At 29.9% G+C, this 144,179-nt stretch overlaps 10 protein-coding genes and 2 non-coding genes across 19 annotated transcripts; 6 read left to right on the plus strand and 6 right to left on the minus strand.

Moving 5' to 3' along the window:
* Window positions 1–15,263: 15,263 nt before the first annotated feature.
* Window positions 15,264–19,063, plus strand: LOC114179939 (methylsterol monooxygenase 1-1-like). Its single transcript, XM_028066453.1, has 5 exons — window positions 15,264–15,815; window positions 15,909–16,231; window positions 18,151–18,298; window positions 18,394–18,426; window positions 18,608–19,063. The coding sequence occupies exons 1-5, from the start codon at window positions 15,486–15,488 to the stop codon at window positions 18,680–18,682; spliced, it is 909 nt and encodes a 302-aa protein (XP_027922254.1). The 5' UTR covers window positions 15,264–15,485; the 3' UTR covers window positions 18,683–19,063.
* A 19,892-nt stretch (window positions 19,064–38,955) lies between these two features.
* LOC114178966 lies at window positions 38,956–42,064 on the plus strand. The gene has a single exon (XM_028065125.1). The coding sequence runs from the start codon at window positions 39,416–39,418 to the stop codon at window positions 41,675–41,677; it is 2,262 nt and encodes a 753-aa protein (XP_027920926.1). The 5' UTR covers window positions 38,956–39,415; the 3' UTR covers window positions 41,678–42,064.
* Window positions 42,065–49,794: 7,730 nt separating this feature from the next.
* On the minus strand, window positions 49,795–49,887 carry TRNAY-GUA. Its single transcript has 2 exons — window positions 49,851–49,887; window positions 49,795–49,830 (listed from the first exon to the last, which is right to left on the minus strand). It is a non-coding gene; the product is annotated as a tRNA-Tyr (tRNA).
* A 2,544-nt stretch (window positions 49,888–52,431) lies between these two features.
* LOC114177972 (SNARE-interacting protein KEULE-like) lies at window positions 52,432–65,735 on the minus strand. The gene is made up of 22 exons (XM_028063598.1): window positions 65,526–65,735; window positions 65,217–65,384; window positions 63,005–63,063; window positions 62,169–62,250; window positions 61,117–61,195; window positions 60,208–60,258; window positions 60,019–60,115; window positions 59,885–59,917; window positions 57,605–57,730; window positions 57,298–57,489; window positions 57,122–57,205; window positions 56,942–57,040; window positions 56,752–56,828; window positions 55,576–55,672; window positions 54,558–54,683; window positions 54,337–54,432; window positions 54,091–54,210; window positions 53,934–54,011; window positions 53,325–53,518; window positions 52,967–53,057; window positions 52,793–52,882; window positions 52,432–52,704 (listed from the first exon to the last, which is right to left on the minus strand). The coding sequence occupies exons 2-22, from the start codon at window positions 65,293–65,295 to the stop codon at window positions 52,651–52,653; spliced, it is 2,004 nt and encodes a 667-aa protein (XP_027919399.1). The 5' UTR covers window positions 65,296–65,384; window positions 65,526–65,735; the 3' UTR covers window positions 52,432–52,650.
* A 6,265-nt stretch (window positions 65,736–72,000) lies between these two features.
* TRNAH-GUG lies at window positions 72,001–72,072 on the minus strand. The gene has a single exon. It is a non-coding gene; the product is annotated as a tRNA-His (tRNA).
* A 7,042-nt stretch (window positions 72,073–79,114) lies between these two features.
* On the plus strand, window positions 79,115–83,252 carry LOC114179226. Of its 2 annotated transcripts, none has more exons than XM_028065488.1 (7): window positions 79,115–79,260; window positions 79,723–80,227; window positions 80,323–80,498; window positions 80,580–80,660; window positions 80,804–80,879; window positions 81,552–81,626; window positions 82,764–83,252. In XM_028065488.1, exons 2-7 carry the CDS (start codon window positions 79,744–79,746, stop codon window positions 82,961–82,963), a joined length of 1,092 nt encoding a protein of 363 aa, XP_027921289.1. In that variant the 5' UTR covers window positions 79,115–79,260; window positions 79,723–79,743; the 3' UTR covers window positions 82,964–83,252. The 2 variants fall into 2 exon arrangements, with proteins under 2 accessions (XP_027921289.1, XP_027921290.1); XM_028065489.1 differs by having other exon boundaries at window positions 80,329–80,498.
* Window positions 83,253–92,689: 9,437 nt separating this feature from the next.
* On the plus strand, window positions 92,690–99,543 carry LOC114177947 (nuclear intron maturase 4, mitochondrial). Of its 6 annotated transcripts, none has more exons than XM_028063562.1 (5): window positions 92,690–92,899; window positions 95,763–95,965; window positions 96,052–98,274; window positions 98,706–98,864; window positions 99,284–99,543. In XM_028063562.1, coding segments are annotated over exons 2-5 (2,475 nt in total). In that variant the 5' UTR covers window positions 92,690–92,899; window positions 95,763–95,874; the 3' UTR covers window positions 99,286–99,543. The 6 variants fall into 6 exon arrangements, 3 of the variants coding, with proteins under 3 accessions (XP_027919363.1, XP_027919366.1, XP_027919365.1); XM_028063564.1 differs by having other exon boundaries at window positions 92,836–92,899; window positions 95,753–95,965; XR_003603248.1 differs by lacking the exon at window positions 99,284–99,543 and having other exon boundaries at window positions 96,052–98,496; window positions 98,706–98,865.
* Window positions 99,544–102,545: 3,002 nt separating this feature from the next.
* LOC114176558 (peptidyl-tRNA hydrolase ICT1, mitochondrial-like) lies at window positions 102,546–105,532 on the plus strand. Of its 2 annotated transcripts, XM_028061633.1 has the most exons (8): window positions 102,546–102,965; window positions 103,063–103,122; window positions 103,199–103,281; window positions 103,440–103,504; window positions 103,592–103,625; window positions 104,609–104,679; window positions 104,835–104,960; window positions 105,071–105,532. In XM_028061633.1, exons 1-7 carry the CDS (start codon window positions 102,680–102,682, stop codon window positions 104,923–104,925), a joined length of 690 nt encoding a protein of 229 aa, XP_027917434.1. In that variant the 5' UTR covers window positions 102,546–102,679; the 3' UTR covers window positions 104,926–104,960; window positions 105,071–105,532. The 2 variants fall into 2 exon arrangements, with proteins under 2 accessions (XP_027917434.1, XP_027917435.1); XM_028061634.1 differs by lacking the exon at window positions 105,071–105,532 and having other exon boundaries at window positions 104,774–104,862.
* An 886-nt stretch (window positions 105,533–106,418) lies between these two features.
* On the minus strand, window positions 106,419–107,732 carry LOC114176722. The gene is made up of 2 exons (XM_028061851.1): window positions 107,423–107,732; window positions 106,419–107,325 (listed from the first exon to the last, which is right to left on the minus strand). The coding sequence occupies exons 1-2, from the start codon at window positions 107,480–107,482 to the stop codon at window positions 106,732–106,734; spliced, it is 654 nt and encodes a 217-aa protein (XP_027917652.1). The 5' UTR covers window positions 107,483–107,732; the 3' UTR covers window positions 106,419–106,731.
* Window positions 107,733–114,699: 6,967 nt separating this feature from the next.
* LOC114175513 (elongator complex protein 6-like) lies at window positions 114,700–122,231 on the minus strand. Its single transcript, XM_028060269.1, has 5 exons — window positions 122,213–122,231; window positions 118,189–118,254; window positions 115,502–115,698; window positions 115,281–115,427; window positions 114,700–115,052 (listed from the first exon to the last, which is right to left on the minus strand). Exons 1-5 carry the CDS (start codon window positions 122,229–122,231, stop codon window positions 114,927–114,929), a joined length of 555 nt encoding a protein of 184 aa, XP_027916070.1. The 3' UTR covers window positions 114,700–114,926.
* Window positions 122,232–123,636: 1,405 nt separating this feature from the next.
* On the minus strand, window positions 123,637–126,555 carry LOC114178788 (leucine-rich repeat receptor-like serine/threonine-protein kinase At1g17230). The gene is made up of 4 exons (XM_028064878.1): window positions 125,716–126,555; window positions 125,302–125,562; window positions 124,345–125,217; window positions 123,637–124,261 (listed from the first exon to the last, which is right to left on the minus strand). The coding sequence occupies exons 1-4, from the start codon at window positions 126,140–126,142 to the stop codon at window positions 123,777–123,779; spliced, it is 2,046 nt and encodes a 681-aa protein (XP_027920679.1). The 5' UTR covers window positions 126,143–126,555; the 3' UTR covers window positions 123,637–123,776.
* Window positions 126,556–139,130: 12,575 nt separating this feature from the next.
* LOC114179238 (probable calcium-binding protein CML13) lies at window positions 139,131–140,112 on the plus strand. Its single transcript, XM_028065503.1, has one exon. The coding sequence runs from the start codon at window positions 139,259–139,261 to the stop codon at window positions 139,700–139,702; it is 444 nt and encodes a 147-aa protein (XP_027921304.1). The 5' UTR covers window positions 139,131–139,258; the 3' UTR covers window positions 139,703–140,112.
* Window positions 140,113–144,179: the final 4,067 nt, after the last annotated feature.

Genomic DNA, 144,179 nt, shown 5'->3' on the forward strand with positions numbered 1-144,179 from the left:
ATTAACATACATCATTTTAACATAATTACATAAAGGTTATGATAAGATAAAAAATATATTGGAGATGAGAATGAGTTTCATGACAAATGAAATAATTAAAAGAAAAAAAAAAATATATATATATATATATATATATATATATATATATATATATATATATATATATATATATACACACACATATATGAGTTACTTGATTAATTGTGAATATTTTAATAATTTAAACAAGAATGGAGATATGGCGGGGACGGGTATTATGGCGGGTATATGTACATCCCCATACCCATCCCCATATCCAACTGAAAAAGTCGGGGATTTTTCATACCCATACCCATACCCAGTCAATGCGGGGATTCCCCGTCAAAACGGGGACGGGTTCGGACAATACCCACGGGGACGGGTTTATTTGCCATCTCTACGCATTGACTGGGTGTGGGTATGGGTATGGGGAATCCCCGATTTTTTCAATTGAGTATGAGGATGAGGATGAGGATGAATATATCCCCGCCATAATATCCGTCCCCGCCATATCCTCATCCTCATTTAAATTATTAAAATATTTACAATTAATTAAGTAACCCTATATATATATATATATATATATATATATATATATATATATATATATATATATATATATATATATATAGGGTTACTTAATTAATTGTAAATATTTTAATGATTTAATTGAGGATGATTTTTATTTTTTATTTCTTCTAAATATTTGGTTTGTCATGAAACTCATTTCGGATCTCCAATATATTTTTTATTTTATCACAACATTTATGTAATTATGTTAAAATGATGTATGTCAATTAAAAAAAAATTATGTCTAACATTTGAATATTTATATTATTTTTTAATATTTTTTTATTGTATATTTTCCTTTCACATGAGAATATTTAATACTCTCAATTTAAGCGTTTAATAGCATAAACATTTCATTTACTAGGTAATATAAAAAAAAATTCTTTACTTATTATTATTAATTTTTGTTTCATTTGAAGAACTCTTTTGTTTCACTAAAATAATTTTTGTTATTTCTCGACCATTGAGTATATATGTTGATATTTGAAAAGTTTTATTAGATCTCTAAGATGTTTTTTGTCTTATCATACCCTTAATTATACATTTGTTTTTCTTTGTGCAATTCCTTCCAATAATCTCCAAATTATTTATAAGACACACATTTGTTAATTTTTTAATATTTTTATTTTTGTTTATTTTCATCATATAGAATACTATTTCGATAAATTTTATCTAATTGTTTTTTATTTTCTAACTCATTACAATCATACTTTAATATTTTCAATATAATTGTATAAATAATTTTTATTTATTATAATATAAAAATTTAATGTAATTGTCATGAATATTTTTTTATCACCATCCAACATATATTGGAGTTTAAAAAATACCAGATCTATGATAAAATTTTATTATGTTTATTATTTGTTTTTTGCGTCATTTTTTTATCAAACATTGAGTATATATGTTGATATTTGAAAAGTTTTCTTAGATCTCTAAGATATTTTTCATCTTATCATACCTTTAATTATATATTTGTTTTCATTTGTGTGATTCCTTCCAATAGTTTCCAAATTGTTTATAAGACACACATTTGTTAATTTTTTATATTTTTATTTTTTGTTTATTTTCATCATGTAGAATACTATTTCGATAAATTTTTTCTAATTATTTTTTATTTTCTAACTCATTACAATCATACTTTAATTTTTTTCACTATAATTGTATAAATAATTTTTATTTACTACAATATAAAAATTTAATGTAATTGCCATGAATATTTTTTTACCACCATCCAACATATATTGTGGTTTAAAAGATACAAGATTTATGTTAAAATTTTATTATTATATTTATTATTTGTTCTTTGCGTTATTTTAATCAAGTGATGTATTATAACTTTTATTAGTGTATAAAAAATAGATTCATTATAATTTAAAAAACTGAAGTAAACAAACATTTAAAATATATTTTAATTTAAATATTTTTTTCCTTTTATATTTTTTTAAGAATTTTTTTTCCTTTTATATTTTTTTAAAAATATTTTTAAAATTTATCAACTAGGTTTCATTAATGTTTGCAAATTTAATAAATGTTTTGGTTCTCATTAAATTTTATTTGGTATTCTAATATAAAATGTAAACAATTATAATTTATTTCAAAGTATTTGATATCGAAAAAATAATCATACTCCTAATATTGAATACTTGATAATATTATGTTTCCTTTACTGTAATTTTTTATTATTTTATAAAAATTAATTAAAATTAATATTAAAGTAGTAAGAAAACGGGTACGGGTATGAGTACAAGATTATACCCGTTACCCGGTGGGGATGAGATAAAAGTTTGATACCCGTTGGATTTGGGTATGGGGATGGGGGTGAACTTTTTTTACGGGGATGGATATGGGATAGTGAAACCCGTCCCCGCCCCGCCCCGTTGCCATCCCTAATGTTTAAGCAAGGTGACGGTGCATGATAATTGTCACGTCATATAACTAATTAAAAGAAAAATCTAATGGAGGGACTCAATTGAATAAATTTTAAATTTTAAGGACTCCATAGATCACAAAAATTTAATAGGAACTCAACTGAAAGTTTCCAAATTATTATGGATGCAAAGCATATAATTAAGGCTAAAAGAAATTACTAAGGGTAGCAAGAACTTATAAAGTAAATACAACGAAAATAGTGACTCAAATTGCTACAATCAAGACTCGATTATAGTAAACATTCGCTTATGTTTGCGTCCCTTCCTAAATCCGCATTTGGAAAGGAAAAATCTTCGGATCAATAATTTTGTAACTTTATTTTCACAAAAAATCATGTAAAGTCATCAGACGACTATTTTTTATTCTTTCATGTGTGATTGCTAATTGACCATTTTGTAAAATGTGATGAAGGGTGAAGAGCGCACCTTGAACTTGAGTTAATTGATCTGAGGATAAATGAGGGATATTCATAACTCTCATATTGACATAAAGGATGATAACGCTTTCTAATGATTTGAAGATAACATTGCGTTAGTCAACTTCAACTTCAACTTCGTCTATACAAGTTTCAAATTCACTATCATCAGATTCAATATCAGGCTACTATAAAGAGACCTCATTCATAGTTTGCTCAATATAGTATATGAATAAAATAAAATTATAAGTTCATCCATATAAGATCTATCTTTTATCTACAATATATCTCATATTTTCATAACCTCTAAAAGTTTACAACACTCAGATATATAATTTCATATTTTATTATATGACCCTTAATATTTCATATTATAACTATATGACTTTAAAATTTCACAAGTTCGCATCCCAATTAAATCCGCATCAAATTTCCCAAATCAATATATGGACTTAAACAAATGTTTCATGTAGTCATTTTTCATTGAAATTTTATTACCATGTGTTTATATTTGAACTATTTATTTATGTTTCTTTTCATGTTCACGGTGTTATTTTGAAATTTTATCCACTATTTATTTATATTTCCTTTTCTGACATTTACTTGACATAACAAAATAAAAGAAAAAGTAGATAGATATAAAAATTGAAAAGGTTGAATAAGTATTTAATTTTCCCTTCTAGTTTTCACTATGTATTTTAAAAGGTTGCGTTTTGTTCTTAATTTGTATGATAGTGTATCCTTAATGGAAAGAATAAAATTGTGTAATTAAGTGGATGCATGTAGCACACATTTCCATGGCTTTGTCCTCTCTTTCAGGGGTTAATTCATATGATTGATGCGTTGTAGTCAAGGACATATAATCCCTCTAGATTTGAACGCACTTACAATTCTAACTCTGCGTGCTCTTTGCTCAGGTAACTGGCAAAGCAAATCGATTGGAAATGTTGACCAGCTTCAAAAAAACAATGAGTAGATGTCATAGTGCGAGTTTGATCAACTTGGTGAATAAACCAAAAGCTCCATCTGCATTCAATTCAATTCAATTGATTTCACGGCGATGGAAATTTTTGAGCAAGAAGACCCACATTGTAGTTTGCAATGAATGGGTCCGCCATTGTTTAAAGCTCCTTTTTGAGAAAGCCAGCATGGCCATCAACAGTCATCATTACATGGTACTCGATGAATGCTTAAACTCCGCATGCAAATCAGTTCTCTACATATATCCTTTGTGATGTAACATATATTTTGTCAACATTTTACAGCAACAGTTGGAGAATCTTTTGCAGTGGTCATTTTAGTCCACCCACCAAATCATTTGCACCCATCACATCATCGCCACTGCAAACACCACTCATCCAATTCTTTTGTGGGGACTCATCACCGCATCCAATCATCATCTCACTCTCAAGTATCCTTTCCCTGTCCCACCCCATCATTTTTTTTTCACACTTATTAGCCCTACTATTCAAAATTCTCTCTAATTGCGTCTTTCTCATGCACCAGTTATTTTCAGATATTAATCTTTAATTTTCTGCTACAAAGCAACCACTCAGACATCTAATATTAGGTTAAAGTATAGTTGGCTTGATCTGGGAAATTAAAGGTTGGAAATACGCATACCAATATCTATATCTATCATTGTATTTGATGATGAAATATATTAATTGCAGCTCTGATATTACAATTATGGCACTTAGGGTCGCGTAATAAAAGTGGGGTTGAAATATTGATAGCATGCAGTAGCTGGGGAGTTATCAGTTCAAGGAAGACGACCTGCTTTCACTTTGGAGTTTGCCAAAAGTTACAGAAAAGGAGGAAGGAATTGATTGTAAGTAATTACAGTCAAACAAAGAAGTGTAGAAGAAAAAGAAATTTGGTGTAGTGGTATTTTTATTAATAATGCTTCATGAGTTATTATGTAGATGTTAATACATATGATTGAGAAATAATAATAATAATAATAATAATAAGAGTGAATTTGTTTGATGACTAATTAAGTATATATGATATCTACGGCATAGGCATATAGATTATGATGAAGTTAAGTGTGAAAGTGTATATATCAGAGTGATAATCAGAAGGATATGATGAGATGAAAAAATGAGAGTGAAAATTATAGGAAGAACAGGAAGTAAGAGCGTGAAGGGAGCAAATGATTAAAAGATAGGGTTTGCAAAGAGAAGATGGAAGATAATGATGGATGTTAAGTCATGCTCCCGGTTGGGTTTGGGAAGGACTAGAGGTACCTCCTTTCTCATGACAAAAGGTAATCTCACAACTCTGTTGTGCGGTTAATTGTCTAACATAATTTGAAAGTTTAAAGATATAATATCAATGAGACCTCAGTTCAATTATATAAGGATTTGACACTACTTTCAACCAAAAATCTTAAGATAATAAATGAATATTTATTTTTATATAATTATATAATGTTCTATTTTTTCATTTCTAACTAATTGAAACTTAGAGAATATCGTTTAGATTCTTAACTGTAAGAAGGAGCCAAAAATATATAATTGACGAGTCCCAGCATTTTGGATTGGCATGAGAAACATTAGTTTTCACCTTTCGAAAGTGTGAGCAGCAACAGGAACCAGCTTTTCACACTCTCATCTTGCTATGTATCGATCCTATATGACCAATAGGTAGGAGTCAAAAAGAGGCACAGGAATTGTACTTTACCAATGGCCATCATGGAGCACCGGTGACCTCAATTGTTGCAATTCACTTTTACCAGATCGCCGTTGTTTTTCATTGCTTAAACTTGTATGATACATTAAAAAAGTACATTTCCATGTGAAATAATCCTGTGAGAGTACAGGAGCTAAGACAAATCCACGTTTGGGTTTAATTTTATATATTTCACAAGTTTTCTTTCTACTTTATATAAAACTTATTTGATGTAATCTTTTTATATATGTGTTGGTGTACATTTGGCACATATCACAAAACTCAAATTTTGAATTCTTATTTTGGTTCTTGTAAAAATTAAGAGTATATTATATGCATAAAATTGGATTAAAATAACTCGCATGTATATATTGAATTAAAAATTTACAAAATGTATACTATATATTTATTGTCGCAAGGGAAGACGGGATTGGTCCAAAGAAAGGAAGGAAGAACAAGTGTATAAAAATGGAATGGAGCACAACATATGAGATAATACAAACTATTAAAGCATAGGTTGAGCGTTCAAACTTATACATATTTAATTACTTATTATCCAATTTAAAAACATATTCTTTTAATGTTTAATCAATCAATTTATTTTATTATTTTTAAAATTTAATCCATCAATCAACCTGAATTTTAGTTCACATTCAATTTAGTTAAATAAGATTCGAACAAACAATATTGATATATCTTTTCTACGTTATATAATATATTAAAAGGTTAAATATGATTTTATTTTCTAAATTTTAAAATAAAATTGAAATTCGTTTATATATCAAATTTTAATATAATTTGGTTTTAAACTTAAAAATAAATAAATATATTTTTTATAAGCTAACTGTATTAATTTTTTTTCATCAAACAATTCACATTTTCCTTTTTGATAGGTTCAATATATATAATATATACATGAGTCTCAACCCTTATACAAATTGTTTTTATTAATGATAAAAAAAGTTAAACCCAACACAAAATTCCTACTTCTTTTACATATTAATATTTAAATTGTTTAAAATATTTGATATGTTCCACTCGAATATATCTTAAATATCATTTAACAAATAAAATTAAATTAATATTATCAAGTTAAAAATATTATACCTATTTATTTTTAATGTTTAAAAATTAAAATATATCAAAATTTAAAATATAAATAAATTTTAATTTCGTATTCAAATTTAACGACTACAACCATATTTAATAATGAAGTTAAGAATAACTTAAATATAAAAAGATCATATTACATATTTATATATCAAATTCATTAATAAGTAAATAATAATAAAATAATTTTGTTGAATATAAACGAAAAAATCGTATAAAAATGTACTTCAAACTAATTCTGCTGTGTTAGTCCTTATCTAGTTTTAACGGCTTATCCAATTCAATTTATGAAATTATAACCAAAATTAGAAACCAAACTAGAAATGTGATATTCGAGCACTGAGTAGACATTTTTACTATTCCAAAACAAAAGCTTCAAAATGAGTTTAAGATATTTTGTTAATCAAATTTAATTTATTTTATCCATCTATTTCTATTTGCAGGTAAAATTATATTGTCAAAATTTCATTCTCATTTTCCTCTACTAGTTATGGCATTTTATTTTATTAACAATGTTTGGCTGAAGTTTACGTGCTTATATTGAATAATAATAATAATAATAATAATAATAATAATAATAATAATAATAATAATAATAATAATAATAATATATTGCACATCTCAATGACATTGACACAATGCAGTGAAAACACTTGGATATTTTATTATAATAGTGCATTAAAGCATCTAACTTGGGGCATTTTGTCGGCATCATAACATTGCAACTCTATAACTTCTTTGATAAATTAAATTGTGTGTACATGTCCAAGAAAAGAAGTGCCGTTACCAAAGGACAGTAGACAATATTAATTAAATTGTAATTAAACATCCCCACTTTCTTATTCACTGGCTTTTGTTTTAAGTAAATTTATCCTGTTAATGAATTATGAATTAATAACTTCATTTATTAAATCGTTTATGATAAACAGATAAAGTTTAATTTTAAAGTTGTGTTTTCTTCTGCAGATTTGTTTGTAAGGATGAATATGAAAATGATCTTAATATTTATTTTAAGAAATTTGAGCTGACTTGAGAAAATAAAATTGAAGTAAATCTCGAGATTCCAATCATTTCATGTTGAAGAGATGAGAAAAGAAAGACATATTATCACATGAACTTTGACATTTTTATTTATAACATTTACATATAATTGCAAAATATTTTTTTATTAATAAAAAGATAAAATACAATATAACATATATAATAACATTTTTTTATAATTGAAATTATTGAAGAGTAATATATAATTTTTTATAATAATAAAAGATATATTAATTATTATGATAAAAACCAAGTTGAAAAATTAATAATATGTCAAACACCGACTAACAAAGTAATATTCAAATAAAGCTAGAAACTAAATAAATACTTGTTGTAGAACTTAAATTAAAATTTTACAATTTATTAAATACACAAATTGAGAAAAATTTAAATAAGTGTTTCGTTAAACCCTTAACTCTTCTATTTTCATTTATTATTAAACCTTGTGGATAATTAATAATAATAATAATAATAATAGTAATATTAATTATTATTATTATAATAATAATATTTAAACCAATAATTATTATATTTTATTTATACTCATTTTAACTATAGTGGTAAAACTGTAATTTAACAATTTTATCTATTAAAACATTAATTTATATTTATCACATTCATCAAATCATTCATAAACTTTCACAAATTTTATTTTCAAATATCTTCACTTTCATCTCTCCATCCCTTGAAACAAACAACTTCACTTTCCTCTCTCCATCCTCTCAAATTCATCTACTCACTCCTCTCAAATCTATCATTGGAAGCAAACACACCCTAAGGTATTCACTTCAAAAGATGAATTTGAGGGAGAGTGAGAGGATGAAATTGAGGGATTAAAAGGTGAAACGTGTATTTTTTTTTTTTAATGAATTTGAAGGTGAAAGTGAGTAGATTTAGAAGTAAAGTTTATGAAATTTTGTGAGTGATTGAATGATGTGATAGATAAAAAATAAAGTTTTAATGTATTAAAATGTAAGATCATAATTTTGCCCTTAAAGTTAAAATTAATATATATTATTATTATTATTAATATAACAATAACTATTAATATTATTTTTATCATTATTATTTAATATTGTTATTAATATTATATATATATATATATATATATATATATATATATATATATATATATATATATATATATATATATATATATATATATATGTATACATATATAAACTTGGAATCGAATCTAAACATCATGGGATTGGATCCAACATCATTGGGATCGATCTAGTTGCATTGGTTTGGATCCAACATCATTGGGATCGATCCAGTTGCATTGGATTGGATCCAACATTATTGGGATTCAACTTCATTCCAATGTCCACACAATGGGTAAAAGGGTCATTTGTTGAAGCAATCCTTCAAATCCGTTCTGCACACGCAAGATAAAAAAAAAACATTCATCCTCAAAATCATTGTAAACACTCGTCCATATATCATCCAAAATGAACACCTTACTTTCTTGCTAATCCATCCTTTGATTTCCATTGAAACAGAAAATCCTCAAAAACGAAAAGGTCCTAAGTCATCGTCTTTTTTCCATTGAAATAGCTTCTCATAAATTTTATTATATACAATCATTTAATTACATGAATTGAAATTATTTTATTTTATTCTACTGATAACTTAAAAGAAAAAATCAAATTATTTAAACGTATTTCTTATTAAATATGTATTTGCAACTATTTATATAGATATTACATTTTATTATTTTACCTAAGAAATACTTTGATATTAATTCAATATTAAGCTTACTAAATATTTATGTAATCTCTAAATTAAGCAATCTTATAATCAATATTTACATTAGGGGTGATAATGTGAGACAATATAGTCTGTTTAGGCAACATTCTAAATTAGGTCTACAAAATACAAGTCAGGCTAGCTCGCCTTGTTGTACAAAAATTGGCCAAAAATTGTGGGTTTCCCCACATTCGTTATGGTCTGTGGGCTCGCAAGCTCACGAGCTGGCTCACAATTATGTTTCTGTTGTATCATGAATTTAAAAAAATTTCTACTGCACCATGCATTTAACTGTGGCCCAACAATTTTTTTATTTACTGCAACATGAATCAAATGGCTCAATTTAAAACCTTTTCTATCTACTCTACCATGAATCAAATGACAATGTGTTTTTAAAATACAACTTTAGAAATTGGAGCGAAAAAAAAAACCCTATTTAAATGGCTTACACATTTTGAAAATTAGGTTTTCATTTAGGGAAAATTTATTATGGGCAAATGGGCATGTCCGATCCGGTCCATCATAAGTCTGCACGAGTCAAACTTGTGTGGGCCAACAGGCTCGGGATCTCAACTTGCCTCGTACTTTCCATTGCGTGCTAGTCCACCAACGAGATTTGCATTGTCACCCTTAATTAACATATATAAACAAACGTATTATATGATATTAAATTTTTTGGTGAAATATCAAACAATTTTAATATTTAATAAAAAAAGTAAAATTCTTATCTTTGTAGGAAATTAACTTTTTAGAAATATTATTTTTAGTAGAATAAAGATAAGAATGGTTTATAAATATTACAACAATTTCATTCGTTATTTCATTAGAACTTAATATTTCTAAAATTATATTTATTTCTAAATTCAAAAGTTATATCTTCTTTATATAAATTATATTAGAACTGTCAAAATGGGTTGAAATCCGCGAGCCAACTCAGCTCACCACGGGTTCGGGCTGGGTTGGGTTAAAATTTTTTTACAAATTTCAATATGGGTTGATTTTTGACCCGACTCACTTAGAACCTGACTCATCCGGGTTGAACCCGTGGTGAGCCGGGTTGGCTCACCAATCCGCAGATAAAAGGGTCACACAAGTATTTTTTATTTATTTTTTATTAAGTTAGACTTTACATTTGGGTCATGTTAGGTTTTTTTTTATCCAACATATAAATAATTTGTATTTTTTTATTTTTGTTTGTATTTGGAATTTATTAAAGTTTATTTAGATTTTAATTAGAATCACAATTTAGTTTTGATTGAAAAAAAAATAAAAAAAAATAATATTTTCTTAATTAAGTGAACTTGTGAGCCAACCCGTTTAACCCGCCAACCTGTGGTGGGCCAGGCCGGGTTCAAATTTTTTTAGCTCGCTAAAAAGTGAGCCGGATTGGGTTGGCTCACTAAATCATCAACCCGTGGTGGGTCGAGGCAGGTCAGGTCGGGTTACCCGTTTTAACAGCTCTAAATTATATCTTTTGAAGATATAGTAAATGGTAAATCAACATGGTTCTATCAAATTATTGATCGGAGTAAACACTTGTTATTGTTTTTTTTTTCCTTTTTATTCTTATCAAGGAAAACGATTGATGATATAAAGTTAAACATTTCATTAGTGCAATTTTGATTTTGAAGGTGTGCATTAATGATTTTGCTTGTAGGCAAACTATGTATAAGTAAAAGAGGAATTTTCTTTACTACGTGAAAATTGTATATTATTGAGAATCATTACTAGTTGGTAATAACATATATTTGTCGATAAATCGTGTTTACTGACTGATTATCGATGGACAGAAATTCGTCAGTAAAGTTTACCAATGGATATAAACATCCATCGGTAATTGCTAACATTCTCAAATACGTTGGTAATTACTAAGGATGGCAACGGGGCGAAGTGGAGACGAGTTTCGCTATTCCATACTCATTCCCGTAGAAAAAATTCATCCTCATCTCCATACCCAAACCCAACAGATATCAAACTTTTGTCCCATCCTCATCCTATCGGGTAACAAGTATAATCTCGTACCCACCCGTACCCGTTTTCAATATTAATTTTAATTAATCTTTATAAAATAATAAAAAATTACGGTAAAAGAAACATAATATTATCAAATATTCAATATTAGGATGATGGTTGTTTCTTCGATATCAAATACTTTGAAATAAATTATAATTGTTTACATTTTAGATTAGAATACCAAATAAAATTTCATGAGAACCAAAACATTTATTAAATTTGCAAATATTAATGAAACCTAGTTGGCGAAATTTAAAAATATTTTTAAAAAAATATAAAAGGAAAACAAATATTCAAATTAAAATATATTTTTAATATTTGTTTACTTCAATTTTTAAAATTCTAATGAATTTCTTTTTTATACACTAATAAAAGTTATAACATATCGCTTGATCAAAATGACGCAAAGAACAAATAATAAACATAATAATAAAATGTTAAAATAGATCTTGTATCTTTTGAACTCAATGTATGTTGGATGGTGATAGAAAAATATTCATGAAAATTACATTAAATTTTTATATTGTAGTAAATAAAAGTTATTTATACAATTATAGTGAAAAAATTACAGTATGGTTGATAATGAGTTACAAAATAACAAACAATTAGATGAAATATATCAAAATAGTATTCTACATGATGAAAATAAACAACAAATAAAAAAATTAAAAAATTAACAAATGTGGGTCTTATAAACAATTTGATAGACTATTGAAAGAAATCGCACAAAGAAAAACAAATGTATAATTAAGAGTATGATAAGATGAAAAATACCTTAAAGATCTAAGAAAACTTTTCTAATATCAACACATATACTCAATGGTTGAGAAATAACAAAAATTATTTTAGCAACACAAAAGAGTTTTTGAAATGAAACAAATAATAATAATAATAATAATAATAATAATAATAAGTAAAGATTTTTTTTATATTACCTAGTAGATGAAAGGTTTATGCTATTAAACACTTAAATTGAGAGTATTAAACATTTTCATGTGAAAGGAAAATATACAATAAAAAAATATATTAAAAAATAATAGAAATATTGAAATGCGTGATATAATTTTTTTAATTGATATACATCATTTTAACATAATTACATAAATGTTATGATAAGATGGAAAATATATTGGAGATGCAAATGAGTTTCATGACAAACCAAATAATTAAGAGCAATAAAAAATAGAAAGTATTTATATATATATATATATAGGGTTACTTAATTGTGAATATTGTAATAATTTAAACGAGAATGGAGATATGGTGGGAACGAGTATTATGGCGAGGATATGTACATCCTCATACCTAATTGAAAAAGTCGAGGATTCTCCATACTCATAGTCATACCCAGTCGATGCGGGGATTCTCTGTCAAAATGGGGACAGGTTCGGATAATACCCACGGGACCAGGTTTATTTGCCATCTTTAGTAATTACCAACGACCTTAAATATGTCGATAAAATGTGTGATAAGGTGTCCTTCCTCTTTTTTCCTCTTCTACCTTTTTGTTGGCATCCAGTCACTACGTCATCACCACCTGTCCAAGTCATTTGGTAATATTACACCATAAATAAATAAAATTCTTATAGTGCTTGAGTACGTCTATTCTATTGATCATTGTGTTAAATCATATGGATAAAATATAATGTTCATGAAGTAATGTGGTTGTTTGAAAAATATTGTATACACTTGGATATGGTGAAAAAAAAAATTATAGTATAATTGTATATATTTATTGAAAGTTGTTGTGGGAAATTGAAAATTAATATAAAGTTTGAAAAGGAACTATAATAATTGTTATGAATATTTAAAAGGAGGTATACATTTATAGTAATAATATTATAAATATGATAAATCACAGAGTTATGTGATTTTGAAGGTATATTGTTTAAGTTGTACATTATTATTTAAGCAATGTCACTCGAGTGTCAACATGAATGCACAGGAAACATAATATACAACTTAAGTTATGACTTAAAGCTTGAATGATAGTCAAAACTATTCTCTCTTTTAGAATCTTATTGGTCAAATGGTAAGTGATCACTTAATGATGATGGTAGAATAAACATCCTTAATCAAACAAGTGGATATTAAGCATCCAAGTGAATATAATCTATATAATTTGTTGGATTATATGATCACTCAAACATTTATACAACACTTCATCAATAAGAGAGCATAATAGTTTTTAGACCATAATCGAACGCTCGATGATCATAATATAAAGAACAAAAACTTTTTTAAAAAAATTATTAGTTTCATTGATAATTTAGATCATGTAAATCAAGATAAGTGAAAAAAAGGAGATTTGCACATCATGCTACAAATCTATTTGAAATTAATTTTTGAATAAATATTTATAACAGATGAAGTGTAATTTTTGATGAGAGGTCATATTTACACACACTCACACCCACATTTCACACACACATACGCGTGCAGACACACCCAACCACATACATATACATATGCATATCCACTCATTCACACATACAGATACGTATACATGCACACACAATTAATTTGTTAATATTAGTTTAAAGCAACATTTTGTCTTCTCATTATGACTTTTGCTTTCTTTCCATTTTAATTTATTATATCAATATTTACATTTATTAATGCCATATCTTTTAATATTACTATCTCATAGTAAAATTTTTACATTTTTTTTAATTTCTTTTTGTGATAAAAACTTATCAAGAGACTGTAAAAAAACATTGAATGAAATTAATTATAATCATTTAATAGTATTAAAGATTCAAAAGATAAATTTCAAACACATTAAATAATACACTTTTCATTTTTTCTTATCAAAGCGTATCATTTGTCCTATTACATTGTTAGTAACAACAAGAAAAAATCCCTACTGTTATAATTATACTTTTTGGTCCATACTAGCTGTTCCATGCAAGTTCTTTTACAGTAATTATATTTTCATGAGTTTGTGTTTTATTAAAAGGTTTAATTTTTAAGCTCGTAATCATTTTCTTCATAATTTAAAAAAAATATACTTCTGTAAATATTCAAGAAAAAAATCCTAGCAATAATCATAAATATTTCATTATTTTCTTAAATAAAAAATACATTGATATATAATATATATCTTCTCCAATGCAGCTAATTAATTGGATGGTACAAAGTTACAATATCTTTTTGTAGACATGCACCAAATAATCCAATTAGGACAGAACATATATTTTAAGACCCATAATAATTAGTTTATTACATACATATGGCTACAGGCCCACAGAAAAGAGAACAAAACAATAATGCCAAATAGGAAAATAATGTTTTTGTTCAAAGGAAAAAAGAAAAACAAAAGGAGAAGATATTAAGAAAACGAGTGGTAGGACTAAATCTTTGTGTAGATGACGAAGTAAATTGTCTATATATTATTATTAGTCAAAATGAATATTCGAACGGTCACCACAAGAAAATGTTGAATATAAAAAAATTGCAGGAAATTAACCTCATTATAAAATTTTCAGATTTCATGGAATGACACAGGTTTAACAAAAGCAATGGAAGGAAAAAAAGTGTAAGCTGGACCGAATTGAAGATTATGGTGTTTATAGATAAAAAAATAATTGATTTGATTATTAAAATATATATAATTTTTAGGTTATAATGTTGTAGTAGATAAACAATGCTGGGAGAGAAAACGGTGGCATCATGGTGTGTGTGTGTGCGTGTGATTCATTGATGTATATATATATATACAAGGATACGACATAGAGAAGAAGAGAGTTGGAGTGTATAAATAGGGGTGGTCTGCATTTTGAAAATTCCCGCAAATATCTGCAACAGACAAACGTCCAGCGCAGCATCCACCACGTCCCCAAACCAAATCACGCCACTCTGCCCTTTCTCACCTCCTCTCACCTCTTCCACTCACCTTCCCAATCCCTATCACAAACACAAACATACCACCGCCGCCGGCAGCCCTAGGGTTCCCGTCACAATGCTTCCCTACGCTTCCGTTCCGGAGGTCGAGGCGGCGCTGGGGCGCAACCTCACCTTCGCCGAGACCGTCTGGTTCAACTACTCCGCCACCAAGTCCGATTACTTCCTCTACTGCCACAACATTCTCTTCCTCTTCCTCATCTTCTCCCTCGTCCCCCTCCCCCTCGTCTTTCTTGAACTCAAGCGTCTCTCCTTTTTCGACTCCTACAAGATCCAGCCCAAGGTTCGCTTGTCCCTCGACGAAATGTTCAGATGTTACAAGGACGTCATGCGCATGTTCTTCCTCGTTGTCGGTCCCCTCCAGCTCGTCTCTTATCCTTCCATCAAGGTTTCACTCATCCTCACCCCTCACCAGTTAAATCACCTGATTTGTTTACTTATCTATTACTTAATTTATTGTTTTTTTAATTTACTTTTTCAGATGATTGGGATCAGGACTGGGTTGCCATTGCCGTCGGGGTGGGAGATCCTGGCTCAGCTGCTGGTGTACTTTCTAGTGGAGGATTACACCAATTACTGGATCCACAGATTTCTGCACAACGGTTGGGGTTACGAGAAGATTCACCGCGTTCACCATGAATACGCTGCTCCCATTGGATTCGCGGCGCCCTATGCCCACTGGGCTGAGATCTTGATCCTCGGGATTCCCTCTTTTCTCGGTCCTGCCATGGTTCCTGGCCACATTATTACCTTTTGGTTGTGGATAGCCTTGCGCCAGATTGAGGCCATTGATACGCACAGCGGGTACCGCCCCCTCACTCACCTTAATTTATTTTCGCTCACTGATAGAGTCTTGCTTTTCCTTTGATTGTTATCCTATATGGATCCTAGCATCTGTTTCGCATCCTTCGTTTTTTTTTTTTTTTTTGCTTTATTTTAACCCGTCTCACTTTATTTCTTTCTCTAAGAAGATTACAAAAGTTTCAGGAGGATAGTTTTTTCTTTTTCTCTTTCAATTTCGTTGCACTTACCACATTTATATATGTTGCTCGTGCTGCATTTTAGGGTGTCCCTAAAAGACAGTAATTACGTGGAGAAGAGATTTTGTTTAGGCAGCATTTTCCACACAATAAAAGATCCTGTCCATTTCATTTATTTTCCGGATGCCTTAGTAATTGAAGAAATGGAGAGAATCTTGTCTTTCTGCTGAAAGACAATCTGATATTTTCTCCTTGGTTAAAAAAAATGTTTTGTTTATTTTTTTAAACCTTATATGAAACCAAAAGAGGTACGTGAAAACATGAAACTGAACAGAGTAGTTTCTATGCGGATGTGAAAATTGGACCTGAATAATAATTGATTTGATGAGAAAAACAAACACGCTATAAATGTGTATTTAGAAACGGATTGTGGATTTGTATCTACCACACCCTATCTTATAACACACTTGTTTAGTAACTCATTTTGTACCATTGGATGTGGATATGCTAATCCAACTATATCCTATAATCTACATGTTTGGTAACACATTTTGTTCCATTTGGACGTGGATATGCAAATGCGTCTTTGTGCGTGTTTAGAAACGGATCACAGATGTGTGTCTGGCAGACCTTGTCTTATTATCATGCACGTCTGTACCAATGACCAAGTATGTTTAGAAATGGATCATGGATGTGGTCTTTCACATAGAAGTGAATGTTACTAGTTTTCTAACTTTTGCACTTTTCACATTTTAGAAATGGATTTTTTTTCTTTTTTTTTTTTGTCTCAGAACGTGTTTCCAAACACGGACCATTAGTTGTTTTTGGGTTAGTCTATTACTTGGTTTTGGGTTGGCTCGGATGTGAATTTGTGGTGGGTGGGAATATGCAAATACAACTTAGTTTGTTTGGAAACAGTTCATATGTGGTTTTTTAGCATCAAAGTGAATGCCACCAGTTCTAGTTTTTGCATTTTTCACCGTGTAGACATGTATTTTGACCTCAGAATGTGTTTCCAAACATGCACTATCAGTTGTTTTTGGTATGGAGTTGAGTTTGTACTGGATGTGCATCATGGATGATAAAGCAAACATGAATAATAATATGGATTAAACATAGTGATATACGAGCAGTCTGGGAGAAGGTTGATGAGCATTATATTTGTTGGTAATAATTTAATAATGTGAAATTATTACGTTGGCTGACACTTCACTGCTGAAGAAGAAACTTGGTCATTAACTTGTGGGACCTCTGCAGTTTAACAGTAAGCAAAATTTTATTGAAGGTTACTGTTGTTGGGAAGCTTTAGTTTGTTGTCATTAATCTGACGACCAGAAGTTGGATTTGAAATTGTGCAAGTACTTTTTAATGTTCTTAATCATGGTGACAAGTGGATCTTTCTGGTGTTTGCTGTCTCAACAATTTGCTGATCAAGTTATTTGTTTAGGACAAACATTTGCCAACTTTTGCTCTGATAAACATCCAATAAAGTTAGGATTATGGTTAATTTTGTTGAGATGGAATATCCTTGTGGGGTGCCGAACTTGAATTTTCTAATTATTGTCTTTAAGAATTTACCAGTAGCCACTCCTTCTTTGTCATTGATAAACACTAGCATACTCCCCTCCCTTCCTTTTCCTTTGCCCACTTTATGAGAAGTTAACGCTTCATTCTTTAGTTCCTGTATTGTAATTTTTAGATGTGGGGTTTTATATCATATTGCCTACTTTTATCATGTCTCAGGTATGACTTTCCCTGGAGTATCACAAAATATATTCCGTTTTACGGTGGCGCTGAATATCATGATTACCATCATTATGTTGGAAGACAAAGTAATAGCAATTTTGCTTCAGTTTTCACATACTGTGATTACATCTATGGAACTGACAAGGTTATATCATCACTCTGGAATTACTTTTTGCTGCATAAATACATGAATGGTCTTTCCAAATGTCATATTGATTTGCTATACTTTGTTTGTCACAGGGATATAGGTATCAGAAGAAAATACTTCAGAAGGTAAATTTATAAGGCTTTGTGGTTGAAAAAATGTGATTGCATCCTGAAACTTTAGTTACTACTACGAATTTTTTGTTTTACTGTGTGGACACTTAACCTTTTTGTTTTGGGCCTAGTTTTGTTGGGTGTACAATATTGCAATGATCAACTCTTTTTTTCTTCCTCTGTTGCTTTGACTTAGTTGAAGGAAGATTTGGCATATGGTGAGCAACAGAACGGAGGATCATACAAGACACAGCAGAGTAAATCTGACTGAAAGAGACCGAAGTTTCCTCTAGGTGGTTTCAGAATGTTTTGTTGACTCTTTGGAACCACCAAAACACCTGCAGACATAAATCTCGTGGTGGTAAAATAGATGTCTTTGGTTAGCTTTAGGTTGAAGTTTAGTAGAATGGAGTTTTACGATTTGTGATTGTGTTAGAAATCGGCCGCTGGAGGAATTTATTCTATTGTCATGTTCTGGAATTCAAACATTTTGGTTTTGGTTCATGTCCTTCAGAATGTTCCTTCGCCAATGAGTTGTAAATTCAGAAATATGAAATAGGCTTCCTCTGACGGGATGTAATTGAAAAATTATAATAATGTTTGGAAGTTCGGTTTATGAGCTTGAAGTAAATGCCCACATGTAGTTCATAAACTGATGTGCAACCCTTGGTTTGGTTGCTTGCTGATGGATACAAGTTCAGTGGGGTTGCTTCCGGTTGAATACAGTTCAGTGGGGTTCACTGGTGCAATAATGCACACGATATATGCAACATTTGGTTTTGGGACTGGCCTAACATGTTTGGATTGACACTTGTTAATTGTCAAAACAATATTTTAAGAGCAGGATTAAGTTAGGAGGCAAAAAACAGTTTACATATTTGAACTTTATCATGACTGATCTATAAAGTCTATGTAGTACTAATCAGTTGAACGTGATTACTTTTCTTGTCTATTATCATTCATTGCAGCAGTAATGAGTTGAATGTGACACTATACATTCTAAAAAAATGGAAATTAAGTGAGGAATATGCTGGTATAAATGTAGGCATTTAAGTTAAAAGTCCGTGATGAAACTCCTCAATGATGTGGTGATTTATCAAACAACTATCCAATAAATTGTTAATTATTATTATATGATCTAATAAATTGTTATCATGAAAAAATTTCTATAATCCGTTCAATTATGTATTGTGTTAGAACGAGGTCAAAGATATTTAGAAGACCTAAATTAAGAAACTTATCGAAATATATTCCTCTTTATTTATTTAGGCTTAAATATTTTTTTGTCAATTTAACATTTTTAATAATGCCATTTAAATAACATATGAACACGTATGCTATGTCTTAATTTGTGATTTATTTTTATTTTTATTTTTATTTCTTTAATTTAAAAAAAAAAGTTCAGGTTTTAAGTTAGTGTGTGACAATAATATTAGAGTAACAATGTCATGTGTTATTATCTTATATTGAATTAAGTTTTTATTTTTTGTTATTTTGATTCGATCTTATCCCATTTTTTTTAAATGGAATAATTTTGTATCGTTTCAAATTAAGATCAAATTTAATTTGTATATAAATATTATACTGATATTTTATTAAAATTTACATTTTTATTAAATATTTTTGAAATTATTTTTAAATCAACTCTAACTATATTATTATAATATAATTACTAGATTTATGTTTGATTTTTGCTAAACCTACAAAATAGGGTTAAAATTGGTTTAAAAAATAGGATCAAAGTTAGTTTAATATTAGAAGAAAAATTCTTGATTATTCAAATTTAAAATTCTATATTTGATTGTGTGTTCAGATGGAGATATGAATGAGCGATGATTAATCTTTGTTAGGTCCAATAAATCAAAAAATTATTTTTGTTTCTTTTATACCATCTTTCCTCAATATTTTTGGGAAAAATAAACATTTTGAAAACCACATGATTTTTGCACATCTAATTAAATGTACTGTCTTACAACATTCAGGTGTTGTAGGGACCCAAAATTTGTTTTTTTACGGACCTTGTTTTATCTTTCTGTTTTTTTCATCAGAATAAACTATGATGACGATTTCAAACTCTGTTTTTTTCTTTTGGATAATCGTCTCGTAATGATTTCGATTGCAAATATATATATATATATATATATATATATATATATATATATATTCAATAAACAATCTAAATATACTATCATGTGCTCTAATTAAGAAAAATTCATCTTAATACAAAAGCAACACATGGAAGCATTACAACTTACACATGTAACTAATTCTAATACAAGAAAAGAAGACTAACGTCTTGTTCGTTTGAGGGTGTTTCACTGTTTCAGTCAATTTGAGAGCGCGTATTTGGTTTTGGAGCGTGTTCGGTTTCAGTCATTCGAAGGGATATGGGAGCGAAGATTTGAGGGATGAATGTATTATTTCATCCCCTAAAAAATGAGAGGATAAGCAAGTATAATCAGTTCTTTACCAAATTACTCTTCGATTTTTGTTTCTGTTTCCCAAACCATGTTGCGGGATGACACCGGTGTGCTATGGTGTTATGAGAGGGGGATGGCACCGGTTACGTAACCGGTGCCTTGTTTTGTGAAGGACGACACCGGTTACCACACCGGTGTCGATGGTTTTAATTTTTTTTTTAACTTTTTTTTTTAAATTTTATATAAATTTTGTTTAAAATTTAATTGTTTAAATTTCTTTTAAAATTTAATTGTATACTTTTTTTACATTCATAATTTTTTTTTTATTTTAAAATTTTATATAATTTTAATATTTTTTTTATTTGTAATAATTAATTATAATTATTTTTATAACATCAAATTACAAAATCATTCTCTTTTTTCATCAATGGTATTTTGGTAACTTTCTAATTCTATCCATTTTTATAATTTATTTTATCTATCACATCAATCAAATCTTTCACTAACTTTCATAAAACTTATCTCCAGATCCACTCACTTTACCCTCTAAATCAACTAAAAAAAACACAAAAATTCATCCACCCAAATCTATACAAATTCATCTTCACACTCTCCCCTATATCCATCCCTCCAAAGCAACACACTCTAAGAGAAACTTACTCAAAAAACTACTTTTGATAATAGAATAGTGTTCTACCTCCATCAATATCACTATGGTGTGTTTTAATATAAGAGGAAAGAATAAATTATTCAAAATTCTAGAAATAGATCAAAGAATTTTTTTTGTAAGATGAAATTTAAATAATTATATTTTTGTATTTATAAACTCTTCTATTTAAATAATAAAATATTAATAGTTGATTTTAGTTAAACTACTTCTATTCTTAACTAGTCTTCACATTAATTGACAATTAAAAAAAGTAAATTCTATCCAATTTCTTACTTTAACTTTTATATGTTTATTTATTTATTAAATAAATACTTTAAAAAATCTTATTTTTATTCATCATTCACATTATTTATCCCAAATAGCAGAGTTGACCAGAAGATGGCAGGGGTAGTCTGTTTGAATAAGGAATAAAAATGTCCTTCTAATGGAGAGGATTCCAACTATTTCTGGTATTCTACTATGCACTCTTCCCCAAACTTTCAATGATAAATGCACCATATCTTCATTTACTCTCAAAACAACAAAACAAACCAATTTTTTTTTCTATTGAATTAGTAAACTTTATAAATGTAAAACAAATCAATATGAAAATGGTGGTTTAATTTAGTTGGTGGAATGTAATTTGTGTTCCACGCAAATGTGGTTGTTTTGTTTCTACAGTTTTTCTTCAAACATTTTTAAGATTTTCTGAACTCAAATTCATTTGAGAAAGGCCACTACAGGTCCAATTGTTAGGTGTGGCCCAACCCATGTTGACTTAGAGAAGGTTGTAGTTTGTGGAACACGTTGATGTGTACATGTTCCAATGTAGTTGAAGGTCCATTGTTGTTTTGTTTGTTTGTTATCTTTATCAAACATTTTCATTACGAACTTATCTTACATTGGAATTGGCACTGAGATGATGAAGTTTCGTATCAGAAATCCAGAATGTCACTGATTATTGAAGCCGACAATCACGTGGTCTTTGTGGCCAGCTGTTTCTAACTTCAACAAGTTTCTCTAAAGTCGGTGAAATTACATATATGCTTTCTCATTCCTCCAAACATTCTATGCCTTTCCTTTTCAATATATCATTTATAAGTAAATACAAGGGATCATAAGAGGAATCCATAATCAAATCATAGTCTCCGATTGTTCTTATCCGATCTGAAGCGTGAACATTTGTATAGGTGATAAGATTTTAGTCGTGATTTAAAATATTTCTGATAGTTAAAATTGAATCGTTTCAAACTTTTTGATATTTAAGTAGAGTAAGAATTTTTTTAGAGATGATTAGTTTAAGTGATTGTTTTTAAAATGAGTATTCCACAAAAAATAAAAATACTATGTATATTTATAAAGTCTTTCTGCACTTTTAACTCATATAATAAAAGAGTAATATTAACAATATAACAACTTATATAAAATAAATATAATAACTATAATACGATATATTATCTGAAATAAGTATAATAAGATACACCTATTAGACCGGATAAGTATATAAATCATAAGTAATATTTGCATAAAATTTAATATTAATTTTTTAAAAACTAAAAGTTTATATATTAATTAGATATATGTTAACTTTTTATAGTTATAATTATATTAAAATACATATTTATTTTTATTGTGAGTGACAATAATAAATATATAAATTTTGAATATATAATTTCCGTCGGTGACCATTACATAATTTTACTTTCTTTTCTTTAAGTTAGTACATTTCATAAAACCATCAAACTCAAATGTTAACAAAATTGAGGCCTACTATAATAAAAAGAAATTACTTTGATGGAAGTGAAGAGGAGGAGAACTTATCTAAGATAATACTCTTACCTTGAAGTTGTAAAATTCTTCCTAAGTAGTCTCTTGATTGAAAATTTCAAGGAAAAGAAGGAAACTTTACATTGTGTTTAGAAGAAGAGACTTATTTAAGATAATACTCTCACTTTGATACTATAAATTCCTTCATAATTAGTCTTTAAATTGAAACTTTACATTGTGTTGTGTCTAGGAGAAGAAAAAAAAAGAGGTTGGAATAGAAGGATATGCATGCAAAAATGGATTAAGTTCAGTCTCATGGTATTTGCTTCAAGTCTATTAACTTGTCGTAGCTGAAGCTCAAAGTCCAATACAATTAAAGCCCAATTCTATTTAATATTTACACTTTCCATGATACTATTCTCACCCTTCAGTAAAATCTACAACTACTATCCCAATTTCATCAAATTGTAAACATGTAGTTAAATTTAATTATTATGTTTCTAAATTATTTCATTCACCTACGTTATCACATAAAACTATAAGTCCTTACAAATTTAGGAATCAAAATTACAAATAATTAAAAAGTAATGATTCAAAATTGTAGAAATAAAAATCAAAAATAAAAAATGTGAACTTTATAAAATGTAAGGACCAAAATTACAATTAAATCAATAATAATTTGAATTCAAATAATTTTATGTGATTAAATTAATTTTTTAGAATTATTTTAATTAAAATTCCTTTATCTTACATATACTATATTCTTTAATTTTATAGATTTAAAAAGAATTGTTTTTAAAGTATATCTTAAGTAAAAATGACAAAAAAACTTATTCCTATGAGTACATTCAAATCATCTAAATTAATATAAAATAGATATTATCCAAACTTATATCAATTTAGTTAGAGAGAGTAGTGAATATTACAATAAACATTCGTTTAACTCTGTATTTTGATCTTAAAAATTTGATGCAGATTTAATTAAGATGTGAACTTATGAAATTTTAAGAGTCATATTATAATATGAAATATTACAGGTCATATACTTATGATATGGAATATTTTGGATGTTGGAAATTTGTAGGGATTGTGAAAAGATGAGAAATATGATAGATATAAACGATATGTTACCAGACGAACTTACTATTTTATTTTATTTTATTCATATACTATTTCTATATATAAAAATATAAAATATAAGTAATTGGTCTGGACGAAGTTGGAGTTGACCAACGCGATGTTATCTTCAAATCATTAAATAGTGTTATCTATCTTAATGTCAATGAGTGAGTTGAAAGATTCTTCTTATTTATCACCAATTAAATCAAATTAAGGGTCTTTACCCTTCGTGAGATTTTATAAACATGAGTTGAAAGATTCTTCTTATTTATCACCAATTAAATCAAATTAAGGGTCTTTACCCTTTGTGAGATTTTATAAAATGGTCAATCGAGTGAATGAATCGAAAATAGTCGTCAAATAACTTTATGTCATTTTTTTTTTTTGAAAAAAAAGTCTCAAAAATTATTGATCCGAGAATTTTTTCTTCTCAAATGTGAATTTATACGAAATGTGGAGTTAAATGAGCACGGACTTAAGCAAATGTCTACTATACATATTCTATACATATTCACCAAGACATTATATCTCGCATAAAAGAAAATAAATAAAAATGTAAAAAATAAAAATATTAAATATGTAATCTAGAAATACTTTTAACATTTATAACAAAATAGTTGTCATAAAATTTCAATTATATATAATTATTTTTTTTCTTTAGTTATTTTACATATATGCATTTATTACTAGATACTTTATTTTTTATAATTATGCAATTAATTTTTTTTTTCTTAAAATTTAATTTTGAACAAAATCATTTTAATTGAATTCTTAATAATATCATTTTTTCAATATTTTTTTCTTTTTGTAAAAAATGATTTCATTAATATCTGACTCGGTACAAAGACAAATATGAAATGTATATAAATATATCCGTGACCAAGACAAAAATGAGACTTATATTCCATATCTATCCAATATATGAATGTAAGTGAATTGAATTTTTACTTACAAAATGTAAATGAATATAGTTAAACTCAAATTCAGTGACATCCTAATTTTAACTTCCTTTTTTGTTTTTTTACTTTATTAAGTCCTTATTCGTGCGCTTTAAGTTTTTATTATTGAATTTACTTTTGATAAATAGTTTATTTAATATAATATAACATATTTTATTTGTAGTATAATAACAAAAATAATAATCCTAGAACAAAAACTTTAATTATTAATTTTTTATTTGAATTTCATAAATGATCGAGACAATTAAACACATATTTAATCTTTAATAATTATTATGTGTATTTATTAAAAGAAAAATTAAGAATATAATAAATAAATTTACAATACAAAAAATAAAGAGTAAAAAAACTCATTTTTACTAAATTTTTTCTTTTCTGATTGTGTTAAGACCATTTTTTTTCTACTATTAACCTTTTTTTAAATCACGTCTCTTATTTTTTGGAAGACAAGCTTCCGTATATTATATAAAATAAATCAATATTTTCTACTTAGACCGTCATTCAATCAAAATAAGATTTTCAGGTTTTTTAATTATTTTAAGAAAATGATTAAATCTCCTGTTACTTTTTTATTGATAAGAATGAAACACGTAACAAATAATTTGTAACGACTCACGTATTTGTTGAACTAAGTGATTTAAACTTTCTCAGCTTAATTTTTGTTTTTAATATAAGGGAAACAATCATTTAAATATAAAGAGTTGTAGCTTATATTTTTGTTATCAATTAAAAATATCTGTTTAATTTATATTTTTATATTTTACCGTATAGAGGTAAGAACGTAAACGAAGTTTTGCTTAATTTGTTTGTTTATTGACTAATAATTATAAATAATATGAAATTATAATATTTTCTATCACAGTTTTTATATTTATTTCCTATTTATAACTAACTTTACTCTCAATATGAATTGTTTTAGAAGTGTTAACGTGAAATGAGTCATATTGGATGAAAAAATTGGTAGAAATTTTAATGTGAATATGAATTACAAATAAATCCGTTTTCATGGATATGGTCCAAATCTGTCACTTTTTTTATAAAAAAATTTTGTATTGACTGAGTATGAAAAATATTCGACTTTTTCAATCGAGTATAAAGATGAGATGAGGATGTATATATCCGCCATGTCCTCGTTTAAATTATTAAAATATCCATAATCTATTAAGTAGCCTTATATATATATATATATATATATATATATATATATATATATATATATATATATATATATATATATATATATATATATATATACTACACTCTTTCTATGATATCCATTAATTATACATTTTTTTCTTTGTACGATTTCATTCAATGGTGTCTCAAATTGTTTATAAAACACACACATTTGATCATTTTTTTAATATTTTTATTTGTTGCTTATTTTTATCATATAGAATACTATTTTAATATTTTATTATTTTTATATAATTATTTTTTATTTTCAACTCATTATCATATGTGTAATTTTATCACTATAATTGTATAAATAAACTATAATATAATAATTTAATGTGCTTGTCATTAATATTTTTTATCATCATCCAACATATATTAAAGTTGAAAAGATAAAAGATCTATGTTAAAATTCTATTATTATTAATTTAATTTTTATTTTTATTTTGATCAAGTGATATATTTATAACTTTTATTAGTGTATAAAATTATTTCATTAGAATTTAAAAATTTAAGTAAATTGTTCCAATCCAAGTAAACTATTTTTATATTTTTATAAAATTATTTTTTATTTTCAACTCATTATCATACGTGTAATTTTATCACTATAATTGTATAAATAAATTTTATTTACTATAATATAATAATTCAATATAATTATCATTAATATTTTTTATCACCATTCAATATATATTGAAGTTGAAATGATAAAAGATATATGTTAAAATTCTATTACTATTAGTTTAATTTTTGTTCTTTTTTGTAATTTTGATCAAGTGATTTATCTATTTATAACTTTGATTAGTGTATAGAAGAGCATGAGCTCCGTTCCAATTGCACCTCAAAAGATGAAAGGAGGAAGGGGTATTTAAACCATCTTAGACCTCGACTTCTAAGTGATGTGGGACTATTAGGTGCAGTAGGAACATAAACAAACATTTAAAATTTTTTAATTTGAATATTTTTTTATATTAAAAAAAAACTTTTAAATTCTATCAATGAAGTCTCATCAACGTTTGTAAATTTAAATGAGGGTCAAATATGTTTTTGGTCCCTTAAGTTTCAGTGAATTTTGAAATTAGTCCATCTTCGAAACTTTGTACCAATTTAGTCCTTTATATTTAGAAATGTGTGAATTTAGTTTTTTTAACCAAATTTTGTTAACTTTATTTGACATTTTAAATGTATTTTATGATAATATTTGAATTAACATTGAAGCGAAAATGTGCCAAACGATATAAACAATTCAAATACTATCATGAAATGCGCTTGAAACGTCAAATAAACTTAATAAATTTGGTTTAAAGGACTAAGTTCACACATTTTTAAATATGAATGACTAAATTGGTCAAAAGTTTTGAAGATGGACTAATTCTAGATTTCACTCAAACTTGAGAAACCAAAAACATATTTAACCCTTAAATGAATGTTTTGGTTCTCATGAAATGTAATTGGTATTCTAAATTGAAATATATATAATTATAATTTCTTTCTAAATATTTGAAATTGAAGAAACAACCCTCCTTTTAATATTGAATCTTTGATAATATTATGTTCCCTTTACCGTAATTTTGTATTATTTTATAAAAATTAATTAATTGATATTGAAACATTAATAAAGCGAATACATGTACGGATATATATTTGTTACCCAGTGGAGATGATGATGAGACAAAAATTTGATATCCTTTGAATTTAGATATGTGGATGAGGATATATTTTTTCTTTGAGATGGGTATGAAATAACAAAACTCGTTCTTGCCCCGCCCGTTCTCATCCCTAAATGTGAGTCTAAATATCAAATTAAATAAAAATAAAAAAATTGAATATCTCATAAGAGAAAAAGACCCATAGAAAAGTACAAAAATAGTGTCAATTTTTCATTATTATGAATTCGTATAAATTAAAAAAAAAATCATTATTAGAAGTTTTCTCTACTCTTAACAGGGTGTAACTTTGATTATATTGATACCAATTAAAATAGCTTTTTCTTCACTGTTCTAGAAAAAAAAAAACCCCGATAATAATTAAGTTTAATTAATATCCGACACCAACCTCAAAATGAAGTAATATTTGAGAGTTAAAGAGGAGAAATAAAAGTATTTGACTTTCGTGAATTATACTACTATAGTATATTTTCCAGATTCTTGTTATATGTTGACACGGAAAAGAATTACCATATTCTTGGGGTTGTAGAGGAAGAAGAGAAAAAAAAGGTAGGAAAAGGACTGAGCAGAAAGTAATGTGTGAATTAGAAAATGACTAGGCTTAATAAAGAATAGAGAAGGCACATGAGATGGTTTTTGTGAAATGATCACAACAATAAAGTGATGTTTAATTAATTAAGGCCTAATTATAGTTTGTTGGAAGACAAAAGCAGCAGTGGACATTGCTTTGTTTTGAAAACCAAATCAAAGAATAGCATTTCTGTTTATGTTTGTGTTACAGATCACATCACGTGCTTTGATTTTTCTACTTTTATTAATTTGTGAGAAGTGTGTTGTGTTGTGTTGTGTTGTTGTGTTGTGTCAGCAGAACAGGAGAAGGAAGTGGAGAACTTCACCTAACTCGGCGCTTGATTAATACACATTTGAATTTGTGTTCAAAGTGACCAATGCGTGGCAGAGGAGTCTGTTTCATCTTTTACGTTTTCAAAATTGCTTTCATTGGAAGCTGGATGAGCCCTTTTTTTCCATACACTTGCTTTAACTTTGACTATTTGCACACACTCATTTTGTGCACTGTTACATGCTACTACCACCATTTTTTTTTTTACTCATCACCGTGTTTTCTCAAGGGAAGTACACACAGCTACATTCCTACTTAACATTTCTATTTTAAATATGTCATTTTTTTTATCGACAAAATGCTAGTTGTTGGTATAGACTCAGTTATACACACGTTTATTGAAATTCACTCACATTTAAAAGTTTTTGTTGTGATATGATTTATATTGTCTTTCGATTATGGTTTCTTTTGAGATATTTTAGGTAGCTATACCAAAGGAAAGGTGAAAAAACATTGGTGTTTGTAGTTATGGATATAAGAATAAAGATTGGGATGTCAAAACGGGTCAGGTATGAGAGGTTGTTCCATCATGTTGTCAAGTAAAATATAGGTTAGGTTCAAATTTTTAACTTGTCAGTCTGTTTGGCCTGATCCGTCTAACCCATCAAATTGATGGACCAACCTCGCTTTGCTTTTTTTTTTTTAATTTAAAAATTAAAATAAAAAATAATTTAAAAAATTAACTTTTTTATATTATATTTTTTAATGATGTAAATATGTAATAATATTACAATTTAAATCATTAACACTTACAAATTAAATTCCAATTTTTAGTTATAATATAATAATTTAACATGTAAATGCAGTAATTATTTTAATTAATCCAATTAAAAATATTAACTATTCAATTAAAAGCTTAGAAAATATTTACATGATTAAATAAAATAAAATAAAAAAGAAAATAATTGTGGATCAGTGCGTCAGTCCAACCTGTCGTGGGACAGGTTATAATTGCTAGTTCATTTTTGTCCAACGAGCCCGCTCGATTCGGCCCATATTTTGCAAACCAAGAGCAGGGTGAGTCAAAACAGGTTGGATTGGTTTGTTTTGTCAACCCTAAATAAATATAAAGATGAATTTGTGGAGAATATGCTCGGTGTTGGCGCTCAGCTCGTAAAAGCTGGCGCTCACAGTACATTATGAGGCTCAACTTTGTATTAGAAAAATCATATTTTTGTGCTATAATTTAGGTAAAATGAACTTGTCCAACAGACCAATTTGATACTTCTCTTTTATCACTTTGAATCAAAATAGTTTTTCAACAAAGGAAATTTGCACTAAATAGCTCCATTGCTCATATTCCTAATTACTTAATTCACACACACCAAAGCAATCCCCAAGCAACCAATCATTTTCATCAAACACACACCAGATCACAACAGTCATATATGTTATACCATATTCATCATTCACAACCAAATTTCATTCTCAATTTAGAAAGCATCCAATGCAACTATCATTTTTTCTCAGACTCACGTACACACATAAAAACTAGCTTCCCTTACCTAAGTAAAAACATGATTGGCTCTACAATGCCAAAACTTTCCCACAGTCACATGATACTCTGTCTACCTATAGAAATACTATAAAGATGATCAAATCATACCCTCATGACCATTAATCAATAGAGAACCAAACATAAAGCTAAAGGAATACATGCGACCTCAAAGTGAGACGCATGTAAGGATTATCACAATTACACAAAAGGAAGAGTTGAAAATCACTTACTCAAATAGAGAAATTGATCAGATAAACTTGAAGATCTCACCGCAAGAATCACACAGATGGACTTCGATCTTCAATGAGAAGATCACATGCTCACATAACTTAGAAAAAGTGGAAAGAACTCTGAAAAAGAAATTTCTAAAGAAATGAAATGTTTTTTTAAGTAATGAGATATATTTATAAAATTTCTATTTATAATTAAGAATTTTAATATTAAAATAATAATATCATTATTTTAAAATACTATTTATTTAGAAATTCTAACAATTATCTCAACAAATAGTGTATATATATAGTTAATGACTAGGTTGTTTTCTCTTACAGGTATATACATAGTAATCGTTTTATAGGTTGATTTTCCATAAATGTATTTTTTGGATAATTAGAGAAAGTGTGATCATACACTATTGGACGCACACAAAAGATACTCATTTTCTACACTGGTTTTCATAATCATGTTGCACCCTTTGTATTTAGCGGCACATCGGATACTAAATAAAATATGATACCTCAATCTTAGTTGTGAAATATGCATGAAATGAATACAAACAATTAGAGATCTCCATACCCCTTTCACTCGTCAAATAAACATTAGTTCATCGATAATTTATCATTTATTTTTTTAGGTTAAATCATTTCAGAGATCCCAATTTTTGTAATGAAATTTCAAGTAGGTTCCCTTTTTTTTATTTGACTCAATTGGGTTTCTATTTTGGAAAATTCGTTGCAATTAGGTTTTTTCTGTTAGTAGTACACTAATAGTGTTAACTGTATGTTACGTGTCATCACGTGATTTTTTGTTTAAATTGTCATGTGTTAATCTGACATTTATCACGTGGTAAAGATAGTGTGATGTAGTAGTAGCAGTGCCACATGTCACTATTGAATGAGAAAAGTCTTCATGTAGTCCCTGTATTTGTTATTTTATCTCAATTTGGTTCCTTATTTTTTAAACCGAATCAATTTAAGTCATATTCAAATTGAGACAAAAATTTACCTTAATATAAATGTCACAATGATATTTCTAACAATATTACGTTTTTATTTTACATTGAACTTTATTTAAATATTATTTCAAATATTTATATATCAATCATTTATAGACAAACGTTAGAGTTTGTTTAAAAATAACAATTTATAAATTGAATTGTAAAATTTAAAATAAATATATTTATTTTAAATTTTTATAAAATTATTTTAAAATTTTATATTTAAATTTATAAAGTTTTTATTTTTAAAGCAACTCTACCATTTATCTATAAATTATAGATATATAAATATTTTAAAAAATAAATAAAATTCAATGCAAAATATATAATTAAATAAATTTAATTTTTTAAAAAATATCAATTATATAAAAATACCACTGTAAAATTTATATAAAATTAAATTTGGTACAAGGATGAAATTGATTCAGTTTTAAAAAAATTGGGACCAAATTGAGACAAAATAACAAATTAGGGATTACATTGAGACTTTTCACATCCAATAGTGACATGTGACACTGTCACTGTCACATCACACTGTCTTTGTCACGTGGCACAATATCAGATTGACACGTGACATTTTTTTTTAAATTATAAAAAAATAAAAAAATTAAAAAAAAATGAAAAGAACCACATGCTGACACGTGACACATAGTTAACCTACTACTAACGAAAATTACTTAATTGCAATTAATTTTTCGAAATAGGAATCCAATCGAGTCAAATAGAAAGAAGGAGACCTACTTGGGATTTCGTTACACAAATAAGAACATCTGGAATTATTTATCCTTTTTTTAACATAAAAAATAATAAGAGTAATTTAAAATTATTATATGAATATGAATATATCCCTGCCAGATGGTCGAGTTATAACAAAAATATTGTTAAATGGTTTCCAAAGTTGTTCATAATTTGAAAAATAAGAAATATAATTTGATATAAATAAAAAAATTATTTCAATTATACAATCAAATGTTTTTAAATTAAGAGTGAAATATGTTTTTGTCCCTTAACTTTTTGGAATTAGTCAATTTCGAAACTCTGAACCAATTTAGTCCTTCATATTTCAAAATACGTGGATTTAGTCATTTTAATCAAATTTTGTTAGATTTATTTGATGTTTTGTACATATTTCAAGATTATATTTAATTAAAATGACTAAATTCACGTAGTTCGAACGATGAAGGACTAAATTTGTCCAAAATTTTGAAATAAACTAATTTCAAAATTCATTGAAAATTAAGGAACCAAAAACACATTTAATCCTTGAATTAATAGATTAATAAATTTATAAATAATTAAAAATTACGGGATGAAACTTCAAGAAAAAAATAAAAAATAAAAAATTTACATTTAAAATTTAAAATTGTTGATTTTGTTTCCTTTGAATAAATGAACTTTAAGCTTATCTTCATAAAATAAATTATCTTAAGTTTTAACAAACTGAATTGTGTTTAAATTTTAACTATTTATTTTTAGACTTAAGTATTTCTTATTTGTAATTTAAGTATGTGTCAAAGTTTCACATCGATAAAAAAAACAAAGTTAAATTTTATATAAGAATAAAGACTCATAATCTCATTGTCTTAAAATTTTTGATTAGAAATAATATTAAATGCCTTATATGTGTAAAACTAATGTCATATATATATAAAAAAATAATATATATATATATATATATATATATATATATGTGCATATATATATATATATATATATATATATATATATATATATATATATATATATATATATATTTGAATGGGTCGGAAGCAGAATAAAATTACCTTATCTTTTATTTTATGTTTTTGTTTCTCGTATAATTATATTTTTTTATTTTATTTTAAGAGTTATGATAAAATTTTATTCTATCATAATATTAATATTAATTAATATCAATATTAATAATTTAAATTAGATTGCATTGTCAAATAATATTTTTAAAAAAACAAATAATTCTTGACCAGATGATTTTTATAAGTATTTTCGTTTAGTGATTTTTTATGAAGACTTTTTTAGCTCCGATCATATAGGTTAAAGTAAAATTCAATCATCCAATCAAATTGACATGGCTAAGATAAATAAATTTTTTTAAAACTTCACAATTCTAGGATAGATTTCAGTTTTAGATGTTTAAATTAATTAGTTACCGCGAATTTATTTTCTTTTTTTTTTTTACATTTACATCTTTAATCTGGTACTAAAATATATTTTACTTCTTTTAAAATCCCGTGTTAAAATACTAGTTTTGTGTATACAATTTTGATTTTTAAATGTTCAAACGGATAATTTATGATGATAATTTCTAAAGAATCTTGAGATAACAAGTATCTTTATATATAATATAACTATAGATATTAAAACCTCGACGCTGTGATAGATTAAAGAAATATATCACAAAACAAAAGAGATATTTAAAATAATAGCACGAAGAAAAAGGTAAGAACAAATTATATATAAAAAAAACAATTCATGCACGTGTGTTGTATCATTACTGTCAAAAGAGGTTCTAACACGTGTTATTAATTGTCTCCTTTTATTTTTTTATTTTTCACAAATTATTCAATGTATCTGATCCGCAAATATTATATATCATTATTCAAATGTTGTTCTGATATAATATCAAACCAAGTAGTGCATATGGGAAATCATTCAACTTAATATGTAAAAGTGAAAATCAAAACGTAAGTGACTCGAGTTGTAGGGTTTATATCGTATGTTTCACAATTATTTTATCAATGTTATTATTACTATTTGTTTTTGGAAAAATTAACGAGATTCAATTTATTAATAGAGAAATAAAATAAATACATAATATTTTTATTATAAAAATATAAAATATAAAAATAATTAAATATAAATTTAAAATATCTTTAACTTAAGACAATGAATATTATAAATTTAAAATCTATTATTTAGTTATTAAGATGAGACATTTCACTAGTCCAATGGTCTTAAATAAAATAATAACATAGTTCACTTAAATTTATTAATTTTAAATAATATTTTAACTTGTAAAAAATCCTATATTCAATATAAAATATCTATAAATGTTTAATTTGGAAAAAAAAATTATATGTACGAAATGAAATGTTTATCTTTTCTCAAATGGGAATATATATATATATATATATATATATATATATATATATATATATATATATATATATATATATATATATATATATATATATAATACACTAAAATCATTTATAAAAAAAACGTCATATATGATAATTTTTTGGAACCGGCGAAATTCGATAATTTCGAAATATTGACGTTCCCTATATATTTAGTGCGGAAATGTTACACAATTTATTTTGAATAAATTGATTCTATAAAATTGATTTTAAAGTTACGTAATTTTATTTAAATATTTTTATTGTAAAATTAATTAAATATCAAAATTTAATATTTTTTTTATATAAAATGAAAGTTATTGAAATTATTTCAAGTCAAAATCCGTTATGTAGTTTTGATTTTTTTTTTCAAAATCAAGTACGTTAGGTTAAATCATGTTTAGACGTAATTTAATAGTATCCAATCTGAAACCAAAATATCATTCAATAACAAAATTTAGAACAACAAGTTCACCAATAAAAGCGAACACACTAAACTACATGGACCAATTTTCTAAATTATATTTACTACATTCAAGTCTCAAAATATTTTATTTTAGTGTTGGTCTCTACAAATACCTTTCTCTTTCTCTTACGATTAGAAAAAAAAAATAATTCATTCTCAACTTTGTTATTTTGCTATATTTTTAAATAAAATTTTTCATTAGTCTTTAAAATTGTTTATGTATATTAATTAGTAAGAGAACAGTTTTATATTAACTAAAAAATATAAAGTTAAATGGTATATACGGAAAAAACATCCGCAAATAAAAAGTATTAAACTTTTGGAATAAAGATGATATTATATATCATTTATATATAGATAACTCATGCTTTATTAATGATGAATTTTTTTTAGTTTTTCTGGTGAAAAGATTTCTCAATAGTGGTATCATAATTGATGATAGATTCAAATAAAGATAAATATGTTTTAAGAGCACATACACCTTTTTTCATCCATGTTTGGACAATCATGTCTTGAGTATAAGGTTCTTGTTTGAATAGTCACACAATTCTATACAAATAATATTTGTCTTGACCTCTTTCTCAATCAAGTTACAAGTTCTTACTTAAACATGCATGTTGGTGCTTCAAATACCGAGTGGTACATGTAACTAATACCACTTGAGCAATATAACATCATTTTTCAAACCATATTAATGAATATAACTACAAATTTAACATCTAAATTGTACTCATATTCATGTAAAGTATCAATCATATTGATAATCATTTCCAAATTAATTACTATTATTATACACATTTCATATCACTCTAAAAATCACAAGCAAATGTATGAACAACAACTTTCATATACATCATAAACAAACTATCACATTTAATGTGATCTTGAGAAGGCCAACAAATTTTAATTTTCTTTGTACTTTTTATTATATTTTTAATTATGTAGTTGAATAATGGCATGGGAAGATAAAATCAAGAAGATAAACCATTCATGTTTCATAATGACAAATAGTGAGAGAATTAAAAGACTATTGGGAGTTACTTAGAGTGAAGTGGACATTAAAAGTTACACAGTAAGAACTAATACGAAATGTAATACAATTAATATCAATCACATGATTTATCACTTACATTATCATCTAAACAATAATTTTATTAATTAAATTCCAATATTAACTCCTCTTATCTAAATTGTAACATTCTTACTTACACAAACATTTCTTTTACACTTTCATAAATTCAAAAAGCTTTAAGTAAAACACTAAATATAAAACCCTACCTCAATAATATATCATCTTTACAAATACTAAATGAAAAGAATAAGATAAATAAAATAATTAAAAGAGATTGAAAAAATTAAGAGAACCTAACTTTGATTAACCCAATAAGATTTTGGTCTTACTATTTTTTCTACAACAAATGTAAGATTCTAGAAAATACTTTAAGTAAGATAGAGATTTTATAATAGACACCCAATTATTTTATTGTTAAAAATAGTATAAATATAAATTAGTTAAATTTAGTTCATTTTTATAGAAAGCTATCATCCCTCTAAAAAGTTGAACCTTCTCATTCCTCTATGTTATCTCTAATGTTTCTGACCTTCTATCTGCTTGTTTGAAGATCAGAGCATATTGTAAGACTTCTAGCTACGAAGCCTAGATTTCTCTATGATCACTTCATTTGATAAAGTAATTTCCCTTTTGCATTTTTTAGAGTCGCTAGTTTTGGGATTTGCATGTAGAGTCCTTGGGTTGCATGCTTGGTCTTAGAGGTCCTGATGAATTTTTGTTCAATTAGGATTGTTAGAGTATGATCAAATCATTGCTATAAGCCTTTTTTGTGCAAATAGTGTCTTTCTTTGTGATTAGAGGTGCTTAGAGACAAAGGAGAATGTGTTGTGCTATTAGTAACATTAAGGAATTTATTTATTTAAATTTTATTATGTTTTGGTATAGAATTGTGGTTCAATTTTGAATTGGACTTGCAGAAATTGATGTATGATATGAAATAGTTGGTTTTAGAATGTGATTGGGTGTTTGGATTGAATCAATGATTTTGGTAAACTTTGATATGTGTAATTGTAGTTGGTAAGTCTGGTTCAATTGGTTTCAGAGGGTACATTTTATTTGGTAACATTAGTTTCGACTTGTGAGAAGAAAGAAACAATTATCGTTTGAAGACAAGGAAACAAATTCACCAATATGATATCACTTATGAATGATGTTGATTCATTGGATGAGTGTTTTACTTTCTGAGTGAGAACATAATTCACAAAGTCACAGAGATAAGGAAGGATTCACTTATTGGATAAGTAATATCCTTACTAAGTGAGAATCTAATTTATAAAAGTTAGAAAAACATGAATGTCTTACTTTGTTCAACGAGATTGGACTAGTTAGACAAATTTATACAAATTATTTTCGGTAATCCTATTTGCTAAGCCAATTAGATACTCAATTAACAAATATTGAAGAATTTTATTTCTTGTTGGACAAAGCTATGATTGAATTGTTACTTTATTAGTTTTATTATTAACGAATTAATATGAATTGAAATTACTAAAAGAAAACACTAAAAATATAAAAAGTTTAAAATAATATTTTATTTCAAATATTGGAACCAAAAATAATAATATTGGCAAGGATTTAAAATTATATTTTATATTTTTATTCTTTCTTAGAGATAAAAAGATAAATGATAACATCAAATCACGACTTTAATAAGTAAGGATTTTTAAAATATATCGGCAAGTTTTAAGCTCTTTTTATTCATAAAACTTGTTAATATGTTCTAAAATATAAAAATTATCTTATATGACAAGTTATCGTTATAAAATATTGTACGCTTAATTATACGGCGAATCTTTATTTTATAATCAATCCTTAAACAATTAAGAAATTAATGTTTATCACGCAAAACATATCTTGGTAGTGAGTTCACTAGAATTAGAAGGTTCAGTCACTGCTTTAGTTTTCTTAAAAACATTAATTTATTAATATATTTTATTTTATATCAATTAATTTTTCTTTCCATTATTTAAAAACTCACTTCAAATATTTATAACAATTGAACTGGAAAAATATTAACCATATCCAACATGCCATTTAAGAATATATTATTTCCAACATTTTTATTTTGTTTATTAATCCAGTTAAATTGCTATTTTTTTGTACTCCTAACACGATTTTCAATTATAAAGCATTTATTGGCTTTTTACTATTGTTTTCAACATTAAATAACAAGTATGAAATTGAAAGTAAATTCCTTAAAAATGTAATAAAAAATATTAACAATATTTAAAAAACTATTGGGGCATTTGCATTTTATTATGATAGTATATGAAAATAAATAAATCATTTGTACGAAAAATATATAATTTAATGAATACTAACATAAAAGAATTCAGCCACCAATACAAAATGATTAACAAGAAGATAGATGGAGTGACAGGATAAATTTAGGGTGAAAAACAGTATGAAAATAAGAATTATAAAAACAAGAAAAAAAGAAAGCGACAAGGACAAAGAAAGACCCCACACGAAGACCCCAAAAACAAAAGAGAAAAATTTAAAAACAAAAAAGAAACTAAAGGGCAGAAAAGTGAGGAGCGGCGCGTGTTCCTTACTACCCAATCATCAGCAACGTGGGGGTCGGGTTCCCGGAAAGCTGTTTCCCACGCGCAGACTCCCGCGCGTGAAAAAGCGTCGCCCTTTTTCTGTCATTCATCTGAGGGTGGAGTAGCCGTACGTGTATCTGCTCCACTCTCATTCGCTTTGCTATTTCGGTCTCATTCACTTCTTCACTCACTCACTCACTCTCTCACACAGCACAAACCTCTTTTCCCTCTCATCATCATAAGCCATCTTCTTCTCCGATCGCATGGACACTCGCCGGAAACTCAAATCCCGGCCACTCTCCGGCTAAATGCTCCCTTCCCCCGAGTCCCGGAGCGACGACGACGACGATGATGCAGAATACGTGATCGTGATCATCCCTTCCATTCCAGAGACCACTGTTTCCGTGACAATCTCATCCGCACTCTCTCGCAATGGCGGCGACGAACGCCGGCGCGTTGGTGGAGTCGTCCTCCGCCGACGAAGCGGCGGCGAAGACGGCACAGAAGCGCTACGAGGGGCTTCTGATGGTTCGAAACAAAGCGATAAAGGGAAAAGGCGCATGGTACTGGACACACCTGGAACCCTTACTGGTTCACAACACCGAAACGGGACTCCCCAAAGCAGTGAAACTCCGTTGCACCCTCTGCGACGCTGTTTTCTCCGCCTCCAACCCTTCACGCACCGCCTCCGAACACCTCAAACGCGGCACGTGCCCCAATTTCAACTCCGCCGCCAAACCCATTTCTTCTGTCTCCCCTGTTGTCGTTCCTTCTTCTTCGCCCTCTTCAGCTTCTCCCTTTTCGGCTCAGCACAACCATCGCAAGCGAACAACGACTTCGCCTTCTGCTTCGGGTTCCGGTTCGGGTTCCCTCTACCACGCGCCATCGCGGTTCGGGTCGGCTTTGGTTCCGCAGCAGCCGCATTTGGTGCTGTCAGGTGGGAAAGAGGATTTGGGGGCTTTGGCCATGTTGGAGGATAGCGTGAAGAAGCTGAAGAGTCCCAAAACTTCTCCTGGGCCCGCTTTGAGTAAGGCCCAAATCGATAGCGCGATTGAGTTTTTGGGCGATTGGGTATACGAGTCTTGTGGCTCCGTGTCTTTCGCGAGTTTGGAGCACCCGAAGTTCCGAGCTTTTCTGTCACAGGTTGGTTTGCCGGCGGTGTTTCCACGAGAGCTGACAGGGGCGAGGTTGGAGGCGAGGTTCGAGGAGGCTAAGGTTGAGTCGGAGGCGAGGATCAGGGATGCGATGTTCTTTCAGATTGCGTCTGACGGGTGGAAGTGGAATGGGAATGTGAATGAGAATGGGAAGAGTTACGATTCTGGGTTGGTGAATTTGAGCGTGAATCTTCCGAATGGGACCAGCTTGTACAGAAGGGCGTTGTTTGTTACTGCTTCTGCGCCTTCCAAGTATGCGGAGGAGGTTCTGTGGGAGACAATAACTGGCATTTGTGGGAATCTCGTGCAACAGTGTGTTGGGATAGTTGCAGACAGGTTCAAGGCCAAGGCTTTGAAAAACTTAGAGAATCAGAATCATTGGATGGTTAATCTCGCTTGTCAGTATCAGGGCTTCAACAGTTTGATAAAGGACTTCGCCAAGGAACTCCCCTTGTTCAGGGCTGTGGTTCACAATTGTCTCAAGCTCGCCAATTTGTTCAATTACACCTCGCAGCTGAGGAACAGTTTCCACAAGTACCAGCTGCAGGAGTACGGCCACACCTGGCTCCTGCGGGTTCCCCTGCACGAGTTTGAATTGGGACCTGTGTATGCTATGATGGAGGACACGTTGAGCTCGGTTCGGGCCTTGCAGTTGGTGCTGCTGGATGAGCCGTTCAAGATGGTGGCCATTGAGGACCAGGGCGCCAGGGAGGTTGGGGACATGATTCGGGATGTGGGGTTCTGGAAGGACTTGGAAGCCGTTCATGGTTTGGTGAAATTGGTGAAGGACATGGCTCAGGAGATTGAGGCAGAGAGGCCTCTGGTTGGGCAATGCCTTCCCCTTTGGGATGAATTGAGGGCAAAAGTGAAGGATTGGTCCTCCAAGTTCCACATTGCAGAAGGGGTGGTGGAGAAGCTGGTTGAGAGAAGGTTCAAGAAGAATTACCACCCTGCTTGGGCTGCTGCTTACATTCTTGACCCGCTTTACTTGGTGAGGGACACCAGTGGCAAGTACCTTCCACCATTTAAGTACTTGACACCGGAACAGGAGAAGGATGTTGATAGGCTCATAACTAGGCTTGTTGCTAGAGACGAAGCACATATTGCTCTGATGGAGCTGATGAAGTGGAGAACAGAAGGGCTTGACCCGGTATATGCTCAAGCTGTTCAGATGAAGGAGAGGGATCCAGTTACTGGGAAGATGAGGATTGTGAATCCACAGAGTAGTAGGCTTGTGTGGGAAACTTATTTGACTGAATTCAAGTCCTTGGGGAAAGTTGCAGTGAGGCTAATATTCCTTCATGCAACCTCATGTGGCTTCAAATGCAATTGGTCCTTGTGGAGATGGGTTTGTGCTCATGGCCATCACTCCAGGACTGCACTCAACAAGGTGCAGAAGTTGATATTCATTGCAGCACATTCCAAACTTGAGAGAAGGGATTTTTCCAATGATCAAGACAAGGACGCAGAGCTGTTCACCTTGGCAAATGGTGAGGATGATGTGTTAAACGAAGTTCTTGTTGATACATCCTCAGTGTAACATTTTTTTTTATTTGCCCCCTTTTTTTTCTTTTTGGGTTAATTTACTCAGTTAGGAATTTTAATTTTTTAGGATTTATTGAATTCTTTCCACTACCCTTTTCTTCCATCTTTCTTTTTCACCCCTCTGCATTTTGAACACTCACTGGAAGGACTTTGAGCAACTCTCCATGTTTATTTACCCTGCCATGATCGTCAAGTTGTTAAATATAGGAAAGCGGGAAAGATTGTAATGCCCGAACTGGAAGGATGTTGTAGAAATTTTATTCCTCTTGTAGTTTGAGATAAATAATATTTGTTAAGGGGAAATTTTTATCGATTCTCCTTTGATTTTAAGACCTTTTTCCCTCTCAAACTTTCTCACAGTGTTTGTAACTTAAGAAGCATGCTTGCATGCATGCATGCATGTTGAAGAGTACTTAATCGTGAAAACATTGTTCATCTGTGATCGATGCCTGTGAATGCATATTTAGTTGTAGTTTGTGTAGTCTTTGGCGTTAGAAATTGTCTTGATGGGATGTGTGGTTTATTTATGTCGTGTTTACGTAGAATCTTCAAAGGTGTCCACTGCATTTGTAAAATCTGGAAAGGTGCTTCGCTTTCAAGCACTCCTACATTGAAGTCTGTTCATTCCAAAGGCAATCAGCTTTCTGTCCCTAAGTCAAAGTTGAGAATGAATCATCCTAATCTCCTCTTCAACTCGCATAAACCATGTGATGCAACTTTATGGTCACTTAATGAGTCACCATGTTGATTCCTTAATCATCTTCCATGTCCAGATTTTTTGTCAGCAGAATATAAAGAAGCTAGGCACTAAGATCCGTCCTCGTTTGTTATCAAAAGCTGTTGTCCGTCACAAAATAACTTAACTTTCGGCTGGAAAAAGTCTCCTGAATTCAGTTTACAGGGAATCTCATACAAGGATATTAATCAATCTTTATGGGGTTGCTAAAAAAAAAACAGTGCCGTTTCTTCCTGTGATTTTTCTTCACTCAAATCATTTTTGTCATCTAATAAAGAAGCAAAACGTGAAGGATTCTGTTCTACTTTGAAGTATGGTTAACCACTGATTTATGTTGCTATTATATAAACAAATTCATGGATGTAACTTAAGGGAACCACATGAAAAAAAGAAAAAAAAAGCGTTGTACTTTGGAAGAGGTTTCCTATTTAGGTGCAGAAAAGAGTGACTAGAGAGGCATGGAATTGTTGGTTGGTGGTGGAACTCATTGGACCATTATCAAGAGGAGTTAACCAAAAGTATCCGATAATGGAATTGACTTGAAATCTTTTTGGCACTAAGGAGTCCTTACCAGTCAAGCGTCAAACAAATTATTCTCAAACTCAAGAGAAAAGGGTTTGGTTCCAAGTGGCAGGTCTACCTAAATCTTTCCAATCTTGCTCTTCTGGTCTCAACTATGAACCCACCTTCAAACAAATTAACCAAAAATTATTACGTGTTCATGAAGCACCCATTAATGCATGCTTTTTTTTAAAGTATTATATACTCCTCCACGTAGATTTTAAGCACTCATAACTTAAAATTAACGGTGGAAGATCTTCTTGAAACATTTACTTACCTGTTGCTTTTCCGACAGTATTTTATAAATCTATCATTTCTCACACAAAGTGGTGTAGTCTTTTTCCAAGCATTGCTTGTTATACGTTAGATATCAAAGTTTTATTGAGTCAAATCATTAATTTTTGTGCTTTGGCTAACTTCTTCTTTAAACATTCCAAAGGTTTTGAGGTTCATGCAGAGCCATTGGATGATGAATGAATCCCATGACCATGATATTGTGAGAAATGTTCTGAGAAAACCTACAAGGGAAGAGTGTCGGCATGAAGCAGCACAGAAGATGCTGAGGAGCATTCTTCAACAACGAAGATTACCAAAGTTCCTTCCTTTTCGTTTTCCCTTCTCTTTTCTCTTTCAAACGCTTATCCCCACTTTACATGTGGTTTGTGGGGTTGAAAGAAAATTTATTAAATTCATTTGTCTGCTAAAGTTCCATTTCTTAAAGTCTTAAACCGCTTTCAAAAACTGTTTGTTGAAGGAGATCAAAGGTGCTCGTAACAGTTTTATAACAAAGTAAAAGGGAAGGACTTATGTTGTTGTTATCGCATGTATCAAATCAAAGGACAACAACATAGAAAAAGATAAGTCCAATACGTAGATTAGTTTTTATTTTCTGCTTACAAATTCGACAAGAGACTTGAAGATTTTATATCATTTTTCTTCTTCCCTCCTTTAGGTTTGAAAACTAGGCTGCACTAGATTCAATACTGCAACCAAAGTAGTTAAACTGGCTTTATGCTCTCCTTTTCATTTTGTTTATAGAAATTAAGTGATTATTTTTTTCAAAATAATTTAAAACGAACGTGGAAACAAAATTGATCAATGGAAAACGAGCTCAACTCAGTTCTTTGTTTAGTTAGAGGTGTTAAATATAGCAAACCCATCTTCATTAAATTAGTTTATATATCGAAACACACAATTTTGTATTCAGACTCTTCAAACTAAAAACAATGGAGCATGCATGCAGTTAATTAGTTTCAAATTAAGGGAGTTAACACAACTTTTGATGAGGGTTTTGTTCCTAAGCACTGCAGTTTTTTATCATTTAATTCTGTCATTAGGTTCGCTTAAGTGGCTTAAAACAAGAAAAAAACATTGATTATGTGTAATAATTTGATGATGTGCTTTGTATGTGTTCCTTTTGGGTAAAAAAAGAAAGGCTAATTGATAGTGTACTTATTATGGTCATATGTGGCAATTATGCTGCCATCGATAATGGCTGAGATGGACCCTCTTTTCTTTTTGGGAGAGTGGATTTAAGTTTTCGATCATTTTCCCTCATGAGCAAAGCAGTTACTCATTATGGAAAAGCTGCCACTACTCTATTTCACTCTTATTTTCCACAGAAAAATTCCTGATATATACTACATATACTTCTTCTTCTTCCCCCAAGATAAAAAAAAAAGAAAAAAAAACTTAACGTATTACGTCGTATAAAGAAGTAAAACGAAAACAGAAACCTGACAGACCCTCTATTCCATAATGTCATTATAGTCATAATATATATCATCGGAACTGTTGGAAACACGAATCTCTCTTTTGGTTGATGGTTTTCACATTCACACACCCACCACTGCAAACAGTAAAAAGGTGAAAGGATTAACCTAAGTGGGGGAGTCTTTAACTTTAGGAGAATATTGTAACAGTGGTGTCATTTAAACATAAAAAATGTTATAGTAAGAGATATATATGTAATATTTTGATTTAAAAAATATAGCTAATGTTTATAAAAGGCGTTGGTGAATGAAGTGAGTAGAAAAGTAGGTATATAGAATGAAGAAAAATGGAGTGATATTGTATTATCTTAATGATGTGTAGTTGTAATTAGTGATTTAGTGGAGAGACAGAAATGATTGTCGGCAAAGGCTTAGCAAAGGTAAAAGTGGTGTAGAGGTTGAGGTTTTTGACGAGTATGGTATGCATTGTGGTTTGAAGGGAAAGGAAAGGAAATATAATGATTAGTATTGGACGACAGTGTCTTTATACGAGAATCTTCTCCTGTTCCAATGCTCTAATTATGCAACCTTTTTTAATCTTTGGTTCCCCATTTATTAATTATTATTGTTGGTTTTACTTAATAGCTGACTTTATTTGTATGTCCTTTTCCTCTCGGAAGAGCATTGATGCTTGACAGAAAGGAGAATGGCGTTGTGACTTGTGCTTCAAGATGGGTACCCACACGAGCTACTACTATAGCCTGACATCTCTTAGTTTTAATCTTACTAATCATTCCATTGCAGCCTTTGTTTCGTTATTTTTCACAAAATTTAATGTCTCACCCCTTTTACCATTTCCTTCTAATTCCTCACTTTCATCCATCTTTTAATACTTGCAAAACTCCCCAAATTAAGCAACCACCCCATACCTTTTCCTTTTACTTAACATGGCAACAAACAACTGCATCAAAACTATAATCTGCTTCATTAACTTCAACTCTCTCTCTCTCTTTCTCTCTCTTTCTCTGCATGCAATTAAGGTTTCAACTTTGTGTTCACCGGGAGAAAGAAAGAAATCAAGAAAGACATAAAAGGAAAAGGTGCTTCGCTAATTATAATTGTTCATTGACTATAGATACAAGAATCAACAGTAAACAAGATTTAAATGGAACCATTCACGTCTTAATTAAGTTGCATGTCCCTATATATGAATTGAAAATGGTTCAAAACAGTGCATGAAGGTGTGGACCACCCTACAATTTTTATTTATTTACCATTCAATACGCTCTTTCCGTTCTTAGTCAAAACTGGACATATATTTATAACCTGAATTGAAAATGCTTGCTCTTTGTAGAGAAAGATACGATTTGAACTACTTGACTACTTGTTCACTGTTGTTTCACATGGAAGTATGGTACACAGTTTTATAGTACCTTTGGCTGAGAAATTTTATTTTTCTCTCTCTCTCTCATAAACACGAGTCCGAAAAGTCTTGGTTCTTTTATGTATTTTCGACCACCCCAGACTGAAGTTGGTTTTCCTTATACGTCTTTGCTTTGATTATGTTTATATTATATTATATAATATATTTGTCTGTGGTCCTTCCCCTTTACGCTCATGTACATATATATAACACTACATTATTGTACTATTGCTCCCTCCACAGTGACTAGTCAGAATTAATTATTGTTCCTTTTAACCAATTCTAGCTAAAATTTTCAGGCTCACAGCAGCAACTAGCAAGCATGAATGTTTTCCTACTCAGAATGAGATGAGAAGTATAAAGAAAACCAAATGGCAGTTCCTTCAACAGATTGGATTTAAGTCGTGAAAGAAACACTTGACCTTTTTTTCTTCTGTTCCTTTTTCTGAATCTCTTTCATGAAAGTAACCCCTGTTATGTTTCCTTCTCTATCTTGTCGTTTTTACACTTCTCAATATCATTTTTTTATTTATTTATAATTCACCAATTTTATTATAAAACAAATACTCTAAAATATAATTATAATAACGGTTGGAAGGGGTGTTTAAGTAAAATCATTGATGTGTGAGAAAGTGCTTATGACTCACTTTTACGGCTTTTTAAAACCTTCACAGACCTAATTATATGGCGTACATATCAGGCTGGCCCTCAAAATTTATTCGCACCAGGTCTTTCTTCTTTTTGTAAGACAACCTTTCTTTGTTCTTAACATCACTTGGACTCAACTTAATTAAAATTAATTTTAGAATTATGAAAACAAAACCTCTCTCACGTGCTCAGATTTGTCAAGTTAACCAAACATAAAGATTCCAATAAAACAACACCTTCTCTGTCCGAACTATAATCGAGATCAACAAGACACATATCCAATTAATTAATTGGATGAGGTATGTGTCGTAATCACTCAAACTGTGTTAAACAAATGCTGAAAATATTTTTATAGCAACTTTGTGTGGGTCGTCACAGGTTCTCATACATTAAACTAAAGTGGTAAATTATTATATTATTATAGCAGTATAATATGGTAGAAGTGTGTAATTGTAGAAGTAGATATAGGGCATGATGGGTGGTTTTGTGAAGTGACGAATGTGGGCTTGGTAGAATGGAGAATCCAATGCAACGAGGGAAAGGGTGGAAAGTGTAGTTTGGGTTTAAGAAGAAGTCTTTTTATGGGAATGAAATTGCTTTTGTTGCCTGTTTGTCTCTGTACAGAATCTCAAAACGAGATATGGTGGGTACGAGTATGGCCACTTCATTGGCTAGCTTAGTGCTAAAGAAAATTTTGGTTGGATTAGTTATCCACTTTCACATGATATGATGGCTAAGCACCTCTTTTAATTTTTGCTCAAATTACAAGTCACCTCCCCCACTCACTAGAGCAAACACTAAAAATTATTTCTTACAAAACAAAATAATGAAAAACAAGGGCTTCATTATTTTTTGAGTGACGGTGGTTTTCGGTATTTGATAGCACTAGCAACTCATGTCAAGTAGGTTTTTTGTGTCTCTCATAGAAACCGAATATGCGAGGGTAAAATCTTATTTTGTATAAATCAATTTTTTATATTAAATTAGACTTAAAGTTATGATATCAAAACCATTTAAAATAAGCTTGTCAGACTATTATCATATTTACAAACATATATATACTAAATGAGAATATGTGTATTACAGATCTCATAAAATAATATCTTATTAGTAATCAATTTTAGGGATGAAAAATAATTAATTATTATAGTGACAAATTTAGATATTAATTTAAAAACTAAATTTTTTTTCTAACCAAAATAATTTCTAGATTAATCTCTAAATTGGTCACTATAGTAAATTTGTGTAAATTGATCTTTAAATTGGTCACTAATATGAGTTATCGAGTTAGTTTTTTAAAGTTGTCTAATTAGTGACTGTAACGATCCACAAATTCTACACAACATTTAGCAATACTTAATTATCATACTCTAGCATTAATAGGTATTTCAATTCTTATACTAGATATACTAAAAAAATGCATTTAAAATGAACTCATGAATACTTCAAAAATATACACTATTAGGAAACTTAATACATTTTTTTCAAAACTACAATCCATCATCCTTATAATATTCCTATTCTAATCCTTCATTTCTCCTATCTCAGCTCTAGTGACACTATCACCATCAACTCTTATATTCGTTCACGTGTATGTGTGTGTGTGTGTATATATATATATATATATATATATATATATATATATATATATATATATATATATATATATATATATATATATATATATATATATATATATATATACACACACACACACACACACAATCATCGTAACAAGAAAAGAAAAAGGCGACATGAAAGTGAATATAGACTTGCATGTAAGGAAAAACAAGTTGCTCTTATAAAATGGGTAAAATTTTCGAACTCACCACTAAGAGAAATTGATTGGGATTGATTTTTCAAGAAGGATGGGAGCTGATTCAAAATTTTGGAAGAGAAAGAAAAGTTTTTGGAAGACCTATGTTTACATAGAAGAGAGAAGAAAAGGGTTATCTGAAAAAGGAATTTTTGGAGTTTTCACAATGACCAATTTATATACAAATTTAGATACCAATTTTTTTGTAGCTAAAACCTTGGTTGTTAATAATCAATTCACTATAGTTACTAATGTTAGTCCACTGTAAAAAGTATTTTAGTCACCTATCATGTTTAGTTATAAATTGGTCACTAAAGTGACTAATTATTTTTTGCCGCTAAAATTTGTCACTAATAAGATATTTTCTTGTAATGTATGTACACGGTGGTCATCTTCATAAGAGGTGCAAAAGATCCAAAACAAGGAACCATATCAAAATAACAACTTCCAACATGAACATACTATACATATAAATCTACACATAAGTGTAAACAAACAATAATAAATATTCTATATCATAAATGACGTTTATCCAAATCAGAGTTTCCTTTCAATATTACCGTGAGGAAACTAAAGTCTCAATATTGATGTATAAACTTGTCCTTCAATGTGGGTTAATAATACGTTGAATGGGTTCAACTTAACGAGGATGATGATTAGGATTTTCAAGGAGAGGCTTCTTGTATAAAAATATGTCCACAACTCTATGGTGGAATGGAACTATATTTAGATGAGTTTCAAGTAATTACTGATCGTTCTTTTAAACTAGATCAGAATATTTCAGTTTAGAGTATGTTTGGAAACACTTTGAAAAAATTGATTATATTTGATGTGACAAAATCAATTTTGATTGATGAAGAAGCTATAAAGAGTTGCTTCTCTTTGATGTGAATTTTTCATCTTTAATTGATTTTGATATCTCCAACAATTTATTAACAAAAATTGATTTTAAGAATTGATTTTGGATGTTTGTACAGTGAACCAAACAATACACTTAAACTAATAACAATTGATTTTGTTATATATATATATATATATATATATATATATATATATAATATAAAGGATTAACCAGTATCATGTTATCCATTCTAATGATATTAAACGTTTCATTAGAATGAGAGAGTAGTTTAAGAAAGAAACAAAAATAATTATTATGCTTTTTGTTACTATCAAAATAAAGTATTGTGTGGAAAACTAGCATTAATTAAAAAATTCCGACCTGCCGGATTCGAACCAGCGACCTAAGGATTACTTTGAGTAATTAACCCACTACAGTCCTCCGCTCTACCAACTGAGCTAAGGTCGGATTATATTTTTAAGTTCGATCTTCTTTTACAAGACTTATAATACATAACAATTTCTAAACCCCCTGCGCAGAGTGACCCAAACACCAGGAAGCACAATATCCACAGGTTATTGATTTTTTTTTTCTTGTGTTTTTTTGTTTTATTCCCTTTATGACAATTTATAAAATACATAACTTAGTGGTTCTTTTCTAGTCAAAAGTTTCTAGCAAATTTAAATAATGCTATAAACCTTCTAATTTTCATTGTAATTTTAACTTTGTTCCCACAAAGGTAAACTTTTATTTTTGAGTTATGGTTCAAATTGTAAGTAATCTGTGAATCATATCACAACTTATGTACATCTAAAATGAAGCAATCAAATATTGTGTGAATTCTTTAGAAATTTCCAAATTTCCAAACGTTCAAATTTTACTACTAGCATCAATAATAAAAAAAGACCTTTTTTCTTTAAGAAACTCTAAACCATCAAAATATAATAGTAATTGGACTTGTTCATTTCAATTAAAAAAAAACTAAAGACTATTTAAGTACAATATGTGTGTATATGTGTGTGTGCTAAAATAGTTTTTAAGGTTTTTGAAGGTGTGTGTCATATTTTAATTAATCCTTAAAAGAAATGTCGAAAATAAAAAATAGTATTTCAAAGTAAAATTGGTATCTAATGTTGGTCCTCCGTATAATTATGTTAATTAGCAGAATTAGTTTGCTAACGTAACCTTATTAACTTAACATGACATTATATATCATGTAAGTAGGGATTCCATTGAAATGTGATTTTTGAATTTTAAATTACTGTATATTTTGAAAATAGTGTTCATACCAATTTTGAATTCTCATTTGAAGTTTTAAACGTGTGAAAATGTTTATTTTTGAATATAATGTCAATTTCCATTTGGAAGAATCTTTCCAAAATATGCTAAATAATCGACAGAAGCGCTAGAACTTGCTCCATTCCTCAACTTTAATGTACTAACAATTTTTTACATTAATATTTTCATCACAAATTATCATGTATATATCAAAAATTTAAAATTTAACAATATCCTCTTCAAAAATCATACATATCAACTTTCATGTGTCAACAATTTTTTACATTAATATTTCCATCGCAATTTATCATGTATATATTAAATTTTTTAAATTTAAAACAGTATCCAATTCAAAAATCATATATATATATATATATATATATATATATATATATATATATATATATATATATAGTTAAGAACAAATTCATGAGCAATCTAAACATTGCAAAATGGGATTCATAAAGGTAGCATATATGTTCATCCTTTCTATTCTATTGAAAATATACTAAATATCAAATACCCAAAAACACATTAAGATTCATCCATTTTGGTGATAAGATAATAATGTTAACGTGGATTCCAAATCAAAACCCTAATTCACCAAAGTGGGGAGTGGGGAAAGTTGCGTAGGCAACACTTGCTAGATTGAAATTTAACAAAATTTTCAAAATACGCCGTGGATAGAAAAACCATAAATTACAATGAAAATAAAAAGAGAGAATGAAGCTCAAATATGGAAAAGAACATTGAAAGTAAATTCATAATTTTCATAGATGATAATTCATTCTTCGAATTTCTTCATCTTAAAAAGTGGTCATCTGCCCTTCTTTATCAACTAGGCTTTTTGAATAAGTATTTTCCTTTACAACCTTGTCTACTATTCGTAGTAGTTAATGTTATCTATACAAAAGGTCATTGTAAAAAATAAATCTTACTTGGAGTGTTAATTTTTTATGTCAACACTTTTAAAAAAATTTAAAAGTATATATATATATATATATATATACACACACATACATACTAGTTTTTTACTCGTACAGGATTCAATAAAATAAAAATTAGTATTTAATTATAATTACAAATTTTATAATATATAAATAATATTGATTAATTATATTTGAATTAGAATTATATATACACACACATTAACTGTAACCTTTGTACCACAACGTAAGAAAATTTCAACGTAACCACAAATGAACTATTATAGCACTTGTAATTAAAATTCAAAAAACAATTCCTTAGGCCTTTTAGGCGCAAAATATTTAGCCATTTTTTTATTAATTTACCATACTTCTTGTTTGTGGACTAAAAAAAAAAAAATTCGCCAAATAATTAAAAACAGGTTGGTAAAAAATAATTAGTTATAGAGGACACAATTCAAAACAAATCTTATAAAAATAACAAATTTCTCAAAAGCTTTCTGTATTTTAAATTTTTGTGATGATTAGGAAGCACTTATTGTTCACCTATTTATAGTATAAGTATCATAACTTTTGTTCCCACCCTAAAGAAGTCAAGGTCGAATATCATGAATACTTAGCCTGCACCGCACATATTTCTTGAATCACCTCCCATTTATCTTGAAATAGGTTTTCAGGATGTTAAAATTACATTTCGGAAAAGCCATTCTGTTGAAGGTGACCCAAAAAATACGCGGAGTGAAGGAACAAACTCCCTTTTCGGTATCGAATTCAACTAAGTATTGTAAACGACTATTTAACAAAGGTGTTGCTCCAAGGAATAGCATTTACCAGAATTTTTTTCAAAAACAAATTGTTTCTGACAAATGAAAATTCCTAACATATATGCACATTTTTTAGCAGTCAGTGGCTTGGCTATACCACAGCTCAAATGTCCAAAGAATTTGTTACGTTAAAAGAATAAACAATATGGTTACAACACGTACATTAGACAAGCAGAAGATCATCTCCCAGTGAATCTGTGAAGTCATATATGGAGATCATCCAATGAAGGTTCCTGTGCTGTTAGCATCTTCAATTTCTACAAGACCAAAGGCGGTATACAATTATACAAAATTGCAATACAAGGAACACTCTTGACTTGAACAAAAAGGTAAACACTTCAATACCGTAATATATTGTGCAGGATCATCAATACTAGACGAGCCCAGAATAACTTCCCTCCTCAGCTTACCAGTAAGCTTGTGACAAGTCCTAAGCTGATGATTAAACAACACATCAGACCAGAAAAGCTGAAAGGAAAAAGAGTGAAAGCAATTTTTTTATCAAAGTACTATTCAAACCTCAGATCTGGTCGCTCCACCAACAATGAATATAAATATTCGTTGCCCCATCTTCTTGAAATCACTGGATGCATGTCTTAAAACCGGATCGCTATAGGCCAACAGAAAAGGATTATAAAATTAATTTGAGCTTTGAAAAGGTAGATTCTAGTTTGCAATTACAACAGAAAATCATTAGTCCTTTACAAATCATCTAATAGCAAACTCGTATCTAACACAAATACAGAGCTTAGAAGATGGGAAGAATACGGTGGTGGCAAAAAGAGACCAGGGTTCATAAATGAAGAGGAAAAAAATTAACTGATTTCATTAGAACTATTCATATTCATGACTTGTAATAAGGAAAGGAAAGTAAAACCTTGAATATCCATCATCATCAGAGCCTCTAGGTTTAGCCCAAGTTGGTGTGCGCCTTGATCTCATCGAATGAGCAGGAGGATTGTGAGTTATTGGTCCAGCTAATGATGTACCATGGAAAGTTGGACTTGGGTCATTTAGACAAGGATAGTCCAGTTTCGATAGTTCATTTTTGCTAACTTTTTCTATGAGTTCCTGAAAAATGTGAACCATTCAGTCACCACATGATGCTCTAAAAGTTTTAACAGCAGCCAATCAAATCATGATAAAGATAACATTATAAATTTAAAATATCATGCATGAAAATATGGTGTCCTTCATTTTCTTAATAATACGGTGAGACTCGGACCGTGAGACAAAATAGAAAATAACCAATTGCTGAGTAAGTGCCCTTTCTGTTCAAAACCCGGCTTGTAAAAATACTTAAATAACCAACTACATCTGATCCTTTAGGGCTTAGAAAAAAAAATCATAGGATGACCTATCATGCCAGAAGTTCATAAATAAATAAGGAAAGGAGATTGTTCAAACCTAGTTTTACATCCTCCCCATAAAAATTTAAAAAATAATACATTTTATGTGGGGAAAATTTTTTGAACTCATTCCCTACCTCTACTATGGGATAAAAACGTGATAACTGCCATGTCTCCTCTTCGCCAGAACGATCTTTCCTAGCTGCACGCTTTTTCTGACAATATAAAGAAACACTTTTAAGAAATAACTTATCACTGAAAAATCATACAATTTAAACTATAAATTACCTTTACCTTGTGCATATCAAAGTTCAGAGGAAAAGAACTCATCAAAGTCTTTTTGGTCTCAGGTTCTCCCTCGAGCATCCTCAAATTATTTATGGCAATCGCATCATCATCTGTCAACTTTGCTACCTGAAAAAGCATATGAAAGGTTACAAGAATATTGCACAGTACCATCATTGGTAAACAGTATTTATTATTTGACATTAAATGAATAGCAGGAGGGAATAGTTGACGCCAAATCTAAATAAACTGCACCTTTATCAAATTCAGACCCTTTTCACCCTCAAATTTCTCAGGATAAATGGACGCGAGAATCATTAACAGGCGTAACTTATTTTCACGAGTTGTATCCTGCATTAAATGAAAAACAACGATTTATATCTAATTTCATGACAATTTTTCAACAGTACAAACATCCTTATCCCGTCCACTAACATAGTAGAAGGTAAACCCTTTTCATTTGCCATCTTACTTACTTCATTTGAAGTCAAAAATTTGATCACTTCTTTCATTCCTGCATCCCCAAAAACAAGATCTTGCTCCAGCTGCCCAAGTTCCCGAAGTCCGGACTCCCTAATAATTCTGTTAATTTTTCCTGCAATCTGGCCAAAGAAGCTCATCATCATTCATACACACGTATGAAACTCATGATCATAATCCACTCCACTATTATAATAAAATAAATGCATTTAACAAATTAAAATCTAATGGCAATTGCTGAAAAAAATATCAGAAATAGGCAGATATCTAAACTTAGCAAATATAATGCATAAATTGTGGGGGTGGGGGCTCTTTGACCATAATCTTAATGTGTAGGAGGATTACCCTGGTGAGCATAAGATTATTGCTTCACTTATTTACTGCAAGATAACAACTAAAATTTTGAATAGACATCAAGTTTTAAGCAATACTGTAAAGTGTTCACACTTCTAGCTCTAGTTAAATTGGGAAACAACTTCAATGCTTTCAAAATAGAAATGAATTATGAAATTGTTAAATCAAGGTTAGCTTTTTCTTCTATGTTGTTGCTCATAGATACACAATAGTACAAAGGAAATTATTAACTTGGATAGGGTTAAATGTTTTTTGTCTCTATAAAATTCTTAAATTTTTATCTAGTCCCCAATAACATCACCCAAATGTTGTCCATTGTCTGGGCCACTCGTCCATTTAACATTCTCATGCCCACAACATAAATAAATAAAGGCCATTACTTACGGTAACACTTTCCTTTTCTTTCTCTAAATAGGGAGGTGGTAATAAGGGCAAAAACAAAACTCAAAAAAATGCCCAACTAACCTATATGCAACTACAATATGGTATTACTTACGTGTAAAATAAAATTCCAAAAGGTATACATTAGCACATCTTAGAAAGTCTCGTGCAGAGCTTTCAAGTGAAGATAACACATTCTTTTTAAAAAAAGCAAATATATCATATAACAATAGTATTGTTTGGAGAGGACATCATTGATTGCATTACAGAAGAACTAACCTCTACATGGAGGGAGAGCTTGTCGATTTGCTCACTGTATTGTGGAAGTGCTTGAACCATCTTCTGTAAGTCTCTTGTCGACATTTCACCACTACCTCTAAATGAAATGCAAAGTTATGTGAAGTTTATGATGACAACAGCTAGATAATGAATAAATAGATCAATAACAGATCTAGGCTTACAAGGGCTAAACTATTTAAGCAAGAAAATTAGTACGCGTCAGGTTATTTTTCAAATCAAGGACTTGACCATTTTACAATACAGTACAGTATATGTTAGCTTTTAGAAGAATAGGTCCTTGATTGGTATCAAATCCTTTATGAGCAAGTGGTCACACAAGTTTGACCATCCATCCCTATTCTTTGAAAAAGAAAAATTGATTCTTAACAAAATTGATTCTCCATGCTTTTAGGAGCTCATGCACGAAGAGGTGTGTCAACTGATATAAAAATATAAGAAAAATGCTATAAATGGTACAAATGTGATTTTGTAAAGGCCATTCATGAATGAAGAAAGGTGAAAAATAGAGTGTTTGTTAGTTTCATGTTTACTTTTCAACTTAGATTTTTCCTCTCTCCAACAATTATTTTACTAGACATTCATGATAAAGTTTTAAATTGTGCAACTCGGCCATGCCAAAATACATACTCAGATATCCATATTGTTGGATAAAACTGCTTGAGTGAAAAAATAATAACAGTAAAAGAAAATAAAAAAGGTTAGAATGTCCCATGGGAAGTTCAAGACGTGACCAAGGTGGTTCTCTTAAAACTTCAATTCAACCCACATTTTGGACAGCAGCTAAGTAAGTTCAAACTGTTCAAATTATACACTCGCATGGTCTAAATAGCATTGTGAAATGGTATTCAAATGTGATATTTGTGGTAATTAGAGGTGTGACTACTGACTCTAATATTAAACAGTGATAGATAAACAGAAGCATCAACACAGTGGGTATGTGCCTTAGCAGCACGCACACAAACAGACAAAAAAAAGTTTCTTTCTAACATGGCTAGACCATTATGCATCAAAAACAACAAAAATTTCATATTGCCACAAGTCACTAAAAGCTCTGGAAAAGAATTACAACATCAGTAGTACAATTAGGTGAAAATCAATATCCTCCTAGATCACAATGTGTCAATAATGAAAAATTCCCATAAGATTAGGACTGACCTTGAACCATGTTGGATTTGTGCAGCTTTGTTCTTTGAAATGAAGCTGGTCATCTTCTCATGCAGTCGTTCACTAGCCTGGCAAAGCCATCAATATCATGTTGCTAATTGGTAAATGGAAGAGGTGACCCTAAATAGTAAGCAATAAAGCCAACACACTACAAACACCAAACAATAAAAGCAAGACATACATCTGCAATATGTGCATGACGAAGTTCAACCCATATAGGATCATGATCCTCCAAGAGAACCTCTTTTCGCTCAGGTGGACCACCAGTCTTGCTAGGAACCTTAAGAATACAATAGATATGCGTTCATAACAAGAAAGTGAACATAACAATTCAGAGGGGAAAATTGAAATTGTAGAATACCTCATGAACAAATTTATTTCCCTCCATATTCAACAAATCATGGCACATGGCATCATATGTCCATTCATGTATCACAGGAGCAATCTACATATCCAGAACAGCATCCCTGTTATAAGCAATATGGTAACATTTTATTGAAAATACATGTACATGACAGGAAAATGGAGATAAGTAACCTGATCGATTGTTCTATCAATGATGAGTAACTCGCAGGTCTCAGTCTGAGGAAAATTAGGTATAGTTTTTTTATATTTCATAAGACAGTCCCAGACACCAGCAGCAAGTTTTGTAGGAATAAGATCATGGAAGGTAGTCATTGTGGTTGCATCTAGGGACTTTGCAGCACGAAAGCGGACAAAAGGAAACTCCTATAAAGATAATTACATAATATAGAAGAGTTATCAATCTTTGTTTGAACAATTAAAGATTATTAATTACAATCTTCGAATTTCTATCACAAAGAGCAAAGCATTGACTACATACTCTTAATGAAGCAAAAACGGTAGCAATTCGAGTAGCCATCACATTTAAACATGCAACTGCTTTACGATTATTCTCCTCATCCCCAAATAGCTCCTCTAAAGCTCTTTCATTGTTTGTAATGAAGCCCTATTATCATGACAAAGAATACCGAGCAAGAGAATGAGGACACAGAATAATGGGATGATGATGACATAAGAGATTGATAAATAAATCCTAAAAAGCACACTTATGGAGGTTAATAAATTTTCCTTAGGGGAAAGAACCTGGTTTCACGAATTTCGTGTTACAACAATGTAGCTCTACAATCATTTGTTTCTGTTAGTGGAGAGATATTGCAAAAGCAATATGCATGAATGACTGAAATTGCCAACTTGCACACAATAGGATTTACAATCCAAATATCTCATACTACTTCCAATTTTCTCAGATAAAACATCTATTTACTTACTGTGAGTAATCCTTATAATTTTACAGATGCAGCAATAAAAATATTTTGTCTGTCCAATTTATTTAGCATTGAATAACAAACTTTATCTGAACTCTAAGGAAGGCTTTCTTCTACAGATAACAAATTCTAATCAACTTAACTAAGAATATTGCGATCCATCACTTGACACTCTCATTCATGGCTTTTGTAACTATAGAAATAACGAGCAGATTTTTTATAATCAAGAATATTAAGACTATACATGTTGTATTATTAGGAACACTTTTATTTATTCCCTGTATCATGTGTTTATTATTTGTGAATATCAAATCTCCTGTATTTATTGTATTGATTCCATTTTCTCAATGTAAAGATAGCACTCATGCCGACTTAGTAACATAGGCTTCAGCTCAACTCTATTCCTATAGTTTAAAAAGGCTATGTGGAATTGGACAAACACATGTAGCGTTCCAACATGTCATATATTTTGAAACTTACTAAGTCATTATCATCTTTTAGTCCTATACCTAAGTTTCCACATGAAGCTTTATCTCATCCTTCAAAGTAGTGGTATTTTGGAGTTGTTTTCTTTTCCAACTTGGGAATCAATTTTTGGGTGTTAGTTATTGTACACTCTTAAAACAGAACCTAATGTCAAAATTGCTCACTATAAAGCTCACTTGGTTGCCAAAGGAACAATACACACAAATCTATGGACAAAATTACACTCACTTTCTCTTTTGTTGCCAAACAATTAGTTGGTAAGCTAAATTACCTCACTGTAACTCTTCTAGATATTGTCATTACAATGAGCCTAGTAAGTCAATGCTTAAACTCTCCTCACCAAGACCATTGAGATGCTGTGTACAGATCCCAATATATATAAGAATGCTCCTGGTAAAGGCCTTATTTATGAAGATGAGGGAAACACTCAACTTATTAAATATTATGACGCTGACTTGGGTAGAATCATCAAAAGATAGATGCTCCACTCCACTTAGGGTATTGTGTTCTTGTTGGAAGTCATTTAGTGTTGTGCAAAAATAAGAAACAGAATATTATGGCAAGATCAAGAGCAAAATCATAATACGGAGCAATGACATTAGTCACTTATGAGTTCATATGGCTTAAACAACTCCTTAAAGAGCTTAAATATGAAGAAAATTCCCAAATGCACCTTATATGCAACAACCAAGCAGCATTACAAATTGTCTCTAATCTTGTCATTCATGTGGACAAAAAATATTGAGATAGATAGTCATTTCTAGTGAACAATTGGCAAAAATATTCACCAAGTCTCTAAGAGAACCAAGGATCAATCATATTTGTAGCAAGTTAAAGACATATGACTTATATGTCCCAGCTTAAAGAGGAGTGTTATAATAATAGAAATAAGGCACACATCTTTTATAATCAAGAAAATATTTATAATCTTTTAGAATCAGGAATATATGAATTATACATGTATTATTAGGAATATTTTTATTTATCCATGTGTTATATCTTTATTATTAGAGGATAACATATCTCCTTTGTTTATTATATTGGATTCGTTTTCTCAGTATAAATAAAGCAGTCTCAGAATCACACGGTTTCAGCTCATTGTCTCTCTACTCATCCAACTTTAGATTAGCTGAATCTTTTCCTTATCGTCAACCTTATATCTATATAGTTGCGTACCACTTTTACACATCAATCAACCAGAAAATACAGCTTTTCGATTCTTTTATCCAATCCCAATGAAAACAAAAGGACAGTAATTTTATTCATATGAAAAGTGATTACACAATGACACTCATCGAAGACTACGGTAATCAAGCAGTGAAATTGCCTACTAATGCACAAGCACATACCTGAGTGTCTATGGTAAAATACTCCAAGTTCATCTGCATTGAAATGAGGTCACAGAATGACAATAAGAAAATTTGAATTTTTGGGGAAAAATTCAATTTCCGTCTAGAACCAAAAAAAATAAAAAAACACTCACCTCTCTTAGAGCACCAATACGAGGCAACACCTGCGCATCTTTTTTAATTTCCATAACCAATTCTCTGGCAATAGGTGAACTAAAGAAAACAAATGCCCTACAAGAACCCAGAATAAAATAGGATTGAAAACCAATTAGCAAATGTCAATATGAACTTCCACTCACTGGAGATGTATAAAGATCACATACTTCCTGTACAAGGGCTTCCTTCCAGACATGTCTGACAAAAACATAATTATGCTGCCAACAAAAATGAACAAAGAAATCATTAGGCATGGAACAATTCACAAAAACCTACTGTGCATAGGTTAACTAAAACCACAACTAAAGCTGAATAAAAACATTTTACATCCACAAAAGCTAAAAATATTTTTCATTTTAACTTGTATATTTGCGCATCAGTAAAAAAGGGAGAGAAAGTGACAGAGTGATAAAAAGAATAACAATAAAATAGTTATGTTTAAATGATACATTTTGCAGATAAGAGAAAAAAACACCGTACAATTATGAAATATTAAATAGTAAACACGAGGGAGGAATTCATCAAATTCATAAAGAATAAAATAAAGAGTTAATTGCAAGAGACTATAGGAAAAAAATAATACTCTCAAATTTAGAACCCTATAACCACTGAGATTTTATTTTCAACCAAGACATTGGGAGTTATGCTAATAAAAATAACTTTGAAACTGCATATGTATAGACATTACAGACATACTTCAAAAGAAATTCTGAAACATACATACCAAAATAGACATGCACCACAAAATTAACTACACATTTTCAGTACATTAATGCTAAAACTGAAAACTATCAACAACACAATCTCTCCTTTTGTTTTCTTGGCCAGTATGAACACAAAACCTCTTTTGTACGAGTATTTTTTACATGTTGCCAAACAATAACCTTCAGCATGAGGAACTTTAACTTTTCCTGTAGAACTAACAGAAATCATGCAAAAAGCAAACATGACAGACCAACAAAAAAATCAACTTCTAGGTCCTCTTCTATTGTGTTTCTGATCCATGAGCAACCTCAAATTAATTAAAGATAAATCAATAAATATGCCACCACAAACATGAGAGAAAGGACAAGTACTTCTCTCTGGTTGGCTGTATGAAGTATATAGCATCCATTGCGGGCAATGGCTGCCTTCGCTTGTATATGTCTTCAACCACTGCAAATATAAAAACATAATACACCGTTCAAGAATTAGAAAGTGATGCAAAATACAGGTTACGAAATAAATATCTTCCATAAACATGTTAGTTAAATCCAATATTGATAGCCAAGAAATCTGTTAAACTACATTCCCCAAAAAATTGGAATGTGAACCAAAGTAGAATTAATTAAATTTTTATAATGGTTGTATTAAAAGTTTACAACCCCTTTAACTTTTCCTTTCTTGTCTGGTTAATTATCCAAAAAAAGGGAAGGCAACTCCATTCCATTTCATTTTTTTCCTTCCCTTTCCTTTAATTTCTCATATATTTCGTTTCCATTCCATTCTCACTTTCAAAAACAATTTTAAAAGCAATGCCTAAAAACAACCAGTTGATTAGAACTGCCAATAAATTCCAAAAAGAAAAGAAAGGAGAAACAAGTTCCTCTGCGTTTCTTTCTGTCAATCAAAGACCTCTACGAGTTATGACAATTAATATCAGCGATTAGTACGTTAAGGATCATATTTCTCCCACAGTTCAAATGTCATATAAAAAGGAATCATATCACACATAATTGAACAAGGTAAAGGGTGTAATCACATTCCTTCATTTATAACTATATTATTTTTCTACAAGATGAATACAATAGAAGAACATGGAACCACCCTGTGATCTATATATTTTACCACTCTACCAGTCTCGTCATTACTGCTACAGTCAAAATCCTGAAGCTAGAAAGGAAACAACTGTTCTTTTTCTCTTTTTGTTTAGTTAACTTTTTTCTTTTAACAGAAAACTAACCACATTTAACAACTTGACTAGCATATATTCAGATTGCATTCCTTGGAGTATAAATAAAAATTTTACATTTGAATATCAGAGAATAACTCAAGAACCATGCTATTAAACCCAAAACGTAGAAAATTAATAGGTCTTTCACAGACAGTGGACAGAACAAAAACGGTAAATCAAACTTGTGATTCTTACATGACACGCCTTCATCAGTGATATCAGCCATCTTGCAAGAATGAGACATTATCTTTACAGTGAGTTTGTCCATTATTAGTACCTGCAGGCAAGCAGCTCATGAACCATACAAGATGGTAAACAAATGAAGCATGATGTTTTAGTCATTTTCAAGCTCAAGCAGGTTCCTTGGAAAAGAAATGAATGTGTGGATTAAAAGTCATTCTCCCTGTGAAGAACCAAGAGTCCCAAAAGCTTATATTATTAGGAGAAGGCCCATGCATGGTTTTACATCCAATGCAGTCCTGTGCACTATGGTTTTTTAAGCTTCAAGAGTGAAAAATGCACAAGACCAATCAAACTCTAGACCACTTCATCATCACTCTAATGCCATGTAATGAAACCAACTATTGCAAAAGATTATGCTGTCTAATAAAGGTTCATGAATGGTTTCAAAAATTTAACAATCCTATACCAATAGTCTATCATAACAATGTTTATTGGATTTATTGTGCTATCTACTATGAAGTCATTATCTGACCACACAAAAATATTTAATTTCACACTCAAGATGTTCACTCTCTGGCACGAAGAGGTGTGCTGAAAATTCCATATTGGCTACAAATATAGCCAAATAATGGTATATAAGTGGGATACAAACCTCACCTTATAAGTCAATTTTGTGAAATTGTATATGTATTGGGCTTACAATTCACTTTCTAAGAATATAATAATGGGAAATATTGGGTAAGATATTTCCCAATCATATCATATCTCCCTATTGGGATGGTCCATCTGTATCTAAGGCGAAGTAAAAATACTTAGGCAGAACTCATTTAATTAACAGCATCTTATACCTTCCATGTAGATTTTGAATCCCCTGTTTTTGCTGACCTGAGCATTTCATGTAATAATCCTGCAGAAAGTTTAACATAAACAGAAATTAAGAATAATCAGATCAGAAAGCAATTGGTCAAAGCTAAATTTTAAGCAATTTACAATTAAAATGTTAAAAGAAAGAAAAATTACAAAAGTATGCAATCCTTGCAAATGAATTACTGACTTCAAATATCTGTGTTGAGTTTACAACTTTTATTCAGTCTATCAGCTAGAAGGATAAAATGGTGCTATATTGAGTTTTCTGCGTTATACTGAATGTACAGTATCAGAGTAATCTATGAACTCCAAGAACTATAACATTATTTCGAGCGATTTCATTCATCATGTAGTTTCCTCTTATTTTCTTTCAGGGAGACGTAAGTAGATTTACAGTTAGAGAATAAATGTGATGCACAAGAACAAACAAAAATGGTGATAAACTAAAGAAATGAAAAGCATAAAAGACCAACAAAAAAGAAAGACATATAAATAACCCAATGATTGTAGTTTCTCTACATGTTTGCTAAAAGGACCCCTTTAAAATAATTATGATCTGCATACCATAAAGACACTAGGAATAAGGAAGACCACTTTTATTTTGAATCTTGAATGGATACAAAACACAAATTGCAAAGCAATTTAAGCTTGAGTAAAAAAAAATGATGTGGCAGTGTAGCCGAGATTCAGACAAGCTCTTTACTCCATAGAGACAAAATGGTTAATAGCAAGAAATTATCCCAAAACTCTATCATTACTCTCTAACTGCAAGCATCTAGATACACGCTACAATAATAGCCTTATCCCACTAAGTGAGTCAGCTACATGGACCACATGACACAATTCAGCCCAATTAAAGACCAGATTGATACCATTGACCATGTGATTCCTGATATTAACTTCCCCAATTAATCTTTGTCTATTCCTTTTTCACAGGATTACAAACCGTGCACCCTACTCTCCTTACTGGTGCTTCCAGTGGCATACTTTGTAGGTGTTAAAGCACTGTAACTAATCCTCAGTACTCAATCATACTACACCAATATTTTCTTGTAATCACCTACATTCATTTTGAACATAAGCCATCTTAAAATTCTAATTTCTACTACTCTCACCTACCTGCCCAAAAAACTCACTCTCTTCAGTTTTCCCAAAACCCCTGATATGGCATTTCAAATAGTGCTCCAAACTCGATCAACAGATCCAGCTTTGAAAAAAAAATACCAAACAACTTAAACAACAAATATCTGGCAGCTAGACAGCATAAAGATAAATGGCTACAAGTCTCAAACTGAAGAAAAACACATAACATCAACATTTAGAGAGAGGTCAGTGCATAAAAAACCAACAAAGAAAGACTTTGCATACAAAGGTGAGTATAAATTTCTAAAAGGAGATTACGGGAAGGAATTAGGAACCAGAATTTTGCTTCCAACTGTACATCCCAAAGAACTCAAAAGTACAAACTTTAATATCCAAGAAATACGATCAAATATCAAGCAAGCAATTCAGACCATTGCATATTATAACATATTATAACACAGCATACTAATCTCACATGGAGAAGTCCTATTCTTAATAATATCCATTGCGATATCCTTTGACAATTGGCTTCCACATTCACTAAGGAGAACATCATATCCAAGAGACTACTAGCATTAACCTCCTATTTCTTGCAGCTTGGGTAAAATCATCGGTGAAAAGAAAAGCAGCGATTTTCATCCCAATCAAGAAAATTGTAGAAACTAAATACTAATGGCTCTCGAGCAGATTCCAATCCCCTTTAAGTACCATCTTCGCAGAGTTCCCATAAGCAGTTGAATACGTTGCTCACCATTACCACAACACAAGAGGCGCAGTGCCAACACGCTTCACATTTTAACGCACCAGCTGCTGACTTCCATTCACTTGCTCTGTCATTTAGCAGATAACACTCCCAAAAAAAAAAAAATAGAACATACACGAAGAGCAAATTGTATTTTCATTCACCGAGATCAGAACCAACGAGTAACAAAAAACGCTGAGCAAACACTATATAGCCTCCTTTACAAAACCAAAAGCGAAAAAGAGAACCAAACAAAAAAAAGAGTTCTACTGGCTTACAGATACTTGAAGCGATTCGGAACTCAATGCGAATTGATGAGAGAAGGGAATTGGGAATCAAATTAACTAAGATAAGGGAGAGATACTTACGCTCGCGGCTAACTTGTTTGAGGCTTTTGTAGTCAGCGCCATAGGAGGAGGAGGAGGAATCGGAATCCGACACGGACATTTCGACCTCTGACTCGGTGTCCTAAACCTCAATCGTTGATCGATCGCGAACGGAGGGAGATCGCCGGCAAATCGGAGAAGCTGTTCAGGCTGCGAGCATAGAAAGCAGGAGAGACGGAAACGGTTTGTTCAATTTCACTGAAATGGAAACGGCGAGGGAAAGGAAACAGGGACACCGGAGGAGCTAATTCAGTAGAAGAATTATAAATAGAAGCAAAGCAACAACATTACCGAGAGTTGAAGAGAGCATGACGTGTTGAACGGTGCAAAGGTTGAAGGAGTTCCAATTCGAGAAGGCCAGGGTGAAAGACGAAGAAATTTCGCAGAAGCGAGGTGGACCGATTGAGGACGAGGTCCTGAACCGGAACCGCATGTCGCTGAACCGCCAGCGGGACCCACCCCTAAGGCCAACTCATTGCGCTATCATGCGCCTCGGTGTACAACTGCCTCCCTTGCTATCGTCGCATTCGTTTACTTTTTACCCAATTTGTTAATATTTTTAGGGAAAAAAAAGATATGATTGCTCATCCTATCTCATCTCATGGTTTAACATCTCAACAACCTTTTTCTTTTCTGCGTGGACATTTCGTTTTCTAGTTTTCTTTTTTGATAAAATGTAGGGTACGGAAATGGTGTAGAATTACTAATTTCGTAAATGTCAGCACGCTTAAACAGTAATTCGTAACTTCATATTTATTTTATCCTTCAAAAATTGACAGAAGACTGAAAATTCAGTTATGTGTGAGCTTGTTTTCTTTGCCTTTGGAATAGATGATGAAAATATTTAGAAAAAAAAAAAGAAATTAGAGTTTGGATTATACGAAAAAATAAACGGTAATAAAAGAAGATCTTTTTATTATTTTAATAAAAAAAATGTATTTATTATTGTAAATTTTTTAAAACATGCATATTTATAAAATAACGATGGAAAAAACAATAACAGTAACTAAATATAACAAAGTATACACAAAAAAAAAATCAAAACTTGCAAACATATATATAAGGAACAATAGAAAAAAACATAATAAGAAGAGAATACCAATATTTTTAATATAACAAATTCTCTTGACATTAGAAATCCTTACAAATATAAAAAATAAGGAAAGAGAAACTTAAAATAGAGCAATAGTGTGAAATTGGTTTCTCTAATCATAAATCTATAATTAATGATCTCAACTGTCAAAATGAGAAATTTTATGCCGCGAACATGCTATCAAAATTTCAGCCCAATTTAACAATGTACGAAAAGAAAATGAAAATTTTTCTCAGGTAGTTCCTTGAATATACCAACAATTTTTCTTTCTCTTTTCTCTCTTTCTTCTAAGGACTACAAAAATAAACTTCTCTCTTGACCTAAAATACCCCTCTCCCTCTCCACTTCAATTAAATAGTGAGACAAAATGAGTTAAACTAGGTTTCTTTTTAGATACATACTAGGGAGCCCAACCCAACACATGTCCTCACTCATAACTACGTGGAGGTGATGATCTTGGCAGTGCCTTATTCATCATATCAACAACATTGTCATCTTTTCGAACTTTATCCAACTTCAACAACTTAACATCCAAACTATCACATATCCAATGGTGTCTCACATCAATATGTTTGGACCTATAACGAAAAGTTAGATTCTTACTAAGATGGATACACTTTAATTATCCACAAATAATGGATAGTTGTTTTACACAAAACCAAACTCCTACAAGAATTTATTCAACCATAACAACTTTTTACATGTTTTTGTAATAGCAATGAACTATGCCTCTATAGTGGACAATGCTACACACCTCTTCAATCTTGATTGCCAAGTCATAGCTCTCACTGCAAACTTAATCAAATAGTTCAAAATTTACATTCTAAAATCAATGTCTCCAACCCTATATAAGTTTGAGTAACCCATTAAAGTAGGTTTATCACCTCCAAAACAAAGTCTCAAATCACTAGTACCACAGAGATACCTAAAAATCCATTTCATAACATTTCAATGCTCTTTACTTGGATTTGACAAAAATGATTGATTGTACCAACAACATGTGCAATATATGGTATTGTACATATCATTACATACATCAAATTGCCCATTATAGATGCATAAGGAACTTTGTTCATATATATCTTCTTAACTTCATTTGAAGTACTCTATTTAACACTTAACTTAAGATGAGTAGTCATCTATTGATTTAACGGTTGATTTCAACTTTTGATAAAATTAAACAAAGGTGAAGAATATCCTATCTTGTTTAAGTTTACGGTCATTAAATATGATAATGTAGAATACAAACATTCACAACAAAATCAACCAATTTTTACTACCAATGATGTCTTTTGGCTTAAAGAATGTTAAGACTTCATGGCTTAGACTCGACAAATTCTATACAATCATTAACATGAGAAACCCAACAAATATAAAGGAGGTACAACAACTGACTGTGAAATTGGTATCATTGTCAAAGTTCTCATCAACAATAGGTGACTTAGAACTCCCATATTTCCAATGTCTCGAAACGAATGAGAAGTTTTGATGGACTAAAAAATGTGAGGAGGTTTTCTGAAAACTCAAAAAGGCTTTTTCTCATCATTGATTATGTCAAAACTGCGTGGAACTCTATCAATAAGTGTAAATTACAATAATAATTCGAGATAAATAAATAGATCTTTATACAAGAAATCTCAGACAAACAATGACCCATGTATTTTTGACAATGACAATATTTCAAGAACAAGAATTGAGGTAACAAAAGAAAGGCAAAGAATTATTCATAGCAACAACAAAAACTCAACAATGAAAAATAATGATAAAATAATTAGATACAACAATCATTGATTGGGTAGTTGAATACAAACCTTCATTGCTTTAGCAAGAAAAGTAGTGCCTCAATGTCAATGACATGGAGGAAAATTAAAGTAATGTCAACAAACCCAATGAGATGGAAAAGGAATATGAGAGGCTTATAGGGTGGTTAGGGAAGACCAATCTAGAATACTTAAAGGTGGAGGAAACATAATCGATGAGGGGGAGCATGGTGAGAGATTCACATGAAGTTTGTAATGGAAGGGATATCTTGATGTATACTTTAGTTAAATAACATGATTGTAAACAACTTAATGGAACACTGATTTGTGGAGATTTCAAAATTTGAATTTTGTTTAAATATGTCCATTAACATGAAACAACTGAGAAGATGAAGACACATGCCATAAATAATTGGGTAACATTAATCTTGTTCAGAGAGAGGATTACGACTTTTGTAAAGATTTTAGCCTTGTGAATTTGTGCATTAATTTATTTATGTGGATATTAATAAATTTAATAGTAGTTTTGGTAGCATTTGTTAACAAACTTGTACATGTACATGCACTGACCAACTCTAATCAACATGAATGTCTCTCTCAATTTATGATATAGACTAAACAAATTAGCATTGAATATGTCATCTTATTTAAGTTATATATTTCATAAGGTGCTAAACAAAGGTCACACATACAAAATATGAGAGTGACAAGAATACTTAATAAAACATTATCATTAAGTAAGGTTATTTCATATAATAACAATATTTTACTTATCACAATTTTACCAAATTTTTAAAATAATATATATATATATATATATATATATATATATATATATATATATATATATATATATATATATATATATATATTAAAAGTCACCAAAATTCTTTAAATGCTTAATAAACTACTATTTCAAGTATGGTTAAAACAAGTAATTTTTAATTATTAAAAAGGTAAATGATTATGATAAATATAATACAATATACTAAAATTTTTTAATAGAACATTAAATTACTATTTTACGTGTTTTTTCCATTAAACTAGATAAACAAATATTTGTAATGGACATAATATATATTTATGGTTATATACAAGTGATATACACACGCACATACTTTTTACTAGTTTTTATAAAATTTTATAATTTTAATTTGTTTTATTTTTCTTTATGAATTGAAATTCTCTCACGTGGATTGTAGATTAAATTAGAAATTAAATCTTTCAAAATCGATTTTGCAAAACGATATTTGTCACCCTTCAACGGGTGTGTCCAAAAGCCAAACCTTAGTTTAGCAGGAAGTTATGGAGGCGCCAGGAACAAAGAACATGTTCTTCTTCCTGTGCTGAGGACACTAGATAGACAACAGTTTCAGCTGCATATTAGTTTCCTCTAAAACGACAGCGACATATTCATCACTATGCGCATTGTTACCGCGGCCAACTCTCTCAAATCACTCTGCAGCCTCCACTTTTTCAGAGTCACCTCTTCTCTCCCGTTTCCGTTCAAGGGTAAGCCAAACATCTCTTCCAATTTTCCCATTTTCATTCTTCAGTTCCATACTTACGATGACAAAACGAGGATCAATTATTATGTATTTTCCCACAGACAAACAGCAGTTTGAAACACAACCACACAGCGTCACCTATTCACCGGATAATGGTCACACTGTTGGAAAGTCAACACTGGTGATGAACATCGCCTCTCTACTCGAGTGACCGAAACCGAAACCCAAGAGTCGGATGGAGCTTAAGTGGTTTTTCGAGCTCCGAATAAAAAAACGGGTCAAGGAGCTACCCGCCAATGGCAAGTTCCGCGACCTTATGACAAGTTGAAAGAAAAAAGTGGAGCTATTCACTCTGCAAAAGGTGGAGGCGTGGAATTATAGGACAGTTAGAATTGGGAAGAAATGGTTGGGTCATGGTTTGAAGAAAGTTAAGGAATCAGAGATCAAGCATTTGGCAGATAGTAGCTTCCTCCTGAATAGGATTTACAACACCAATAATGCCAATCACATTGAGATTACTCTGAACTCAAAACCACAAAATAATGGATTTATGATCTTTATCTTTATACAATGCTCATGTTTCTCATTTTTAACCGTGAAACTTAAACTTATACTTAAATTTCTTATAAAAACTGAGATTGTTGCTCCAATCAATGCCATAAAGATGGATCTACTGTGATATGGATTGACAACAAGGGGTACCCACGGTCTGCTAATTTACTAGTCATGCTAGATACAACTGAAATTATTGACTGGTTTTTAGGGATTTCTTGTCGGTGGCTGAAATGGTATGAAAATTGTGCTAACTTCGATGAGGTAAAGCTCTTGATTACATATCATGTTAGGAAATCATGCATTCGTACTTTAGCAGCAAAGTACAGGGTAATCTAGATTGTCATCTTAATCTAGATTTAATTTTTCTGTAATCTTTCTCAAGGTGAAGTGTTTCCTCCGATGATCTTGGCGCATTTTTAACCAATGGCCATCTACTTAATGGTTGATGCCAAGGCTAATGGATGGAAAAATAGTAGTTTTACTATGATATTCACTCGTGTTACAGACCCAGGTGAAAGAGATTAGGGATAAAGGCGAGAAAGAATAAGACCAATTCTGTCGATGGTTGATAGATTGGTGAACAAAACAAGGAGAATTCTCTGCCCAATGGCTTCCCTTTTAACCAAAGGTATTCTGCTACCTATTTATGCATTACTAACATATCTGATTACAAATGCTCTGCTATTTAACCTTGTTTGAAAGAATGTTCACTGTAAATTTTAAAGTGAACTAATTACTTTTTAAAGTGAGACTAACCTAAATTTGCAGAGAGAATAAGGAGCTGTGAGAGAAAAACTCTGTATGCAAAACTCTTCTCTAATACCACTATTTATTTATAATAATAAAATGTTTTTCTGTAACTGCAGAAGGAGATAAGGCCAGGCTAAGTCTAAATGACTGAGTGAAACCAAATATTTATTTTTATAATTACTAGAATAAGTTATTTGTTTTCAATATCCTGTCAAAATAAATTAAAAAAACAAAATTTAATCTTTTGAACCATAACACAACATATTAACAAAAGTATCCAGTTCAACCACAATTTAATCGCAATTTAAAAACCACAAATTGAACTGCTTCAACTATCAAAACTAGGATCCGGATATTTTGTGGTTCTATCTCTGCTTCTTTTATTTATTGATTTTATAATTATTAAGATTTTATTGAGTAAAACAAAGTCTCCTAACCCAAGCAAAAAGATGGGACGAAAATATAAAATTGGAACTCTGATAAATAATAGATTCTAACAAGGTTTATAAAGCACTTCTTAGGTTGAGTGATTTAACACAATGTACAGTCACATTTTCAATTCTTAACAAATAAACACCTAAAAATATATTTTTTCAATTTTCTTAGTTTTTATAGGGTAACATCATTGCTAATAACATAAATCTAAGCAATTATCCTTAAAAAAATAGGCGTTAAAAAATTGATAATAATAACAACAAATGTTTTACAGCTCAGCCATTGTGGGTAAAAGAGAAGATATGAAATATTTAATTATAATAGTATGTAATACTGAATATGCATTTAAATTTTTATATAGGATTATAAAATATACTTGTGGTTGCTGGGATTCGCGTCCAGGTCTCCACGGCCACAACGTGGAATTCTCACCACTAAACTACAACCACTTTTGATTATCATTCTAACCACTGACTTTTATCATTTATTTATTATAAAGAGAATATTTTATAAAAACCGATTGTGGTTGCTGGGATTCGAGCCCGGGACTCCACGGCCACAACGTGGAATTCTCACCACTAAACAACAACCACTTTTGATTATCATTCTAACCACTGACTTTTATCATTTATTTATTATAAAGAGAATATTTTACAAAAACCGATTGTGGTTGCTGGGATTCGAGCCCAGGTCTCCACGGCCACAACGTGGAATTCTCACCACTAAACTACAACCACATTTTCGGGATAACTTTATAATAAAATGATAATTGATCTTGATTTTATATATTACTATGTAATTAGAATGAGTTTATTGAGATGAAACTAGGGATGTCAAAAAAATTCGTACCCGCGGATAAAATCCGCAACGGGTAGGAAATGGATATTAAAAATGGATACCCGCTACCCGCGGGTATGGGTATTTTTGATACCCGCATGTTAACGGGGCGAGTACGAGTATCATAGTATCCATACCCGTGGATACCCGTACCCGCTAAACTTTACCTTATATATATATATATATATATATATATATATATATATATATATATATATATATATATATATATATATATATATATATATATATATATATATATATATATATATATATATATATTAGTAAACAACATTATGAGTCTTCGTCCAATAATGGTGGTCAGATTCTTACCCCACAAATGAATAAATTACTTCCATATACTGTGGAGGTATTGATGTGTCTCTAAGACTGGTTATGGACCAACATGGAAGGTAATGAAATTAACACTTTTACTTAGATATTTTAATTAAGTGATTGTTAGAAATTTTTACTGAACTTCTTATGTTTTAAAGCTTTTCTAGATTAAAATTGGACAACATGAAACTTTATACAATGTTGCAAGAGGTGGACATCGATGAAGTTAGTAATTTCTTTAATATTTTATTCAAAAATAAACTACAATATAAATTGGTAGTGATTTTTTATTTGTTTGTTTTTCAAGAATCAATCGGAGAAAGGAGACTTGTTGATCTAAGCACTAATTATGGTTAAATATTTTTGTAAATACCCGCGGATATGAAAAAAATAGATGGGTACCCGCATAACGGATACCCGACGGATATGGGTACGGGTACGGGGCAAATATTTTTCCAGCGGGTAGGGTACGGGGGAACTACTACTTGTACCCTACCCGCCCCGTTGACATCCCTAGATGAAACTCACAAGGATTTGTTTCTTTTGGTTTGTTGTATATAGGGTTATAAATACCCAATCTGACAGTTTAATAATAAGTTTTTTTATTACTTTAACTGATTAAAATATTCAGTGGTCCAAAATTTTAAATAGGTTTGTAGATTTTTTTTTAGTTTCAACTAGATCTATATTTTAAAAAATGTGTAACAATTAGGTTCATTATGTTAGTATGGTATTAAGCGCGTTAATTATATGTCATGTATCAACTCCACGTGTTTCTAAATTTTTTTATTAATTATTTATTTTTTTATTTATTTTTGGTTAAATTACTCCTTTGATCCTTTTATCTGTCAAGTAATATTAGTTTGGTCCTCAAGTTTTCTTTTGTCTCAGTTTGGTCTTCATTTTCTTAAAAATAATTCAAGTTAATTCTTACCGTTAGTTTGATCAGACGGGGTTAAAGTCAACGCTACCTGTCAATATCTGGTATTTTAAAACTTTTGAATTTTGTTTGAATTTTTTTTATTTTTTACCTGTATCACTTCACAATTGTGTCACTTGTCAAAATGATTTAATTTGGTCCATTTATTTGTTTTTAGTTTCAATTTTGTCCCAAACCAATTTTTGTAAAAATGAAACAATATTATCCCTCCTTAAATTTACTTTTTTATAACTTTTATGTTATTATTCTTACTAAAATTAACGTTTTTTTATTAAATATTTATAGAAATATGTAAATACACAAAGTAAAGATATGAATCACTTATGCTTTGTTTAAAATACATTAAATACATTCTTAATCATACAATTTAAAAAAAAAATCATTACAATCTTACAAACTTACGGTAGTTTTTCAATTAAATTGAACAAATTTAACTAAAATAAACACTTACTTGAACAAAACACAAACAATCATAATTAGGACAGTCCACCCAAATAACGTGAACAATGTTAGCTTATACATTATGTTGTCATCAATTTAAACGACATAAACAAAAAGTACATAATTAAATATATTGTAGCAAATCAAGATCAAACTAAAACAGGAACCACAATAGTATTTAATTTTTTTTTATTTTAATCAAAGAATTAAAAAGTAACTCCTTCTCTTAACATATTTATCAAATTCTTATAAATAGTTTGAATGTTTATTATTTAAGAAATAATAATAATGATTATTTGTCTTTATTTAATTATTAAAAGATGACCGTTTAAATATTAAAAGATGGACGTTAAAATAATCACAACTGATTAAGAATTAATAATATTTGTCTTCAATTTTTTTCCATAGTTTAATGAAAATTAAATGTATATTAAAATTGAAGAGTTCATAAACTCTGTTGAGTTCTATATAATTATTAACACGTCAGAAAATATTAGAACACCATTGAATTTTTTTTTCATTATTAAAAAATGGGTTAAGTATGTTTTTAGTCCCTGAACTTTGACCCAAAATTGGAATTCGTCTTTGGTCGAAATTTTGATAAATTTTGGTCCCTAAACTTTAAAAATGAATGAATATAGTCATTTTAACCCAACTTTGTTAACTTTTTTTTTTAGGTTTCGAATACATTTCTCAGTAAATATTGAGTCAAGAATGTGTCAAACGGCGTAAACAACTCCAATATTTATTGAGAAATGTATTCGAAACCTAAAAAAAAAGTTAACAAAATTGGGTTAAAAGGACTATATTCATTCATTTTTAAAGTTTAGGGACCAAAGTTTATCAAAGTTTCGACCAGAGACAAATTCCAATTTTTTTGTCAAAGTTCAGGGACTAAAAATCATACTTAACCCTTAAAAAATTGATAGACATCTATATATGAACAAATTTCAATTTAATTATAAAATGATGAATAAGCAGATGTTGAATCATTATTTTTAATTCAAAAATATATGGTACTAGTAATACTGCATGTTTCATTTAACTATATTGGTGATTAGTATATGGATAAATAATAAATTAATAGGAATTTCACTTTTAAAGGAAGGGGATTGTCATAAAAAAATTGAGTAGTATAAAAAAGGCTTAAATACCTTTTTAGTCCTCATTTTCGTAGTGTTTGTTGCAGATGGTCTTTATTTTGACAAAATGTTTAAAATGGTCCTCATTTTGACAAAATGTTTAAAATGGTCATCATTTTGACTGAATGTTTAAAATGGTCATCATTTTCACAATTCGTGTTTTATTTGGTCCTTTTCTGTAACGTCATTTAAATCATTAACGGAACATTGTACAACTGACACAGTTTGTATTAGGGTGTGTTACGTGTACTTAGGGATGACAAAAATACCCGTGCCTGCGGATATCCGCGAATAAAATCCGCATTGGATAGTTACTACCCGCGAGTATTTATTATCCACGGGTAGCGAGTAGCGGGTATTTTAATGTCTGCTTATAAACGGTTCGGGTACGGGTATCATATTATCCGTACCCGTGGGTACCCGATACCCGGAAAATATTAAAATTAAAATTTAATTTATATTTTTTTAAGTTAAATTTAATTAAAATTAAAATTAATAGTATATTTTATTATGTCAAATATAATTATAATTTAATTTATATTTTATTTTTATAATTTTATATTAAAAAATTTATAAAATATATATTTTTTTGAATATTTGCGGATATCGGGTATCCACGGGTACCCGCGGATATTTTTAAAACCCGCCAACTGCCCCAACATTCCTTACCAAAACCCTAGCTCACTTATTTATCCTCAAATATCTAATTACCACACATGTACAGTACACGTAACACATTCTAATACAAATCGTGCCACCTGTACAATGCTCCGTTAATGATTTAAACGGCGTTACAAAAAATGACCAAATAAAATATGAATTGCGAAAATGATGACCATTTTAAACATTATGTCAAAATGAGAACCATCCGTAACAAACATTACGAAAATAAATACCAAAAAGTTATTTAAGCCTATAAAGAAATTGACTAGTATTCCAAATTCGAGTAATATCCACAAAATTTACTTCGTTTCTTTATATGTGAAAAAAGCATTTTCTTTGTATAAATAAGATTAATTACTCAATGCTCACATTGTAATTTGATATTATTTTATTGAGTGTCAAATTGAGTAGATAGATGTCTATTGTAGATTTTGAAATACCTATTTGAATACAATATCAATGGTTCTGTTTGCTGTTTTTCTCTTATTATCATAAGTTAAATATTCTTAAACTATTTTTTATTTTGAAAAATGCATTGAATTGATCTTCTGATTTTTTTAATTGTTATGCCATATTAAACAATTTTAGATTGTGTGAAATGATAAGTGTTAGTTATCATTATATTATTGAGTTTGTATCATGTAGCATAATCTTAGTTTGACATGCGACATTTTTTTACACAAGAAAAAAAAATTAAGCAAACCGAAAGTCGTCACATGATACATAGTTAATGTCATTAGTGCATTACTTAAAAAATATCTAATTGCAACAAATTTTTCAAAATAGAAACTTAATTGTGACAAACAAAAAGAAAGGAACTTACTTGATATTTTTCTACGAAAATGAGTGTAACCTAAAAATAAAATTGAAGTGCTGAAATTCACTAAGGTGGTGAAAAGGTTGTTGGGCCCTTTTTGGTTAAAAGAGGCCTATGTATGTTCGTGCTCAATGGATGCTGACCATGATATATGTTATCTGATATATGATAATATATATATATATATATATATATATATATATATATATATGGTTTTGTTAATTTGTGTACTAAGAGTACTGGTTAAGGATAATTAATATACACTAAAATCTAGAAAAGTTCATAGTTAATTGTAATATTAAATGAAATCTGACCTAATCACAATTAATACAATTTTATTTATTTAAAAGATAAGAATAAGAATACCTATAAGTATTATACGATTGTTATAATATTTTATTTTAATGTTTACCAATAAAATTTTAAAAATAATTAAATAATAAAAGAACTATATTTTAAATGTTACTAAAAATTTAAATATAATTAAACATAAAAATATTTAAATAACAGAAAAATCAACAAAAAATAATATTAAACATCTAAAAATTTTATAAAAATATCAATTTGAAATTTAATTGAGTTTTCAAAATGCTTATTTTTATTGCTTAAATAAATTAAAAAATATCCTTTTAATTTAAAACATAAACAATTAAATACATTAATTAAAATAATATAAATGTATATTACAAATTTTTTAAAGACAAAAATACCCTTTTAATATTTAGACAATAATTTTTTGATACAAAACAAGGACTTTAAATTTTTTTTAAGTCTCTACTCAAATTGATACTTTAATTGTTTTTTTTATAATTTTAGATGTTCAACACTATTTTTTTCCTGATTTTTCTGTTAATTTAAATTTTCTTATGTTTAATTATATTTAATTTTTAGAAATATTAAAATATATTTATTTTATTATTTTATGATTTTATGATTTTTTAATTTTTATTAATGAGTATTAAATAAAATATTAAACACACATGTATAACATTTATGTCCTTTAATTAAAATAAAATTGTATTAATAGTTGTTGGGTCAAATTTTAGTTAATATCACACTTAACTATGTACTTTTGTAAAATTCTGTGTATATTAACCATCCTTAACCAATATCCTAAGGGTAGTAAGACCCTATTTTAATTAATAGAATTAATTATTTTATCTTTTAATATAAAAATGACAAAATCAATACATATTTATTATTTCTTAATCAATATCCTTGGTGCATTGATTAACATTCTCCCATATATATATATATATATATATGGTCTTGTTAACTAATGTTTTAAGGACACTAGTTAAGAATAATTAATATACATTAAGATATAGAAAACTTTATAGTTAATTATAATATTAAATGAAATATTATCTAATCACAATTAATGTAATTTTATTTTATTTAAAAGACCAGAATACCCATAAGTATTACACTGTTGTTATAAGATTTAATTTAATATTTATCAGTAAAAGTTAAAAAACAATTAAATAATAAAATAACTATATTTTAATGTTATTAAAAGTTAAAATATAATTAAACATAAAAAAAATAAATTAACAAAAAATAATATTAAACATCTAAAAAATTTACGAAAATAAAAAATAAAAAATAAAAATATCAATTTGAAGTTTAATTAAGTTTTCAAAATACTTATTTTTATTGTTAAAAATTTTAAAAATATTTTGCTTTAATTAGTTGGATGATACTCATTTTCGTTTAAATGTGTGAGTTTGGTACCCGCTTTAAAAAATATGTTAATCGAGTCCTAACTTTTGAAAATGTTTTTCAATTATGTCATTTTCAGACAAAAATTATTAACAGTTAATTTGATTCAAGACTTTTACAACAAAATTTGAATATAAGTATCAATACTTAATTTTGTAAGTCATTTTAAATATCAATATTGTTAACGACGTTAATAATTTTCTTTCTGAAAGGGACCTGATTGAGACAACAACTTTTCAAAAGTTGAGACTCAATTGACACATCTTTAAAAGCGGGTACCAAACTGACACATAAGAACAAAAATAGTTATAAAGTGACTAATTAAATCAAATATTTTTGTCTTTACAAACTCAATTATATGTATTTATATTTTTTTAATTAATAAAATTAATAATTTTATCTTTTAATATAAAAATGAGAAAATTAATATACATTTATTATTTTCTAACCGATGTACTTGGTACATTAATTAGCGTTCTCCATATATATATATATATATATATATATATATATATATATATATATATAACTCTATATAAAGGGAATTTCCTCTTTTGTGTCCACATTTCATAATTCCAATTTTACCCTTTACAATTTAATTATTTATTAAATTTTTAAAAATTAACGGTTACTTTTACTAGTATATATATATATATATATATATATATAATTGTGCTAGAAAGTTCTGTTTTCATGAAAGAATTACGAATCATATATAACTCTATATATATAACTCTATATAAAGGAGATTTCCTCTTTTGTGTCCACATTTCATAATTCCAATTTTACCCTTTACAATTTAATTATTTATTAAATTTTTAAAAATTAACCGTTACTTTTACTAGTATATATATATATATATATATATATATAATTGTGCTAGAAAGTTCTGTTTTCATGAAAGAATTACGAATCATCCAGTGAATGTGCATAAATTGGGAACACAGTTCTAGGTTTCAAGTAATTCGGTTCGTCTTTCAGCACTCTTCTTCGATTTCGCCCTCTCTACTCTCCCATTGTCTCTCTGGTACACCTCTCTGTCAAATCTCCCCTTTTCATTTTACGGATTTTTAATTTGAATTATGTTTATCTGGTTTCGTGTTATGCTTCAACATTTTCCGTTCTTAGTTATTCATTTGTGTTGTTTCACCTTTCTTCCAGTTTAAATAAACTAGTTAACATGTTTTTTGGTTCATTGGTTCTGTAATTGAAAGTCGGTATATGCAAATAAGCCCGTTGGCCCTATTTTCTGAGGCCTTTCTAGGGATTATCAGGAAGTTGCTAGGGTTTAAAGCATGTGTTTACATTAGAAAACAATGATTAATATTCTTATATCCTCTTACACGTTCATTTGCAGCAAGAATTTAATAAAAATATATAATCATTTATTATGAAAAGATTTTTCTGAAATAGGTTGTATTAAATCCTTGATTAATATTTGAATGGTTTATTGAGTTTTAATTACCCTGATTGCAACCTGTATTTTCAGTGAATACTGCGCATAGAGAGAATGCAAGGACGCGGGGGAGGCAGGGATCCTTTCTCCAATTTTGGTGACCCTTTTGGTGGGTTTGGAGGGTTTGGTTCCTTTGGACCTCCCAGGAGTTTACTGTCAAGCTTTTTTGGGGGTAGGGACCCGTTTGACGATCCTTTCTTCACCCAGCCTTTTGGAGGGCTGTTTGAATCTAGTTCCTTTGGTAGTTCTACTGGATTTCCTTTTCCACCAGGTATGCATCCATCTGGGTTTCTTCAGCGTCAAGTCCCAGAGATGCATCCATCCGGGTTTATTCGACATCAATTCCCGCGGGTGCATCCATCTGGGTTCCTTGACCGTCAAGCTCCAGAGCCTAGTAGACAAAGGGGACCAATCATTCAGCAATTGGACTCTGATGATGAAAACGAGGACACAACAGAAGAGAGGAAAGAAAATCCAAGAAAGCATAGTAGGTCAAATGATGAACCTTCTGTTGAACATCCAGATGATGAAACTGAAGGTAATGCATGTCTTCTCCTTCACCAATAGGTGCTTTTGCTCTATCTCAAAAATGTGCAGCTTGGTTTTGCTTACTCTGATTATTTATAATTCAAGTTGCAGGGAAGAAGAGCAGACATATGTACTCTGGAAATGAGTACAACGGAGTCATTACAACTGGGCCTCAGCCTCAATCTCAAGGCTTCTTCTTCCAGAGTTCAACAGTTAGCTATGGTGGTGCAAATGGAACATATTATACCTCCTCAAGGACAAGAAGGAGTGGGAGTGATGGAGTAAGCATTTGAATTGTTGACTAATAGCTATAGTGAAAGATTTGCAGAATGTTATTTTTCTGATGCCATTTTTTCTGTTAGGTGACCTTCGAAGAGAGCAAGGAGGCTGATAGTTCAAAAAGAGAAGCTTCTCACGTAATTTCTAGAGGCATTCATGGCAAGGTATTCTTATACTATTCTCTTTGGTTGCTATGGTAGATTCATTTGTTTTGGTTTTGGAATAACTTTTGCTGTTAACTTTTAATTCTTTAACTTTTAACAGGTCTCTTACTCATGTGGTTTTACTTATATGTGATGTTTTGTAGGGTCATTCCCTCTCCAAGAAACTGCATTCTGATGGTAGGGTGGATACTATGCAGACTTTGCATAATATAAACGAAGGTAGGTCATGTATCCGATTTTCATGGAAGTATGGTGTGATATCATATGACCATAGTAGTCAACGGTTCATCATAGTGTTGCTATAGTAATGTTGCAGCTATGGGTCCTTTGATGGAATGCTGGTTTGTTTTAGCTTTCTATAGCAGTGACTATTTAATGCAACCATCTGACCCGTAGCTCTCCTCTGTTTCCAGCTAACCCACATTCTTTGGGACTCTTTCTGTGGTCTTTACTCTGATCACATCCTTGGGGTTCTGTTCACCTCAAAGAGGGACTTATGTTTAGTTTTTCACATTTGTGCGTATGATATGTTATATGTCTATGTTTTGTTTTCTCCTTTTTCACTGTTGTGTTCAGTTCAGATAAGTAAACCTTACAGTGACCTTTGTCTCTCTACTTTTTTTTCCTTTTATTTTACTTGCATTACCCTTCTTGTTATTGACTCCTGTGTTTGGCTAGAATTATGACTAACTATTAATATGCAATTAATTATGGCTATTTTTTAGGTAATGGAAATTATTTGTTATGTATAGAAATTTGGTAGTTGTGATCATCCTGCTATCCACTATCGTGCTATAATGGTTTTGACCACTATTCGTGATATATGAGATTACTTTCACACTTTCATATTCTTTTATGTCTGCATTCCTGAAAGGTTTTTTGATATTGTAGAGGAACTTACTGGCTTTGAAGAAGAATGGAAAGTGAAGGTTCAAAACTATATGCCTGGATGGACTGGGAGTATTGGTGAGTAATTATCTCTATTCACTGGAAGATATTTCTATTATTTACAATAGGATATTTACAGTTATATGTTTACTATAATATTTACAGTTATATGTTTTCATATATGTTCCGATAGCTTCCTTAACTATATTTTTTTAATAAATATCTGCTAAATATTGTAATTTACTCAATGGATTATAACTATTAATGTACTTGAATAACTACAATTGAACAAAATAAAATAATTTACTGTATTATCCATAGTGTGGTATAGTGGTAGAGTGGCTAGGGCTGCTGTTTGCACAGTATAATAGCACACGGTTTAGTGTCATGGCTGTAAGCGCCTGTTACGCACCTGTGTGCAACAGTGAAGTATTCCTAAAAATTTTAAATGCCCTTAAACCTTAAGTTTTGAGTTTTAACAATGCACTAGTTTTTTTGTTGACCAACGTCTTCGTGAAGTGCTCTGCGGCCTGAGTGCGATCCCCCACTTCTCACAGTTGCATTTTACCCCTGTTCTTTTGGTTTATAGTGTTCTCTTTTGTTAATTTTTCTTCTCTTTTCTCTGTGAAGAAAAAATGTGCGTATTAATTACTTACTATGCGTAAATAATTCAGAATAGTGGTCATCATTATTGTTTTTTTTTCCATAGAAATCAGTTTTATGAATGACATGCATTTTTACTATTTTTCAAAGCTGCTAGGTTTTCCTTAAAAAAAACTAATAGATCAGCTTTCTGTATTTCCATTTTCGTAGCACCACTGTTTCTGTATTTCCTTTTTGGAGCTCTTTTTCTGCAATTTTCCTTTCATTTTTCCTTCAACTCCCACATTCGCTCACACTTAGAAATAATTCTTCCAGTATGTTGCGGGTATGCTTCTTTATGTTCATATACTTTTGGTTATATATTGCATTTGCAAATTTGCTGCTTCGGAGCTATCATGCATACTTCTACAAAATCTGGAAAAGAACCAAACAAAATATGAAATTGAGTAAAATAATACTGTGACATGGAAATAAGTAGTAATAATCACTGGGGGTGATCTATATTTTTGTGCTAAAAGACTTGCATCATGTCGTTGGAAGTATATTATTCACTTTAAGGAGCTCGGTTGAATTGTTGTTTGTCTTTTTAAGTTTGTGGTCTTTGTGTTTCAGAAGCTAGCGGTAGTAATGGCGAGGCTGTGCAGGCGAGGCGGGGAGGTTGGGCACTTCCTTCATCGGAGCATGGCCATCCGGTGACCGGAATATCTGAATCAAATGATGTTGATTCTTCTGGCGAACAGAAGAGAGCAAGGGCACATTCAAATGGTAGCAGTCCATACAACCTTCCAGGAGTAGGGCGTGGCCGAAATTAAGGCTTTAATGTTGCTAAAATACTTAGAATCAATTATCAATGTACACAGCGTCGTCATGTTAGTTAGTATTGTCACTGTTATGAGTTTCTTCTTCCCTTTCCCTACAGGTATATGACATTAGTACTGTTACTGTCGTGTGTTTCTTCTTCCCTTTCACTACAGGTATATCACCTCATTGCTCTTACTGTTAATAATATGTTTCTTCTTCCCTTTCCCAATAGGTATATGGTGACTTTTGTCTTTTCTCTTATGCTTCAATAGGGGTTTAAGACCTACATTATGACCTGAATACATAAAATTAATAGCGTCCTCTATCGTCATGCATGAGCTGTTTAATGTTTAGATGTTTTCTGGTTTTCGTGAGATGTTTTCTTGCCAAGAACCTGTGCCTGATGTTTCTTGCTCTATGTCCAGAATCGATTAATCCTACTTTAATTAATTCTTGTTATGTGATTTGAAGAACTGTGGTTGTGTAGGATTATACAAATCAATCTACTAATTAAAAATGAAAATTATTCAACTGGATCATCATGTCTTGTTAGATAGATGATGAGTCTTCCAATATAGTTTTGTGACTTTTTTAGACCAATGAAATTACTCATCCTTTAAGATTAGGCCGTTATATATCTGCATAAAATATTAACATTTTAATTTCTTAAAATTGTATGATTTAGTATTATTGAAAAGTAGGAAAAAAGTTGTCTATTATATAGATTACCTGGTTGTAAAATTAATATTGTTAATTAATGTGAAAATAACACGAAAGAATTACAAATGTTAATCAAAATCACTAACAGATGGTGGAATACCATTTGTGCATGCATAACTCGGAGGCTCATCTTTTTAAAATCTTATGAATTTTTAATATTTTATTAATTTATTAATTGCAGTAAAAATTATAAAATAAATCTTATGTCACTGACATATGTGAAAATAATCTAGAAAATAAATATTACTTTTGTTTTTTTTTTTTAAATATTGTTTCATTAATGTTCGCAGAAAATTTATTTTGATATTTTTCTATAATGTTAAGGTTTATAGTAAACATGAATTTAATTTAAAAAAGATTAAAATGATAAACTAATTGATTTAACTTGTTTTGCAAATATAAAACAGTAGATCGATTTTCTGGAAATAAATGATGAAATTAAACTTAAAAAATAGATAAAGTATCCAAAAGGAAAATTCAATTTATTTATTCTCGTTAAATAATATAAATGTAATATATTTAGTATCTAGCCTTTTGAGTTTCATCAAAACATAATGTTTAAATTCCTAAAAGTTTATTGGTGAGTCAACATAGAAATCCATACCAAGATATTGCAAAATTTATCATTCGGTCGGATTGATAGATTGCTCAGACAATTTAGAATATTTAAAGGATAGAATAATATTGACTTCTATATTAGGAATAATAAGTTCAATTAATAAGTTATATATTACATCATGAACTCATTGAATATGGAAAGCCGATAAGATATTGATATTCAACTTGGTTGGACAATTTTTTGTAATTTATTTTTTTATTATACTGTTTATAGTACGAATTTTAAAAATTGTCTAAACGAGATATAAAATTACAAATTAATCAGTAACAAATGTTAGTTAAGGCTGACAAAAAAATGATTATATATTATCGGCAAATAAACTTAAAAAAATTATGAGAATGGATACATTGTTTGCAATGTAAAAATCTATGATATTGCAAATAATTAAGTTGGAAACTTGCTCACCTCTTCCCGAAATAAACTAAATGAAGATTCATACGAATATACCTCCAAGGTCATTGGGTTAATCAAGATAAAGAAAAGCTAAAAATAGTTTTTGAACATTGTGTTCATTATGTTTGGGGATATTTAATTTTAAATTTTGTTGCTTTAAGTTATATTATCTTCAATTGGTTTATATTAATATCTATTTTATAATACATAAGTTCAAGACATTATTTCAAGCTGCTTACCCAAATTTTCTAAAGTTCGGTGTTTTGAATTAAATCTAATAATATTCTTATTTCTTCATATCTTTTTTAATTTTTTTTATGTCTATTCTCGTACTTATGATCTTAAAAAAAAAAACTTATTTGAAACAACAATAAGTTCCAAATTTTATATTCCTCTAATGATTTTTTCCCCAAAAACAAAGTTTATCATTGTTTTTTATTAACGAAATGTATGCTATCATTACGACTAATATACATTTATGAATTATTTTGTTTCTACCATTTCAAAAAATTAGTTACTATGATCATTTATCATTAAAAAATAGAAATTTTGCATCATTCAAATAGTTTATACATTTGTATTGAATGGAAGGAAATCTAATATTAGATAACGATCATTATATTAGAATTTAAAAGATCGAAGTAAATAAACAAAATACAAGAAAAGAAAAAAAATAAAACAAGAAAGAAAAGGAAAAAAAATCCAAAAAAGAACAAAACAAAAGCAAGACAAAAATAAAAATAAAAATAAAAATCAAAAACAGAAAAAAAGAAAGAAAAAGATTACGTTAAGAGATAGTAAGATATAAGAACTACAAAATACAAGATATAAGATACCAGAAATAATATCAGATATAAGATATAAAGGATGAGAAATGAAAGATGAGAGATGAGAGATAAGAGATAATAAATATAAGATATGAGATAAGAGATGAAATACAAGAAACAAGAGATAAGATACGAGAGATGAGAGATAAGATATGAGAGATAAGAGATGAGAGAAGAGAGAAGAGAGAAAAGAGAAAAGAGAAAAGAGAAAAGAGAAAAGAGAAAAGAGATAAGAGATAAGATATAAGAGATAAGAGATAAGATATAAGAGATAAGAGATAAAATATAAGAGATAAGAGATGAGAGATAAGGGATAAGAGATAAAAGATAAGAGATAAGAGATAAGAGATAAGGGATAAGATATAAGAGATAAGAGATAAGAGATAAGAGATAAAATATAAGAGATAAGAGATAAGAGATAAGATATAAGAGATAAGAGATAAGAGATGAGAGATAAGGGATAAGATATAAGAGATAAGAGATAAGAGATAAGAGATAAAATATAAGAGATAAGAGATAAGATATAAGAGATAAGAGATAAGAGATAAGAGATAAGGGATAAGAGATAAAATATAAAAGATAAGAGATAAAAGATAAAAGATAAGAGATAAGAGATAAGAGATAAGACATAAGAGATAAGAGATAAGAGATAAGAGATAAGAGATAAGAGATAAGAGATAAGAGATAAGAGATAAGAGATAAGAGATAAGAGATAAGAGATAAGAGATAAGAGATAAGAGATAAGAGATAAGAGATAAGAGATAAGAGATAAGAGATAAGGGATAAGAGATAAGAGATAAGAGATAAGAGATAAGAGAAAAGAGAAAAGAGAAAAGAGAAAAGAGAAAAGAGAAAAGAGAAAAGAGAAAAAAGAAAAGAGATAAGAGATTAATCATAAGAGATAAGAGATTAGTGATAAGAGATAAGAGATAAGAGATAAGAGATAAGAGATAAGATATAAGAGATAAGAGATAAGAGATAAGAGATAAGAGATAAGAGATAAGAGATAAAAGATAAGATCTAAGAGATAAGAGATAAGAGATAAGAGATAAGAGATAAGAGAAAAGAGAAAAGAGAAAAGAGAAAAGAGAAAAGAGAAAAGAGATAAGAGATTAATCATAAGAGATAAGAGATAAGAGATAAGAGATAAAAGATAAGAGATAAGAAATAAGAGAAAAGAGAAAAGAGAAAAGAGAAAAGAGAAAAGAGAAAAGAGATAAGAGATTAATCATAAGAGATAAAAGATAAGAGATAAGAGATAAGAGATTAGTGATAAGAGATAAGAGATAAGAGATAAGAGATAAGAGATAAGAGATAAGAGATAAGAGATAAGAGATAAGAGATAAGAGATAAGAGATAAAATATAAGAGATAAGGGATGAGAGATAAGGGATAAGATATAAGAGATAACGGATGAGAGATAAGAGATAAGAGAAAAGAGAAAAGAGAAAAGAGAAAAGAGAAAAGAGATAAGAGATTAATCATAAGAGATAAGAGATAAGAGATAAGAGATTAGTGATAAGAGATAAGAGATAAGAGATTAGTGATAAGAGAAAAGAGAAAAGAGAAAAGAGAAAAGAGAAAAGAGAAAAGAGAAAAGAGAAAAGAGAAAAGAGAAAAGAGAAAAGAGATAAGAGATTAATCATAAGAGATAAGAGATAAGAGATAAGAGATTAGTGATAAGAGATAAGAGATAAGAGATAAGAGATAAGAGATAAGATATAAGAGATAAGAGATAAGAGATAAGAGATAAGAGATAAGATCTAAGAGATAAGAGATAAGAGATAAGAGATAAGAGATAAGAGATAAGAGATAAGAGATAAGAGATAAGAGATAAGAGATAAGAGATAAGAGATAAGAGAAAAGAGAAAAGAGAAAAGAGAAAAGAGAAAAGAGAAAGAGAAAAGAGAAAAGAGAAAAGAGAAAAGAGAAAAGAGAAAAGAGAAAAGAGAAAAGAGATTAATCATAAGAGATAAGAGATAAGAGATAAGAGATAAGAGATTAGTGATAAGAGATAAGAGATAAGAGATAAGAGATAAGAGATAAGAGATAAGAGATAAGAGACAAGAGATAAGAGATAAGAGATAAGAGATAAGAGATAAGAGATAAGAGATAAGAGATAAGAGATAAGAGAAAGAGAAAAGAGAAAAGAGAAAAGAGAAAAGAGAAAAGAGAAAAGAGAAAAGAGATTAATCATAAGAGATAAGAGATAAGAGATAAGAGATAAGAGATAAGAGATAAGAGATAAGAGATAAGAGATAAGAGAAAAGAGAAAAGAGAAAAGGGAAAAGAGAAAAGAGAAAAGAGAAAAGAGAAAAGAGAAAAGAGAAAAGAGAAAAGAGAAAAGAGAAAAGAGAAAAGAGATTAATCATAAGAGATAAGAGATAAGAGATAAGAGATTAGTGATAAGAGATAAGAGATAAGAGATAAGAGATAAGATATAAGAACTACAAAATACAAGATATAAGATACCAGAAATAATATCAGATATAAGATATAAAGGATGAGAAATGAAAGATGAGAGATGAGAGATAAGAGATAATAAATATAAGATATGAGATAAGAGATGAAATACAAGAAACAAGAGATAAGATACGAGAGATGAGAGATAAGATATGAGAGATAAGAGATGAGAGAAGAGAGAAGAGAGAAAAGAGAAAAGAGAAAAGAGAAAAGAGAAAAGAGAAAAGAGAAAAGAGAAAAGAGAAAAGAGATAAGAGATAAGATATAAGCGATAAGAGATAAGATATAAGAGATAAGAGATAAGATATAAGAGATAAGAGATAAGATATAAGAGATAAGAGATAAGAGATAAGAGATGAGAGATAAGGGATAAGAGATAAGAGATAAGAGATGAGAGATGAGAGTTGAGAGATGAGAGATGAGAGATGAGAGATAAGAGATAAGAGATAAGAGATAAGAGATAAGCGATAAGCGATATGAGATAAGAGATAAGAGATAAGAGATAAGAGATAAGAGATAAGAGATAAGAGATAAGAGATAAGAGATAAGAGATAAGAGATAAGAGATAAGAGATAAGAGATAAGAGATAAGAGATAAGAGATAAGAGATAAATGATAAGAGATAAGGGATGAGAGATAAGAGATAAGACATAAGACATAAGAGATATAAGATATGGGATAAGATATAAGAGATAAGAGATAAGATATAAGATATAAGAGATAAAAGATAAGAGATAAGAGATGAGAGATAAGGGATAAGAGATAAGAGATAAGAGATGAGAGTTGAGAGTTGAGAGTTGAGAGTTGAGAGATGAGAGATGAGAGATGAGAGATGAGAGATGAGAGATGAGAGATGAGAGATGAGAGATGAGAAATGAGAGATAAGAGATAAGAGATAAGAGATAAGAGATAAGCGATAAGAGATAAGATATAAGAGATAAGAGATAAGATATAAGAGATAAGAGATAAGATATAAGAGATAAAAGATAAGAGATAAGAGATGAGAGATGAGAGATGAGAGATAAGGGATAAGAGATAAGAGATAAGAGATGAGAGTTGAGAGATGAGAGATGAGAGATAAGAGATAAGAGATAAGAGATAAGCGATAAGCGATAAGAGATAAGATATAAGAGATAAGAGATAAGAGATAAGAGATAAGAGATAAGATATAAGAGATAAGAGATAAGAGATAAGAGATAAGAGATAAGAGATTAGAGAAAAGAGGTAAGAGGTAAGAGATAAGAGTTAAGGGATATGAAAAATAAACAAAAAATAAAAATATTATAAAAATATTAATTATATTAAGAAATAAAAAATAGAAATAAATACAAAAGTAAAAGAAAGAAAAAAATACAAAAATAAAAATAAAAACTATACAACAAAAAAAGTAAAAAATAAAGAAATTTAAATAAAAAATTAAGAAAATAAAAAATGAGAAAAAGGCAAAATATGTTAAAAAAACACTAAAATAAAAAAATGAGATAAAAAACAATTTTTTTTATAAAAATAGAAATAAAATATTACAGATAATGTAAAACATAGAAGATACAGTATAAGATCAGGGATATAAGATTTTATATAAGAGACAAGACAATATAAGAGACGAAACACATGATACAAGGCAGAGGAGACAAGATACAAACGAGAAGAGATAATAAATACCATATAGTAGATAAAAGAAAAAAATAACAAAAAAAAACGAATAAAAAAGAAGAGATATGATAGAAGATAAAATATAAGAGATAAGAGATAACATATAAGAGATAATAGATAAAAGATAAAAGATAAGAGTTAATAGATAATAGATAATAGATAATAGATAATAAATAATAAATAATGGATAAGAGATAAGAATATAATATTATAACAAAATGTAATAGAATATAAATATAAAATATTTACATCTTGATTTCCTAATTTTAAAATAATAATTAATTTCTAAAACTCAAAGATATTTTTAAAAATAAATATTTTCCAAAATGTAACAGAATATAATATATAAAATATTTATAATATTTCAATCTTTAATTTTTAATTCTAAAATAATAACTAATTTTTAAAATTGAAAAATATTTTTAAAGACATAAATATTTTCTAAAAACTAATTTAAATAAAAAATATTTTAAAAAAATTATTCTTAACAATGGGTCATATAATAAATTCTATATTTTAAGGTTGTAATTCCCCCTTCATCGTATTTTACGAGATGATCAATCGACAATCACATCACGTTGCATTTTACGTTATCTTTTTTTGGAAATAAAGTCAAAATTATTGATCCAAGAATTTCCCCTTTCCAAATGCAGATTTAGACGGGGAGCAGACTTAAATAAGTACGAACTTAAACGAATGTTTACTGTAGTTTAAGGCAAAGTAGGATATTCTTGATTCTTTAAGCACAAAGTAGCCTTAGTAGAAGGAGTGATGTTGATGTACCGTGGAGAGATGCATGACTGGGTTCTTGCGAGTACAAAATAGAAATGACAATGCAAACCATGTCGGACCGGTTGGCCCGTAGTGAAAAGTGGGACAAACTAGGATATTAAGCCCATTGGCCCGTAAAAGTTTGGCCGCATAACCCGTAACCCGCACGGGCTAGAGATGGGGTGAGCTAGCTTGCTGACCTGTAACTTAACCCAATTCGACAAAAACTAAGGATGACAATGCAAGTCGTCCCACTCCGTTTTGGCCTCCCCGTATTTGGCCTGCAAAAAGCGGATCAGACTGACCTGCCCCCACATAAAAAAATACAAACTAATTTCTTGGCCCACCTTATATAATGTTTAGTCATGACACGTGGATTACATAAAAAAATATTTATTTATATTTTTTCACTGAGGTGTAGGATATTAATAACTTTTTTTAATTAATTAAATTAGTAAAAATAAAAAAAAATTATACGCTTATTTCTTAAAAAAAAATAATATCCAAATTTTATAATTTTTTATTTGTAAATATAAATATGTTAAAAAATAAAAATAATTTTGATCTATATTAAAAAAAAGAATAAACACAAATAATAAAATTACTTTTGGACGAACTAAACAATAAAATCTAATGAATAACTTACGGTGTCAATGAATTCAAGAGATTTAAGTAAATGGGAATTATATGGACTAATGTCATTAAATTCTATAGGGTTAAATATGTTTTTGGTCCCTCAAGTTTTAGCGAAATTTGGAATTAGTCCCCATTAAAACTTTTGACCAATTTAGTCCTTCATCTTTCAAAATGCATGAATTTAGTCCTTATAACCAAATTTTGTTAAGTTTATCTGACGTTTCAAACACATTTCATGATAATATTTAAATTATTTACACTGTTTGACACATTTTTGCTTCAATATTAACTTAAATACTATCATGAAATGTGCTTGAAACGTCAGATAAACTTAACAAAATTTGGTTAAAAGGACTAAATTCACGCATTTTGAAAGATGAAGGACTAAATTAGTATAAAGTTTTGATGAGGGACTAATTCTAAAATTCACTGAAACTTGAGGGATCAAAAACATATTTAAACCAATTCTATAAGAAAAAGTTACTTTAACACTATCATTCCCAAATAATTATCATTTGATACCAACTTTTTCTAATAAAATATTATTAATTAAATAAATTATTAATTTATGAGTATGAAATAGGAGTATTGGTGTCAATTAGTGATGTCAATAAGGCGGGTAGGATACGGGTAGTAGCTCCCCCGTACCCTATCTGCTAGATAAATATTTGTCCCATACTTGTACTCATATCCGTCGGGTATCCGTTATATAGGTATCCACCTATTTTTTCATATTCGCAGGTGTTTACGGGTACCCGCGGGTATTTACAAACTTATTTAAAAACAAATATTTAATCATAAATTCAAATAAAATAAAATAAAATACATCACTGTCATAAACTCATTTTATAAAAATAAATATAAAATTATGATCAACACAATGAAAATTATTTAATTAGTGCTCTGATCAACAAACTCACTTTTGCCAATTGATCTCCGAAAAATGAACAAATAATAAACCTCAACTCTCACGTGCCAAATATTCTTATTTTGATTCTATCATTTGACAACAAACATACCTACCATAAATGTCACTATCTATATTGGGTTTGTTGTATATGACAATTTCAAAGAAAGGAAAAAGAAGAATGTCAAAGGGTGTAGACAAAGTACACTATTTGAAGCGGGAAGAATGAAGACAGAAGACAAGATATGCAATTTAGAAAAAATTAAGTCAAAATATTTTTACTTATATATATATATATATATTGGAGTATTTTTGTGAATTAAAATTTAACGAATACGAGTATCCATGAATACGGATACTATAATATTCGTACCTACCACATGCGGGTATCAAAAATATTCCGAGAATCTGTCACCTCCATTTCTATAAGCCTATTATATGGACCACTGTACATCGGCTCGTCATTGACCCGCTCGAAACATATTTTAAGCGGGACGAACCTAAATGAACCCGCATCGCCGTCCGCATTGGCATCCTAATGAAAACCCAATTTGCATTTCGTGCAGCTTGTGCCCATCACTCACTCAGTCACTCTGTTACGCGTTCTCGTCCCTCACCTCACCTGACCACCACTCACCTCACCTGACCATCACTCATCTCACACCACTCACCGCAGCAAACGCAAACGAAGACGCAGGCGCATCCCCCACCACTACCGCAGACGAAGACCCAGGCGCGAAGCAGCCATCTCTTTCTCGCAGCAGAGCAGCGCAGACAGCGTCGGCGGCGGGCTCTTCACCGGCGACGACGAGCCTCTTCTCTTGTCGTAGTCGCAGTTGCAGCAGCTCCTCTTCACCGGCGGCGTTTTCTTCTCTTCTCGCAGGCGCAACTTCACCGACGTCGTCATTCATCAATTCAATCCTCTCTTCGATTCGTTTTGGAGACTTGTTGTCCTGGCAGGTCAGCTCCTCTTCTTCGATGCAGTTTCCATTCTTTCGCAGTTCCCATGTGATTATGTTATTTTCTGTTTGTGTGATTCCGGTAAGATAGGAAAGGTGTTAGGAGTAGGATATTGCATATTTTCTGAGTGCACACTATTTTCTCTGATTTTGCCAGCTTTTTGTTAGAAGTTAGAATGGACAAGGATGATATTAATATACCATTTGTGAAAGTGAGATTGAGGAAAATGATACTGAAAAACAATCTGATATTGTTGAAACTGAAAAGAAAATGGGATAAGGCTACTACATCTGATTGTTGTAGGTATTTTGGATGCGATAAGGATGGCAAAGAAAGGGCAAAGTGCAAGCAACAAAATATTTTTGTTTGGTGGAAGAAAATATGTCATTTCAATGTCATGCTATGAAATGTGATAAAAGTAAAACTGAGGATATCGGTCAAATGATGTTAGACATTTATGGAAGATTGAAGGAAAAAAAAAAGATCAAGTAGTGCACGTCAATTGTTGTGTGAACTAATTGTCCAACACGATTTGCCTTATAATTTTGTTCAGTATGCTTGACTTAGGAATTGGATAAGCTACCCATGTTCGGATGCAGTTATGGTTTCTAGAAACACTATTAAGACTGATATTGGGAGAATGTACATGAACGAAAAGATAATGCTTAAGGATTTGCTTCTTTTCATTTCTAATAGAATTTGCTTAACTTCTATTAATACTGAGGTTTCATATCGTTGATGTATATAATGCTGGTAACCAAAGCTGTATTAATGATCATTGAACAAAACCAATTTATAACTCAAAGCTGTAACCTAATTTTTGCCCACAACACGGGTCAGCCAAGGGACAGGGTGGGCCTAAACAGGCCGGGTCGGTCCGCATTGACATCTCTAGTACAAAGTGATCACAAAAGCTCTTGAGTAATTTTTCTTGTACACTGAATTCTTGAACTCAATGCAACTGGAGTTCTTTTACTGTTAATTCAATTTTAATTCTACATTTTACTGATTGAGAGTTTAAATTTCTGTTTCTTTTATCTGTCTTGCACTTTATCTATGGTTTCTTGTGAGAATTACTTTTGTGTTCATCCCTTTTTCCATTTGGCATTAATCCTGCTTTTCTTGCTATATAATAGTCAATTCTGTTTTTGTTTTGTTTTCTGCATTGCATCTTAGTATTACGGTGCTCACTCAAGAAATTTAATTACGTTTTCTTTAGCAGCATACTGTTTCTGTACCTTGTTTTATTAGCTGTCGTGTATCATGGTTGTTGTGTCCAAATCAATTTTCTGTTGTGGGAATCTAAGGACCCCAAAGTGAGCCTTATTCATCAAGAGGTCTTCTTGAGCACAACATTGATTAATTCGCCAATTGGGAAGGAATTTTTATTCAGAGATTGTTAATCAACTTACTTTCTGTTCGGTCTTTTATTTTACTGTTTTTAGGTGATTTTTGGTTGTTGTGGTTTCAATCTTTATAGCCATTCTTAGTTACTACATGAGTCTGTTCTTAGGAATGTGTTCATTTGATTTCCTTTTCTATCACTGCATATTATCAAGTTCTCAAATTCCAGTTTTGCTGCATGTTAACTGAGTACCCATTTGGTGATTTTAGATTCTTTGCATTTTGTTTAACCTGGATAGGCTTTAAGATCATCTCATAATGCACTGATTTTGCATCTGCAACATAGTTCTGATTTTAAATTTCTTGCACTGCATTTTTCTTAATTCCCTATTTTCATGCCTTCAGTTGATTACCCAATTAGGAGTTTTTGCTTTTACTCATATTGGAGGCATTTAGGATCATTTAATAGTACATAAAACCTGTTCATAACATTCGCATAGCATTAGATCAGTAGGTTGCATAAACTTTGTATTCAACGTTTGATTCATTATGCTGATACGTGATGTTGCTGCAATTTAGAATCAATGGTAAATTTTCATGTCTGCAGATAGCTCAATTGTCCAGATGCATCATCCATTCATAAACACCATTCTAAGTTTGTCTGAATCATTTGCATAATAATTGACTTGCATCAGTACTGTATTTTAAGATTGGGCAGTCATGCATCAACTCCACTTGCTGTCATTTTGCAGTTTCAGCTAGTCACTTTGAGAGTTGGTCCAATTTCATTTCATGCATTACATCTTTATTTTGAGTTCATCATCTCAGATTTGCATGAGCCAATTTTCTGCAGTAAGCAAATACTGTCACATTATATATTTACTGTCATTTAATTTCTGTTACACAGATTTAAATTCAGCTTTCACATTTCTTTGGTCAAGTACTGTTACGGGTTTTTGCTGCTGCCAAATAGGCTCAAGTAGGCAATATTCTATTCTGCATGTTTTCAATTGTGCATCTGGCATTCCTCATTCATAGATAATATTACACTTGTTTAAACCATCACATCTGCATTAAAAGTCCCAGAATTATAAATCTGTTTTTAGACCATCTTTGGTGCAGCCAAGTTTGCCTTTTCGTGTTTTGAATCATGAATTTTAGATCTGCACCTGGGTTCTCTGATTAAGCATTTTAATTAATTCAGATTAGACATTTTATAACTGCATGTGCATTCATTTAGATATCTATGTATTGCATACAAATTCTGGATCATATTAGCCATTTAATCATCATTCTTAGATATATTTTGTAATTGCATCTCATGCATTCAGTTCCTTTTTGCATTTCATTTTATTATCCCCATTGCATTTCTTTTTAGCAAGGTTAAATATACAAGTTAGAAACTTAATATACACCATCTCCTAGGATTCAATACCCAGGGTTTTCCCTATATCAATCACATTAGGGGGATTTTGGATTTTTTTGTTGACCGTGATGTGACTAAAATAGGTCTCAACAGGTGCCAGATGCGAATAACATGTTCTTCTTCCTGTGCTCCGACGACAGTAGATAGATACCAGTTTCAGCTACGTTTTTCTTTTGTGTGAAACGACAACGACGCATTCATCACTATGCGGATTGTTACCACCGCCAATTCTCTCAAATCACTCCACAACCTCCACTTTCTCAGAGTCACCTCTTCTCTCCCCCTTCCGTTCAAGGGTAAGCCAAACATCTCTTCCAATTTTCTTCAATTCCATACTTACAATGACAAAAATGATAATCAACTAGTGTGTATTTTCCCACAGACAAACAGCAGTTTGAAACACAACCACATAGTCCCACCTGTTCACCGGATAATGATCACATTGGAAAGTCAACACTGGCGATGGACCTCGCCTCTCTACTCGAGGAACCGAAGCCAAAACCGAAACCCAAGAGTCGGATGGAGCTTAAGCGTTTTTTCGAGCTCCGAATAAAAAAACGGGTCAAGGAGAAACATGCCAATGGCAAGTTCCACGACCTTATGAAAACCGTGATTTCCAACGCAGAAACCCTTCGCGATGCTTACAACTGCATCAGGATCAACTCGAACACTCTGGATGCGGCTTCAAGTTCGAGTCATGACACTTCATTTTTGTATGACCTAGCTGAAGAGCTCGAGAAGGGGGATTTTGACGTGTGTGCAAATACGACGTCCTTCTCGACAAGGAGAGGTTCAGTGAACAAAGAGATATTAGTGCTTCCCAATTTGAGGCTGAAGGTTGTGCTGGAAGCAATGAGAATAGCTCTGGAGATTGTATACAAGCCACATTTCTCGAAGATCTCACATGGATGCCGGAGCGGGAGGGGCTGCGACGCCGCGTTGAAGTTCGTGTGCAAGGGTGTTTTGAGTCCTGATTGGTGGTTCACTGTGCTTGTGGTTAAGAAATTGGATGCTGCTGTGTTGGAAAAGCTGATTTCCACAATGGAGGAGAAGATAGAAGATCCTAGTTTATATGGTGTCATTCGGAACATGTTTGATGCTGGAGTGTTAAATCTAGAGTTTGGGGGTTATCCTAAGGGACATGGTCTCCCGCAGGAAGGGGTTTTGTCCCCTATTCTGATGAATATTTACCTTGACCTCTTTGACAGTGAATTTTGTAGGCTGTCGATGAAATATGAAGGCATATGCGGTGGTGGTCTAAATGAGCGGGACAGGTTTGGCTCCGCGTTGCGAGATTGGTTTAGGAGACAGTTGGATGGAGATGATGTTAGGAAGAGTTCTGGTGTGAAAGTTTATTCTTGTCGCTATATGGATGAGATGTTTTTTGCGGTTTCTGGTTCAAGGGATGCTGCTGTTAATTTTATGTCTGAGGTCCACAGTTATTTGAGGAGTTCTTTGCTGTTGGATGTGGGTGATCAAACTGATGTATTGCCCTGTGATGGGTCTCATGGTATCCATTTTTTGGGAACTTTAGTGAGAAGAACAATTAGGGAGAGTCCTGCTGTAAAAGCTGTTCACAAGTTGAAAGAAAAAGTGGAGCTATTTACTTTGCAAAAGGTGGAGGCGTGGAATTATGGGACAGTTAGAATTGGGAAGAAATGGTTGGGTCATGGTTTGAAGAAAGTTAAGGAATCAGAAATCAAGCATTTAGCAGATAGTAGCTCCCTCCTGAACAAGGTTTCCTGTTTCCGTAAGTCTGGAATGGAAACTGACCATTGGTATAAACACTTATTGAAGATATGGATGCAAGATGTTCAGGCAAAAAATGTCAATAGTGAGGAAAGTATCTTATCTAAGTTTGTTGCAGAGCCGGCTCTTCCTCAAGAGCTAAGAGATTCCTTTTATGAATTTACGAAGCAGGCAGAGCAGTATATATCTGCTGAGGCAGATTCTATTCTCAAGCTTTTGCCAGATAATAACAGCTCGACCGAGCATCCTGTGGCAAAAACTGAGATTGTTGCTCCTATCAATGCCATAAAGATGCGTCTATTGAGATATGGATTGGCAACAAGTAAGGGGTACCCACGGTCTGCTAATTTACTGATCATGCTAGATACAACTGAAATTGTTGACTGGTTTGCAGGGCTTTCTTGTCGGTGGCTGAAATGGTATGAAAATTGTTCTAACTTCGATGAGATAAAGCTCTTGATTGCATATCATGTTAGGAAATCATGCATTCGTACTTTAGCAGCAAAGTACCGGATACATGAAACTGAGATAGAAAGGCGGTTTGGTGAAGAACTTATCAGGATCCCATCAACACAAGAAACAGAGAAGGAGATGAGAAATGAAGCCTTGGATGTTCAAGCTTTTGATAACGATGAGGCATTAATGTATGGAATTGCTTCTAGTGGTGTGTGTTTGCTGTCTCTAGCAAGAATTGTTACCCAGGCAAGACCATGTAATTGCTTTGTAACAGGGTGCTCATCTTCAGCACCTAGAGTCTATACTCTACATGTCATGGAACGACAGAAATCTCCTAGCTGGAAGACTGGATTTTCAACTTGCATTCATCCAAGCTTAAATAAACGGCGATTAGGGTTGTGTAAGCAGCATTTGAGGGATTTGTATCTTGGGCATATATCACTTCAGTCTATTGATTTCAGTGCATGGAAGTCATAAATTATATTTGTAGATTTCTCAAGTTGTTTGGATTTAACTCGCTTATTGCTTCACATCATTGATAATGAAAGTAACTATTGAAAACGAGGTATGAGATGGTATCCGATACTTTCTCCTTACCAATAGATTTTCTTAAAGCACAAAGGTGATTCTTGGTCCTGCATTATTGAGATTTTTATTTTATCTAATTGTGCTGTATGTATTTATTTTAGAAGGCATCAAAGCATGACAACAGCCGTATTGGATAGTTGGAGTCGGCTTTCTAGGGTTTTTATTGTCAACCTAATCTAGATTTAATTTTTCTCAAGGGCAAGTGTTTCCTTCAATGATCTTGGTGCATTTTTCAAATTACAGATGGAACACTTGCGGCCAGTCACTCATTTATTAATTCTCCAAGAACTGAAGTTATTTATGGTGCGTATGGGAATCAATTTAGAGGCTTCCAAATGGGAAATCCCACTCTCCAAAGCAGCAAACATAGAAGGGAGGACAAAGATCCATTTTCAGTTCAATGTAATTTAATTCCAAATTCTTATTATGCTTCAGCATTTTTCATTCTTATTTATTGTTTGTTTTGTTTCACCTTTCTTCCTGTTTAATCAACCAGTTAATATGTTTTTTGGTTCATTCGTTCTGTAATTGAAATTCGGTATATGCAAATAATCCTTTTGGCCTTCTTTTCTGAGGCCTTTCTACGGATTATGAGGAAGTTGCTAGGGTTTAAAGCAAGTGTTTACATTTGAAAACAGTGATCAATATTCTTATATACATTTGCAGCAAGAATTTACGAAAAATATATAATCATTGATTAAACTTCAGAAGGAGGATTTATTATGAAAAGATTTTTCTGAAATAGCTTGTATTAAATCCTTGATTAATATTTGAATTGTTTATTGCATTTTAACTACCCTGATTGCAACCTGTATTTTCAGGACGCGGGGATGGCAGGGTACCTTTCTCCAATTTTGGTGACCCTTTTGGTGGGTTTAGAGGATTTGGTTCCTTCGGACTTCCCAGAGTTTAATGTCAAACTTTTTTGGAATAGGGACCTGTTCGACGATTCTTTCTTCACCCAGCCTATTGGATCTAGTTCATTTGGTAGTTCTACTGGATTTTCTTTTCAGCTGGGTATACATCCATCTGGGTTTCTTCAGCATCTAGTCCTCGGGATGCATCCATCTGGGTTTATTCGACATCAATTCCCGCGGGTGCATCCATCTGGGTTCCTTGACCATCAAGCTCCAGAGCCTAGAAGACACAGGGGACCAATCATTCAGGGATTAGACTCTGATTATGAAACCGAGTACACAACAGAAGAGAGGAAAGAAAATCCAAGAAAGCGTAGTAGGTCTAATGATGAACCTTCTGTTGAACATCCAGATGATGAAACTGAAGGTAATGCATGTCTTCTCCTTCAGCATTACGTGCTTTTTCTCTATCTCTCAAAGGAGCAGCTTGGATTTGCTTACTCTGATCATTTATAATTCATATTGCAGGGAAGAAGAGCAGACAATTGTACTCTGGAAATGAGTACAACAGTCATTACAGCTGGCCTCGGCCTCAATCTCAAAGCTTCTACTTCCAGAGCTCAACAGTTAGCTATGGTTGTGTAAATGGAATTATACCTCCTCAAGGACAAGAAGGAGTGAGAGTGTTGGAATAAGCATTTGAATTTTGACTAAAAGCTATAGTGAAAGACATTTATATATTTGTAATGGAAATTATTTGTTATGTATAGAAATTTGGTTGTTGTGATCATCCTGCTATCCACTATCGTGCTATAATTGTTTTGAACCACTTTCATATTCTTGTATGTCTGCATTCCTTTTGTTCTTGAGTTGTGATATTGTACAGGAACTTACTGGCTTTGAACAAGAATGGAAAGTGAAGGGTCAAAATATCTATTCACCGGAAGATATCTCTACCATTTACCATAGGATATTTACAGTTATATGTTTACAAAATATCTGCTAAATATTGTAATTTATTCATTGGATTATAACTAGTAATGTACTTGAATAACTACAATTGAGCAACATAATGTAAATATACCGTATTATGAATAGTGTGCTCTGGTGGTGGAGTGGCTGGCGCTGCTGTTTGCACAGTATAAGAGCACACGGTTTACTGTCATGGCTGTAAGTGCCTGTTGCGCATTTGTGTGCAACTTGGCATGCAGCAATGAAGTATTCCTAAAATTTTTAAATGTCCTTAAACCTTAAGTTTTAAGTTTTAACAATACATGAGTGTTTTAGGTATGTGCACAAGTTTGTTTGTTGAGCAACTTCTTCGTGAAATGCTGTGTCCTGAGTATGACCCCCGACTTCCCACACCTGCATTTTACCCCTGTTCTTTTGGTTTCTAATGTTTTCTTTTGTTAATTTTTCTTCTCTATTTTCTTTGAAGAAAACAGGTGCATATTACTTCCTATGTGTAAATAATTCAGAATAGTGGTAATCATTATTATTTTTTTTTCACAGTTTTAATGAATGACATGCATTTTTACAATTTTTCAAAGCTGCTAGGTTTTCCTTTAAAAAAAACTACTAGATCAGCTTTCTGTATTTCCATTTTCGTAGCACCACTGTTTCTGTATTTCCATTTTCGAGCTCTTTTTCTGCAATCTTCCTTTCATTTTTTCCTTTAACTCCCACATTCGCTCACACTTGAAATAATTCTTCTAGTATATTGCAGGTATGCTTCTTTATGTTCATATACTTTTGGTTGTCTATTGCATTTGCAAATTTGCTGCTTCGGAGCTATCGTGCATACTTCTACAAAATTTGGAAAATTACCAAACCAAATATCAAATTACATTGAGTAAAATAGTACTGACATTGAAATAAATAGCAATAATCACTCGGGGGTGATCTATATTTTTGTGCTAAAATACTTACATCATGGCTGTTGAAGGTATATTTTTCACTATAAGAGGAGCTACGGTTGATTTGTTGTTTGTCTTTTTAAATTTCTGCGCTTGGGTGTTTCAGAAGCTAGCGGTAGTAATGTTAAATTACAAATATTAACACATAAATTATTAACATTTTTCTTTTTTTTTTCCTTTTTTAATTTCATTCCTTAATCTAAATAAAACAATATAATATCTCCAATAATACATGAATCTAGTGAAAGATCTTAAGCTTAAAATTAGAAGATATCGAATAAGTTGTTGGAGAGATTTTACATAGCATGCCCAGTTTCATTTGACTTAACAAGAGTTTAATAGATAAGAAACATTTTTCTTAAAATAAAAGCATGAATTAACAAACAAGATTAAACAAATTTCTAAAAAGAAAAAATTAAAACATAATCTTAAAAATAACTTTGACATAGTGATGCTTTTTAAAATAAAATAAATCTAGGAAAATATTTTATAAAACCATTGCATTTGGTGACATACTTATTCTAATGTTTATGCCTTTCAATTCTAAAGACATAGTTGCTGATATTGAAAAATTACCTTTTATTTTAAAATTTCCCATTACGCATCAATAATAATAGGATAATAGGATAATTACTATGCATGGGATATACTTTTCCTTATTGTGAAAAAAGAAAATATATTATTTTAATTTATTATTAAATAAATGTTGCAGAAGGACCGTGTCTTTAACTAATAAACCTGATATAGATTTTTTGATATTATATGTTTTTTTCACTCTAATCACTAATTTTCATTTTCACAATTTTATTTATATTTTTTAACTCATTCAAATTCTTTAATCAAAGCACTCATTATTTATTTGTTATGTAATTATTATTAATATCATATTATTGTTTATAAATATTTAAATATAAAGACACACCATATAGGGTTAAATATGTTTTTGTCCCTTAATTTTCAGTAAATTTTAGAATTAGTCAATTTCAAAATTTTGAACCAATTTAGTCCTTCATCTTTTAAAATACGTAAATTTAATATTTTTAATCAAATTTTGTTAAGTTTATTTGATGTTTCGTACACATTTCATTATTATATTTGAGATTTTAATAGTATTTGACACATTTTTGCTTTAATGTTAAGTTAAATATTATTATGACAAACGTTTGAAATGTCAAATAAACTTAATAAAATTTAATTAAAAAAAACTTAATTCATGTATTTTCAAAGATAAAGAACTAAATTAGTCCAAATTTCAAAATAATATATATATATATATATATATATATATACGTGTGTAGTTTTTTTTCAGTAAAGGATTTTAAAAAAGAAAAAAGCGGTAGCATAATGCAAATTGAAGAGCAAGAGCAACCACAATCTGGGAAAACGAAAGACAAAAACTGGGGAGGGTTGAGGCTGTGGTTTATAATTGATACTTGTTTGATCTATGGCTACAGGCACTACTAGAATGGTATTGGTGGTGAAGGAGATGTTGCAACTCTCTTCTTCAACACTTCCCTTTACTTCGCTTCGTCTTCGCGGGGTTTCTCCTCCTTCGCACTTCTCACTGCAATTTCGACGCTCGTTGCGCCCTGCAATTCGATGCGCTTCCTCAGACTCCGATGGCGCCAACAGAGTTTCGGCTCGGCTGTCGCAGGTCAACCAGCTTCTTCAACAAGCCGAACACCGCGCTCTCTCCGCCGACCAAACCCCTCCTCCTAAAATCACAATAGGTTCCTTATCCATTTCTCAATTTAGAACAAAAATGACCAAAGAGATAGAAAGGTAATAGCTTTTGTTTTGTTTTTATTTTTATTTTCTTGGTTTCAGATCATGTTGCAGTGAGTTTTGCTAGAAGTGGAGGACCTGGTGGTCAGAATGTCAATAAAGGTTGTGTTCCTTGAATGTTTTGTTTGTTCCTATTTTATTACATTGGGGCTCATTACGCTGATTATTGATTGGACAGTGAACACCAAGGTGGACATGCGCTTCAACGTTAAAAATGCACATTGGTTGAGTGAAAGGGTTAGGGACAAGATTTTGCAAACGGTATTTTCTGCTGCAAAGTTTTCTCGTCATCTGTTTACACAATCCTTAGATGTTGTGTATCAAAATTTTATGTGTACATCTATTAGTTCTAGTCTTGGTTTGAATGATCATCTACCTTGTCTTTTTGAATAATATTTAGTTTTGTTGGTTCTGGGTAGGAGAAGAACCGTATTAACAAGGACGGGGAGCTTGTGATTTCGTCAACCAAAACTAGAACGCAAAAGTTTGTTTCTTCTCTTTTATACTATTTGCAGTCTCTTTCCGTTTTATGATTGGTTGCCTTATTCTACCATTTTTGTTTTTCTCTCAGGGGTAACATTGAGGATGCTTTGGCAAAGCTTCAGGTAACATAGGAAAGTTTAGATATAATTTTTTTTTTTAATTGAAACTGTTCAAAAATGTTTTATTAAAGCATCAGGTGTTATTGTCAAAGTGTATTTTTTACTATAATTCCTTTCTGTTCTTCTCTATTACTTATTTTCTGTTTTTTCCTTCATTGTTGATTTTCATTTCCGCATTTTGGAACTTTCATTCCAATTGGTCACTTGTTTGTGACCCAATTGTGATCCAAAATACCCATTGTAGCGACTAGCCTCCCAGTATTGAGACCTTGTGGAACATAGAACAGTGACTTTACTCTGCTTCTGCATATGTGACGCTTCACTGCTTCTGTGTTTGGGAAGGCTCTGCAATCTGTGTCCAAGGAGTAGGCCCCTAGGAGATAGATAATATCTGGATGATTCTTTTAAAACAAAATCTAACTGATGCATTGTGCAAACAAATTGCACAACATCACTTGTAATGTACCTAGTGCAAGTACAAAAACTTTCTTGCTTCATATGTTGTTAATTTTAGTATTTATTAGTATAGTAAAATTTAATGTCTTGTACTTCCATATGAAATAGCAAACCAAATGGGTTTACCCCTCTGTTCCACATATCTAGAAAAGTCTTGTCCCACGTACCAAATTCTACTGCGAACCATGTATACCATTTCTCCATGGTATAATTGTTTGAATCCAGTATAAGGACTATTGAGGAACACGGAATGGGAAGAGAAATTTCTTAGTTTTATTGCAGTTTTAGCAAAATATTTTGAGAGAACACGAATGCTAGCGTCTCCCTTTAAAAGTATTATTATGCTGGATCCCTCCTGGTTAGCGTCATCTTTGATATGATGTGCTTATTTGGATGTTAAACTTAAGTTATCTAATATCCCCCTGCTTTTAAACAACACAGATTGATTCTATTCACATCTTTTCTTGTTCATGAAAGCTGGCTTTTACTTAGCAATGGTGCTTTTCTGAATATTTACTGGCAAAAAATAGGAAATCATTGATGCAGCATCTTATGTCCCGCCACCTCCCTCAGAAGAGCAAAAAAAGAAAATTGCCAAGATGTAATAGCACTCACTTTCTATGTTTTCTATCCCTTCTTTTAAATACAATTTCTTATTTTGGGTACAATTTTGCTTGTGTCTTCGATTACACTAGAATCACTTGGTGGTGAAGAACATGTAACTGACAGCTGTTAATCAAATTTGCAATTTTGAAGGGCTGCTATAGGCGAACAGAAACGCCTTAAAAGCAAGAAGGTGCTTTCAGATAAGAAAGCATTTAGGAGGAGTAAAAATAGCTGGGACTAACATGACCAGAATGTTGAGACTGTTATATCAATTTAGTAAGTTCTCCACTATTGGATGCTTTAGATTCATTTGCCAAGCATCATATTGTCATTTTCATTATGTCTATATTCTCAATTGGTGCCATTTCTGAATCTCTGGGCTGCAGGTTGCAGAAGTACAATCCTCTTACACTATCATACCGGATACACACATTGGATTAATGGTTGAAATATAACCATGAATTCGCGGAACAATTGGAAAGACCTTACAAATGGTTTGTAGCTGCTTACTTGTAGTTAGCCAACATTGTGATGTAGCTAGGATTTGGACGATTACGATATTTTGAAATAGAAACACCATATATTGGTTGAATCTATATTGTTTTCTGTGAGCATTGTCCTCTTCGTTCGCCTTTGACACGCGTCATCTATTCACATTGAAAGTCAACGACCTTGGAAACGTGCTTCTCTTGAAAACATGTCGATGGATAATGCCTCTGTTATGGCAACGAGTTTTGTCATTTAGGTAAGGTGGAAGGTTGGTTCCTTCGAAGATTCGTTTTGATACATTTCCGTGACAGAATTCTTTATTTTATGGAAGTGATTGGAAGAACAGGGCCATTTGTTTACATAGGCAATTTGCTAAAGATTGGATGCATTGTTCTCAGTTGGTCTAAAACAAATAAACATCATGTCGGTTTTTTTTTTTTTTTTTTGCTTTGAACCATAACTCATAGCGGTCCTATAAACTATAAGATTCGGGATGTCATGACTAAAATTCGTGTAGGGGCTAGGCCAATTGCCATGATCGGACATCAAATTGGATTCTCTCTTCCATTGCAGTAGCTCAAAGACATTGTAAAAGTAAAAATTATGAAGAACAAAATAAGTAAATAACAGAAGAAAAGTGACCATCACATGAGATTTATGGACCGTCCTACGTAAGTCTGATATTTAAGAGCATGTGAATTATAACTGATAAAGATGTATCATGTGTTAGCAAAATTTTACCTTTATGAAACTAACTTGGAGTAAGTTCTTCATAGTGGTTTATTTTGCAAGACCATTTATCTCTGCAAAATATCCTAACATAATCATTATATTATAGAACTTATAAATAGATTTTTAGACTGGTCTTTAGGGGATTTCACATTATAAGTTTATGATTTAAGTCACCAACTTTTTGCTACAACATTTTGAGAAGCCCATTATTCTTAGAGAGAAATTGATATAAGTCTGGTAAAATATATATATATATATATATATATATATATATATATATATATATATATATATATATTATTGAGATCACCATTTGATAAAGATAACATTTTCATAGTTTCTTAATATATTAGAGAAGAGAAATTAAATCTACTTATAGTTTAAAATTAGAGAAGTAAATTGATCGAAAAGAAAACTCAACAACCTTGACCTCATAGAGTGAAAAACATAAGACTAGAAATGCGTCTGTTCTTTAAGAAGTATCAGATCAGATCAGATACATATACAAGAGAATTTGCAAAATAAAAAAAGAAAAAACACTTGGGTTTAAATAGGGGGGTATTTACAAATATGAGAGTAACGTGTTACATAATGAAATATAAAATAAAACAAATGGGTTGTGTGCAACACAGAATTTCGTGCTGTATGCATGTATGTATGAGTATATATTTACAAAGAAAAAGCAAAATTGAATACTGGAACGGGCCTTTCATAGAATCACAGAAAAAGAGAAGAGTATGTATCTAGAGACCTATGAAAAAGTGTTTTGTGGTAATTAATTAGTATCCTAATGGTAATAGAGGCAAAACTAATAAGAAGGTAAGATTCATCGTCTAATAACGTGCATCTCCCCTGACTCATGGTCAACATGTTTAATCCATTTCTTTGAAGCAGCAGAACTTCCAATGGCAGACACGTGTGCTATGTCGAGTCCCTTCCCCACAGGAAGAAACACGGAACGAACAAGACGACGCGACCCTTCTTCCAGAACATTCCGCCATCGAAAACCAGCAGAAGCAATAGAACTATTGCCGGAGTGGCACGCGTTCTTGCATATCAGCACTGCGCCTTTGTTGCTCAGCTTAGCCAGCTTCAGCACTCTGGAGAAATTGGAGCGCCTGGAATCCACCACCATAAACTCTATCCCCGCCAAATCCTCCATCACCTCCTCCGCATCCCCCACCACGATCTCCGGCCACATCCCCGCCTCCCCCATCCGCTCCGCGTATTCCGATCTCGACCTCTCGTCCGGCACCACGCACACGTGCCTCCCGCACGTGTGACTCCTCGCCACGGCCAATCCCACGCTCGTCGCCATCATTCCGCCCTCCGACCACGTCTCCACTATCAGCTGCGCGTTCCACCCCGCCGCCATCGCCGACACCAGCTCCGCCACCCCCGATTCCTGGAAAATTCGACACTGCACGCAATAAATTAACGGTTAGGGAGGGATAGAACACGAAATTAGGTTGCGGCAGAAACTGTAAACACCGAAGACAAAGTGCATGCGTGCTCACTGATTTCACTGTCTGGATGTATGCTTTGGATGCTTTCTCTGGGGACCAAACTAGTTTCATTCTCGTTCCGGTTGGTTGGGTCTCTGCCTGGGATTGTGAATAATAATGAATATGGCAGAAAATGAGTAACGAGGGAGTATTATATATGAATATCGGTGGCGTGACAAATAGATGGAGAAAGGAAGGGTTAGAGAGAGCGAGAGAAAGGGGAGCGTTGACATTTATTCCGCGCCAATCTGACGTGTGTGTTGTTAGATTCGGATAACTCCTGTTTTGTTTCCCCAGTGTGTTTTTCTTGTCTCTCTGTCTCTCTTACCTTTTACAATGCTTTCTCTGTCATGTCTTACGTGTACTCTGTCCCAAAGGAATTTTTACTTGCACATTCCTAAACCATGAATGGACAGACACATATACAAAATATATATATATTTTACTTAAAGCATTCACACGACCACATGTTTAATTTCACTACATATGGAAATCAAACAATTTCAATTTTGGACATATATTTCAAGTTTGAACAAGATAAATAAGATCCCAGTCATCTTTATCAAATAATTTTATTAGCTAATTATTTGAATGCATTAAATTTAGAACAACGGTGTGTTCTTCTATTGCTTTTGAGGAAAATTATTAATATATATTTACTTCTTATCCAATATTATCCATGACAACGGAGAAGGTGGATAAAGAAAAGAAGTTTTCCTGTATGTTATAGTGCTTTAAACTGAACTGATTGAGTGGAGATACTCTTCTTACGTTTAGTGCTGTTCCTGCCCTCGGTTTCAAGTGGCCGCCGCCCACTTGCTTAGGCCAGTGGCCCTTATGAGTAACCAAAATTATGATAGGCTTATAGGCCAACGCCACTGAAAATAACATCTAACACTAACCAAATACCAATGTCGCAGCAGAAAATGCCTATTTTACAATTACTCATGTATTCATATTCATAAAAATGTTTCATCATTATCAAAGACTTCACGCATTGCATACTTTACGCTAGTATATTTTGTTTTCTACACTGAATAAATGATAGAATATCTCCATAAATGCGCAACAAGTATTTAATTAATGCAACAATAGTTAAAAGGTGGTAATATGTTTTTCCGTAATATATAAACCTCAAAAACATATCGGTGTTTGTTAATTATAACTAATCTTTACAATACTGATAAGAAAAACTTTCCGACGCCGAGTCGGAACACATTCTAGATCTGTTTTAATACAAAAGAATATAAGAAAAGACAGAAAAAATAGATAGACGATGAAGGGTGACGAGTGAAAGGAAGATTAGAAAAAGAAGAATTAGAAAAGGTCAAATGAAGACTTTTAGTCTTGGAGAATGAAAATGTATTAGATTATTTCCAGAAGCATATTTTTTTGTCTAAGGTGGAAGTTAAAGGTCACCGCGTCCATAACAATGGATCTGATCTGAGTCTAATTCAAAATCGTATTTTCTGAGTAAACAAGTATCGATGCTGACCAGGTGCTGATATGTTCGAATACCTCACAAGCAAGATTCAATTTTAAAAATTTGCAACATTCTCTTAAAAAAGTGCCACTTAGCTTCTATGCTACGCTCACAGTAACTCCACAATGCCAACTATAACATAAGAAAACACATTCCATGTGTTAATTAACGTCACCAAGTTAGGTTCTTATCCTCCCCTCCTTATCACTGTATTGGGACCACTTGGTTGCAGACATACACAATTTTTTAACGTCTTAAACTTATAACCATACCATATCATATTTCAATTAATAAACTTAACCATGTACGATAGTCAAATCATTGTTTTAAATAATGGGTTAGCATATGGTGGCCCACTTTCTGATTATGACCCTCCAAAGTTATAATCAGCTCCAACAAACAATTCACCACCTCCATTTATATAAAGTATATTCCTTCGATGATTCAAAACTTATATATATACTTCACTGTTGTCAATTTTCAAGTTATTTCCTCTCTCATTTAATCAATAACACTTTTATGCATAAAGGGCACATTTTGATTTTTTGTTTCTATCCTTATTGGATTGCTATTTGTTTTTGTATATAGGTTTTCTCAACTACGGTTTGAAGTTACTTATCTTGGTCATTCAAGTTCATTGTGGATTTATCTCTGTCAAGCATTAGAAATATGGGATTGTGCAACAATAATTTCTTTTATATATAGTACGAGTTAATTTAAAGGTTTGAAACACTAAGGGATTTTATCAAAACTGTACACGTCTCTAATTCAACTAATCCAAGCCTCAACCGGAAGACTCTCCACATCCATTGATGTATTTACGCATGCATCATTCTCTATTTACATCATATTGGTGATCGTAACAAAAGAAAAGAAACATAACACAAGACAAACAAGAAAATAGATAAGGTAAGCTGGTTGAATAAATGACACAAGTGCATTTTAACACCTTCCATATGCATACAAGTTTTCATTTTAAAATATACAACACAATCATCCGACATGTCATATTAGGAATTAAACTCTTCTAAACTTAATATTATCTGGATAAATGCACTTGAATTAGACTTGTGAAACCAAACATATGTGATGATATAAATTGTTCTATCTGAGTTGTGACTCACAATGTTAATCATGTACCATTAAAAAAAACAAGGGTCCTTAAACAAATTATTCCGTATAAACTTTCTTAAAAAAGAAATAAGAAGCTTTTTTTTTCTAAAAATTAAACTAATTTGTAAAAATTAAAAAAAAACAAATAAAATATATATACGTAATTGTTTTTACAAAAATATATATATATATATATATTACTTTTAACTCAAGAAAATAATTTATTTATTTGTTTTTCCAAAAGAAATTCATGTTTCATGTTAGTCGTGGTTACGATTGACCTGTGCTCAGACATCATTTATTCTTTTTCATATAAAAATTTGAATAATACAACAATAATACTGATGCTCTTCGTTAAAGCGAACTTTTCCTCCTTCCTTTTGTTTCAAAATTGAAGAAATAAAATATATTGCGTTTATTAAGAATGTGGTCAAAATATTCCTTGAACAATTAAATTAATCTTTCTTTTTGAATGAAATTTTAAGAATAAGTTAGGTCTAGTCGATTTTTAAAACAAAGTATCGTTTTTTTAGTTAAAGAAACAGGAAAAAATAAGGAGAAAAGTTCCTTTCGCTTGGTTCCGAATTTCTTTCATTCACATGTCCACCGGATTAAGATAATTGAAACTTTCAATAATTTTGTTATTTTGGATCTATTTTTCTTTTTTTGTCCCCTTATAAATGAGCAACGGCAAACGATACACACTTTTTAAAATTAAACTAACTAAACAAATTGAGCACCTTTGCCAATTTTTAGCATCTTTGGAACAATTAATTATATGCATCATTATTAATATTTTAATTAATTAAAATCAGTTTTATTTAGATAAATTTTTTTCAAAAAGATTTTTGAGATAATTAATTTTGTTTTGTTGAAAATCCGTTTCTGTATATAAAAGGAAAAAAGTATCAAAAAATCATGATAACACGTTTGTTAATTTTTCTTTTTTTCTAAATTTCAACTGCAAACATTGAACTAGTTTTATAAACGACATATTTTACATTAAAAAAACTGAAAATGAAAGCAACAAGTTTTCCTAAACACACTATTTATGACAAAAACAAACAAAACTAAAAAATTTGTTGCACGGCAATCAACTTCTCTATTCATATAAGATTTTGATCAAGCATCTCAACTACATTAATTCAAATTTGTTAATATCATGTCATATTAATATTAATATTAGATGTACCATAAAATAAATTTTACTAAAGTTTAAATAAAAATGGACCAAAGAAAAGTAAACCCTGATTTTGAATTCAAGCACAATGTAATTCATGAAAAACTATTATTATTAAAAGTTTCATATCGACTAGAGATAAGGCTAATTCACAATATATAAGTGGGTACAATCTTCATCTTATAAGTCGGTTTGGTGGAATTGATTTGGGCTTAAACTTCACTTCTAACGTGGTATTAGAGCTTATCCTAGCGAACTTTTTTGAACATTCTGTTTCATCCGATATCGGGCCGCTAACGGACCACCCACATGCAATCCTCACTTTACAAACTAATTTTGTGGGGTTGAATTAGACTTAAATTTCACTTCTAACAATTATTTTGAACTCACACCACGTACATATGAAGGAAGTGCGAGATTTGGAGAAGGAAATAATCATAGAATCAATCGTAATGCATGGAATGGAAAAGCCTGATCATTGGACAGTCGTAGATTGAATTGTTCAATTCCATGAAAGCAGACCAGTCTTATTTATCAGCTTGAAGATTCGAAGAAAGATCGATAAAGTGATTACTTAAGAGAAGTGATTAAGTACTATAAGAAGCTTCTGATTAAAAATAATATTAATAGACTAGTGATTTTTAATAGCATTTACTAGTTTAAAAAAATTATATTAAGGGAATACAATCGTCTATTTTTCTCCATTGTGGCCTTCAAGCTATAACAAGAATATTACCAATATTTTGTTTATCGAAGCAAAAAAAAGAAGATATTTAGCAAGATAAATTGAATAAGGAAACTATAGGAAATTTCAACTCAAAAATAGTAAAAGAATTTTAAAAAATTAAATTACATGTCAATATATATCAAACCATCTTATCTTAATTAATTAATATATTCAAAGTGATAATTTATTTTTTTATTTTTAGATATATTTATACACACACGTATGTCTAAACCAAAATTCAAAAGTAAGAAACAAAAAATGCACGACTTGTATCAGAAGCAATGTACAGATAATGCATATACTAACACAAATATTTGGTACTATATATAAATTTCTTTTAGATAATAATAAGATAAAATATATTGATAAAAAAAGGGATACGTGCTTAACCCAAGTATAAGTGCATTGTTGTCAATAATGTGCAATGCATAATCTTCATTACTAATCTCTCCCCCTTCATATGTATTTGAATATTCTCCTATGTAAATATAATCTTTCTTATAAAACAGATCAATTTCTTCTCATGATCTTTGTTCATACATATTACATAATACTTACAATAGACATAATGTTGAGTGTTGGTAGAAAAGAAATGGTACAAGTCAATTTTGAGATTGACTTAACACCGGAAGGATATGCGCTTTAAAGCTAAAGCTAAAAAGACTTTTAAATTCTCATTTTGATTCAATTATTATTTTATATAGGGTTAAATGTGATTTCGGTTTCTTAACTTTAATCGAAAATTAGAATTAGTTTATTTTCAAAATTTTGGATTAATTTAGTTTTTCAACTTTATAAATACGTGAATTTAATTATTTTAACCTAATTTTATCAAGTTTATTTGATGTTTTAAACACGTGTCATAATAATATTTGACTTGTTTACACCCTTTAACACATCTCTGCTTCAATGTTAACTGAAATGTTATCATGAAACACATCCATAAACTTAACCCACCCATAAACCAACTCACTCAGAAATTTTAAACATTAAATTATATTAAAATGAAAACCATAAACGTTCTTATACCTTTAATACTCTCTCTAAACTGGTGTAACTAATTTTTTTTTGGCACAAAATGAACTATACAACTTTATATAAATATTTAGAACAAATACAACTTAGTAAAAAGGTATGAAATAAAAATTCAAAAGGTAAAATGTTATACAGTTATTAACTTAATGTCACTTTCCTTTGACATTTAGTACCGCTGAATGTAATTTTTGTGAACCTACATATAATATACTTTAACTTTATTTAGATTTTAATCAAAATTATAATTTCATTTTTTTTAGTATTGAAGAAAAAAATTATATATATTTTTTAATTAAGTGAACTAACCTGTTTAACCCACCAATCTATGGTGGGTAGGGTCAAGTTTAAATTTTTTAGACTCGTTAATAAGTGAGTCGAATTGGGTTGACTCACTAAGTGACTAACTCATGTGACCTGTTTTGACAACTCTACTGATAATTTAATTAAATTTTATTCTCAAACATAAAATTATAATTAATTTAATTAAGGTATATTAATACTAAAAAAGTTTTGAGATTTTGTTTTCTTAAATATAATTTTATAATTAATTTAGTAGAAGTATATTATTACTAAAAAAAAACATTGATATTTTTTTTTCTTAAACATAATTTTATAACTAATTTAAGATAAAATTATTAATATTAAAAAAATTAAGATATCTTTTCTTTATATATAAAATGAGTGTTATACTTATTTCATCCTCGATCCTATATAATAAGGCAAATAGTATCCAAAAAGGAGTTTAAATTGAGTAATAGAAAATTTTATGCATTTTTATAAACTCTTTTAAAAGATAAAATCAACTTTTTAATAAAACCTTTTAAATATAAGATCAAGGACATTAAAGAGTACACACATTTTTATATTGTTTCATTTCAACTATTAAGTTTAATTTCATTTCTTGTTATCACTACTAAGTTTTACTAACACTCAAAGATATAGGTTTTCTTCAACCTTCAATCTTGACCTTAATCTAAGTATTATTTTTACTTGTTTCTTCAAGAAAAACCCTAAGTATTATTTGTCAAATAACCTCTTCAAAGCTTGTACACTCTTCTAAAAATTGAATACCCCATTTGTTTAAGAGAAATATGAAAGTTCCACTTATTTTGGATATTCTCACAAAGAAAGCATGTAAGAGTACTCTATACAAAATATATATATTAATACAAAAGATTATTAAATAACAACAAAATTAAGAAGAAAAAGAAAAGTAGATGACCATAAATTCCCACATAAAATTACTATGCTCTCTACATTTGTTTTCGGTGGCCATGAAAATAGCAATTAGAAAAGAAAAAGAAGCAATCATTTAGTATTCAAAACCAATCATGTTTTTTACACAACCAATTATGTTTTAATATTAAGATTTACATTTTATATTATTAAATTCATCAATTCATTAATTAGAATATACTTTTTCAGTGATTTTTTTTATCTAGCATTGACTTTTCGTTAGTATATCGGTATAATTGATTTTATAACTATGAAAAAAAAAAAACATAAGATACTAGAAAAGTAATATTAAATAAATTTAGATCAATAAATGTTAAATTCAAGCCTAGACTTGAAATAATACTTTTTAAAAATGAATTACATATATTAAGTAACATAGAATTAAATCAAAACATTTTTTCATAGAATTTTTTCCTATATTTCCATAAAAATATAAAAAAGTGTATAGTTATTGGATAAAAAATTAAATATATCTAAAAGATATTCAAAAGATTCTTTGTCGTATGTATCTAATGAAAGCAGAAGTTAATGTTCGCCTTAAAACCATGTAAATAATTAATATTATTTTAGTTAAATCTAACCTTATGCATCAATTTTGAGTATATGGCTAACATTTACTGCTCCTAGGCTTGCATTATTCAAATAAAACACGGTAAAGTGAGAAAATCATTGAAATAACTCCAAATGTGTCAATCATCTCACAAAATCGAGCAAGTATTCTCCGTATCAGCATCATTGATCATCATTGGATTTTTGTACCAGGATAAAAGCACTCGATGCCATTTTCCTTGATCTTGAAGTGAAAATTGTAACTCTTAATGGCTGAAATTCCATGCTGATGTTGTATTTCCTTATTTAACACCATCAACTACATATAAAATGAACAATAAAACATAATCAACAAAATGAAATAATATAAAATAACAATTTTGTCATAAGCTTAGATAATGATGGAAAGATAGGAAAACCTATATGGTGTCGGTGTCAACTCCAAAGGAAGTTAAACGGGTTATTTTTAATAAGATAACATCTAGAAAAACTTGGAATTGTATAAACAGTTTCAGTATGAATTTATTATAGTGCAGTACAAGTCTACCTGACCATGCACATCTTTTGCTAAACCAGTGGCCAATGGTTCAGCCTTGACCAAAATGTCAGCAAGGTACTCCATTTCTAAGATAACAGCAGTCCTGTCTCCATTGAAATAAATATCTTTATGATCAAGTGCAATAAATGCACAACCCTGTGACACAAATACAGAAATGAAGAACTAAAACATTGGAATAGATTTCAAACACAAAGGGGGTATTATCTTACATATTCTGATGTTAACGTATGACAATAATGCAACAAGTTTAAAACATCATCTGAAGAACCATTAGCAGCAACTTCAAAAAAAGATATATCATCTATAATGATAGAGATGGATTTCTTGTCTTGATGTAACACAGTGACCACTCTTTCGATTTGCTCAAACACAGAAGAAAGCCCATCATGATTGGGTTTTCCTTCACCTAGGCATCAATAAAATTTGTTACTCAGAGATGTATATAATCCCACAGACTCTACATTTCTTAATTTCATTATTGTTCCCAAAACTATGTTCGAATTGATAGATACGCATGGAGTAGACAGAACCACACAAGGCTTCGAATTGGGGGATATGGAATGGAACTAATTGTTTTTCTTATAATTATTAACTTAGTCTCATTAGATGAACTTCATTCACGCAAAATTCACACCTCATATTATGATCAGTCACTAATTTACAATTATGGGATGTAAATGCTTAAATGGAATAGAACTTTCCACATTACACCAAAATAATAATTTTGACTTACCATTCTATTGACTCTTAACTACTTTGAGATATTCATCAATACCATGGTCACTAAAACTTTGTACAATAATAGAACTGGAAAAATATTCAGGTATAACATTTTGCTAAATTTTTCCTCTCCTACAACGTGAACCACACCACTTTTTCTATCACCACAGTCATTAAGTTCTTGTCATGCCTATAGCATGATCTTTGGATATATCGTCACCAACTTCTATATATCCCTATCAGTATCAATTATAGGAAGCAACCACCCAATTTTGTTTCCATCAGTGGATGTTCTCTTTCCTCAATCTAAAGAGACAATGGATCATCTTGAAATATATAGTCAAGATTAATTAGATTAAAATTAGTGCTATTTCTTCTTGACATCTCCTTTTATGACCCATTCTTAACTTCATATAATAAATTGTGAAAACAATCTTTTGCAACTTTTTAATAACTTGGAAAGAAGACTTTAAATCTAACTCAACCTCACAAAATTGGTATGAAAAATGAAATTTGTACCCACTTATATATTATAATAAATTGTGAAAACAATCTTCTGCACCTTTTTAATACTTGGAAAGTAGACTTTAAACTAACTCAAAATCACAAAATTGACATGAAAGATAAAATTTGTTCCCACTTATATATTATAATTTGGTCATATCTCTAAAGATGTGGGATTCAACACACTCCCACTGCCAAAGAATGAACATCTCAAACATGAGAATAGATATTTATGGATGGATGGTCCAATATCGGCCCAATAGTGATATAATGGCCCAGTATACCTTGCTAGTATGCTCCAATCCCATCTTACAAAGTAGAATTTAAGCTTAACTACACTTAACAAAATCAGCTTAAAGTTGATATGGGATATCTAACAATCAAACAAAATAGTCAACTTTATTTCCTTAATTTGTATGAATATAGTAAACACACTATAAGTTCTTTGACAATTTCAATGATTTTATTAAAAACTATTGAAGTTTAGAAGCACATGAACCAAATTTCAAGTGTCTTCATATGTAAAACACATTGTTGGTTTCTCATCTCTTGACTACCCAAAAAACCTTTATATAAGCTCAAATACTTTTCGTATATCATTGATTTAATCTTTAACACAACATTTCTTTGGTGCTTCAAACACTGGGATGCTGATTCATTTTTCTTATTCAAACCTGAACCATCAAAACATTACTCCAGAAAGTGGAACTATGAATACAATATGTAACCAAGCTTGTGCAGCAAAAACACTTAGAATGATGCACCAGAATTTTTGACAGCCAAAAGTAATGAACTCTTGGCTAACTAAAACTAAATGAGTAAATAAAATCATGATTTTAACATCTAAATCTAGTTAGAATGGTGCTAATGACCTACTAGAACAATTATTTCAAAAATGCAAGTTTTGGTTCATAGCCCCAAATTTACATATTCTAGAAAACCTAAACTATCAAGGAAAGGTGAGATTTTTGTATGAAGAATCAAGGAGGCAATTGGCAATGCAAACACGTTTGGAATTCATAAAACATAGTAAATTTCCGATTAGAATTATGATTAAAAGGCAAAATCTAAAAGTCACATCCTAAAACTCAGATTATTAACTAACAGGGTAAAAATAACTATCCTAACCTAGATATCGAACATATTAAGGCGTAAATTGAAATGAAAATAGAGAGTTAGCAATTGATCCTAGTTACTAATATTATAAAACGTGAATACAAATCAACTAAGACAGAAAAGAAAGCAACTAATAGCAATGAAACATGAATAGCAAGCAAACCAGAAAATTATAAAATCAGAAAATCAGTGGATTTGCTTGAGCGAAAAGAAAATTATAAAAACGTGAATAGGGCGAAAAGAAAGTAAACCGAAGACAGAAAACCAGAAAATCAACTAAAATTATAAGACGTGATTACAAATCAAGAATTGAGCAATGAAACACTAATATCAAGCATCATAATCGGTGAAAGTAAAGGTAATTGCATATGAATCAAATTTAATAGAAACTAAACTTCAGAAAACAGAAATCTAATGCAAATCCAGGGTGAGTAGATGATGAATGTACAAATTAAAGGGAATAATCAACGCGAATCCACCCAATGAACGAGCAATTCGAACAAGCAATTCAAAATAAAATTCAATAGAAACTTTAGAAAAGATGAAGAGCGGACACCTTCGTTGACGTGATTTCTCTTCTTTCCTATTCCAATCTTCCTTCTCCTCTCTGACTCTTCAAACCCTATTACCTCTCATTTTCTCCGTTTCCCTCCCCTTCAAATTCAAAATTCCGGAAAAAAACTCCTTCAACCCCTATTTCTTTATTTTCCTCTGCTTTTATAGTGTCTCCCCGAGTGAGTGAAGTGTGCATTGGTTAGTGAAGTTAAGTGAGTGACTCTTAGTGAATGTTAGTGTGTGCGTGTGTTATTCGTAAGGATGAGTGAGTGACCGGGTTAGATGAGTATTAGCTTGTGCATTAGGTGTTAGGATGAGTGAGCGACTGAGGTGGTGTTAGTTTGTGCGTGAGGGTTTTAGGATGAATGGGCTTGAGTGATGTGAGGATTTGGTGTGTGCGTAAGCAGTGTGTGGTGTTCTGTTGGTCAGGTGAGGCGTGTGTGGATACTCGATCTAGAAATGGATGGTCCTTCGGAGTTTTGATATGAATGGAATATTGAAGAAAATTTGATAGGATAAGTTTTAACTTCACTTTCATACCGTATTAAAAGTGTATTTTAAGTCTAATTCAATCTTACAAACTCAACCTTATAAAATTAGATTGTGAAGTGAGATTTGCATCCCACTTATATACTATAATTAGGGCTGGGCAAAATAAACCAAACTGCACTGCACTACCAAAAACTGCACTGAACTAAAAAACTGTTTGCATGAACTGCACTGAACTGGAAAACAATTCAGATAAACTGAACTGTTATTCTTAAAAATAAACTGGATTGAACTGCACTGCACTGAACTGCACTGCACTATAATATAAATTGAACTGAACTGTTATAAACTGAACTGTTTTATGAACTGCACTACGTCAGAACTGAACTGCACTATTTTTGGACTGATCTACACTAATTTTTAACTTAACTACACTGTTTTTGAACCATTTTTGAACCAAATTGCACTGATTTTGAATAAACTTCACTCTTTTTGAACTGAATTGTACTATTTTTAAACCGGATTGCATTGATTTTGAATTGAATTGCACTATTTTTGAACTGAATTACACTATTTTGAATCGAATTGCACTAATTACATATGATTGTACTACGTAATAATAATCTAAAGTTTATAATTTGAAAATGTTTAGAAAATAATACTTGAAATATGCATCATACTTCAATACACCAATTAACATTTTTATTATTTTTTTATTTATATTAAAGTTTTTCGTAACTTAAAATGTAATTAAAATATTAAAATTAATATAATAAATATAAATATCGGTATTAACTTATTTTTTATATTTTAAAATCTTATGTAATATTACTTTTTAGTTTTATAATGTTTATTATGTTGCGTAAAATTTTTTAAAAGGATTTATTTTAGAAAATTCTCAAAATTAATATTTTTTTTAACATTTGTATTCATTAATATTTGTGTGAAAAATGTTATAGAAATTTTATGAAATTCTAAAATTAATATTTTAAGAATTTGTTAAAATAAATTCTCTTTAAAAAAGTTGATGCCACATAATACATATTTTAAAACTAGAAAATAATATTACATAAGATTTTAAAATAAAAAATACGTTAGTACCAATATTTATATTTATTATACTAATTTCAATATTTAAGTTACAAAAAACTTTAATATAAATAAAAAATTATAAAAATGTTAGCTGTCACAGAATTTAATTTTTAAAAATAATTTCTGTAAAATCATAACATAAAAATAACATTACATAGTAAAATTCATTCAAAATAAAATAAGATATTGAATTAATTTATAATTTTTTTTAATAAATTAATTATAAATATTTTATATTTTTCTCAAATAAAGAGTAAAGAAAAAAAATTAAGACAAAATAAAATAAAAATTTCAATATGAAAGAGAAAGAATAGAAGGTAAGATATAAAACACATAAGTCCAATTCTTATCCTAATACTAATATTTTATTTGAGGTATTTTGCTCTTTCAATCTATTATAGTTCAATAGTTAACTTAGTTAACTTAACATAAGTTTAGTTTCTTAAAACTGAACTATTTTATAGTACAGTTCAATTATTATCATGAATAGTTTAGTATATTTTAATTTAATATAGTACAATTAACTATAGTTTAGTATAGTTTAGTAAATTATGCACAGCCCTAACTATAATACGTCCAATCATATCATCTTTCCATTTTATTCTAGCTATAATTCACAATTTTAAGAAACAAATAGCCTAATCCACTTCAAAAAGCAATGGTAGCAAAAATATTCAACAAGCAATGGTAGCAAAAAAAAAGTCAACAATTGAAGATCTAAGAATATATCCTATTTGAACCATCTTTTGAGTCATCTCATTCATTTCCTTTGACTTTTTTTCTTTTTTTAATGTGATGACACAACATGCATTCTTAACATGAACAAAATTCTCCCTCCTTTAATATTATCATTGTGAATTAATATTTCAAATATATATTTTTCATGATCGCTTAATTATTGACCAAGTTGCTTTAATAACTCAACAGAAGACTAAATTGATTTTTTTTCTTTTTTAATGTTTCTTACCAAAATTTTGATGTTGGATAGTTACAAGGCAAAGAAAATAATTTAAATCCCAAAATGTTACCGCAAATTAATTTTAATCATAAAGATCAATTAAATACATATATAATTGCATACATCTTTTACATCAAATAAACTCTTTAATACTCCCAATTATAAGACACCTCTTATATAGAAACCTCGACATATACTCTCCTATTAACACAAATATTGACTATACAACGTTTTTATGAACCAATTGGAGGCACGCATAAATGCTAGTATGACACTGAATAATTTAGCACTTGGTGTTCAATTGCTTTGTTATCTTTTTATTTCTTATTAGTTATGATGGATTCTTAAAAAAACCAAAGAAAATTTTGTTTTATTGAATAATAAAACAAGATCAAAGGCATTAAGATCACTTATCGAATAATGTAAAAAAAACGTCTTAAATAACTTTATGTATATATCTCAATTGTGACATAATTATTTTTTAAATATTAGACAATTTACATCATTTTAAAGATTATAAGAGTATACACTCATACTTATTAGAGAAATTTAATTAGTAGTAGAAATAGTTCAATTATAAACATTAGTAGAAGATCACCTAATTTTAACTATAGACACGATTCAACAAACAGTGTTTTGTGTTCTTCATTATATGATCATAATTTAAAGTTAATGTTCAAAAATTTCTTCTTAAATGTTTATTGAACAACAAGAAACGATGACGGAGGTCTAGGTTTAAAAAAATGGGAGGATTACAATAAGTCAACAAAATTGAAGTTTGGATTCTAATCTTCATTTCATTTATTTATTTATAAAATACATCAAATAATTTTATTTACTAAAAATATGAAACTAAAATTTAGCATGTAATAATTACCATGCTAAGTCATGCTAAAAATTGGCATTTAAATTCGAATTATCTATTAATATTTAAACTAAAATTAGTTGCAAAATGGAACCGTCCAACCCATTATGGTCGTTAAAGTGGGTTAAGTCGAGCTGATTTGCTACTAATAAATGGGTAAGAAATTGCAATTTGTCTCGTCATTTTTTATTTTTTCATTTAAAAAAATATTTTATTTTTATTTTTTTTTGTATATATATTTATAAATAAATATTTAAAGTATATTTAATCGTATAAATATTTTATAAATTTTTAATAGATTAATTAATATATTTAATTAGATAAATTAAAATAATTATTATATTTACGTGTTCAATTACTCTGTTATAACTTTTAATTGAAATTTAATTTGTAAATGTTAATGATTTAAACTATAATAGTTTTACATACTTACATCTTTATAAAAATATAATATAAAAATTTAATCTTCTTACTTCTTTTTTTTAATTTCAAATAAAGAAAAATAAAAAATAAAACAAACCGGGTTAGTGAGTCCGAGGCAAATCGACCCATCTTTGACCCACAAATATAACAGATTAGGCAAGTTGGACAAAAACAAACTAACGAGTTAAAAATTCTAACCGAACTGGACCAATACCATTTAGGCAGAAAGACCCACAAATAATAACTTATTTTAACACCTCTAACTAAAATGTCAAAACATGCCAGAACTCACGGGTCATCATAAGATTTATTAAAAAACTAAATTTAGTGTGAATTTAATGAGGGACAATATTGTTTCATTTTTACAAAAAAAAAATAGGACTAAATTAAAACTAAAAACAAATATAGGAACCAAATTGAATCATTTTGACATGGCCCACAACTGTGGAGTGACACGTGTAAAAAGAATTCAAAAAAAATGTGGCGTTGACTTTACCATTGTTTGGTCAAAATTAACAGCAATGACCAAATTGAATCATTTTTAAAAAAATGAAGACTGAATTGAGACAAAAAAAAACTTGAGGACCAAACTGATATTACTTGACAAATAGAAGGACTAAAAGAGTAATTTAACCAAAATTTTAATAAAATATTGTTTTTACTCTTACACAAAGGCAATTTATTAAAGTAACTAAATTTATTTTAAACAATTCTGAATATCGAATATCACATCATAATTCTATATATTAAACATTCACTTAACTTTGCATTTTGATACGAAAAGTTTAATGTTGATTTAATTGGGATGCCGGTTTATGAAATTGTAATAGTCATATAATTATAGTATAAAATATTAGACTCATATAATTACAGTACCAAACATTATCGGTGTTGAGAATTGTTAAGATTATAAAATTATGAGAGATATGAGATGTATGATAGATATAAAAGATATATAATATAAAAAATTTGTTATTATATATAACAAAATGTAATAGATTATAAATTTAAAATATTTCAATCTTGATTCCCTAATTTTAAAATAATAACTAATTTTTAAAATTGAAAGATATTTTTAAAAAATATAACAGAATATAATATATAAAATATTTGCAATATTTCAATTTTGATTTTGATTTTTTAATTCTAAAATAATAATTAATTTACACAATTGAAAGATATTTTTAACTTAAAAACTAATTTAAATAAAAAAATATTAAAGAAATATTTTTAACAATTGATCATATGATAAACTTTATATTTTAAAGGTGTATTATTCTCCCTTCATCGCATTTTACACGAAATGATCATAGGTAATCACATATAAATAAATCAAAAATAATTTTACGTGATTTTATAAAATAAAGTAATTCAAGAATTTTTAATTTCCAAATATAAGCGAGTTACGTACGTAAACGAATGTTTGTTGAGGTTAGAAAATGTTATCTTAAATCCTTCCAAAATTTGTGAAAGACTAGTATTTAAAATGTATTTTCTATGGTATTTTTTCGATGTTTGTTTATTATGTATTAAAAGTTGGTGGTTAAATTAGAAATAATTACTTGGCATAAATTTGTAGTTTTGAGAAATAAATTACCATGAGCATGACAAAGTCACAAGGATTTTCAATTACGAGATGTGAAGTTACCATTGGATTTGTGGATTTACAGTAAAAGAGTATCCTTCAACGAAATCAATTAATGTCTAGAATAAACAATTATTTGGCAAAAGATATGTTAGGAATAAGACATAAAGTGGTAGATTATGAAGAATGGAGAGGAAGCATGGCCAGCTCTTGAATCACCTCCACCATGGTTGGCCTTAGCTCTGGCACTTCATGGGTGCACACAATTGCAAGCTTTGAAAGAATTGCAGCTTCAGACTTAGAATAATCTCCCTTCAGATTTGTGTCAACAAAATCTTCAAATCTAAAAGCTTCAACTGCAACCCTGATTGAACCCCCTACCAATGCCTTTCCAGATAGAACCTGAAGGACAATAACCCCAAATGCATATATGTCACTCTTCTCAGTAAATCGCCCAGTAGTAATATATTCTGGTGCAAGGTACCCCATTGCAGCACTTGCTTTAAGAGCTGAGAAAACTACATCATCTGCAAGAAGCTTTGGGAGCCCAGCATCCATGATCAAGGGGTTAAATTCATGGTCCAGAATAACCTTTTCAACCGAAACGTTTTGGTGTACTATTGTAGGCTTGCTTGCTTCGTTGCTGTGCAAATAACCAATACCTGGTAGTGAAGGAAAAATCAATATCAAACAGATAAAGTAGATACCATCTGATGCAGAAACGGGAGAAGGGAGAAGAACTAACCTTTTGCTATACCCCTGATGATAGAAACTCTCTTGGACCATTCAAGTACACTGTCACTTCCATCTTCCTTGTCAAGATATTGAGACAGATTACCCCTGGTGGCAAAGTCATAGACAAAATACCATTCACCTCTGCTCCTTGAGTAACAGAAACCTTTCATCTTAACGATATTTTCGTGTCTCAGAGTGGTTAATAGGATCAACCCCTTCAAAAATTCATCTTCCTCGGTTTTGCAGCAAGTCACGCTAATGCTTCTAATGGCCACAAGAGAACCGTCTCTATGAACACCTTTATAGACTGCTGAGAGTTTGCTCTTACCCAATAGATTGGCCTCGGAAAGGTGTTGTGTTGCTGATTCAATCTCATCGATATTAAATCTGAAACGGTTGAGATATTCGAGGGATAATCCACTTGCATTTTGACCATCAGCTACTGAGTCCCAACCACTGTAGTAATTCTCAAGATTAACAAGTGGAGATGAACTTCTGTAGAAATCTTTAGGCAGGTAAGGACTAGGTTGACTTTCAGAACATTCGGACGTGTTCCTAATCCTCTGCCTTTGGCGGCGGTATCTGACAAACATGAAGATTCCAGAACTTAAGAATGTTATAATGGTAGTTGTCACACTTGCTGCAATGACAAGATGGAGAAACCCTCCTGATTTTGAGCAATGGATCTGGCTACAGTTCAAGTGGGTATTTGCAGGATTCGAGAAAGTTGCTGAGGGATTATTATTTATGGATTTATTTGGGGAACTAATCTGACCCACGCCATATATTTTATCACTGTTGCAAGCTTTCAAAGTAGAAAACCCAACTCCGCAGAGATCTGGGTTGTTTGCACCTTTGAATCCTTCCCTTAATCTCTGCAATGCTTCATTTTTATTTTAAAGCACTAATCAGTATACGTCCAAGTGTATAAAAACAGGTGAATAAAAAAATAAGAATAATGGCATACCAGAAGGAACGGTCCCCGAAAGAGAATTGTTTTGAATATCTAGAACTTTCAAGTTTGCAATATCAGCTAGTGTTGCAGGGATTATGCCAATGAAGTTGTTAGAGCTCAAATATAGCATCGTTAGGTTCTCCAAGCTACCCAAGGATAGTGGAATCTGACCGGTTAGTTTGTTATGTTGCAAAGATATAGCGTTAAGCTGCTTCAACGAACCCAGTTCCTTGGGTATGTTCCCCTCTAACTGGTTATAGCCTAACTGCAGCACTAAAAGTAAAAAGAACAAGGGAATTTGGATTAATATACAAAACTCTAACTAAAACCCCACAAATAAGCATGTAATGCAGAAATTCATCAAACTCTGTAGATAACTTGATACATCAAACTAAACAATAAACTACCACAAAACTATATACTAACCTCGGAGGCTAGTCATGTTCCCGATATCAGTTGGAATTTTTCCGGATAGATTATTAACGTTGAGATAGAGATCCATCAATTCTGTTAGATTTGCAATCTCTCTGGGTATGTCCCCAGAGAGGTGGTTGAAATGCAGGTATAGACCTGACAAGCATCTGAGTTCAGCCACAGCTGGAGAGACACGACCAGAAAGACCTCTTCCTGGCAATGATATATTGGCCACTTTGTTATGCTGGTTGCACGCAACCCCCAAGAACGAACCACTGCATGGATCACCATCACTGGTCCACGACCCAAGCAGCGTGTCCTCTGGGTCAAGAGATTTTTTCAGGTCCATCAGAGCTCTTAGCTCGGCATTTCCACGAACCAGGTGTGAACTGCAAAGTGCAACCAACGCACACAGAAGGAGGAAATGAAGGAAACTCATTTCCAATTCTGGACTGAAAAATCTCCAAAACTAAACATAAAGAGAGACACCCATATGAGCTTTTGTCTCAAAGATTCTAACTTTGGTTTGGGGTTGTTGGTCAATAGTCACCCAGCATGACTTTGTTGGTCTTTGTTTTTGAGACTTCATCTAAGACACTGAATGTGGTAATTTAGTTTGTGCTTGAGCATAGAGAAAGAAGTGTGGAAACAGAGCGTCTTGAAGGAGAGAACGTAGCAAATTAATTAACTTTATGAGTTGCTGACAGACAGGTTGGTTCACATTGCATTTCCTAGAGGAGATGACGGTCAGCAAGGATGGTTGCGCCGCTGTATAGAAAGCGTTTTTTGTGTAGTAGAATATTAAAGCCACAATGAATGATTTTGGTATTGTGGACCACCTCAATTTGACTATGTTGTGTTTTTTCAACTTTCCCATTTGGCTATAAAAGTTGAAAATTTATGCTATAAATGAATTCCCTTTTTATTGCGCAAGAGAAACATAAGGATGATGTTTGAAAAAGCATCACCGACCCTGAACCCATACGGCAAGGGAAGGATAAGGATGATGTGTGTTCAAAACCTGTTTGAATTGTGATGATACCGATTCAAATACTAAGGAAGAAACATTGCATTATTCTTAACGATTATAGAATAATGTGATTGAATGAACATGATGGTTAGAAAAATTAGTGTGAAAAAGGACAAACGTGTGGATCACTGTACCAGGCTTAAATTATGGCTTTAAAAAGGTATACTTTGGGATGATCAAATTTTTTGAAGTGGAAAAAGGGAGGTAGTGATGATCCTTTTCAATGCTCTCCACTTTACCAAACACCATTTGGTATTTGGGCATTAGCATGAAAAATAAGGTTGTTTATTTGGCAGTGGAAAGGAAAAAAGTAGTAATGGCGATCTTTCCACTTTGTTTTTGTTTGTTTGTGGTGAAAGAGACTTTAATTGTCCTCAAGTCAAGACTACATCAAAGTTAAAAATCATGTCGCCACTCAATCTCTGCCACCATTCTCGATATGATTGGGATAAGGAAACATAAACAACTCTAGTAAAATTCAGATTTTTACTCTTTTCAGACTTTGCGAGTGTTGACATCTTTTTATTCAAATTATATTTTTGGTTTAAAGGAGTTTTTAGTGTTTTAACCAATATAAGTGGATGGTCGTTTCAGGTTCAATTACGGTTTCGTGGATGGTCGTTTCACTGCAATCTTAAATATGAACGAATTGAGATTTTTTTTTTATGGTAAGACGGAAATTGTTTCTGAAATATGAGTAGAAATAAGTTATAATCTGTTGAGGTAGCTGTGTTTTTTGAATAATGATATACAAATATTATTACAGAATACCCTATTGTTTTTTTATATAGCAATTTTATACATAAAATTCCTATCATGGCGTAGTAAAATAAGATGATAAATTTTAAAATAAAAATTTTATTCTTTTAAGTTTCAAGCTTTGAAGGTAGAATTTTGTTATGATTTTATTTTTAAAAAGTTTTTTTAAAAATAAAAAATGAATATTTAAATTGTCTTATATCTTGACTTTTTTTATTGGACACGATTAAAACAAATACACCTGATGCAAAAATTTTAATCTAAAAGGTAGAAGAAGACAATGACATATGAAAGGAGATGGAGAAAAATGATAGGAGACGAAAGAGGGAACAAGAAAAAAAATATAGAAATTACGTGCAGAGGATAATCCAAATATCAATACGTCACACATCAATTGATATTTAACATATATTAGAAATCATGTCCAATGAATAAATTTATAACTAAATTTACTTTTCAAATATTATTAACCACTCTTACGACTATCTAATTTAAGATTATATCTCCTAAAACATTACCCTTAACCAATTTCAGCCGTCAATGATATATATATATATATAAACTATAAAAATAGCAATGTAAGAGTTATAATGAATTTATTGAAACAGTTTATCTTACATAAACAACGTAATTAGTTGTAATTTTTTTAAATTATATTATTAATTCGTAAATAATTTATAATGTCATGTAAGAAGATGTTAAGTAATAGAGTTAAAAACAGTGTAATTGTCGGATAAATATAATGAGAAGAAGAGATCAAATAAAAAATAAAATTGCGCAAAAAAATAATAATAATTCAGGTAGTCCTTACAAAGATAAGATAATAATAATTACAAAATATAAATAATAAACCAGTATATTTCCTCTATATGTAATATTATAAATAATATTATTGTTTTCAGATTTCAATTTAATTTTTCATACAAAAATATATTATTAAAATATCTAACAAGCTCGTCTTAGAATTTTAATTTAAATAATGTTTTATTCAAAATACAAAAATTAATAAATTTTTTAAAAATTCAAATAAAAATATATTAATTATTGCTACTGTACATGTGTGTTATTATCCTCACTTGGTCATTAAATTGTTTTTATTGTCTTAAAAACACTATTGTTATTTTATACTATTCAAATCAAATTAATTGTTACTTTGTATTGAGTTGATTTGCTAAAATAATACAAAAATAATTTCAATTTATATAAAAGAATAATTATAATTTGTATATAAAAAATATTATTACCCTAAGCATATATGACTTGAAGTCTGATTTACTTCAAAAACAATACGAGTTAATTTTCAAAATGGTAAGTGGATTGAGACAACTCATTCTTAATCATGAATAAGAAACTAGTTTACTATTTTTATTATTCTTGCTATTTAATGTTTCAATTTGAGGTATCAAAGTATTGTAACAGACAAAGACCATAGCAAATAAGCCCTCTTTCGTTTTTATTGTTTGAATTTGTCCTTGGATGAATGGATCATTTTTGTATTAACTAAGTATGGGTATGAGTACGAAGAATTTTTGATTTTTTTCAACTAGGTAAGAGGATGAATATAGGGATGTATTGTCATGAAATTCGTCTGCATCTTCAATATATTTTTCATCTAATCATAATCTTTATGTAATTATGTTCAAATAATCTATGTCAATTAGATATTTTATATGTCTCACATTTGAATATTTTTCATTTTTTTAATATTTTTATTTATTGTATATTTTTCTTTCACATGAAAATGTTTAACAATCTCGATTGAAGTGTTCAATAGAATAAACATTTCATTTACTAGGTAATATAAAAAATATTTTTTTACTCTATTATTACTAACTTTTGTTTCATTATAATAACTCTTGTGTTTCGCTAAAATTATTTTCATTATTTCTCAACCATTGGCTATGTTGATATTTGAAAAATTTTCTTAAATTTTTAAGGAATTTTTCATCTTATCATACTCTTAACTATACATTTATTTTCCTTTCAGCGATTTTATTCAATAGTCTCTCAAATTGTTTCTAAGACACACATTTGATACATTTTTAATATTTTCATTTATTGTTTATTTTTCTCATGTAGAATACTATTTTGATATATTTTATGTAATTATTTTTTATTTTCTAACTCATTATTATACTGTAATTTTGTATTTATAATTATATAAATAAGTTTTATTTAGTGTATTAATAAAAAATGTTAATGTAATTGCCATAAATTTTTTTTATCATCATCAAACACATATCGAAGTTCAAAAAATACAAAATTTATACTAAAATTTTATTATTATTAGTTTAATTTTTGTTCTTTGATTGAATTTTTTTAAGTAATGTATTATAACTTTTATTAGTATATACAAAATAGATTCATTAGAATTTAAAAAATTGAAGTAAACAAATATTTTAAAATATATTTTATTTTGAATATTTGTTTTCCTTTCATTTTTTAAATATTTTTAAATTTTATCAACTAAATTTCGTTAATGTTTACAAATTTAATAAATGTTTTGATTTTCATGAAATTTTATTTAGTATTCTAATTTGAAATGTATACGATTATAATTTCTTTCTAAATATTTGATATCAAAAAAACAACTCTCCCCTAAATATTGAATATTTGATAATATTATATTTCTTTTACCATAATTTTTTATTATTTTATAAAAATTAATTAAATAATATTGAAATAGTAATAAAGCGGATATGAGTATAGGTACGAGTATATACCCATTATCCGATAAAAATGGGATGAGACAAAATTTTGATACCTATTGAATTTGAGTAGAGGAATAAGGATGATTTTTTTTATGAGAATGTCTCATCTATTGTCATCCCTAATCATAAAACCCAAATTAGTGGACAAGTGTAAACTGATGGGACAAGGTTATAAAGTGTAGTTTTACCAGACCATTAGTTTTTAATATAAAATAATTTCTGGACCATTATTTTCTAATATACGATAATTATTTTCTTTTATAGGATAATATAACATATAAACAATTGGAGTAATGTATAAAATGCATGGAGATTATGAGTATAGCACCATCTTGATCACAAAAATATCTGAATAAAATTGTTATCTACAGTTAGAGTGCATTGGGCCTGCTATAAGTAACCCACACAGGTCCATTTACATTCAGGCCATGCTTCCGTGATTTTAATATGTATTTCATAAAAAAAAATGTATTTTAGAATGTATAATTTGAAATACAGTACATTTTTTCTATTTTAAAGTGTACAAAATATAAAAAAAAGAATTGAGTACGGAAATAATTTTTTGGAGGTAAAAAACAAATTGCCTTATTATTCATTTTCTTTCAGTTATTGGTTCAACAGTTCGTACAATGGCCATTCAAATTAGAAATTGCAACTATTGCACTGCTCCAAATAACATTTTCTCTTAATTTTGGAATGAGATCAAATTCATAAGTATCGATAAAATTCCATAAATAAGTATTAAAATTTATATCTTTAATAAACATTTTTATATAAAATATATTAAAATTTACATCATTATAATTTGTATATAAAAATTAAACTTGGTCTCATCTTTGATAAAGATAAAATTGATCAATTTTAACTAAAATTTGGACTAAAATGAATAAAAATAACAAATATAAGGATCAAATTGAATATAAAACATCGACTCTAACACATGACACACGACTGGATTGACACGTGTGGACATTTAAAGAAATTAAAAAAAAAATCACGAAATGATACGTGACCGTCACCATTCATGACCATTAATGATTCAAACGATATTAATAAAAAATATTTAATTAAACAAAATTGGCGAAAATTAATATCTATTTGAACACAAAATTAACATTAAAACTGTTTTGACAAAACTTAGCAAAAATTAGAAAAAAATTTATTTTAACCAATATAATATAATATATAATTAGATCTGTTTGTCATTGTCACTTTTATTACTATTCAAATTATTTCGGCCAAACAGAAACTTTAAGGGTTAAATATGTTTTTGGTCCCTTAAGTTTCAGTAAATTTTGGAATTAGTCACTCTTCGAAACTTGATACCAATTTAGTCTTTTATCTTTACAAATGTGTGTGAATTTAGTCCTTATTATCAAATTTTATTAAGTTTATCTGACGTTTCAAGCGCATTTCATGATAATATTTGAATTGTTTATACCGTTTGACATACTTTTGCTTCAATATTAACTTAAATATTATCATAAAATGTATTTAAAATGTCAAATAAATTTAACAAAATTGGGTAAAAAAGATTAAATCCACACATCTCTAAAGATGAAAGATTAAATTGGTATCAAGTTTCGAGGATGGACTAATTCCAAAATTCACTCAAACTTGAGGGACAAAAACATATTTAACCCTTTTAAAACCATTGATGGGACAATATAAAGTTTCACTGTAGTTTAGGACACTATTGCTATAATCCATTAACTGAATATTGAAGCATAGTTATACAGCCAAGAATTTGTGAGAAAATAGTAAGTCAAACTCTTAAATATACAAATTGGAATTGGATTTACATATAGTATGCTTGGATTTAACTACTTAATAGTCACAACTTGCGACTTATGTATATCTATTTTAATTTATAGCACATGGAGGAGAATATTTCTGAGACCCGTATACTATTTTACTTTCATTTTTTTCTCCTTTTTCTATTATTTTTTCTTTCTTTTTATATATGTATCTTTCTAACTTCTTGTTTATTTTTTTAAAACTTTTGAAGTTATTTATAATTTTTTTCAACAAACTCCAACAACTAAAGGTGACTAAGAATATAATATTTCTAACTAATCATAATTTGATTCAGAACATGTTCTGTTACTTGAAAAATTTCTTCACCCATATCTGTGTGACTCTATTTGCTATTTTTTTAGGTTTCAAATATTATTTTAATTGAAAAATAAGATTCCCTCAATGGTTGATTTGGTGAATTTTTTTTAAGCCTTTTAAGAGTTTATTATAATTTGAGTTTTTTTTTAAAACTTTTGTGAGTAAGAACTATTATTTGTGAATCATAAATGATTTATACTCTAATGATGGATAATTGCTTGAAATGATTTAGTTTTAGTTTGTGTTAAGATGTTCAAATTGAATTCATTGATATTATGATTTTCATTTGTTTTTAACTTAATAAATAGTTGGTACGAACAATTTTAGTTATAATAGTTATAACATATAAGTTATTTACTAAATATGTGCAAAGTGAATCTAGAACTTGTTGGAATTAGTAGACGGGTTAGTTTTGAATTTGAAACATGTTTTGTGAATAATGTGGAATTAATAGTTTTCATAATACTTTAGATTCATCTCATTTAGGAAGAGTAGCGTCCCTATTAACAGAATAATTCTAGCATCACACAATTATAAATAATTAGAGCATGAGATATGCAGTATAAAGGGTTAGTCATAATAGTTATCTCAAATTATACTATAAAGAAGAACTTCGACATAAAACAATGCCAACAAAACTAAAAGAACAACGGTTTATCAAAGGATTGCTCACAGAGCAAGAAATTACAAAAGCAACAAGGTCCTAAAAGAATGCCCAAAAAGAGTAATAATTAAACACATAAACTAGACAGCAGCATCACCATCACCTATACGATCACCAAGAACTTCCACATCCGCTCACACCAAAAATTGGTGATCATCGTAAAAAGGAAAACCAAACAAAGAACACAAACACAGAGAAATGGTAAGCTAGAGTAAAAAAAAAGGAAATTTTGAACATGTTATGGCAAGCAGTTAACTAAAACATATTATAAACATGCAAAACAGTAGGCACTCAATCATGTGATAGCAAATAAAAAGGACTCTATGACTCAATTATCCAGATACATATAATAAGATCAGATTCACTAGATGTCTGCACTTGTGGTGGCCTCTAGTGCTTTGCAGAGTCATTGCCAATGGGTTTCACCCTACCACGCACAAAGTTAGTCTTCAATCATCTAGGACTATTATCCTGCCAAAGACCAGGGTCTCCTACTACTCTCACCACTTGAATGAGTATGCTCTGTATGAGACTAACTTATTCTGTAGAGTTTTAGGATGCAACCTTACTTGAATCCTTATCTAATTATATACACTACAACACCACCATGAAATCTCACCAAGAGATTCATGAAATTACGTCTAATTCATGTCACACACATGTTCTCACACCATATTTCACATGTTATCTCATGACATCTAAATCTCATGCCAATACTCAACCAACCAGCCATGATTCATGATTTAATTAATACCAAGCTCACCAATTCCAGTTTATAAAATCTCATAAGACATGCATGGTCCTATACTTCATGCATTTTCAAGATATATATCCAATCACAAATTGAACAGGGGAATTAAAAACAAGTTTACATCATCCTCGCTTAAGCTAGAAGCCTTCGCCCAAGCGATCTGAGACTCTCTCGCTAAAGCTAGGTATTCTCGCTTGAGCGAGAACTTTAATAGTGGCATAGTGAGTGTTTTGCGAGTTCTCGCCTAAGCGGGACCTTCTTACCTGAGCGAGATTGCTCTTTGCCCAAAATTGAAGTCCCTCGCCTAAGCGACACTCGAGCAGAGAGCACAACAAGTTTCCACGAGTTCTCGCTTAAGTGAGAACTTCTCGCCTGAGCGAGATGATTCGTCACTAAAAATGAAAGTTCTTAGCCTGAGCGAGAGGTCAAGCAGAAACCAGGGCGAACTTCTGATATTCTCGCCTAGGCGAGACATGTTCGTTTGGGCGAGAATACCAGTTCTCACCCTTGTTCATGCATGCATGGCAGAAAAATAGCACAAAACAACATCCAGAAATGCAAGCAAGATATTTTCACGCAATCATCAACATTATTCAAGCATCAAGAATGTGTAACATATCAAAAACAGGCAAAAATAACTTAAAAACATGAAACCCTAGCTTCACTTACCTTAGACAAGGATTTAGCTAAGCCAAACAAGGTTCAACAACATAGCACCACAAGAAGACCCCTATTTAAGGAGCTGAAAACCAAAAGCAAGAGGGAATATTGAGGTCATGGTCACAAACAGAAAAAGGCCAATACCACATAACAAAAGCATAACGGAAAAAAGGTTCGGGGTTTAGTTCAACTTACGTGAAGGAGGAGCGTTCAAAGAGTTTGAGCTTTGTAGGAGGGAGTAACTCAAAACCTAGTAGAGCTTTCTATCTTAGGAGGTAGGGAAAGGGAGCTTAACCTTTTTTTTTTTTTTGGAAAATAGATAGAAATGAAAGTGAGGGGGGCTGAATGAGGGTTCTGGAGACAACTAGTGGGCTGACCTGGACCCTCTAATAAGGTCAGACCCAAACCTTATTAGAACAGAAAAAAAAAAAGACTTACAAGGAACAAATGATTATATATATATATATATATATATATATATATATATATATATATATATATATCAATAAATTTCATACATTTTGCCAATGAACCAAGATTCAACCAATAAAATTTGAGAACAACTAGTGGATTTATAGTTTAAATTTGATTTATTCTTAAGAAGTTGACACAACTACAAATTCTCATATTACATGAGAATTTTCTTGCAAATTTGTTAAAAAAATTTGCAAGAAAAGGCTTTTTCCTGCTATTTTTTCTAAGAATTTTAATTGGTAGGTAATTCCTTCATGGGTAATTATTTCCTACAAAATTATAAAATTCGCAAGTATTTCTTACAAAATTTGTTGCAAAAAGTATTTTATACTAAATATTTTGCAAAAAAATTGGCAGCAATTTCCTGCAAATTTCTTTTTCATAACAAAATTTATAAGTATTTCCTACAAAAAAAATTTCAAAACAAAATTGACAGAAAATATGAGCTTTTTTAATAGTGAGTTATAAAATTTACATATGTTTAGAGGTGTTTAGGTGCTTGTGCATATGAATTTGACATGTGTATTGACGTAAGATTTGACGAATGGATTAAAATTGATTATATTTATGTTTTAATCGGATGAGAAGAGTCACATGCCTAAAATGATATTTCAAGTATGGGAAACTTGTCTTTGAAAAAATATATTTACTTTATTGATATTTTAAATTACATTGAGGTAATAAAAACTAAGAGTTTTTTATCCATTAACATACTTTTTTATCACAAAATAATTTTTGTGATGAACTTACCGTGGTTTAAATAAGTGAAATATGTGTAGATCAAAAGTGTTTATAATGAACTGACTTGTGATGAAACAGATTGAAGACAATGTATTACAATATGATTGGTTATTGTTTTGTATTCATTAGAATTAAGATTTTTAGATAAATAGCATGTTAAAGTAAAGTATATAGATTTTATTTGATGTGAATTTATTTGTTTGAAGTTATAACTTGCACATGTATGTATATTGTTTTTAAAATATGTATAATTTTATCTTTTTATGTTTTCTATTATTAATATTACTAATAATAATATTATACTTACACAGGTAAATGGGGTTGAATATTTAGCGATTGGTTTTGAATTAACATAAAAGGTTTATGTTATATGAATATTTATAGCATTTTGAAAAACTCATGTAAATCTTTTGTTAGTTATATCATATATGTATATAGTGATACTTTTCACTATACAGTTAGTATGGGGTGTTAAAATATTCAAACAAAATATTATTTTTCAAAATCATTTTGTTTTCTTCCTTTGCAATTAGTTTATATAATACGTTGATGGGACAAAAATATTTTAGTATAATTTATCAAGCATCATTCTAAATTTTAAATTATATATATATATATATATATTAAAATATAATATAATAAAAAATTTACTGAAATGTAAATTTATAATATAAAATATTTATGAAACATACCTTCATCATAAGCTGAGACAATGAGGTAGGAGGAGAATGAGTTTTGTTATACCTCCTCCACCTTGTATTAATCCTTAGGATGTGTTTGTTTTTAAGGATAGAGTTGAGAGAAAATGAGTACATAAGTTTGAAAGATGGAGAGAGAAAAAATGAGGTTGTTTGTTTTGAGGGATGAAAAGGTAAAAGTGAAAAATTTTGAAATTAAAGTTTTTGAATGATTTGATAGATGTAATGAATATAAAATAATGTCTTAAAAAATAAAATTGTTAGATTACAATTATATTCTTACGTTTAAAAGTAGTATAAAATAAAATTTTAGTTTAAGTTCTACCACAAGTATTTGTTTATGTTCTATTTTTATTTCAATATTATTTTGTTAGTTGGTGTTTGACATATTATTACACTTTTTTATTATTTTTTAAATTTGGTTTTTTACCATAATAATTAATATATCTTTTGTTATTACAAAAAAATTATATATTACTCTTTAATAATTTACATTATATAATTGTTGTTACAAATTAATATAAGAAAATATTATATGTTATACAAATAACAAAAAGAAGAAAAAATATAGGTTAAATTACTCTTTTGATTCTTATATTTGTCAAATTGTGCCAAATTAGTCCTCCAATTTTTTTGTCTCAACCAGATCCTTATTTTTTAAAAATGATTCAATTTTGTCATTGCGTTAGTTTGGTCAAAGTTAATTAATACCAAAAACTTCAAACTTGTTATAAAAAAGTTTAAAAAGTAATTATAAATTATAATTTTTATTAAAACTTTTATAAATATTTTTTATTAAAATGTGTTATTTTAATTTTTTCATTCTAATATTTTTTTCAAAAGTAAATCTAACTTATCAAATTATAATATTAAATTACTCTTAAAATCAAGGACAATTTGGTAATTTCATTTTTTTTCAACAAAATAAATTTTTAATATATCACATCCATCACATAAGTCATAAATCTTTACAAACTTTACTCTAAAACCACTTACTTTCACCTCTAAATCCCTAAAAGTGAACAACATAAATTTCGCCCTCTAATCCAACTTAATTCATCCTCTCCCGCAAATAAGTCTTCAGGGAGGGGGAGAAAGAAGGAAAGGAAGATGGAGATTCTTCTATTTTATAATATTCTATCTTATGTCATGATTTGAAGGGTATATCAGGTAGATTACATTACATTGATGTCCTTAATTTATTTTTCAATTTAATTATGATAATAGTGTAAAAACAAGGCTTTTTAAATTATGTTTAAAAAAATAATTAAATTTAAAATTTTCAAAGTTGATATTTAAAGAAGTTTAAAAAGTAATTATTAATTATAATTTTTTTCATTAAAATTTTGTATAAATATTTTTTTATTAAAATATGTTATTTTAATTTATTCATTTTAATGTTTTTTCCTAAATTAAATCTAACTTATTTAGTTATAATTTTAAATTACTTTAAAAATCAAGGACAATTTGGTAATCTTGTTTTTCCTTTCATTAAACTTAATTTCTAATCTATCAAATTAATCACATAACTCATAAACTTTCACAAACTCTACTATAAATCACTCACTTTATAATCCACTTAAATTCATACTCTTTGTCTCCCTCAAAGCAGTCTTGAGGGAGAGGTAGAGAAGGAAGAAGGAGATTCCTCTATTTTCCAATTCTCTCTGTTATGCCATGATTTGAGGGGTATATCAGGTACATTACATTTATGCCCTCGGTTTAGTTTTTCTATTTAATTACGATTCTAATATAAAAAAATGGCTTTTGAAATTATGTTTATGAAAATAATTAATACCAAAAATTTCAAATTTGTTATTAAAAAAACTCTAAAAAGTAATTATTAATTATAAATTTTTTATAGTTATAGTAACACACATTAGACAAAATTGTCCATACACCTAATAATACATAGTAGAGGAGTTTGATCATACATTGATTAAACAAGTTTATATATATATTAGACGAGTCTATTGGTACTTATTAGAAGAGTTTGTTCCTCACGAGTATAGGAATACACATTCTACGTCTCTGTTCATACATTGATTATATGAGTCTAGCAATATACATTAGAAAAATTTGTTCATACATTGAATATACGAGTTTAGCAATACACATTAGACGAATTGTTCATTCATTGTTAAATAAGTCTATTCATACATTAATTAGATGAGTCATTCAATAAACATTAGACAAAATTGTCTATTCATTAATTAGGCGAATCTTATAATACTAATTAAACAAGTTTGTCTATACACCAATCATAGGAGTCACACACTAGACAATTATATTCATACACTAATTCAATGTGTCTATTGATACATATTAAACAAGTTTGTCAACGCATTGATTAAACAAGTTTAACAATACACATTAAATAAGTTTGTCTATATTTTAGTCAGATGAGTCTATTAATACATTGATTTATCCAACATAATTATATCCATTTATCAACATGCACCAGTTCAATTACTATTGCAAAATTAACTATTTACAATTGCATTCGTAAATTAATATTTTGAAATAATAACAAAATAAACAATTTTGAAATTTATAAATATATATTTCATACATATTTTAATCATCTTCATTAATTATTTAATTATTTCTTTACATTATCAAGCTTTTTATTCCTATATTTTATTTACAAATTATAAATAATTATAATACATAAATATAATAACGCAAATAAATATTTATTCAAACATAATAATACTTATATATTTATTTTTGAATTAAAATATTAAATATAAATAAATAAATAAATCTGCACGGATCACGACCTAGTTTGTATGCATGAAAAGGAATTTCTGGTATGTGATAACAAGAGGTGATTAATCCTTGAGTTAATGTTATTAATTTAATTTCTTTTAAAGGCACACATTGGTGGAAACTATAAAAGGGACTCTTCATTTTAGCATCTTAGGAGAAAGGGTGTGAAGTTGAGAAAAAATGGGTAAAGAGTTAAGCGACGAACAAGTTGCAGCGATGAAAGAAGCTTTCACGTTGTTCGATACAAACCGTAACGGTCTGATCGCTCCATCGGAGCTCGGTGTGTTGATGCGATCTTTGGGCGGAAACCCAACCCAGGCCCAATTAAAGGCCATTGTGGCCGAAGAAAAGCTCACGAATCCCTTTGATTTCACACAGTTTTTGGATCTGATGGCAAAACATTTGAAGGTTGAGCCTTTTGATCGTCAGCTACGTGATGCCTTCAAGGTCATCGACAAGGAGAACACTGGCCTCGTCTCTGTCGCTGAGCTTCGTCACATTCTCACCAGCATTGGCGAGAAACTCGAACCTTCTGAGTTTGACGAATGGATCAATGAGGCTAACGTCGTCTCTGATGGCAAGATCCGCTACGAAGATTTCATCACCAAAATGGTCGCTAAGTGAGATCAAATTCCCAATTTTTCTTTTATTTCATTTTCACTTTAATTCAAATTCATCGTCGTTTTTTTTCATTCATTGAAGGAATCATTAATTCAGCTATGTTAGAATTTTTTTTTTCTGAGTCAAATATATTGCGCTCCTGTTGTTGTTGTTTGAGTATGGAAAACAAAATATGCTTTATCAAAACCGCGAGTATCACCGTGCACTATCACCGCTCTCGTACAATTATCATGGCATCATAATCCTCTTCATCTTCCATTCATCCAACCTGCACAAAATAATTAAAACCAGAGAACCACCATTCATAACAATCCTTAACCCCCCATTGATTAACATCCGAGATGATCCCCATTGATAGAACCATCATCTCCAACCTGCACTCCTGCACTCAGAAAATCAAGTAGACGCACTTCACCACTGAACCAGATATATGGACTGTGTTAATTGTTTGCTGCATGCCACGTCTGAGCCCACCTCTCGTGAACCCCTTCTTTTCATTCTGCACCCCGATATATGGACTGTGTTAATTGTTTGCTGCATTTCTTGGATTACTACTTACACCACACGTTTGGCTTGTGGGCTGGACAGTCATTTATTTCATACACCTTCATGATTGTTAACCAGGCACATCCTATGTCTTGTTTCCTATTTTGGGTTTGTTTTACACTTTACTTGTTTGCACCCCACCTTTAATAAATACATCTCAATTTACTTCATGTACCTCCCATTAATTATTCATATACTCTCCATATTTGGTTTTCCACTCTTATCCTTCTTAAATTATTTTATCCTTTTATTTATTTATTTTATTATTATTTAAAAAACAAATTATATTTGAAAATTATAAAAATTGTAAATAAAGAAGAAAAAAAATCAAAATAAGTTCTCCTTCCCCTTATTGTGTCTATCGGGTCGCTTGCACAGTGTGATACTTATTTTTTAAACATACTAAAAATATTAAATATTTTCATTTCTTTTAGTGTCTATCCGGCCGTTTGCTCGTGTGACACCATTTTTCAAATAATCTCAAAAACACCCAAAAAATACAAAAATTTCAAAAATGCAAAATATCAACATTTTCCAACAAATATCTTTTTACATCCTTGATTCTCCATTGTAAGATACGCAGGAGCAAGGTCGGTGTTTGTCATGTTCATTTCCAAAAATTAAATCATTTTCCAATTAGTTTTTGAAAAGAAGTACGTAACCATCTGATTTCTCATATTCAACGTAGGAACAAGGTCAATTCTTATATATATTTGTTTCTCTTATATATTTTGTCTTATTATTTTTGGGAAATATTAACATTTTGAAAATCATATCAACTTTGCATATTTTAATCAAAGGTACCCCGCCTTTGGGCGGGCACTGTAGGGTGTTAACGCCTTCTTTACGTTGGTTTTCCATAGTTTTCCAGAATAACTATGGTGACGACTCCAAATCTCTTTTTAAACCCGTTTGTTTAGTTTGTCGACCCCTCACGATTCCAGTTGCGACAATCACCAAAATGGTCGCTAAGTGAGATAAAATTTCCAATTTTTTATTTATTTCATTTCACTTTAATTCAAATTCATCGTCGTTTTTTTTTTCCTTCATTGAACAAAACATTAATTCAGCTACGTTCGAATTTTTATTTTTTTTCATTTAGTAATTTACTATTGCTATGGTTAGTGATTAATAAGGTTTTTGTAGTGGTTATAATTGTTTGTTGGCTATAATTCAAAAATTCTGTATGATTGTCCACCATGAAAGAAATAATTCAATTTAAGATAATACAATTGTTCTGTTAGAATAAATTTCATTTTAAACTTATAATGTTAGAATGCAATAATTTATTTTATTTTTCGTTGCAAGTTAGCTCCAAGCACATTACCTCACATTTGTTTGAGATGGTTGAATTACAGTATGTGCATAATTCAAACAAAAGATTACGCCAATAATAATTAAACAATGAAAGTTGTGATCCAATACTTTTTAACATTAAATACCCAAATCCTTACAATATTAACGTTATATATACATAATGCATCAATTGTGAAGATTATTTTTCGGATAGATAAGAAGTATATATTAATTTTAAAAATCATTGCTAAATAAAGTAGACAAATGCAAACCAAAAATTAGATATATGTTTTTTTCATTCTAATTCTAACTAGATTAAATCATTTCAGAGATTTCTTTCATAATAAAATCTTAAGTATGTTTTTTTTTTTATTTGACTCAATTAGATTCCTATTTTGAAAAATTCGTTCTAATTAAGTCATTTTTGTTAGAAGTACACTAACAATGTTAACTATATGCCACGTGTCACTATGTGTTTTATTGATTTTTAAACTTTTTCTTTTAATTTTTAATTTTTATTTTTATAAATAAAAATTGTTACGTATCAATTTGACGTTGTGCCACATGACATAAACGGTGTGATTTGACCATGTCACAACAGTGTCACGTGTCATTATTGGATGTGAAAAATCTCAAATGTAATCCATGTATTTGTTATTATGTCTCAATTTGGTTCTAATTTTGTAAAGACTAAATCAATTTCATCCCTATACCAAATATAATTTTTATATCAATTTTACAATGGTATTTTCATTATAATTTATATTTTTAACAAAATTAAGTTAATAAATGTATATTTTGCATTGAATTTTATTTAAATTTTGTTTTAAATATTTATATATTTATAATTTATAGATAAATGTTATAGTTGCTTTAAAAATAAAAACTTTATAAATTCAAATATAAAAATTTAAAACAATTTTATAACTATTTAAAATAAACATATTTATTTTAAATTTTACAATTCAATTTATAAAGTTGTTATTTTTAATCCAACTATAACACTTGTCTATAAATTATTGATATATCTTTGAAACAATATTTAAATAAAGTTAAATGTAAAATAAAAACTTAATCTTGTTAAAAATATCATTGTGACATTTATATAAAAGTAAAATTTTGTCTCAATTTGATTAGGAAATGAAGTTGATTTAGTTTTAATAAAATTGAGACCAAATCGAAACAAAATAACAAATACAATGATTACATTAAAACTTTTCACATCCAATAGTGACACGTGACACTATCACTGTCACATCACACTGTCTTTGTCACATGGCACAACGTCAGATTGACACGTGACATTTTTTTAATTTTTTTTAAATTATAAAAAATAAAAAAAAAACAAAAAAAAAACAACGTGCTAACACGTGACACATAGTTAACCCCGTCAGTGTACTACTAACGAAAATGACCTAATTGCAACGAATATTCCAAAATAGGTATCCAATTGAGTGAAATAAAAAAAAGAACATACTTGAAATTTCGTTACAAAAATGGAAACTAATGATTTAACCTTCTAATTAGTTTACTGTATATGGTTTCCTGTATTACAATTTTGTAAAAGTTTTTAACTAGCAATTTCTTCCCAACTTAACTTTTGATATGCATATTCCAATATTAATAAATGACTTTGCAAACTTAGACATGTCAAAGTGAATAAACCCGTGCCGGGTTGACTCACCACGAGCCGGGTTGAAAATGAGTGAACCCAACCCGACTCACTTTGTGGTGAGCTAGAAATTTTGCAATCCGGCTCAACCCACCACGGGTTGATGGGTTAATTGGGTTGGCTCACCAACCCACATAAAAAATTATTTATGTATTTATTTTTAAGTATTCAAATATTTAAATATTTTTTTAAGCAAGATGACAATCATAGTAAAATCAAGAACCAATGTTTTCATCATGCTCACCACCAATATATGATGAATTATTTCCAAGAAAGTGTTCATATAGTCCAAGAAAACATGGCTAATATTACACATTGCTATTCAACAGAATATAAATAAAAAAATTTCACATTTTTGTCATGCTAATTTAGAAAAAAAAAATATTTATAAGACGGTTACTTGAGTAATCTACGATAAAGATTATAGTTAAAGATTAAAGTATCAATGTATATAACTTGACAATCAAATTAATTAAACATTCAAACTATTCAAATATTATTGAGCAATATTCTAATATTTAAAAATATGAAATTATGAACATATATAATTAGTAATAGTAAATAATTATTAAAAACAAATTTAAAAATTGTAAAAAAATATTTGTGAGTTAAGTGGGTCAACCCATTATCAACCCGGCTCAAACCGTTTAACGGGTGGGTTAAGTGAGCCGAGTTGAATTCAACTCACTTTTGAAAAAATAATTTTTTCTCAACCCAACCCGGTTGGAATCCGTGGTGAGCCGGGTTGACTCACGGATTGAAACCTATGACATCTCTAATAATATAAATAGCAAACTATATTAAAATTACTTTTTATGTTCTTTATTATCTGTAATTCTCAACATATAAATAACAAACTAATACAACGTATATTAAATAGCTTTGTATTTTTTTCTAATATTTAAATAGATTCTTTAGTGCTTAAAATATTTAAATTATTATAAACAAACACTTATGGTTTTACAA

Source organism: Vigna unguiculata, chromosome 3 (genome assembly GCF_004118075.2).
Source record: "Vigna unguiculata cultivar IT97K-499-35 chromosome 3, ASM411807v1, whole genome shotgun sequence".
Classification (NCBI taxonomy): Eukaryota; Viridiplantae; Streptophyta; class Magnoliopsida; order Fabales; family Fabaceae; genus Vigna; species Vigna unguiculata.

What these genes read in the sequence shown, in the direction of transcription:
- LOC114179939 (XM_028066453.1), top strand. Translation starts at nt 15,486, where the DNA reads ATGCTTCCCTACGCTTCCGTTCCGGAGGTCGAGGCGGCGCTGGGGCGC. An exon ending in TCTCTTATCCTTCCATCAAG is followed by an intron (nt 15,816 to 15,908) that starts GTTTCACTCATC and finishes TTACTTTTTCAG; the next exon opens with ATGATTGGGATCAGGACTGG. An exon ending in GCCATTGATACGCACAGCGG is followed by an intron (nt 16,232 to 18,150) that starts GTACCGCCCCCT and finishes ATCATGTCTCAG; the next exon opens with GTATGACTTTCCCTGGAGTA.
- LOC114178966 (XM_028065125.1), top strand. Translation starts at nt 39,416, where the DNA reads ATGGCGGCGACGAACGCCGGCGCGTTGGTGGAGTCGTCCTCCGCCGAC.
- LOC114177972 (XM_028063598.1), bottom strand. Translation starts at nt 65,295, where the DNA reads ATGTCCGTGTCGGATTCCGATTCCTCCTCCTCCTCCTATGGCGCTGAC. An exon ending in CAAACAAGTTAGCCGCGAGC is followed by an intron (nt 63,064 to 65,216) that starts GTAAGTATCTCT and finishes AACTTTCTGCAG; the next exon opens with GATTATTACATGAAATGCTC. An exon ending in ATTCAAAATCTACATGGAAG is followed by an intron (nt 62,251 to 63,004) that starts GTATAAGATGCT and finishes GCTTGCCTGCAG; the next exon opens with GTACTAATAATGGACAAACT.
- LOC114179226 (XM_028065488.1), top strand. Translation starts at nt 79,744, where the DNA reads ATGCAAGGACGCGGGGGAGGCAGGGATCCTTTCTCCAATTTTGGTGAC. An exon ending in TCCAGATGATGAAACTGAAG is followed by an intron (nt 80,228 to 80,322) that starts GTAATGCATGTC and finishes TTATAATTCAAG; the next exon opens with TTGCAGGGAAGAAGAGCAGA. An exon ending in GAAGGAGTGGGAGTGATGGA is followed by an intron (nt 80,499 to 80,579) that starts GTAAGCATTTGA and finishes TTTTTCTGTTAG; the next exon opens with GTGACCTTCGAAGAGAGCAA.
- LOC114177947 (XM_028063562.1), top strand. Translation starts at nt 95,875, where the DNA reads ATGCGGATTGTTACCACCGCCAATTCTCTCAAATCACTCCACAACCTC. An exon ending in TCTCCCCCTTCCGTTCAAGG is followed by an intron (nt 95,966 to 96,051) that starts GTAAGCCAAACA and finishes ATTTTCCCACAG; the next exon opens with ACAAACAGCAGTTTGAAACA. An exon ending in TAAACGGCGATTAGGGTTGT is followed by an intron (nt 98,275 to 98,705) that starts GTAAGCAGCATT and finishes TTCAAATTACAG; the next exon opens with ATGGAACACTTGCGGCCAGT.
- LOC114176558 (XM_028061633.1), top strand. Translation starts at nt 102,680, where the DNA reads ATGGCTACAGGCACTACTAGAATGGTATTGGTGGTGAAGGAGATGTTG. An exon ending in TGGTCAGAATGTCAATAAAG is followed by an intron (nt 103,123 to 103,198) that starts GTTGTGTTCCTT and finishes TTGATTGGACAG; the next exon opens with TGAACACCAAGGTGGACATG. An exon ending in ATGCTTTGGCAAAGCTTCAG is followed by an intron (nt 103,626 to 104,608) that starts GTAACATAGGAA and finishes GGCAAAAAATAG; the next exon opens with GAAATCATTGATGCAGCATC.
- LOC114176722 (XM_028061851.1), bottom strand. Translation starts at nt 107,482, where the DNA reads ATGAAACTAGTTTGGTCCCCAGAGAAAGCATCCAAAGCATACATCCAG. An exon ending in ACATCCAGACAGTGAAATCA is followed by an intron (nt 107,326 to 107,422) that starts GTGAGCACGCAT and finishes TATTGCGTGCAG; the next exon opens with TGTCGAATTTTCCAGGAATC.
- LOC114175513 (XM_028060269.1), bottom strand. An exon ending in ATACGTTAACATCAGAATAT is followed by an intron (nt 115,428 to 115,501) that starts GTAAGATAATAC and finishes TTTGTGTCACAG; the next exon opens with GGTTGTGCATTTATTGCACT. An exon ending in CAAAAGATGTGCATGGTCAG is followed by an intron (nt 115,053 to 115,280) that starts GTAGACTTGTAC and finishes TTTTATATGTAG; the next exon opens with TTGATGGTGTTAAATAAGGA.
- LOC114178788 (XM_028064878.1), bottom strand. Translation starts at nt 126,142, where the DNA reads ATGAGTTTCCTTCATTTCCTCCTTCTGTGTGCGTTGGTTGCACTTTGC. An exon ending in GAACATGACTAGCCTCCGAG is followed by an intron (nt 125,563 to 125,715) that starts GTTAGTATATAG and finishes TTTTACTTTTAG; the next exon opens with TGCTGCAGTTAGGCTATAAC. An exon ending in CATCAGGGGTATAGCAAAAG is followed by an intron (nt 124,262 to 124,344) that starts GTTAGTTCTTCT and finishes CTTCACTACCAG; the next exon opens with GTATTGGTTATTTGCACAGC.
- LOC114179238 (XM_028065503.1), top strand. Translation starts at nt 139,259, where the DNA reads ATGGGTAAAGAGTTAAGCGACGAACAAGTTGCAGCGATGAAAGAAGCT.